This window comes from Acomys russatus, chromosome 31, assembly GCF_903995435.1.
Source record: "Acomys russatus chromosome 31, mAcoRus1.1, whole genome shotgun sequence".
Taxonomy (NCBI): domain Eukaryota; kingdom Metazoa; phylum Chordata; class Mammalia; order Rodentia; family Muridae; genus Acomys; species Acomys russatus.
In genome coordinates, this window is record NC_067167.1 from 20,560,810 (window position 1) to 20,704,988 (window position 144,179).

Here is a 144,179-nt window from a genome sequence, read left to right on the forward strand (position 1 = left end):
TCAGAAATGAAAAAATATGAATATTTTTGTTCCAGTTAATTAAAAGCTCACAGAATTCCCACATGCTTCCCATACTTTTCTAATTAGTTAATCTTTGTCTCTCTAATTGGATAGTTCTTTAATTTATATCACTAAAGTCATTTTTAGTCTGAAGTCATTATCTGAAGTCTTTTCCTTAAGCAAAACAAGCCTAATCAAGTTTCTAGCAGTTTTAGAAAATTAAAATCTTATTAAAGTTAAAAAAAATACTTAAATGGGAAAAAAGGTGATTTTTGTTAAAGACATAAAGCAAGTTCTAAATAATAAATTAAATTGGAATCTTTGTCTGTTTTCAAGACATCAGCACAGTGTGCCGCTGGCAGCAACAGCTTAGTAGAATCCCACCATAGGCAATAATGATGCTCATGATCATAGCATAGTTACAGCTGGCATGGTCAATTGTTCCTTTGGAAAACAAACATGCAAAAAGGGAAGCAGGAGCTTCAGGGTACTTTGGGGAGCTTGATTGGATACATGCATACCAGAGCTCTAGGAGAAGATGCACTGTTGAGCACAAGTAAGAAAAGAAAAATGTACATTTTAAGTGTAGCAAATTGACACTAATGGTTAGACCAAAGATCTTAAGGGCATCCTTGCTAGGATATATTGTGAGAGCATGAACCGCTAGTCTTCAACAAATGGGCAGTGGCCAGTGCCAATTAGAGAACTCTAGTAAAGGTGAAGAGAATTGGGATATCTTAGAGAGCATTGACCCTGTAATAAAACTACAGATGATCTACTGAACATCAAAGTAAAATTACCAAAAAGAATCTTACAAGTCTTATACTATGTTCATTGTATTTGGTATTGGCTTTAACTTAAGAGAAACGAATAGGTATGGAAGGAGACTGAAACATCACTGATCATATAGCTGGCACTGTTTGTCATGACCAGTGAGTTCAGAAAATAACAGGAAAGTCAGGGATGGCCCTGTGAGCTGGATTTGTCTCAGAGAGAGTCTCAGAGCAAGCAAAAGATACTCCTCTGAAGAAGATACACAATAAGGCCAGACAAGTATGATAAGAGGGACACACAGACTTCAAATGTTATGACTTTATGTCTTCATATGTACATGTTGTTAAGATACTTGTGAAAATATGTCAAACACTTGTTTAAATGTGGTGTACCATCTGTGATATTTTTCTGGTGCTGTAATGAGACACTGTGATCAAGGCAACTTTTAGGAGAAAGAGTATCTACCCAGAGCTTACAGTTTCAGAGAATGAATCTGTGACCATCATGGAAGGGAACACGGCAGCAGGTAGGCAGACACAAGATAGAGCAGAAGCTGAGAGCTTATATCTTGATACCTAACCACAAGTGGCAGAGAAGGGGAGGGGATTGTATGGACTTTTAAAAACAAAAATAAATAAATAAATAAATAAATAAATAAATAAATAAATAAATAAAAACTCAAAACCAGCACCCAGTGAAATACTTCCTCTCACAATGCCATATCTTTTCATCCTTCCCCACTTGTTTAACCAACTGGGGCCCAAGTGTGCAAACACATGAAACTATGAGTGCCATTCTCATTGCAATCACCACACCATCTCTCTTTATTTTTATCTTCTCCTATGTGTGTATAAAGCCACACCTGTGTAGTAAGAGGTATGTTTATTCTTTAGTGCACGAGGTTGGCTTCTTGTTGATGACACAACAGGAAATCTATCAGACCTGCCTGAGGTTGTAGACCAGAGATAAAATGCTTGCCTGGGAAGGCCCCGTTTCTGTTCGTTTTCCCCAGCTAAATAAACAACTATGATAATTATTACAAGATTCTAATGGAAAAACTCATATGATGAGACACAAAAGCGCAAAGGGGGGTTACCAAGGACAACAAAGACCACAAGATTGTGCATAGGAGAACAGGACAGGAGAGTTAGCAGAGGGAGATGTTATACAACAAGGCTTTTTTTCAGGAACACGAAGTATACCCACTATAGGGAACCCATGACAGACTATAGTCAGATAGCACCAAAGAGCGATTTGATGATCCAGAGAGTTCTATTCGAGTTACTTACCGGAGAAGAAATAACTCAAAATCAGCTGTATCGACAAAATTCATCACAGCATGGATGACTGCTCACAAAACTCATAAAACCTACAGCACACTGCACAGCAAGCAGGCATCTCAGCAGATGGGAGAGTCTTTTTCAAGTGATGCTGGTGTAAACCTCTTGCAGGAAATTCTGATGGTTTCTTCTTTTTCCAGGTAGGTGATCTGGTCTGAAAGTGTTCTCTCCAACTTGGCATTTTTAAACTTTGGAACAAGGAGTACAATAAATCTGGTCAGTTTCAGGGATTTCCTGAAGGTATTTTGAGTTGGTTACTTTCTTCCTTAAAGAGCCTTCCTGCTTTAACCATGGAGGAAACTGTTACACAGCTGGGTACAGAAAAAGAAAAAAAAAAAGTATGTATAAAAGCCACAAGGAAACCCATCATTTCAAATGGGACCATAAAACAATAATAAAAAAAAAATACCCATGTTAATTTTCTGTCCTATCTGTTCTTGCATGCTCATGAGATTTCATATCATCTAATTTTTAAAATTTGAAAAATATCTTAGAATATTGAGATTTTTCAAATTCTAAAAATTAGATAATAGGAAATTTCATGATCAATATTAATTCTGGACACTCTAACATCAAATTTGTTCCCATCCCAAATTATGGAGCTTTGAGTTAAATACTTGTCAGAACATGACCCATGACTGGAGTCATACTAGGGAAATTCTGAATGCTTTTGAGATAGCTCCAAGAAAACAAGAGCCTTGTGCCCTCAGTTTCTTAGGGGAAAAAATGATAGACTTGTTCTTGGAATGTGCTTTTGTGCCCTTCCCATGGGTAGGGGATAGGAGTGACCTTACATGCCTACAGAGTATTCACTACAGCCATCTATTATTTGTGTGAATGCCTATATGGGAAATATGTTTTTTCATGTGCTGCTTGTCTTTATGATTATATATAGCTTAAACCCCTGAGAACTTTAGTTGGGTAATATTCTTAACCCCCGGAGTACAAGTTATCTCATATTCTGAATAAAGGTGGTTGCTACATGAGACTTTATTCTTCCTCTGTTTTAGGCTTTGCTCTTTCAGATCTTCCCACCAACTAGAGCAGGGACAGTTATCACCTTAGCTGACAAGCATTGTGAACTACCATGCTCTATGGTCATAGTAATCACTTTGGCAGTTGGGGATGTGTTAGAGATACATTGTTTCCATGACTATCTCTGTCTGAAGTACGGCTACTTTTTAAAACATCACTAAAAGTAATTAGATATCATTTCAACTACAAAATTATATCAAGGTGGAATCTTCTGACTCTATATTGAAAATTACTAGCTTTATTGCTAAAACTGCTAATGAAGAGTTGGGTAAGGATAAGTTTATGGAAATCAGCTTATTGAAATATTAAGATGAATCTACAAGCCCAGAGCCATGTTACTATGCCAAGGTTAGAAATGTTTAAACTAGGTCTAAAAGAGAAAACAGCAAAGTAGAAACATAGTCCAGCATTCTACTCAGTAGAGAAGACAAAGAGCAGAAGAAAAGGACCATTGTTCATCCCAAGTTGATCTTAGATTTCAGTCTCAATCTGACTGTAGTTAATTCCTATATTTTCAGCTTGATTGCTCCTTAGCTAAATATCATCATAGTTTATGTTACTTAAATGGTTTTGAAAGCTATTTTTACTTGAGTATATGTGTTCACATTCTAGGGTACATGCAGAGACAAGACGAGGGGTCAGATTGCTTGGAAGTGGAGTTATAAGCAGTTGTGAGTATGAGCAGTCAGGTGATGGAAAAGGAGCTCGAATGCACTGGAAGAGCTGCAAGCACTCCACTGCAGAACAATTTTTGCAGCCATCATATTTCATGCCTTCATTACATCCTATATACTTCTTGTGTTCTCTCTCTCTCTCTCTCTCTCTCTCTCTCTCTCTCTCTCTCTCTCTCTCTCTCTCTCTCAATTTCAGTTCAACGAACATTTAGAAATACTTTCTTCTAGGAATTTTACTAGACACATATGTTTGTTTTGAGCTATTTTTAACAATAAATAGTTTTACTTTACCCCAATCATGTTTAATAACAAGGGCAATGTTACTCTAAAGTGTGAAGATTATTTTATCATATATTTAAATATGACACATATTGAATATTACAGATTAGTCAACAGCTTCATTTATTTTACATTTTAAATAATTTCCTTGAAGTTTTCTTCTCTCCTAATTCAAAGAACACTGCGAAATCTTAGCATTTATGACCTTCCTCCTTCCTAAAGTAGAATTGTACACCGCACATCCATGGCTTCTCCTCACACCAACACTATGGCTCTCTGGGTGGTTAAGCAGAATGGATAATTGAAGTCCTAGCCTTTTCAGTGGCTTGAAGTACAAGTTACACCCATCATCCAGATCAGGATCTGGAGTAGGCATTTTAACCAAGGGACTGTTGAGATAAGTATCAGTGGTCCTTTGATGGAAAGGTCAAGAATATGACACTGCTTCTGTCAATACATGAAGGTTAACAGCATCTTGACACCACATGCAAGTAGGTACTTTTAATTGTAATTCCTTGTAACATAATCAAAACTATATTTGTATATGTCATTTGGTAAGAGACAGAGCAAAAATCTTACACACACACACACACACACCCATTTAAAGAAGTTTGAAAATTGTGGTTTTATTCTTTTTGTCTTCTTTTAAGTTTGGAAGAAATTTGGCCTACTTGTCAGCAAACTGCTGGGATTGGTCCTGGAATAATTTGGAAGTTTCTCATAAAAGTGAAGCATTCTGAAGCTTAGAGTTCTCTCTTTGTCATACAGGTACTGCACAGGCTATATGTTTATTTATAACTATATCTGTCTGTCTATCTATCTATCTATCTATCTATCTATCTATCTATCTATCTATGTATATATCTATCTATATCTGTCTGTCTATCTACCTATCCAGCCAAAACACACAGAAACACCTATATGTCCTGAGAGTAACTAACATGCATGAGATAATCCACCAAAAATTGTTAGTCTAGGATTTCTTTTGATTTGCTGGAGCTTTGTCTCTGTTCTTTCAGGACATATAGCTAAAGTCGTACAGAAAATAAGTGGTCATCCTGAGGAGATTATATCTTTCTTGGTCACTTCTTAGAGGAGAGCTGACTTATTCAGAAAAAGAAATGGTCTCCCAAGACCAAGAATACATGTTTCTACTACTTTCACCAATCATGAGAATTTAAGTTATAATTATAGAATTTCATTCCTAAGATGACAACTAAATATGAATGTGGATATTTGATACTATCAATCTTTGTGAAAGTTCTGGAGACTTGTGACAGAAAGACCATATTTCTATCTTTCTTTGGACCAGATGGTCATACAAGAGAAGGTAAGTTATATTATTTTATAGTAAAAGTAATAGCAATTATATTTTCCAGTCATCTGGTAGGAAAAGACACTTTCAAATTAACTGGATTAAAAATGATAAAGAAAAGTTCTGTGTGAGCTGAGTGTGTGTGTGTGTGTGTGTGTGTGTATATGTGTGTGTGTGTGTGTATGCTAACCTATTCATGGATGTTTGGTAGTTAGAGTTTTATACCACGTGTTTTCCTGTTATTCCCCATGTTGTTTTTGAGATAAGATCTCTCACTAAACAAGGACTCTACTGTTTCAGCTACAGTAGACGACCTGAAAGCCCTTAGTATCTACATTAGTTTTGTATTTAATTTAGCAATCTGATTAAAGCATTCTTTCCTTCTGCCAAAAAGGATTTGTGTTCTACCCATTTCACTTTTAACACACCTTATCCAGTGGATAGCTCCCTCTTTAATGAAGTAAGTAAAATTTTGACATATGCCTATTCTTATTTGTAAGGCAATCAGTCTATACATGTCTGGATATTATGTAGTAATATTGTATATACTCTAAACAGAACTTCTTGGTACTATCAGTCAGGAGTTGGAGATGCAAATTTTTGTCTCATGTCAAAAGTTATTGCCCCTTAAGGGAATAACAACATAGCATTCTCCTCCTTGATGACGCTTCTATCATTTTTATATTTCAAATTAATGGAAAAAGAAAATGAGAAGTTGCAAAAGCAAGAAAAATTATGGCAATGATGAGGATGAAATATAATCCCTTTAGCTTTAAGGTATATATGAAATTAAATGAGAAGAGAAAGCATGAACTCAATGTTTATTTATTCGGAAGCAATACTTAGATGCATAGCCATAAGAGGGTGTGACAACACTTTTGAATATTTTCTACTTTCACACAATTTTCTTTTTTAAAAACAGGCAAGATTTTTACTCAGATTTAAGGAAAAATGCTTAAAGACAAGGGAAATCTGTCAGGTTTTAAAATCCTATTTTCTTTTTTTTTCTTAATTTTTTCTTAATTTATTCTTGTTACATCTCAATGGTTATCCCATCCCTTGTGTCCTCCCATTCTTCCCTCCCTCCCCTTTTCCCCTTATTCCCCTCCCCTATGACTGTTCCTGAGGGGGACCTCCTCCCCCTGTATATGCTCATAGGGCCCAGGGGTCCCGCTCAAACTAAGGCACCAGCCAAGGACAATACAGGCCGTAAACTTTAAACCCCTACCCAGATCTAGCCAATGGTCAGGACATTCTCCACAGTTGAGTGGAGAGTGGGATATGACTTTCTCATGTACTCTGGTGCCTCACATTTGACCATGTCCCTTGGAGGGGGAGACCTGGTGGCACTCAGAGGAAGGACAGCAGGTTACCGAGAAATCCTATTTTCATTTTTAAGTATTTTAAAACTCTTTTGAAGTAGTTTATGTTGAAAGAAAACTTTAAAGGAAGGTACAGAGATTTCCCAAATACTATTCTTTGAACATGGGCCTATCCGTATATATTTATTAAATCTCTGTCCTCTTCTATTGTGGAGGTTATTGATATTTTGACATAAACTGTATTTAATATAGAGACCACTTTGGATAAACAAACAATACTGACTTCTCAGGTGTTGACATGGTTTGCCTTTTTTCTTCTGTTCTATAGTATTTTATGGTTGTCAAGGTTTGATGAAAAACATCTCTAATAGTCTCATGAGTTTCAACACTTGGTCCCAAGTTTACAGCACTGTTTGATGTGATTTGGAAAGTTAAGTTTTGTTGGAGGAAGTACATTGCTAGGGGCCTGGCTTTGGAATTAACAGCCTCTACTATACTCCTGCATCTGAAGATGTGGGCTTTCTACTTCCTGTGGATTCTTGCTATGGTAGACTCTTAGCGGTCTGGTACCCTAAGCCAAAATGAACTTCCATCTATATGTTCTTATGGTCATGGTGTTTTATCATAGCAACAAAAAATGAGCTATAATACAGATATTTTCATTTTGAAGACCTTTCATCCCTTTGGTTACATTTATGTCTAGGTAGTACACGAATAGTAGTTACTATAAATGGAGATTTTAAAAAATTTTCTGTTTAAAGTCATTTGCTCTTAGTGCATAGAAGTGGTATTGGTTCTGTACATTGTATTTTTAACTTGTAACCATGTTAAATATATTAGTTCTAATAATTTGTAGTGGAATCACTAACACTTTTCTGTACATAAGATCATGTCTTCTGTGTACAGGAACAACTGTATTTCTTTCTTTATTATTTGAGTGATTTTTTTTGCTCTTTCCTTTGCTTCATCTCTCCACTAAAACTTGGATAAGAGTGATGGAATGAAATCATTACATACCAGTTTTTAGGTTTTGGCCATTCACAGTGAGTTACCTCTAGTATGGATGTATGCGTATTTCATTATACTCGTCCTGCAACCACACTGCTAAGCATTTTTTTTTTATCACAAAGGGTTATTTAAATTTAATAGATGTATCTTATGCAGCACTCATATAGCTGTTATTCAGCCTATTGATGTTCTGTGTGATGCTGTTTGCTTTGCATGCATTGACTCATCCTTGCTTCTGGAATGGATCCCACATGATCACAGTGAACAGTCATTTATTTCAGTGGACTACTGAACCCATTGTACTTCATGAAGGACGCTTACTCACATTTATAAGGGACATTGGAGTATAATTTTCTAGTGCTTTCACTGCCTTTTTAAAAATACTGAGGCTTTATACTATAGATTTGGGAGGAATATCATTGTGAAGAATGACTAGCAACCAGGCAAAGTGACACGTCCCTTCAAGCTTAGCCCTCGGGAAGTAGGGATAGTAGGACCAATAGTTCCAAGAGATATTTGGCTGTATAATGTAGTTGAGGATAGCTTAGGCTAGAAGGGACTCTGTCTAAAAACAAACCCCAAAAATATAAATAAACAATGCGATGATATTTTTTTTCTAATCATGTGTTTTAGTTGTTGATTTTTATGGCCTGTGTCTTTATTATGGGGTTTTGCTTTACAGTTACCATGAGGCTAACAAAGTCTTCTGCTGATTATAACAAGCTATGTCGAAATGATAGCAACTTAACATGAATTGTATAGATATAAATAGAAGCAAAAAAAAAAAAAAAAAAAAACCCGACAGAAAATACTTACAAAAACACTTCATATTTATGTCACAGTTCTTTTTACATTTTGAATTTCTTATTCCTCATCCTACATGTGTTGTATCACTTATTTATTAAAATATTAGTGATGGTAAGTGATCTCATCTACTCAGTGGATACTGGTGTTTACTCTCAGGCTTGAGGACCTGGAGCCCACACTATGGAAAAAGACCCCAACTCTTACAAGTTATCCTATGTCCTCCACCGACGTGAAGCCCTCATGCATGTATAAACAAATATATAAAAGTATGAATAAAAATTTAACATAAAATCTTAATGCAGTATTTTTTTTTCCATTTCAGTCTTGACAGTAATGGTATTGTCTATAGTTTCTGTTAACAATACCAAGACATTCTAAATATTTCTGTCCAGTTCTTCTTACCATTGAATGCTATATCCTCTCCCGTCTTCTGGTACTCATTGGCATATCTTTATTTGAAATTGAAAGATTTGCCTTAATATTTTTAAATGTAGGATACATCTGGAGGTAGCAGCATCTCTCAGCTTGTGTTTGAGAATGATGTTATCTTCTTTCCTTTCAAAGACTGCTCTTGCTTTTTTTAATACCGACTTCACATCTTTCGGTATGGATAATGTTTTGTTTTTTCTGTCTTTCCTGTGAGTTCTCTATTCAGAATGCTGCTCTCGGATACTTGGGATCAACCCTCATGTTACTTATCTCTTTTCTCTAGATAATTTGAAATTCCATGAATTTCTAAGTGGCTACTTATCATATGGCTACAGGTAGACTTGATGGAACAGAATCTAAATAGCAACCTTATGTTTTTGTCAACATTTGAGACTTTTTTCTACGAGAAAATTTTCATTCTCTTGATTAAGCTTTCTATGGTGTTGTTGTTCTCATGTCCGTCTTGACGTCAATGTATCTTAATATTTTTACTTTTAATATATTTTAGGTTGTCTTATTTAATTGACTACTTTTTTGCAGTCAGACTTTTTAGTGTTAAGTAGCCATGTCTGCAAGCTGGCTCGCTTTTCTGTTTGATCAATTATGCAACACACTCTATCAGGATTTTTAATTTCGCACCGTATGTTTTTCTGCTTGAAGCTTTCAGCTTATACTTTAAAACTTATTTCAGCCTTTTATTTATATGGTACTGTGTTGATTCTTTGGGCATTCATAAAATTCATTGTTTTTTTCTTAAAATAGCTGTTGCAAATTCTGTGATTTCATCATCTCGGATGATTTCGTGGTCAATATCCTAGTTTACTTCCCTGTTACTTATGATTAATACTATGACCCAAAGTAACTTGGGAAGGAAAAGGCTTACTTTAGCTCATGTATTGTAAACCATTCATCATTGCCAAGGCAGGAAATCAAGGGATGAAACTGGGTCAAGAAATAAAACAGAGACCGTGGAAGAAAACTGCCTACTGGCTTGTTCCAATTGATTTGCTAAGGTACATTCCTTATACAGCCAGGGCCATGTGCTTGGGATGGCACTACACACAATGGGCTGAGTCCTCCAATGTCAATTTGCAGCTAAGAATAATGGCCCAACAGAAATGTCTACAAGCCAAACTAAAGAAGGGAAATAATTGAGGCTCCGTCTTCCCAGATATTTCAAGTTGACAACTCAGCTATATGACAGTTTTCTGGTGTTCTGTTTTGTCTCTTAGAAGGCATCATGGTTCTTTGACATTTCTTTTTTTTTTTAATTATTTTATTTTTGTACATGTACATTTATACTATTACACATATATACAATAGATTAACTATGGCAAGAAGAGCTGTGACACAATCAGGAATTACACAGATGTTACATTCTTAGGATTTTGGCTATTTGTATTTGACAGCCTTGAAGAAGACATCTTTCCTATCTTGGTGCATCTAAATTTCTGAATGTAAATCAATCACCATCACATATTGTCATTTTCAACTTAGAACACCGATCTAGACCTAAAAATATCTTAACCTCTAAACAATTAAGGTTCATTGTAAAACTAAACTACTGGGTTTTCAACTCCCTCAGAGACTTGAAAAAGGAGTAAACTGAGTATGTCTTTGACATTTCTTGATGATCATTGACATAAGACTGGTGTGTCCTGGAAGATTAGTCTTGTGTTCCCATCATCATAATCTGCCTTTGTTTCTAACTGCTCCTGGATGCTTTTAATGAGCCTGGATTTTTTGTTGTTGTTGTTGTTAAATCAATATGGTGAAGCTTATCTTAATTTTTTTCATTTAAACTACAGTTTAATTGCATTATGTATATAACTTGTTAAGCATAATTCAACAATATACTATTATATTTCTACATACTGTATTATTTTTCTAGTTATCCTTATTTACGTTGTAAAAGATAAGATTCCTAGGTCAAAATATCTAACTAATGCATCCTTTTGTGACATATCCATAATGGAGCCTGTTGTTAATGTAGCCATTTCAGCACTAGAGGGTGCTTCTAGCCCAAGTTTGTCACAAATCCTACAATTGGTGTGTTGTCCAAGATGAAGGAGGGTATGCTTTAAAGGGATGTCCTGTCTCCTCAAAACTCTACCTCAGGCTGGGATGGGTCTAGCCTTATCTACTATCTCCAATCTGTGATCAGTGCTACAATATTATTCTGTAACTGGGTCTTTTGGTGATGAGCCTGGCTATAAGATCTTTAGCAAGAACTTGCCTCTATCAGATTTCTCTTTCCCCAAGTAGTTAGTGGGTCTCTCCTTTGTGGCTGTTGGAGTTGTGGAAAAGATGAACTGGGAAGCCTGTTAAGTGCCCAGACTTCAACACATATTTGCAATGGCTCATCAGAGCCCTCTAAGAACAATAAACACAGGAGTATGTACCAGATCGGTCAGTATGTACGCAGCTATGGTCAGTAGTTGTGCCCAGAGAACACATTCACCAGGAGTAGTGTTGTTCTGAATACAAGTCCAGCTGACTGGGCCCTCGTGACTCTCACAGGTTGGATTCAGAGCCAATGTTCATTAGCAGTTGTTTTACAGAGATTTGCGACATGTTAATTTTTCCCTCCAGTGGGCTTGTCTTTGAATTCCAGTGCAAAGTTCTATGTTAGCTTCCCTGTCCCATCTTTCAATGATTGAAGCTTTTCTCCATGCCCTGTTTAGGGAAGCGGTGGTGGAAACAGTTCCTCAGCTGTCAGATTGATGCTAATTCAGAGGTTTCCTCAGCAGGCACTAGCCTAGCCTGCAGCCATGGATCATGGGTATCTAATAGTGTTCTCCATTCTGGGCCTGATATGGACATCCACATCTTAAGGTCCACGTTTCATTCCTTCTTCTTCCTTCAACCTCAAAGTGACATCTCTTCAGCTTGTCATTGAGGATGCAACCAATCTAGGTAGAGCGTTTTCTGTGTTCTTCAATGATTCTTTTTCTCTTATGCTTCATCAGCTGCTATGATGTGTCACTTGGCTTCTTTAGTGATTATGAAGGTTCCTTTGAAAGTGACAGCTTACTCTAGTACCATCTTGCACTGACTACAAAGAGTTTCACTGGAATTCTACAAGAAGTAATGGCAGTTTATTTACCAAAATTGCCATTGACAATATTTATTCTTAAATCCATGATGAAGCTATGTTCTCCCTTTCTTTGTATTTTTATTTGTATCACGAGCATTTTAAAGTTTAAATAAGAAGTTTATCTGCAATGTCCTTAATTCTCCTTTTAATTTATTGTAAGGCTTACCTTATAATTTATGTTTTAGTTTTGGTTTTCTAGCATGAGACTTGCACCTCTGAATCACGTTGTATATAAGTAAGGTAATTTGCTTTTTTTTCTTTACAGTCAGAATTGCTTTTGCCTCCATCTTGATGGACCAGTGATAGACTAATAGAAGATGGTAGATGGATATATACTTACATATGGGGCGGTGAGTAAATATGAGTGTTGAGAACACAGTTAATCTTTTTCTTGTACCAACTTTGTAAATTCTGCTTAAATTTATATTAATCAAATGAAAAATACAGACAATTAATCAAAAATTGTAAATGCTGTAACAACAACAACAACAACAAGTTAAGAAGAAGAGAATAAGAAAACCGTTTCACAACAGGGATTTCCAGATGCTATGGAGTAGTACTAAAGGGGACTTACTCATTTGTGCTTCTTAAGATACCACATACAATGCTAAATGTTAACCGCTATTACTTAAAATAGACAAAAAAAGGTTTAAATGAAGAATTTTAACATTAACAAAGCGCATTATAATAAAGCAGTGCATGGGATCTGCTTCAGAGGCCCTCCCGGTGTGTTCTTACCTTGTCATCCCTTCCTCATCTATAATTGCTTACTCAGCTGAAGACTGTGGTAGTCCAATGTCTAGCTGAAGACATGAAGTTGGGAATACTTGTCATATTCCCACACTGCAATTGTAGCATTATATTTGTAATAATAAACGTTTTTGCTTTTTGCATTTGTTTATTATATATGGAGCTATAGATGCAAGAATGGCTTACTAAATGCTACTTTTCCAATCTGGACTGACAGGGTGGCTTGATTCAGTTGAGTGAACCTCTTTATCTTTTAAACACACACACACACACACACACACACATCTCATGCACCAGCACACACACTGTCATGAACACACACACATGCACACACACAATACAGACAGTCTATTTCCTAGGGAGTAGGCCCACGAATTTTGTGAGAGAAGTACTTGAATCACTGCTAACCTGTTTCAGTGCAATTAGTTGTAACCATAACTCAGAGTCTACATACTGAAAAAGATAACGAAATCAATTTTTAAGTAACTATATTCTCAGCTTCAGAAAATTTTATTAGGGTCTAGGAAGATTTGTCAACAGTTAAGGTCACTTGATCCTCTTCCAGGGAACAAAGGATGATTACCACCACCCACATGGTTGCTCACAATGGTCTGTACCTACTCTTCACATACTTAGGGACTCTTCTTCTGGCCACCCTTGGTACCAGACATTCATACAGTACACTTCTATACAACCTAGCAAACTATCATAGGCATGAAATAAAAATAAACAAAGCTTAGAAAACCAATTTAAATCATGACGCTGCACACATACCAAATCCCATAAAAACACTTGATTTTTTTTTTTTTTTTTTTGGTCATGTTTATTGCCATGGTGCTTATATAACACGATCCAACATATTTAATGATGGGCGTTTTTAGGGATTCAGAATTGATTTAAACTTTTTTATTCTAGTAATGCTTCCATGTATATTAAGACATCCTTAAAGACAGAAAAAAAAATTGATATAGTTATTAAGTTCAATGTAGGCAATAGTTAAAGATCTGTGAACCTGCATTGAGAATATAAAAGCAAAATTAATGTGAACTGCTGCAAAACCTAGGATGCGGGTGCTTGTTGCTTGAGCAATGTCTTGAAATTTACTCTTACATGTGATCAAGGTTTCCAGGTTATAAAAAGTGTAAGAAGAATTCTAAATAATTGATTTTTTTAAATCTCATTTGAATCTCTTGGTCAGAGCAAAGGTATATGTATCATGACAGAAGAGACTAATTACTTTTAAATAGCATATTAAAGACAACAGACTTACATTGAGAGCAGGCTGAATGATGGTAAGATTTTTATCTTGCATTTCATTAAAGAAATAAAGATATTATGGTAGCTAGGATTAATGACTCCTCATCACTCAAGAGTAGAAAATTATGCTTAAAAGTGAATGAGCTAGGGGCGGTGATGCAGTCCTTTAATTCCAGTACTTAGGAGGCAAAGGTGGATGGATCTCTGTGAGTTCAAGACCAGTCTGTTCTAAAGAGTTAGCTTTAGGACATCTCCATAAAAGCAATAAATTAGAGAATATTTGTAAGGAGTTTAATATTTGAACATTAGTTACATTGCTTTAAAAACTGGTACTGTTTTCAAAATATATAGTTTTATACATCAGAATCATTATAATGTACACTGTAAATATGCTCCTTGCTTCAATTCTCCAAGGCTTATCCCAAGTGACACTTTAGATATTAAAGACTATAGAAGATATCACCATGGCATTTTTTCTAATGCTGCATGAGCAGTTTTTCTTCTCATTAAAGTTATTTTTCTCTACTTAATTTGTTTGTCAGAACTGACAAAAAAATAAAAGTACTTTTCAGCCTTTAAATCATGCTAGCCTTAGGTAAAATAGTCTACACTTCCTTATTTCCAAGTATAAAAGGTTACTGCTAATGTGGCAATAAATTTCAAAAGTCACTTTTCTGATATTTCAGTTATTATGGGAAAGCATGCCTAAAGAAATATGAATGCTAAATAGGATCTATGTATCAAGGGATATGTCCCTTTTAAGCATAAGCGTTAATAAAACATGCAAGCTATAAGTAGAAAAATTTTTATTTAAGTTCTCAGCAGTGCATTGACAGACAGTTATAATTTCTTTATGAGTTCAGACAGAAATTATATGAAAAACCAATTGCCAATTGGTAGCATACTAATTCTGGAAAAGAATTTCTGCTGGCATTAAGGTAAGCATTATTTAATATCAGATGGAGCATCACAGAAGATTCTCGCTGGGGAAGTCAGTATGAGAGAGCCTAGCTAATCACTATGGATGCTAATTAGCTTGAAGCATTCCCTCTGGCTATTGATCTGTGGCGTTCAGTGCTATGTTTAGGAGTGAAAGTCAAAGTTGTTTTCCAATCAAATAGAAAATGAGAGCACATTGTGTCGCTTAAATGCTTGGCTTGCTGTATATCTTTATAGAAGCAAATGAAAGGTTGGCCCCAAAGAGTAATTGCACTGTTTCAATGAAGGTACTGATTTTCATAAAATCTTAGAATAGCTTTAAGAAGGTTTTAAATGAAATACACATTTGCCTTCTACTGTAATGACCAGGAAATATGAGTAAACAGTATTGGTTCACTCTGATGGGATGTGTCTATGTGTGGTGAGTGTACATCCATGTTTGTATACCATTAGACAATAAACACCGAGCGTCTAATTAGGGCCAGGGAGTGTGTAGGCACAAGGTTGTTGTGTAACACAAATGCTAATTTCTGTATGCCCCATATCTGGTTGCCAGCTTTGTTCTGAGACTTTCATGTCTCAGTGTTGTATAAACTCTCCTCAATTGTTGTCTGATATGTCAACAAAATGTCTTACAGCCAGTCACTGAGCAGGGCAGAGAATAGGGCTGGACTTCGTGGCAGCCAGGGGAGGAGGAGATAGAAAAGGAAGTAGAAGATTCAACAGGTGATTCAGCCATGGGAAGAGGTGCGGGAGAGATGAAGAAGATTCACCTGGAGCAAAGAAAGAACAAAAGAGCAAGTAACATGGGTACTGTGGCAAAGATGGAGTCGGGATAACATAGAAGGTGAAGAACAGACTAAAACTGCTCAAGATTGTGTTGGAAAGCCATATAAACATATATAAGAGTCTTAATTATTTGTCTGCTAGCCAGGTTAAGAGAGAAAGTAAGAGAAACAAACATAGTTATATAAAAATAACAGTAACAGTAGTGAGTTAGGATCTATGCACCTATTTACTAGGCAGGGTCTATTCCCTTCCAAATCGTGAAACTCATAAATCTCAAACAGAAACATCAACTATCCCCAGGGTCTACACTTACTCTTGGAACATAGCTCTAGAGTCCTGAGAGGTTGGAATTACTGTTAGCAAGTCAGAAAATAAAACTATTATCTTTGTTCTTCCTTTGCCATGGACCTATATCTGAATGACGTTGAATGTATCTCAGTTGTGTGGCAAGAAAACTCTGATTATTTGTAGTTTTGGGTGATATTCAACTGTAGATATGGATGAACAGTGATGAATTTATCAGATTGCAGAATTTGAGGGAGGAGAGAGAGAGAGCTATTACTCTTTTATATGTTCATTAAGTTCTCAATTTGTTTACTACAAATAAATATACAATTTCATATATATATATATGATTGTTGATTTTCTTGAAGAAAACAGCCTAAGTTATTTGGTGAAAATTAAATATTTGGCTTTGCTTTTGGTGTTCCATGGTTTTGTGGGCCAAGTAAAATGTCAAGTATAGCACCTGATATTTCAAAGTTATTATGATTGTTTCTAAAAAATACCACATAGATTCAATTATCTTAATCAGGCCTATTATCTACTAAACCTATTGTAGAGCTTAAAGAATGAAAAACATGCATAATACTTTGTGACTGCTTTCACTGTAGAAGATGTCATTCAAGGGAGCCAAATCTCTGTTCTCTAGCTGTGATACTACATAGTCACCTCAGAATAAAGCATTTCTTATTTCTTTTGGAGGAAACAGTGTGCTACCCTTCAACTATGATGTAAAATCATCCTCCAATCATTTACTATCTGAATTAAGCTGTTATCTCCCTGGCTATTGACATGTCTTCAGGACGAATTTTTACTTCCTCATTGTTCATTCATCAATAATTCTGCATTATATACTGGACATTTTACTGTCATAAAGTGGAAATTCTGTTCCTTTTATACTTATTCAATGTATCTTGTAATTTTTGTCAATTTGTTTTCTTAAGGCAGAAAATCAATCTGACCAGATTCCACTGGCCATCTCAGTCAGGATCTTAGGGAAGCTTTGATCTCAGGTCAGGTCTTCCTTCTCTCCAAACGCCTCCTGACCTGAGAGGTTTTCAGTTAGCCCATGCACATATGATTGAGGGTTCATCCAAATACTAGAAAGGATTTAAACACAGAATCCGAGTCCATCCTCTAGAATTTTCTTTGGTCTTCCACTTCTAAACAGAAGTTGTTAACATACTTATTAATCACCTGGGAAATTTTGGGCTTTGTAAAGTTTATCTAATTTTGGAAAACAGCGATTTCCTCTGATAGACTAAAATTAGAAGAAAAATGCAAATTTCACCTTTAATGCTGTTTTCTTTTCTTCACATTTCTTCTCTTTTGTAGACTCTGCCTGGCTTCAAGAACTGTCCCAACCCTTTAAGTGTACAGCTGTTATTTTGCTTTATTAGAGTTTCGTGTCACGTTTTCAGTGTTTATCATTGTTATCTGCAAATAGTAGACAACATAAAAGTATAACCAAAGAAATCCTTAAATGAATGCTCTAGCACACTCTTTCTGTTATTTGACTTCAAAAATCATCAGTTTGGAACTATGGATATTGTTGTTCATGTGTAAAACTCTCAATTTTGTCCCAAACATGAGCAGATATATAGATTAGATAGATGATTGATAGATAGATAGATAGATAGATAGATAGATGACAAAGGGATAGATATTTGAGTGATAATAGATAGGAGTCAATCAATGATTTTGTGTGTTTGTGTGTGTAAGAGAGAAACAGAGACAGAGACAGAGAAATAAGTAGATAGATAATAGATACATTGATAGATGATAAAGAAACATGATTGACTGATAGATTGGTAGTAGATAAATATATGAATAGTCACATAGATAAGAATAGGCAGTAGATATATAGATGATAGATAGATAGATAGATAGATAGATAGATAGATAGATAGGGAGATGAGCAGTATATGAAGCCTCTAAAAATCTTTGAAAGAAATGACAACTTTGATGTGTGACTCATAATGAAATACTTGCCTAGGATATTTTTCCAGGAATTCATAGTCGCATTGGCCTTCAGATTTCTGATGCACGACAAAAACAAGAAGAAAAAGCTTGACATCGAATTTTTACATGGTATGCATTTCCTTTGTCACTTGAGGCATGGGGCCACATTGTTTCTGCATAGAGCATACATGTACGTATACTTGGAGATATTTGTGTGTATTTGTACATAATAAGGAGTCTAGGTCTATAGTGTCACTGTTTGGGGTACAGGTCAGTCTCCTCAAGCACAGAACAGCTAGTGCTGACAGAGACATCTTTATCTGGATGGTAACAAATATCCCTAGTTGGAGTCAGCCTTTATGGTGACTCAGCATGACACTGCTATAAGGTATGACATCAGACATCATTCTGTTTGAACTCTTACTTAAGAAGCCCTGAATATGGCTTCCTTTTCTCAGAGTCAACTAGTTAGCATAAGGAATCCACTTGGCCCAGGCCATGCCTGTCAAATCCAGTATATTAGAGTATTGCCAACTCCCAAGTTCTCATAGAAGCACCACTCTGCCAACTCTAAATATCTGAGTCCTAGGAAACAGCCCTGGTTGCTTTTGCCTTTTGCCTTGTCCTCCTACATTACCTCATCCTCTCCCAGAGCTCTAATTACCATCTCTATGCTAATGACTACCAAATTTATACCAGCAACCCACTTCTCTCCTCCGACTTCCAAACTGGAACTTCCAACAGCCTAATTTACATCTACTTTGAATGTCTCACTGGTATCTCAAATTCAACATGTCAAAAAAGCAAGCTCTTAATTTTTGTCTTCCTCTCACACAGCTCATTTCCCCAACTTTTTCAATCCATTTGTTCAATACAGACTTTAAACCTGTCTTCTTACTATTTAAAAACATCTTTGAAACCTTTAGGGAAGAAAAGAGTTATAATCCATTGGAAAACTAGTTTAAAAAATAACACAAAAACATTAAAAAGTGTGGGATTTTATTTATAGTAATTCAAATATATCTATTATACTATTTGTCAAGCTAACAAAGAAAATATCAAAATAATTTACTAAATATACAAGAAGTACAAATATGCACTGTATATTCTAAGAAAGGTTTGTTACAGAGCTTCCAGAATTAAAGATCTGAACCAAAAATCCTACCCTGTGGAGCATTTATATGCTCAGGAATTAAAAAAAAAAAATTAGAAACAATTTAAGAATTTGGCATGGTGGTCTAGCAACAACAACAGCAGCAAGGAAAATCAGAACACAAACCACAAATTACTGTGTTTTTGTCTAAAAAAAAAACAAGTTATGAAAAAAACCAAGAAAATTCTTAAGTGGAGATGAGAGAATTTAAGGGCATTTGTGTTATGACAGAAGGGAGTGTCCATTTGCACTAAGTTTCTAGCTCATGCCTGAGATGCCTGCCATGCCAGTTGTCTCTCCCAGTACTCTCTCTCTCTCCCTCATTTATCTCCCACCCAGCTTAAAACCATCTCCCAGTCTTTACATTTTCAGATAATTAAAAGTTCGGTTTATTTAAAATATCCAAAGTCTCTCTCAAAAATTCCTATAAAGTATCCAAGGTTTCATGACTGTAGATTCTTATAAAATAAAATAAATTGATTAAATGTTTTGTTATTCTAAGAGGGAAGAATCAGGTCATGGTCATAATAAAGTCAAGCTAAATAAAAGCACAATGGTATTAAACTCTCAGTGTTAGACCTTTGGGATTCACACACCATCTTCTGGGCTCCAAAGAGACTGGACCACTTTGCCAGCTTGGCTTTTGCATGCAGCACACATAACTTGTGTCCTAGACTCTGAGTGGGTCTAATCCATGCCTGCCGCTATCCTTGGTTATCTTCTGATGGTACTAGCATCTCTAATATGCTGGAATTCCAAGTGCAATTGGGTTGTATGTTCACTAATGTCCCCATCTTGACCTCTTTTCTGGGACTCTGTCCCTGACATGTGGTACCAAGTCTCAACTTTTCCCCATGACCCCTTCAATCCTGGGTCTTGTACTACAATTGAAGATCTACCTTCATCAATGGCCTCTCCTGGCTTTCATTGAGTCTAGCACCAGCTGCTTTTTCTGACTCCTTTAGGATTTCAAAGCCAGTAGCCTCAGGGAGACAGCTGCCAGAAGAGCCTTTGCCCTCTCTGTCCATAGCTTCCTGTGTTGATTCTGAGGAAACACTTTGCAGAATATTTCACCTCAGTGGCGCTGGGTCTCTTTCTAATCGTATCTAATTCTTCATGCCCAGCTACTCAGCTCAATTAGCCCAGTAAAGCTAAGGTTTCACTTTCATGCATCTTTATTTAAAATATTGAGCAGGGTCTTTAGAAACTCTCAAATTTCTCCCTGGAATGTCACAAGTCCATCCATCATCTGCAATGTACTCAAAAATTTTATCTTCCAAGTTGACAAAAAAAAAAAAAAAAAAAAAAAAAAAGCCCACTGATTTCAGATCACATAATGTTTTTCCAGCCCAAGTTTCAGTGCCACCACAATCTTCCCAAAAGTACATCATGATCAGGTCTGTTACAGCAATACCCGCAGTCTTGCTGTCAACTTCTTTCTTAGGGTTTCTATTGCTGTCTAAAAATAAATTACCAAAAGGAACTTGAGTGAGTGGGAAGGGTTTATTTCACTCTACAGCTTGTGGTTTACCATCCAGGGAGTTCAGGCAGTAACACACGGCAGGAACCTGGAGCCGGGACCTGATGCAGAGGTCATAGAAGCATGCTGCATACTAGCTTGCTGCTTATGGCTTACTCAGCTTGATGTCTTAAACAGTCCAGGACCATCTTGACCATAATGATCTGGACCCTCCCACATAGGTCATCAATGGAAAAACAGCCATGCAGGTTTGCCCATAGGCAAATATGTTGAAAGCATTTTCTCAATTGAGATTTTTCTCTTCTGAAATTACTCCAGCTTGGGTCAACTTGACATAAAAGTAGGCAGCACACAGGCTGGATTACAAATGTCTAGCCACTGTGCTGAGGCCCTGAAGTCACATATACATAAACAACAAACATGGATTCGGTAGTGTGTGTGTGTGTGTGTGTGTGTGTGTGTGTGTATGTGTGTGAATGTGTGTGTGTGTGTAACAGAAATAATCTAAGAAAAAGAGAAAATCAATTTGAGATGGAGAGAGGAGACCACATTGTAGGAGTTGGACATTTAAAGGGTGGAGAGAAGAAAATTAAAGGAGTGAGGTGATGTGAAATTTTTATTTTAAAAATACAGTGAAATATAATTCTGTTGCTTCTTTAGAATGCAATCTCATGTATTTTCTGTGTGATTCAGGCACAGTATTTTCCCAAATAGTATGGAAACATGTGTCCATGGAGACTTATACACATATGTTAACAGCAAGATTGTGAGAAACAGACAAATTTGGAATTTGTTCAAATGTCCATCAACTGGTTAATTTCTACAGCTGAGAATACTACTTTGCATCTGAAGGCTTTGGGGATATATCAAGGAAAATAATGTTTTTGTTAAGGCTTTAGGCCATAATGCCTGGGTTTGGGTCCAAATACTGGCCTGTATTGTGAAAAATGACCCAGTAGTGTGTGTGTGTGTGTGTGTGTGTGTGTGTGTGTGTGTGTGTGTGTGAGAGAGAGAGAGAGAGAGAGAGAGAGAGAGAGAGAGAGAGAGAGAGAGAGAGAGAGAGAGAGAGAGAGAGATTAGTAGTTTGATCATACATAGTGATTGAGAAATTCTCAATTGGGTTTTACTCACCTACAACAGTTTTATAAATTGCATTGAAACATGAGTCAGGAAATCCAAATGCTGATTCAGTTACCAGAATTGGAGTACTAGAGCCGTTTTTGAGGATGAGTCCTTCTTCTTTTGCTAGGAGTGATACTTCATATAGGCATACTGCTTCCCAGAGCTCCCAGAACAGTGTGACCACATGACCCTCCACACAGCCGTTCTCAGCCTTCCTAATGCTACACCCCTTTAATACAGTTCCTCATGTTATGGTGACCCTCATCCAACCATAAAATTATCTCCATTGTTACTTCATAACTGTATTTTCTATTATAATGAATTGCAATGTAAACATTTGATATGCAGGATATCTGATATGAAAGGATCACGGATCCCCAAGGCAGTCATGACCCACAGGTTGAAAACCAATCCTCCAACAGTAGTGTTGGTGCTTGGATAGTCAATATGAAAGAGCAGTTCTTTATAATCTGAGACTACACTGAGAGTTAGGTGAGGAGACCTCTGTTTACAGTGGGGACTTCAAAAGAAAAGATGATTCAGAAAGACACATGAGAGGCAATGCCACTAAATGGTATGGCAGCAAAAGTGAGCATCAGTGACCTCCTTTGGATGTCATCACTAATGGTGTACTTCCTTAATCCAGGAGGTGTGGTTGTTACAGAGATTATGCAAATCACAAAACATCTAAATGGATAAACAAGGACCTGAGAAGTACCAGTTCAATTTGAAGAAAATTCTTTTTGCTTGGACAAGTTTATGGACTAAGCCAAACAGACCAGTGACTTTCTTTCTTTCTTTCTTTCTTTCTTTCTTTCTTTCTTTCTTTCTTTCTTTCTTTATTTATTTATATTTAAGTAATTTATTCAAATTGCATCTAATTTGTTATCCCCTCACTTCTATCTTCCCATTCCACCTCCCTCCTTCTTTCATCCTATTCCTCTCCCATAGATCTGTGAGGAAGGGGACCTTGTCCCCCACCATAAGATCATAGCCTATTAGGCCTCTTCCTTATAGCCTGTTTACTCTTCCTCTGAGTGTCACCAGGTTTCCCCACCAATGAGAAGTGATCAAATATGGGCCACCAGAGTTCATGTCTCTGTCAGTCCCTGCTCTCCACACAATTGTGGAAAATGTGGTGTCCATTGGCTAGATCTGGATAGGGGGTCTAGGTTTACTACATGCATTGTCCTTGGTTGGTATAGTAGTTTGAGCAGACCCACCTGGGTCCATATCCACCAGCGTAATGGTCTTCTTGTAGGTTTGTAGGACCCTCTGGATCCTTCTATTTCCCCATTCTTCCTTCCATGTCTCACCTAGCATCCCAATAGGAAGTCCCAGTATCTATCCCAATCTCCGGCTAAGTGAAAACTTTCATGGGACATCACTGTTGGGCTAGTGTCCAACTATAAGTGAGTATGTGCCATGTGTATCTTTCTGTAGACCGGTGACTTTAAATACCTTCTTGGCGGTCTCCTTGCTTTCACTCTCACATCCTTTGGGTCTCCTGCTGCCTGTCCCTATTTAACAGATTATCAAAGAATTCTAAAAATATACCTCAGAAAGGTCTTTCATATTCACAAACTAAATAATGCCTATAATGATCCGGCCCGTGATATTATGTATTACTTTCTTTAGTGAGATTGTCTTTATAGAAACGTTTTGATTTTTCTCTTGTCTGAATGTGATAGATGGAGATTAGCTAGGTCCATTGCTTTTGCTCTACCTGTAGGCAGGATATCTGGGTTAAGGTCTTGCACTATGTCATCAAGGTTTTGTTTCTTTCTTCTAAACACCAATGCCCTCATCTCTAAACAGAGACAAATGATATCAGCTCTGTCTGCCTCCTAGTGAGGTTATGAATATCAAATGCTTCAGAAAGAACGTTAAGTACTGCAAAATCCATTTATAATCACAAGATGTGCTTAGATGCATCATAGAATAGAGTAAACATACCACAGGAGGTAAAAAAAGGTCATTTAAAAATGTAATCAGTAACATCAATTATACATACACACACACACACACACACACACACACCTGCTGACCTGTATGGAAGCACTTCCCTGTGTGTTGAAAACAAAGATATGTAAAAGATACAGTGCTATACTTTAGACACTCAATGTCTGGCCCAGGAGAATGATGTGCAAAGGGTTAATTAAAATCCAAGGTCATCATTGGCATTCCAGGCATGCTGAAGATGCAGAAGAGCCCATGAACTCTGCCTGAGAGAAGTACTTTACCACAAAGAGAATTACGTGTGTGTTTCAGATTATTCATTTCATCAGTGGTGTGACTTAGGATCAGAGGATAGGAGCAAAGCTCTAGATTTAGATCATAATCTGGTTTCAGACAGCCAGATCACCATTCTTTGCATTAATATTTGTACAAAGAATATTTCCCTAAGCTGGTACCATTGCTCCACTGTTGCAGAGGTTCTAAACTAGTAATAGTCTCCAATTACAGCCCTCTGAGTAGATCAGAGTAATAAATCCCATTGCAACATTTTATGCTTTCAGAAAATGTTTGGCATCAAGTATGGCTGTATGGATCACAGAATAAAGAACTTGGAGTTACTGGGATGCAACTCATATGTATTAGCCACTGAAAATTTTTCTTAGCAGAGCTTCATAACTACACAAAGCTCCCAATCCAATCTATATGAATATTATGGAGAAACAGAATCAAGGTTGGGATCTCTAAAGCATCCTAGATGACAGAGTAAAATGTCAGCAGACTTCTTATGTTAGCTACATTTACTGTGCTGATTACAGTGTTTTGCTAGTATCTTCTTCTCCCACACTTAGATAAAAAGAGAAAACAACCCTTTTGATATATTATTTCTCAATGCAAATGCTAATATTTCCATGACATTATGAGAAATCTTAACAAAGAATAGTGATGTGAGCATTAATATTTGATAGAGAGCTTTAATTTTATCTTGCAGGCAATGAGAACATTGACAGAAAAAAATGACAGTTAAATTAATTTTCACAAATGATGATTTTGACATATTCAGGTCAACAGATAGAATAAGGATGAGGTTATAGTTAACAAAAAGAACGGAGGAACAGTTAATAATAACTACAAACATAGATATAACATGGCCCAGTGTCAGTGCTGGTGGTAGAAGTGGTAAGAGAGCATGAAAATATCGCAATGAGAAATATTTTTTGTGAGCATTAGCAGAATGAAACAGGTCTCCTGTGAAGAAACAATATGATGATCACATAAGGATTCTGCTTGTGGCGTTTATGGGTGAAGTGAGTCATCTGGTAGGGTAGACAAGACTCTTAGGTGTGCTTGTTTACCAGGAAGTGTGGAAGATCTAGGTAGGCGTGCAATTCATTCTTGAAAATTTCTTTGTGTGTGTGTGTGAGAGAGCTAATCAAATAAAGCTTTATTCAATATCAACTGTTTTCTGGACTGTAATGTATAACTCAAAGATAGATTAATGTAAGAAAAGCAAGGTCGTGTCTGTCCTTTGGAGTTTACATTTGGTGGTGAGAGGCTCATCTGTGTCTGTTTGTACAACCAATGAGGAGCTAAGCATAGAATACTCACAGGTGAACATGAAACACCTTGGCCTGAGGGACTAGAGCCGAAGTGGGGATAAAGGAAACCAACCAGCCTTGCTAAGTCGGGCTTCATGAATTTTAATATACTCATACCTCCTTTAAAAGCAGAGGGAGGGACTTACAATTGTGCTTACATTTTCTTCAGGTTTTTTGCATGTTTAATCTTGCCTTTATTTTTGAGGGTTAGGGTGTGTAGGCTATGTCTCTAAAACATGGCTGAGAGTCAAGACTTCAAGAAGTCCCTTTCAATACTTTCATAGTCTGGTGCCTGTGGAAGTGGAATGGCCTCAGAGTCAGGATAGCACAAGGGAACAGCATCATAAGGAGAGTGAGGCAGGATCATGTGTCAAAGCAGCAGATAGTCTCACTCCACATAGGAAGGTTCATTACCAAGGGTCAGTTGGTGTGTGAAGCTATCAGAGCTTCTTGAACTCCAAGGAGAGAAAGCGAGAGAGAGAGAGAGAGAGAGAGAGAGAGAGAGAGAGAGAGAGAGAGAGAGAGAGAGAGAGAGAGAGAGAGGTTAATATGAGGGCTCTGCCTATTCTTGCTTCTCCAATTTTACTTTCTTGGATATATTCTTATTTTAAATAGAAAATATAAAAAGATATAATATGTTCTCAATATAAAGCAAGTAAAGATGATAAAAATCTTGATATCTGTAATTAGTTATTGATTGTTGGTGTTATGTAAGTAAAAACATTACCACAGAGTTACCTCCTAGTATAGATAACAAATGGGTGTTTCAGCAACAGAATTGGCTAGAAACATACTCTGCAATATTTAGCAGCCTGGTCTACAGCTTTTTTCCCTGAGGACTACTGATTCTAAATGACAGCTTCTTATTAAAATTACATAGAGGCAAATTCTACTGGTGTAAATTCATTGGCTATAGCATAGAATGTAGTGATGAAGTCAAGTTTTCAAATATTTGAAATTTTATTTGGTAAGGCATTATACTGAGGTAGCCCCAGACCCAGGAAAATAAATAGCACATGTTATCTCTTGCTTGTGGACTCTAGTTATAAATTTCTAACCCTGAAGTATCCCAGAAGACAGCAAAAAAGAGAGGGATGATAAGAGGAGGGGAGGAGAGGAGCTCTGGAGAGAGAGAGAGTAGGACACAGGGGCTGTAAAGGGGATAATGTGGGGAATGATTGGGGCATTTTAACTGGGAAAGGGAGAAAAAGTAATAACATTAAGGATATTACACACACACACACACACACACACACACACACATATGTTTTAAATAGAGTTATGCTACATGGGATGATGGTAATTCCCTCCTAAAACCATGTACTGTCTCACAAAATCCAAGTCCAAGAGTGGAAATCTTCCCCTCAAGTTGTTTGTCAGAGGAATACAATATGTATATATTAGTTATTTATGTATATTATTAGCTATTAATATATTAGTCACTGATATCAATAACATATATTAGTTATTGATAATGGTCTTGGGTGCCTTTGAGAAGCTAAAGGTAAGACTCTATACTTCTGACAAAGGACTTAAATCAATTGAGATGATACTGATCTGGAAGCCTCCTACCTAAAAGCTGGCTCTCATTATACCAGAAGGTGCAATGCAAGTAGCCAAGGAGGAGGAACAATTGGCAGTCGTAGCTAGCCACAAAGCTGATGAACCAATGGCTGGGCCACAAGTATATCCAAAATGGAGCAACAGTGGCCCTTTTATCTTCTGGGAACCAACAGCTATATAATTAGACTGACCGCGTAATAGGAAGAAATTTGTGTTTTGTGTTGCAAACCTAGCCCTTGACCCATGACTAAAGAGGTCGCAGACCCTACAGTAGAACCTCCTTCTGCTATTTTCCTAAACCACCATAGTTTCTAACTATATTCTAAGTAATTATTTTTCAATCCACAGATAGTGCTGGTCTCAACCCTCATCAAAAAAATAAAAATTAATTAATTAAAACAAAATTAAATGAAACAGCACTTGGCAAGACAGAGGCTGCCAGATCTCTGTGTGTTCAGAGGCAGCTTGGTCTACAAAGCAAGTCCTGGATAGCCAAGGCTACATAGATAAACCCTATCTCAAAAACAACAACAACAACAACAACAACAAAAAAAAAAACCAAAACAAAAACAAAGAAAAAAACCAAAATAAATAAAAAAATGAAACAAAAACCAAAAACAAACAAAAACCAATCCCAAGTGGTCATGCCAGGGTAGGTATGTGTACGTAAAAGCAACACACTAGATGGAATCATTTAACACATATGTGCAGGCATATAAGAGTAACATGTAAGAATAATACTTTTTAAAAATTATAAAGTAAAAATAGGAATTTGACAGGGGAGAACTGGAAATTGGAGGATCTAAGGGAGAATTCGTGGGAGTGATACAGCTGCAGTTCTCAAGTATGAAACTCAATAAATATAAAATCAAAAGCATGCTTCAATTAGCGTAAGACACTAGAAGCTAGATGTGTTTTAACAGGGCAGTTGAAAACAACCAGGGATGCTAAGATGACATAGACAGGTCTTATTTCAAATAAAAGAGGAAAAAGAATGATAATAGGAGAAAGCATAGGAAGAGATGAAGAAGAAGAAAAGGCATGTGGGAGAAATCAAAGGTGTAGAAGATGCAAGAAACCGGGAGAAGAGGAGTGAGACCAAAGAAAAGGTGCAAGGATGCTGTTACCATGGCTGCCCAAAGACACAAACTCCACAGGAGAGTAGCCCTGTCAACCACACATTCCTAGGAAGATGCCCTTGTTCTCTGGAACTGTTTTTACTTACAACGGCTCCACCCAGAGCTAAGGAGGTTAAGCAGGAAAAAGCTGAAATAACACTTTGCAAGTTAAGTATCTGCAATCAAGCGTTTCTCTATCATAACAGGGCTAAAAGCTTGAGAATTAAGACATAAATATTAGAAAATGTGTACAGAGAGAAAAAATTCTAGAGAAAAAAGAATTTCATTTTTCACAACTGAGTTAAGAGAAAAATGAAAACATGTTCAGAGGTCAGTGGAGTATGGGGTTGACCTTCCAATGGCCTCTGAAAATGGCCTCTCAGAGTGAGGGAGTGCTGGTGGGGATGTGCAGGTGTTTGCCACCAATGACTCTGAACACTGAGAGGTTAAGAATGCATGGAACGATTATGGCGTGTCATTGGGAAGCACACAGATTGGGCAGATGTAGTTTTCAGTGGTGATGCGGATGGCTTACCAAAGGAAACTGTTAGAAGTAATGAATTTATTATTACATATTCAAATTCTGTACAGACCAAAAGTCCTGTATTAATTTAAAAGCATAACACATTATCTCAGTAAGCCCAGGTACACACACATGTGTACTAAACACGTGTAGAATAAAAATTGGTCAAATCTTTGGGCACTCAGACAGGATAAAACTTTCACAAAGCAATGTAATAGGCACGTTTCATTCATCAGTCTTTCCTAGTCACAACCAGCTATGAAAATTAAGCAAAAGAAATGGTGGGTGAATCTAAGCTCCCACATCTTCACGAAATGTTTGTAATTGTTCACTTGTAATATTTGCTTCCTCAGACAGATTCTGTACATTACCTCTCCCCCTGCACTAGATCACACAGAGGATAAATGGTTCCCTGTGCAAATAGATTTCCACCTTTAATGAGCAATGGTCAGAAGACAGGGCACAGGAGCAGGAAAAATGTGTCCCGTACCCACTACTACTGAGGTAAGATGGAAGTCCATCCATGATCTCACTCTGTGGCTACTCTGTGTGTGGAGAAGCATGTCAGATTACGTAGGATCAAGAAGAATTTAATGTTGTATGATTCTTCCTGTCACTTAAAGCATTGTAGTGTTTTTAGGAAACCTTTAATGCTGGGAATTCTGATCATTGATTCCTTTCTTTTTCACGAATATTTAATTTCCCAGATGCTCTGAAGATATCAAAGCAAAAAGGTTAGCTAGGTTACAGCTGCTCTCGAGTTGAAAATTAGAACTCTTGGGTGTCTTTCCTCCATTGGCTAGGCTTTAATTTAATTTTTTTGAAAAAAATATATTTTATTAATTTACTCATATTACATGTCGATTGTTATCCCATCCCTTGTATCCTAATTTTATCCTGAGAAGGAAAAAGGCTGTGAGTACTGAATTCCAATCTCAGTAATAGTGACACGTTGGTAAATATGGCAGCTCTGTTCTTTCCGCTCCACTGTCTCATAGGATACAGTTTATGGAAATAACGTATCTTTTGATGTTTAGCTTGGGAGTCAAGGATGCTTGAGTCTTCTAGCAAAAGCAATGTTGGGATACCTTTTTACTTTAAAAAAAAAAAAATAGATTCTTCTCTCAGATAATACCTCCTGACCACGGTTTCCCCTCCATCTGCTTCTCTCTTTGCACTTCCACTTCCCCCATGTCCTCTCCTTCTCCGTTTCCTCTTCAGAAGAGGTCAGGCCTTCAGGAGACCACAGCCAAACAGGACAAAACAAGATACAGTGAGATAAGGCAAAATCCTTCATACTGAGGCTGGACAATGCAATCAAATAGAAGGAAAAGAGTCCCAAGAGCAGACAAAATAGAAAAACAGCAGGAGCAGAGATCCACAGCCAGACATTAAGAGGAGAGATAATGTAAATAGAAAGTTTCTATAGGAATACCTTTTATGTTTGCAAGTAAAAGTTATTTTCTTCTCTGAGTGCAAAGTATTCTTTAGTTTGCAAAGCACTTGTTTTATGAAAGGTTTTATTTATGATATATGTGGATAGGGAAAACACTTCACAGTGACAAAATTTAGTACTCTATATTAAATATATTTTTCATGAAATAATGTAAATCATTATTACAGTTGTTCTTTATTATAAACCAAGGAACTCTGGACTACTTGGGCAAAAAGAAAAGACTCACTGGATAAACAGATGCTTGAGTGTGAGAGGAAAGCCCAACTGATGTGGATGCAAGTATCAGAAAGGGTGGGGGACAAAACAGTACACAGGAACTAAGGAGGGCCTGGAGCTAGACCTTGAAGATAAGATAACTCTACTTCTGTGTTAAGTGGATTTCTATTTATAGAACAATGTATCAAAGGTAAACGTCTTAGAGGTTCCAATTTGTGTTTACTTTGTTCTAGCACTTTTGAACCAAATGCCAGGCAACACATCTTGGCTTGAGCACACTTCCTTTACCCTATAGTGGTTTAGAGGCAAAGAAATAAAGCAGAAAAAAAATGAGATCTCATAATAACTTTCTTATATATTTTCCAATGACCTAAAACTCTTAGAGTAGGAGAAAATATGGTAATTTATATTGGTTTTCTTTTCCGTTTGAAATAGCCATCCTCAAGGATAGTGACTTTAAGTGAGCTTGTGTTAAATTAATTATACTTTGCTTTAAGCAGTTTCTCTTATGTTGGTAGACTCCCTGTGAAATCTAAAATTAGAAAAAAATATGAGAAGGTATTTTGCTCTTGGGATATCTGTGTTCCAGACACAAATTCCTTGAGTGGTTTGTTCAATAAAACTTAGGTTGGTTTGTTTGTTTTGATACTGTCTAATATAGCAGAAAGGGTTTATAGCCTATTTCTGTTCTCTATGAGATATGCTGCATCTTAGAGTTGCATCAAGCACTCTGATAACTATAATGGCAAGCACTGGAATATGGAATGGTGTTCACCACTTGAAAGGCTGCACATATCTTCCTGTAAGCACTGACTGTCAATCTGCTTTCCTAGTTTTATTGCGGTTCAATATACATCTTGTGTCTGAAGAATAAAGATTATAGCAGCTGCACACCACTCCATTTATGTATGGCTGTAGTCATTCTCTTTCCATGTAGGATTTCTGCTGTGAGATGTTTGTTTTCTTTTAATTTAAGAATGATCATTTATGAAATAGAACTATTCAAAATCTGAATTTTGAATTAAATATTCAACCTATATTCCAAATGCATGGGTTATTCTAGAATGCCTTCTTTAGGAGGGACTAATTGAAAATGTGACTGACTCTATGCTTTTATTCATGTACATGTCTGAACAACATACATGACCACTTTTATTAGCCAGATATAATGGTCACAGGCTTACTAATGAATGGGATCACCCTTTCTAGTACTTTCTGAATTCGGACTGGCTGATTCAACTTAGCTGTTCTGGCTCAATCTCCTCTCTAAGCTGACTGATTCAAATTAGCTTTTCCCAGCTTCTCACTGAATTGCTCTGTTTGGCCTCAAACTATCTCTGGTTATCTGTTCTAATCTTCTGGTTCCTCCTTACTCTCTGATTCTTTCTGTCTTCACCTCCAACTTGTCTCAGCATCACTGTCTCAGTAAAACTTCTTCCTCTCTCTCTCTCCCTATGCTGCTTTCTTAAGTTGCCTCTTTCTCCTGTTCTGTTCTCTTATGAGTTGAGTGTATCCTATCTCTCACTCATTCAGTCAAATCTTCCTCTGATTCATCAGTTTGTGCGGCCCTCAATTGGACTTTCAAACATGGCTGCCTCCTTCTATAAGTTAACCTTACCTACATTGTTTGGGAATAAAGGTGTGTAGTAAAGGTATCTCTGTATTCCAGCCAGATCATATTGTAATCCAATGGATGTCTTCATTCCAGCTGGATCACACAGCTCTACAAGGTCTTTGTATGTGATCGCTTCCTAGAGCAGGCATGATACTGGGTTAATATTCCTCTACAACCTGAATAGAAAAAGCCTTGCAAAAGAGCAAGAGACCGAAAGTATTAACAAGTACTAGAATATGCAAACATTATCTTTTCTTTATCTTTGTTTCTATTTTCCATATACCCTGAAAGTATCATTTGTATAAGTAGCAAAGACATATACCACACTGGAACTTAATACATTGGAAACACAAGCATATTTCTAGTCAAATGTTTCCATAAGTCACCAACCCTAGTCAGCTGCCAAGTGTCTCCCTTCATCTTTATCACCACTTCAGAACTTGGAAAGACAAGTTTCCTAAAGTTCAGGGCTTGTAGAGAAATTTTCTCAAGTAATGTGTCTGTATGTTTGGGTATTTATGTGTATGTATGCTTGTACATATATATGTGTGTGTGTATAACTGCTATACAAAGAAAAATTAAATTGAAAATCTGTGACTAAAATTAAAGTTTTGTTTTTGATGTGTTTAAGATATGTTTGTGCCTTAGGGAATATAAGATTGGTTTCTTTATTTGGAAAATTTTATCCTGTGATTCAATGTTATGGTGTTTTTCCAACTCAGTTTTTTTTTTTCCTGTGCAACTGTTTTTAAAATTAGAAAATTATGTTAATATACTTGCAATTTACTGTTGGTTTCACAGCTCTAATGGGTAGTACGCTTCCTATGGATATAATAATTTTAACTCTTCCACTGTCTGGGCTTCAACAATGGCCCAGAATCATTCAGAACAACCTTGCTTATTATTTAATGATTCATTGGAAATGGATTCTGTAAAGTTCTTTTTGTATTACATGATTTGGCTCTGGAATAAGAAAGACTATCAAACATATTCAGAGTCCTATGACTTTGTATTTTTCCAGTAGCTGCCAGTTTCAAATCAGTACTGCTTCCTAGTTAAAGCAACATCTCTTTCATTCCAGCTTTTTTTTTTTTTCAGTACTATCCTGTTATCCTTTCACTTTTATTTTATGTTTTGAACGTAGGTAAAACAAAAGTATAGAGGGAACACAGAGAGGACAGAAAAGTTCAAGCATGTTACACATGCCTATAATCACAGGATTCTACAGATCTAGGCAGGAGACCTCCTTTCCCAATATGGCCTTCTGGCAAGTATTGCAGCATCAAGTATGAAATCTTTAATGTTGAGCAGGTAAAATACCTAATAAAAAAGTAATTGGTGACACCCTGCGGTACTCAACCTGCGATTCATGACCCATTTGAACAACCCTTTCATCGGGATCGTCTTCAACCATCAGAAAACACAGGTATTTATATTACAATTCATAATAATAGCAAAATTAAAGTTATGAAGTAGCAACAAAAATAATTTTATGGTTGAAGGTCATGGCCACATGAGGAACTGCATTAAAAGGTAGCAGCATCAGGAAGGTTGAGAACCACTGTTACAGAGGGTTTTGGATCTTAATAAGGTTTTTTTCTTATATCTTATATCCTTTATTTTGGTTAGTCTAACCCCCTACCTCCTCCCCACCCATCACATTCTCACCTTTCCAACACCATTGACACCACTAGCCACCCACTTTGCTCAGTACACTTTTTGATATTTTCTCCAATTATATTTCATAATTAAGTTTCAAGCTAGTTCTTTTTAGTGTGTTTTTATATACCCTTCATATGGGTCTTCATTTGTTTTATGTTTCAAATTTCTGTATTTCCTTCATCCTCCTCCCTCTCCCTAATTGAAATTTTCTTTCCCCTCTGTCCTACATTTTGTTTTTGTTTTTGTTTTTGTTTTTTTGCTTACTTACATTCAAACTATAAAATAAAAACAAAAGGGTAAAAGGATGGTACTGACAAACGCTGGAATGAAAAATGATATTGCTTTATTCAGTACTGATTTGAAATTGGTAACTACTGGAAAAAATGTTGATAACCTTCTTTGAGCATCAGCCAAATAAGGGGGACAGATCAATGGTATTTCAATATGTTTTAAGACACAAAGCCTTAAAAGTTCAAATATGAGCCTAGAATCAAAATGAGTAGGTGATACATGCTTTCAATGAAGCCACAAGGAAAGTGAGAAGCCTTATCAAATCATAATCAGTTTCTTCTCACACTATACACTCAGTAAACACACAGTATATATTTAAAGCATATCTCAAAATATGCTGAATGTCCATGTTGTGTTTATGATACTTTTTTTTCCTTTTTTAAAAATTTTTTTTATTAATTTATTCTTGTTACATCTCAATGTTATACACTATGGAATACTCCTCAGCTATTAAAAACAAGGAATTCCTGAAATTTGTGGATAAATGGATTGAGCTAGAAATGAGTGGGTTAACCCAGAAGCAGAAAGACTCAAATGGTATATACTCACTTATATCCGCATACTAGCCCAAGGGGCATGTCCCACGAAAGCCTTCACTTACCAGGAATCTGGGACAGAGGGAAGGATATCCTATTGGGACTCTAGATGAGAGAAACATGGGAGAATAGCAAAGTAGAAGGAGCCAGAGGGTCCTAGAAACCTACAAGTAGAACATTATGATGCTTTTAAGAAAAGAGTTGTTAACAACTTTCACATGAACTCTGGTGCCCCATATTTGACCACATCCCCTGGATGGGGAGGCCTGGTGGCATGTAGAGGAAGAATAGCAGGCCACCAAGAAGAGACTTGATACCCTATGAGCATATACAGGGGGAGGAGGTCCCCCTCAGGAACAGTCATAGGGGAGGGGAGTAAGAGGAAAGCGGGAGGGGGGAGGAATGGGAGGATACAAGGGATGGGATAACCATTGAGATGTAATATGAATGAATTAATAAAAAGAAAAAAAAAAAAAAGAAAGAGGTGAGGGAGGAGAAATAATGCTGCAATTATATTATATTCCCAAAAAATAAGGATGAAGCACTTTTAAAATCAAAAAGAGTTGTTAGTCCTACCTGATTTGACTATTGCACAGAGCCCATAGTTTACGATGTTAACTGTATTGTTTGTGTTAAATAGTATAATCTGCTTTTATTTGTTTAATAAAGAACAGCTTATCATTTAGAAAAATAACCTTACACATTCTCTTGAGAATGACCTCACTGGAAAAGGGACTTTATAAAAAGCACTGGACTTGGAGGCAAACAATTGGCATTGTGTCCTGGTCTGGGTGAATGTTTGCACTATGCAGCCATTTCCAGGCATTCACTTTTAAACAATGCCTGGTCTTCCACTCAACTCTACACTCCACAAGGCTTCTATTTTTGTTTCCCTTGATCAGTACCAGGGGAGGAGAATATAATGGGTCCTTCACAGAGACTTTTCTGGATGACATGGAACTCAAGGAGCTATAATCATGTAATGATTTCAAGACACTTTAAATTCTTGCTGCCCAGTTCACTTCTGTAAACAATGATGTAGAAAGAGTGCCCGGAGGGCTGAAATGTTGATGGCACATTTCGACTACATTTACCGAAATTTAGCAGAGCATATGTACAAGGCATGTGAAAGAAACTACCCATCCTTTGCCAGAGCTCGGCTTAAAACACAAGACAAAAAACAACCTGAATATAAAACAGAATATGTGTACCCCTCTAGTATTTTGATTTTTTTTAAACAGAGAAATAGCTAAAAGAAAAATGTATACTGTTATTTTTAAAGAGAATATGTTTTGAAATGACAAACAATCCAGTAGAAACTTAGATTTAAAATATCTGCATTTCCACAAACCTGCTTTGTTTAGGGAGAATTTCAGCAAGCTAATTGCCCACCAAAGAAAGATCAGAGATAAACAGCAAGATGCCAAAACAGATTTTACTTAGGAACTTTTTTAATAAGGTGAAAGGAGATCTCAGTTTAGAACTGAGGCCACAGCAAAACAAAGTAGAAGGAAATATCATAGGTTAACCTCAGGCAAAGACTTTCTGTCACAGGGAGCTAAGAGGATCCCTTCAGAAGGCAACTTGGTGAGACACAAAAAGCAAAGGTTTCTCCCTACACTAACATTGCAGATGCATGGCAAAAATGGGTGACTGAGGCCCAAGAAGGGCAGACACAAAATAATGTGGAATGACGGTTACAGAGTAGTCTAAAGGGGCTAGATCAACAAAGTGTTTTTATTAGAAATCACAGGAAGATTCTAATTAAGAATCTGGCTTGTGTTGTAATCCCAGCACTTGGGGCAGCAGAGGCTGGTGAATCTCTGGGAGTTTGAGGCCAGTCTGGTCTACAAAGCAAGTTCAGGACAGAATAGTCTACACAGAGAAACTCTGTGTCAAAACACCAGAAGGAGGAGGAGGAGGAGGAAGAGGAAGAAAGGAAGAAGAAGAAAAAAAGAACAAAAGAAAAAAGAAAGAGAGAAGGAGGGAGGAGGGAGGGAGGAAGGAAGGAAGGAAGAAAGAAAAGAAAGAAAGAAAACAAAAGGTGGTGGTGGTGGTAGCTTAAATTGGGAAAATCTTTCAAATAATGTGTTTCATTGGTGGGAGGAAAGGAAAGAGAGAAATTATATAATAATATTTTAAAGTAATAGAAATTAAAAAAATAAAATGCTTCATGAAAATGTTACCTATTTCTTCAAATGTTTATAAAGATTGCACTTGTTAAACATTTTTGAAGTGATAAAAGATTTCCAATGATATTTTCTACTTTTTTAAAAAAATGAGATTAAATAATTTTAGAAAGAAATAAAAGAAATTCTTTTATTTGGTGAATCATTTAGGAATGAATAGTTCCAGGCCTTTTTTTTTTTTTTTTTTTAAGGACCACACTAATACCAGAGGCAGAAAAGGATATGAAAAGAAAAGAAATCTGGATAGAAGAATGGTCTAAAGAATTAATCCAAGACATTCCTTTTTCCCTTGCTTCTTCCAACAACAACAACAACAAAATAACACTTGGGATTCTTTCTCATGAACCAGACTCGAGCAGCCCATGGAATGCAGAAAGAATAGAGACAGAAATTTCTGTCTAAATCATTGCAGAGTGTGAAGTGTACTGTTCTTAAATATGTGAACTGAAAATTTTACACATGGAGCTAGGAAAGATGGGCTTTGGAGGGGGCGTGCAGAAAATAGAGACAAGGCAACTGCTGTTGCAGATGCCTGAATGGGGTTCTGTACCCATACCACGAAGTCAACAATGGTCCAGCTCCAAGGGATCTTACTCTCTCTCTCAGATTCCATTAGTATGTGCACACACATATACACTGATCTGCATTTCTACCCATGAGATTTAAAAATTGTATTTTGTGTAGTACTTAGGGTTATGTATAAATGAAAAATATGCTAACAAATATTATAAGATTGCAATGTACTGTATCTATACTACAGATCATGTTTTTCATATGCTCACATACACTGTATCTATTCTGTTAATGTCATGTGCACCTCATATAACTAGATATTATAAACCATGTATGTACTATGTTTGTACATAATGTTTTAGATTTACATAATTTATTTATAGCTGCATAACATTTGTGTGCCATATACAAAAAGCAAACATAATATATAGTACATACACATTTCTTTCCTTTCTACTATTATTTTTACCTGTTGTTATGGAATGTGATTTTAATTGTTGAAAAATACTCAGATTCTAGAATATATTTTCTAATATACTGCTCCTTCATGTTAACTTAATGTTTATTTATGATCTAAACATTTTATACCTACTAAAACTATATAACTAAGTAGATCATCAAATTAAAAATGAGTGAAGTATAAAACTATATCATTAAAAGCATCATTGTTTCTTTCATATGATAATTACCTCTTTTCTGGGAAATTTAGGATTAAAGTCAAGGTACTTGCTAAGCAAGTGCTCTAACCCAGAGCTTAACTCTAGGCTCTTCAGATTTTATTTTGAGTAAGAGTCACATTAAATTTTCTAAGCTGTCCTTGAATTCACAATGCCTCCCAGGAAGACCCTGATCACCAATCTCATCAGTCACTGTGGCACCCAGCATTAAAAACTGCCTATGGAAAGAACTCACTGAAGGAAAGATTTGCTTATGTTCACAGTTTCAGAGGGTTGCAACCAATGACAGTAGAAATGTATTGTGAGGAGCCATGCCAAACTCTGCCATGTCAGAAATCCTGTGCTTAGGCTGCATACTGTGGCCTTCGAGTTGCTGACCTTTGCCTCACGAGGTCTTGTGTTCTAGGCTATCCTTGGTCTATTTACCTTTATTCCTTGCCTTTGAAACTTATTTTCCAATGTCTCTCTGAATAAGTCTTTACTAGTGCTCTGTCCCATATTTGCATTGCTTACCTTGCCGTTGCTCCGCGAAGCAGATGACTTCGGGGCAAATGGTTCACTTGTCTTTCACTCATCTTTCCACCCAACGTCCCTCACTTAATCCCTTATTTTCAGTCCCCTGCTCAGGTGCCAAATGTCGTGTACCAAATGCCGTGTCCCAGCCCGTGGGAAAAATTAAATCAAGGTTCACCTGAAAGAGGGAGTGGGCATTGAAAGTAGGATACAGAGACACGAGAAATAACAAATTAGTCAGGAAATTTCTGATCAAGATTCACTTTAATGCTGACTACTAAGAATATATAGAGAGCAAGGTCAATAGGACCTATTCTAATCTCACTCACCCTAGGCTCCAGGCAAGAATACAATAGCCTGAATCACTCCCTGTAGAACTTCCTAGTTCTCTGAATAGTTCCCTGTAAGAACTTCCTTGACTCTGGGTGGTTCCAAGTTGGGACTTCCCTACTTCTTTCAAAGGTAAATAGTCCAAGGATAGCCTGGAACACAAGACCTCATGAGACAAAGGTCAGCAACTTGAAGGTCACAGCCTAAGCACAGGATTTCTGACATGGCAGAATTTGGCATGGCTCCCCACAATGTATGCAGAATAAGACAGCACCATTCATGGCTGCGGACACACTTGGTGGGGTCTGTTCATATCTCTGCACATCAGGAACCCCCAGAATATTACTGGAACCAGGAACCAGCTGTAATATCCAAAAAATAACCAGTCACTACAGAACTACTGCCAGCCAACTCTCCGCTTCCAAGAGTCTACAAAATAGTGCCCAAATCCAGAGAATATATGTTTAAGAATAAACTTGGGAAGGGCATTTCAAATTCAAACCTTACAGTTGATTTTTTTTTTTTTTAATCTAGTAATTATTCTTTCAGTGGTTCTATCAATCAGTGTGTGTCCTGGAGTAGAACTCTTGAAATTTGAGCTTGCTATTTAATAAAAAGTTCTTAATTTGAACAGGTAAACTATACCACATGTAGTACTTTTGCGATAATCATGTTTTCATCTTTATAAATACATTAAGAATGCAAAGGGGTGGTGGCATATGCCTTTAGTGCAACATTTGGGAGGAAGAGCCAGCCAGGTGTGTCTCTGTGAGTTAAATTCAGCCTGGTCTACCTAGTAAGTTCTAGGATGTCCAGGATACATAGAAAAACCCTATATCAAAAACAAAAAAGGAAAATGAATATTGCTCTATATACATGTTTTCCTCGTAGGCTTAGAAGTTAATCACTGACTCAAACTGCATGCCAAGGAATCGAGTGACCCTCAGAAAACAAACTAGTGTTTAGGGTTAGCTGTCTTTCTCATCCTTAGCAACTGGCAAGACCTGATATGCCTAACCGCTGCCTCTTTCTTGAAACATTTTTTTTTTGTTGTTTTTCTGTTTCCCCTCTTTTTCCAGCTATGCTCTCCATTTTTCCCATTCTGCTTTCTAATTTATCTGACATCTACAGTTAAGAGATCTAGTACTATATCCTCCAAAATCGATCCTATTTTCTAAATCGCCAGCACCTTATTCTCTTTGTGCCTAAAAACCCACCTCCAAGCTTTCAGATTTCAAGTGTTTACCACTTTACATATATTGAGCTGCCTCCTCCTCCTCCCCTTCCTCCTCCTCCTCTTCCTCCTCCTCCCCTTCTTCCTCCTCCTCCCCTTCTTCCACCTCCTCCTCGTTCTTCCTCTCCTCCTCTTCTTCCTTCTTTTGTCCTAGACCTCTCTCTGTAGAGTAGGCTGGAACTCACAGAGATCTACTTGCCTCTGCCCCCAAGTGCTGGAATTAAAGAAGAACATCACCACTGCCTAGGAGTTGCATTATTGATAACTCCCCTTGCATGATCAATAGTTACAGCAGCCCTGATATATATTACATATATGTATACATACATAATAAAAAGTGAACTTTTTACAGCCCTCCAGCACTTCTCAGTGTTTTTGTTTGTTTGTTTTCTTTTCTTTTGTTTTTTGGATGATGGCAATCTTCTACTACCTTCATAGGATGCAGAAGCTGAGACACCATCAGCTACTGAATCAACATATTCTCATTACTCCACATCCAATCTTCCCTAACCACCCTTAAAACACATTCAGCTTCACACCCTGCATCTTGGCATTCCTACTGAGTCATTAGCATCTCTTTGTGATGGCAAGCAGAAACTCACTTCTCTGCCTTAGCTGTTGCTATGGCCTCCTGCCTCACTGCCTAACTGCCTCTTATCCTGTTCTCCTTTTTTTTTCTATTCTGATACACAATGATCCCTCCCCCACAAATCTTTTAATCCCCTCTTCTAAGTCGCCCAAATGCTCCATCTCTATCTAGTATGGCGCCATACTTTCTCTTTCCTACTATTGTAACTGGTCTTCCTCTCCAGTACAGACACATCCTTACTTGTGTAACTCATCCAGCAGCTGGCAATCTCAGACTTGTCTCTTGTCAATGTCAAGGCTTGTCCTCTCTATTACCTTGCTTAGGGGTTGAACTAAGTGTTGCTTTCTTAAATTATTTCTCCTCTAGTCTTAAATGCATTCCCTAATCTCCTTGTCTCCTCCCATGCCCTGCTTGAATTTTTAAATCACATTTATTTTTAACATTTGCCTCTTCTCACTGAGAGGAATAGTCTAGAAACACTAATTTTATATGATTGGTTGTGCTCCATGCTAGGACTTCTCACAAGGACTGGCCATTATGATATATAAATAGGTTGTAATAAAAAAATAAATAAATGTAAAATAATCTGTGACAGAATGTTAGGATGAGGATGCAAACGATGCTTCTAAGTTAATGGCAGCCAAATATACATACTCTCAAATATAGGTCTTACATCTACAAGGATTTCTCTAAAGACTTTTGGGGACTAGAAGCAGCATTACAGCTAGTTGATTGGACTTGGTAATGAACATATTGAGTTCAAGTTCTTGTGTGACATAAGCTCTGTGGTATCTGTTTGAGTAACCTTTCCAAAGCCTGACTTCATCTGAAAAAGATAAGAAACATCTGTATGATTACAGTGAGGATTCAATAAGTCAAATCATTTGACTGTGCTCTGTATTCATCACCTCAAGGGTTTGAAATGCCATTCTATTTTTCTTAAATAAATTATTCACATTATATCCCATCACTCCTATCTTCTGTTCGCACTCTCCCTCCCCTAGATCTGATAGGGAGAAAGCCCACCTTCCCCCACCTTCTGACCACAGCCTATCTGTTCTCATCAGGATAGCCTGCTTCCCCTTCCTTTGTATGCCTGAAAACCCCCTTCATGACCCCAACAAAGAAAAGTGATCAAATCTCAGGCACTAGAGTTCGTGTCAGAGGCAGTCCCCTGCTCTCCCTGCCCACTCCAACATGGGGAATTAAATGTCATTCTTGGAATTAATGGTAAATTATTATAAAGCCTTCAAAATGAGGACCATTTGCTCCTAAGTGGAGAAAAAGGCAATGATTGCTTATTTATAAGATCATTCTCTTGACTCATGTGTAATTCAAAATAAATCTGCATAGTAGCATTGCAAGAATCATGTGATCCTGCAACCTGCATCGCTAACTGAAAAGTGATGGACACTGATCCTAATTCTGTTCCTATTACGAGACTGTACTGAAATAAAGTTTTAGCAATAAAGGATCATTTCAGTTTCCAAATTGTGTATTCATTAATGTATAGACCTTCCAAGTGAACACTTTTGAAAAGAGCATACCCTTCAGGTTGGCCCTATGAGCCCAGATTCTCAATTGATAGCCATGTTTACAAACTACTGAAATCTATGTGAATATAAAAATGGTTGCCAATATTTGTTCACTTTCTGTGTATAATTGACTTTATACCAGTGAATAGCATGGTTCTTTGGTTTATTAAACATGACTACTTATTTCTTTATGTGTATAAATATTATACTTTAATTAAGTAGAATAACTACATTTATCAACTTGACTAATCACAGATATCTGGAAAGAGTATGAGATTTCTCCAGTTTATGTATGAGATAAAACTGTATTAGTTAACAAGGGTGTGTTTTTATGGTAAATCTTTTTTTTGTAAATAATATTAATAGAGTAATTAAAACTAAGTAACAAGTTTTATGCTGACCTGGACATTTCTTTGAGTTTGCCACAGGTCCTGATAGATTATTGTATTAAAGCCACAAAAGACCACTGCTCGCTACATTGGTTTTGAATAATTGCTGACATGGTCATAAAAATGGCAAAGGATTTCCATATGAAAATGAATGACCGATTTATTTTCTAAGCTCTTATTTCTCAGATAAAATAGCTTCCTCAATCACAACCTTCTGTTACTCCTGAAGCATGGGGTGGCTAACTTAGTATATTGTGTCACTGACCTCATATCAAAGCAAGATCGTATATGGAACTATGCCTTATATGCCCTCTATCACCCTGGGTAATATGTTCATGCAAGAGTTCTTAAGTTACTACTCTTATTTACTGACTCGAATTAAGTATTGTGTCATTCCAGTTGTCCTTCGATTCTATTTTTGGACACAGATCTGTTCTATCTGCAGAGCTCATCAATAAGCCACTCACTGAATACTTATGTGGAGGGTGCAGTGCTAGACAGAGCATAGCTAGGAAGATAAACGATCAGGTGTCAGTGTGTTCATTGTCAATTCATCCTAATAAAATGTAAGGAACATCACAAAATTTATATATAGCATAAAAACATACAGGGGCCTTTAAATATTTGTGAGGTTGTCTGAACAGGAATATCACAAACTGGTGCAAAAGTAGAGAGCTAAAACATCCGTGGCACTCTTAGAATGAACTTTGAAGGATTCCTGCTTTTCCTTATATTAAGGCTAAATCATGAGAAAAAATTCAGGGTAGACAAAGAACAGGTCAGAGAATGAGAGCCATGTTAGATGATCTCATTCATATGTCTGTTTGGGGGAAGAAAGAGGAAAATATTTTTTTCAACAGAACTTCACTAGAATACGAAACATACCTGTAGAAAGTATGTCCATGTCATATTTATTAATGCAATTACTATCTTGAAATCCTCCTGTGCGACAGGCACAAGAGCTGCAAAGATAGAACAAAATGGCCTCTGCTTCCTGCAATGAAAGTCATGGCCCTCAGCTTATATAATTCCCTAAGAATAACATAGCCAAGGCAGATCCACACCAACTCACACACGAGGTGGCTTTTCTCCTGCAATCCAAAGAACAGCATCAGGAATCATAGGCATTATTTTTATTCCCATTTCACTAAAAAAAAAATAATAAACAACAAACAAAACAACAAACCTTCTTTTATTTATGTATTTAATATTTTTTATTTTTTACATATACATTTATGTTATTGTACTTCTAAATAATTCTCTTAACACCTACTTGCTCAGCTACAATAGTTAACATTTCATATAGAGAACTCCTAACAAATAATGTTGCTGGTTTATGAATTCCACCTGAAAATGAAAGGCTTAAAAATTTGACAGTCCATTTCCTAAAGGTGACCAACCAATGATTTTACTGATTAGTGATAATCAGCATACATGTAAAATAATGAAAAGGAAAACTAAAACAAAAGATAATCTGAGTGTCAGGAGCTAATATTTTGGGAAATAAAATGCTTTTAAGTATTTTGTTCTAATAAACCTCACTAGTATTTCTAACATAAAAATCCTATAACATGGTCAAATACCATATATACATACACACACACATACACACACACACATATATATATATATATATATACAATATATATGTACACATAGAATTAAATATAGACATAGTTGTTTTCTCCCTATAAAAACAGTAGTTCTCATTATCTTCTTTCATTGGTGATAAAACAGAGCAACATGCAAAGCACCATTTCTTTAATATAGTTTATTTAAAATTAGAAACCCTTGTGTCCTAGGCTTGCTGATGTTTATTTCTTTTAGCTTTAGTAGTAGGGCCTTGTCTATGGGGCAGAGCGCTCTGACAGGGAAACCAACTTCTATTTTCCTAATTAGAATTCAGGTGATGAAAGATCTGAGAGTCTTTAAGTGGTTCTCTAAAATCTGTCCTTTCATGGCTATAACGCAAATTCTTCCATTAAATTTAATTACGTGAAAATTTTACTTTAGGCCTTCTGGTTAAAATAATCAAAAAAGACAGATCATGACAAATGACAACAGATCTCTGTGATTTTAAATGAAGATCTTTTTGTGTCTATTCTGTACCGTGCGTGTGGAACTGGTCTGAGGATGAAAATACCAAGAACGTTTACTGGAACTTCTTATAATGGATCAACTGAAATAAAAATCTTGAAAGGTAACAATAGCTTAGTCTTCTGCTGTTTGAAAGTCATTTAGAATGACAGAGACACAAAAATAAACGTATTGAGGGTCTTGATGGATGCTGCTTTGTCTAAGGCTTTTGTTTTTAGTACCACCTTCTGCTGTCACCTACATCCCTCTTGATCACAATCAAAGCATCTGCAGAGATATGCCCTGTCTTTAAATATCAGGGTGATGTAACCAATGGTCCAGGCTGCACCACATCTGGAACCATAAAAGATGTCTTTGCTGTAAACCCACCTGACCTAAATAGAGAATCAACTGGTGCTCCTTACCTTGATTAGCTACTCATATACCAAATCAAAACATCTGAATCAGGTGTTAAGGTGATTAATTATGGAAACACCGATTTGTGCCTGTGAAGAAAATAACTAGGCTCAGAATGGTTTATCTGTTGGCACAATATTTATTCAGGCTTACATCACCCAAACAAATTAATATAGAAATGAAGAAAAAAAGTCAAAATTCAGACCAGGCTATTTAAAACTCTTAATGAAGAGTGATTGTGATGTCCTAGACAGGTCCATAGGTGGCTAAAAGAAAGCAGGAAACACATACAATTTGGAAGTGTAGAAGCTACACATCACAAACATGAAAACCTAAATAGTTATGGAGCCAAATGGAGCTCAGGCCTAACTTACATCATTTAATCCTCAAAACATTACTCCAAAAGAAAACACCTTTTAAATTCATGTTATAGTTGAGAAATCTGGGATTCAGAGAGGATAAATTGACTTTTACTAGATCACATTTATATGCAAGGTTAACGTTCTTAGTAATTGAAGGGATGAAAAATGCAAAGCAATTAATTATATATAAAAAAAAAACTTCTAAAGTGATGGGGGTAGACTCATTAGTTCATCTGTTGGTGAGGGGCAGATGTTACATGACAGCATGGCTGAAGTGCATGCAAGAGAGGCCTCATGGATCAGAAGACAGACAGGAGTTTGCATTAGACTCAGCTTTTAATGACAATTCTCAGAGGCTAAATGGAGTCCCACAAAACCATATTAAGTCCTTCTGCAGAAAGCACCTCCAGAGGCCCCATTACGTCCCTTTCTTATTTTAATTATTGGTAAAGAGAATTAAATCCATTTTCTATCCTTTTGAACTTTGATGTTCCTAAGTTTAAAGCATATTATTTATGAATATCATTTACCTAAGTTTGAGGTTTTGTTTTTCCTCAGTATTTTATCCAGATACATCAGGTAATATATCCATTATTATTTTAAGTCTGTCATGGCTATGGTTTTTTTTTAAATTTATGATCAGTTTCCCATTTTATTTTTGTTTATTCCTTTTTGAACATGAAGTCTTTTTAGTTTTGTCTTACACATGCTCTAAAGCTTTTTAGTTGCTAACTATAAATTTTGTACTTGTGATGGATTTTTAAATGATCAGTATCTATGAATAAACCAATTGTATTTTATACTACTTCAGACACAGAAAAAAAATCCTTCAGGAATGATTTCATTGGCTTATTCACCTTCATTCCCTTTTTTTAGTTGTATTTTTCAAATATTTTACTTTACATTGAGTAAAACCTCAACATATATTGCTATTTTTGTACCATATGCTATATACTGGGTGTGAGGTTTTATTTACAAAACTTAAAACCATTGTGTCCAGTCAATACCTTTTTATGTCATTAACAATGTTATCCATTTCTATCTATATATTTTAATTTCTTTCTGGTCCATAATCACTAATTTTGGAGATCTCTCTAGGTGTTGAATTTTTTTCTGGATTACAAAGAAAAGTTTGATCAGATTTAATGTGTGCAATTAAAAATTCTGAATTACAACTTGCAGGTTCACTGCTTCTAGAAATGACCTCCCTGTGTGCTATGTGCCCTTCTGTTTTTCCCATAATCATTGCCTTCAGTTACTGATTTTTAACGATTTAAAGATGGGCAGGTGCTTATAAAGATTAGTATATGTTTTCACCGTTTATGTTTAAGTGTCCTGGGTTAGTGGTTACTCTGAATTGTTTAGAGGCTTTGCAAAGCATTGTTGCAAGTCCGTGAGTGCTTTTGAAGTCTGGGATTCAACCTTCCCAAGAACCTGACCGTGTAGACATTTTTAGACATTAATAGCGTGTGCTCTTAGCTCTAAGAGCATGACTAGAGTTTCTTTCCATTATGAGTCAGGAAATTACTAAAATGACATTGGGGAAAACAGCACAAGGAGTGTAATATCAAGAGATTAGAATAATGGAACTAGAAAGTATTTTTGATAACAGAAAAGTAAAGGAAAAATAAGCAAATTGCTTTCAAATATAGTAAGTAGAAAATATAATTTTGGAGGACATCTTGACATAAATCAACCTCTGCCGATGTTTAATAGAGGGTGATTTGTGTGTGTGTGTGTGTGTGTGTGTGTGTGTGTGTGTGTGTGCGTGTGTGAGATGCAAGAGGAGAATGTGGTGCAAGTGTGGTCAGCTGTCACAGCTTCAAAAATACTCTAAAGGCAGCAACAAAAAGTATTGCACTCTTGTTCCATTCCATTGTTAAGGCACTCCTCCACTTCATTTAGTACACTTTGTTCAGCATTCCTCCTGTTAAACCAGCTTTTGGGACATTAGTCTTCACCATGACATTAAATTTATTTAGATTCCTTCTAAGTACCAGATGCTACAAAAGTCCTAAGTTTGTGTCCTTTAAGTAAGAGTCTAATTCCTTAAGGATTATAATATATTGAAAGAAAATGAATGACAACCTTGGTCCACTCGGTGTGTGACTTCTTGCATCCATCATCTTAAAACCAGTACACATTTCCCCCTTGTTCAAAAGTGAAGTTTCAAGGCTAGAGAGATGGCTCAGTGGTTAAGAGTGCTGCCTGCTCTTCCAGAGGCCCTGAGTTCAATTCCCAGCAACCACATGGTGCCTCACAACCACCTATGATGTGATCTGATGCCCTCTTCTGCAGGTAAAGCACTCATATACGATAAACAAATAAATAAATCTTTAAAAAAAGAAAGTGGAGTTTCCTTCTTTTGTAGCTAAAAACACAAAACCAAAATGGCTTGTGTTCATTGGTCTTCATCCATCAGTCATTTCTTAGCTCCTCACAGTGCCTACCTCCCTAGAAATGTCTTCACAAAGACACTTTCGTCCACATGAACCATCTTTGAGCTGAGTGGCACCACCACACTGCTGAGATGCTCTCCTACAGGTTGCAATGGTTTCTGTATCATAATTATATCATGATTATAATATGTGAGTTGTTCTTTCTTAATTTGGATATTCTTTTCTTCCTAATAACACTCTGAATGTTGACTTGGCGAAACATCCTCTTCAGCAGCTCTCCTGCCCTTCCTCATCCTCTGAAATGCATTCCTGGCTCACTGGTCACCTTTCCACAAGCCTTAGCTATTTCCCTGTATTAATTCAATATGCCAACCTGATATTCTACTGTGAGGTCTTATTTCTTCACCCAATTTTTCAATGTCTGCCTAATATCATATAGAAAACAGAACATTTACCCAAAGGCTTTTTATGAAGACTCATTTTTTAATGTTTTTTAATATAGCAAACACCTTTTGTTGATCTATAACTTTACTGTTTTATTTGTACTTTTTATCTATGCACTGAGAAATTAGATTACCTCATTAACCTTTACCATACTATAGGAGTGAGGAGGCAAATCCAATCTGTCCTTCAGTGATCTCATTTAAATGTGTAACTGCTTATGTTACAATTGCGTTTCTCTCTCCCATTACATGCTCTATCACAGAGTGCTTCTATCTTGAAGGACACTGCATTCTTTTTAAAAAATATTTTATTAATTTATTCATATTACATCTCAATAGTTAGCCCACTCCTTGTATCTTCCCATTCCTTTCTCCCTTCCTCCTGCTTTCCCCTTACTCCCCTCCCCTATGACTGTGACTGAGGGGGACCTCCTCCCCCTGTATATGCTCATAAGGTATCAAGTCTCTTCTTGGTAGCCTGCTATCCTTCCTCTGAGTGCCACCAGGCCTCCCAATCATGGGGACATGGTCAAAAATGGGGCACCAGAGTTCATGTGAAAGTCAGACCTTACTCTACACTCAATGGTGGAGAATGTCCTGTCCATTGGCCAGATCTGGGTAGGGGTTCGAAGTTTACTGCACATATTGTCCTTGGCTGGTGCCATAGTTTGAGCAGGACCCCTGGGCCCAGATCTGCTTATCATAATATTCTTCTTGTAGGTTTCTAGGACCCTCTGGAACATTCTATTTATCCTGCTCACGATCATCATTCACTTTCAAACTCCATCTTAAAATATTTCTTTTTGGTTATAGAATAGATAGGTATCCAAAGATTTCAGATCCCATTTTTACTGTCTCTATTATCATGGAAAATAAGTCTTAGGTCATTCAAAGTTTAGATTCCTTGCAGTATCTTAATTGGATAAGTATTAATAATTTCTCTGAATCCACAGGAGTTGATGTCTTTATTAAATAATGAAATGCCTGGGCTAAATTAAGCTACAAAGATGAGAATTTTATTTGGCTTACAGTTTTGGAGGTTTCAAAATCTCGTTAATTAAGCCCATGGTTTGGGTTTCTGGTGGCTGTGCTTAAGGAAACTGCATAGCACGCTGCCGGAAACAGTAGAGGAGGGAGATTTTGAGATTGCTGAATCTTTTCAGAACAGACAAAATGGATTACCCAAAGCCTGTTGCAAGGCCTCACCTCCCAAACATCTTTCAAGTTTCCCAATCACACCCTGATGGCCTAGCCTTTATCCCATTAGTATTTAGGAGATATTCAATGCTCGGGTACCACCACGGTCAAAGCATTGCCCTGCTGCTGTCTATGTTTCAACATCTATGTCTGTTTCTGTTAACAGTTCCCTTGCCTACCTCTAATGATCAGGCCATGGTTACATTAAACTCCTGCATCTCTTTCAGCCTTGCTAAGACTCTCCCTCCTTTTAATTCATAGGGCTTCTTGTAGTATCAAGAAACTTATCAAGCTTGTCTTTCACGGGGTCACTGGTGCTTTTTTTTTTTTTTTTTTTTTAAATCTCTGTTCTTTCGTATTTATTTAGACAGTTCCGTTTGCCTTTCAGTGCAATCTTTTCAAAGTTCACACTGCCCTTGCTTCAGCTGACTGGTGACTTACCTCCTTACTTGAAGTTCAGTATCTTTCTGAATCTTCTAAATGATTCCGTATTTCACAATAATGGAGTCATGGGAATATATTCTCTGTAATACTCAAAACAGTCTCTCGGTTTCGATGTAAGATCTCTTTCTGTGCAAATGTGGTTTTCAAAACGTGCACCTTTTATTTTCTTCATAGGTTGATTTCATGTATATATACAATTTTTCTTCATTTTAACTCTTTGCTTCTAACTCCACCAAGGACTCCATCACATCTGCCTCCCAACTCCATGACCTCCTTTTAATTACTTACTGAATTGATTCACTGAATTCAATAAGAGCTGCCCATAGTAGTCTGGTGTGACTATATCCCCAGTTGCGAGTGACTCTCCCTCTCTGTGAAGCCACCATCAGTGGCTCCTCAAGGCAAAGCTTGCCCCTTAAGCTGGCATTTCTTACATCCTCTGCTGTCGAGGGGTAAAGCTAACATCCTAGCTCTACTGCAACAGTTTTCAACCTAGAGGCAGGAGAATCACAGTTTAAGAGCAGCCTAGGGTACATAATCGTAAGCTGTCTCAAAGAGCAAATGACTAAAAACAAATTACCACAAATATAAATTGAGCATACTAAAAGGCAAAGGAGAACAGATTGGCACTATTGTCCTTCTACAAAACTGGGAAAATTCAGTTGAGGTTTGAAAATATCTCTTAGTGAAGGGTTAGATGTAACCTGGCATATCCAGAGCAAGGGAAAGACTTTTCTTAGTAACATTGAGACATGTAGATCCTCAGTATGAAAGTGACATCAAAATAAAGTCTGTAGATTTGCCCTCGCATTCTGGGGATTGCTGAAAATGTTATAGAGGGTCAGAGCAAGGAGAAAAATGTTCCCAGAGCCTGCTGCCACTGCGAAACTACAAGACACTGGAAGAAATTCACTAAGTGAGGTTAATTTAAGGTACCTTTTGGTTAATCGTGTTTGTGGACATTTTGTCATTAGCACAGATAAGGCACTAGTTGAAAAAACCCTTATCCTAGGTCCAAAAATCTTGCCTAATACCTCAGGAGGTATTTCCAAATATTTTCCCTGGAAAATGCCACCACACACGCAGGCATGTATACACATACACACACACACACACACACACACAAACACACACACACACACTGCATCACACACATGCACATCAAAAGCAACCATCTGGCGCACTGCAGAAAGTCAGGTAACACTTGTAGAAAGGTTTGTTACTGAAAGAGAGCAGGCCCTGGGGATCAGAGGGGATCATCAGAGGCTTTCTATATAAAGACTCATTCTGGTCTTTCAGTGGTGTGAGAGAAACTTTCCAGAGGGTCTTTTCTGACAGAGTGGGGAGAATAATTTGGGGACAGAGGATGAAAATGTAATACTTTTATGCTGTAATGAGAAATTTGGCAGGTTGATAGCTAGTCAAAACATCAGACCATTTAGAAATGTAGCATATATATATATATACATATATATATATATATATATACACACACACATATATACTAAATATGTGTGTGTGAATATACTTTATATGTATGAATATATAGTGAATATATGGCTACATATTGTTAATGTATGAATCATGTAATAAATATACATATATTTATGTGTATATGAAGTCTATTACTTTATATGCTAACTATAGCTAAATATAGCAAAAAAAAAGCTATAGTCAGAAGATTCTGGAGCTTTAGAGGGCATTCATTAAGATTGGATTCTCATATTTGAAATAATACCTATTGACAATTGGGTATTGCTGATACACAGTAATGATAGACAATATTAAATCACTACAAGGCAATTCAAGACATACAAGGCTGGCATAAAATCACATTTAGTGAACTAGAAAAAACTAAAAGCAAAGATAAGGACTGAAAAATAGCAAACAGAAAAGATGGTGCTATACAAAACAAAGGAGATACTCCAAAAGCCCAAATATTAGTTATGTATAAAACTTAATGTCATATATATAATTTCCTCTCTCTCTCTCCAGAGTTGTCCAAATCCACCCTCTCTGTCTCTCTGTCTCTGTCTCTGTCTCTGTCTCTGTCTCTGTCTCTCTCTCTCTCTCTCTCTCTCTCTCTCTCTCTCTCTCTCATTTATTCACTTTACATTCTGTTCTATCACTATCACAGGTTTCCCTCCCTCCTCTTCTCCTAGTTCCTTCCTCTTTCCTCCCCTCCACCCCTTGTACTCAATAAAAGGGAGGCCTCCCATGGATACAATTAAGCTAAGTGTAAAAATGGATATAATAAACCATTATATGTATTATTTAATACTATTTCATTTTCTTTACCCATATATATATATATATATATATATATATATATATATATTTTTTTTTTTTTTTTTTTTTTTTTTTTTTTTTTTGCATAGAAAAAAAAAAACAACAGTATCTGACACTTTTAGGTGAAATTGGTAAGGACAGCAAACTATGGTTGGGAAGACAGTTAGTTCATTTGGTAAAGCATCTGTCATATAATCAGGAGGGCCTGAGTTTGTCCACTAGCACTCATTTAAAACACCAACACTAACAATGTAAACAAAGGAAGACAACAAAACAAAACAACAGAAACAAAAACAGAGATCAGTCTTAGTGTCATACTTGTCATATGCCTGTAACCCCAGCACTGGGAAGGCTGAGAAAAGAGGAGCCTTACGACATATGGTCACCAGGCTAGGTGAATCAGTGAACTTTTGTTCCGATGGAAGAACCTGCCTCAAAAAATAAGGTAGAAAGTTGTAGAGGGAGATGTTATCTGCCATTACTCTCCTGTTTCCAGACCCATGGGTAGAAATATTTCCACACACGTGCGCGCTCGCACACACACACACACACACACACACACACACAGAGAGACAGGGAGAGAGAGAGAGAGAGAGAGAGAGAGAGAGAGAGAGAGAGAGATTTGGAAATGCGGAGAGGCAGACATCACAGATGTCTGAAGAGATTAATCAGATACCAACAGCATCTCATTATTAACTGTGAGACAACACATAGAAAGTCTAGTTAAAATTCCTGAAAAATGTAAAGTATGCAACAGACTCCAGGCACAAAAGATTTTATCAATGAAATTTAATAACATTTTCAAATTTTCCAGTACATTCCTCACTTTTTATGTCTTATTTTAGAGGCTAAACAACTCTAGTCTTCTATATTAAGTTTTCAAAGAGCAGGAATATAAGGCAAACTATAATAAAATAACAAAAGGCTTAAGAAATGTAGCACTTGAAGGAAATTTATAGGCCAATATCTCATAAAAATATAATTTACTATCTAAAGAGTTTTAGGCTAATCTTGTAATGAATAAAAATCACACCATGGCCAAGTTGGGTTAAACCTTAGTGAAATTAGAACATCAGTTACTTCATGCTCTCACAATAAATTCCACAGGAGAAATAGGCAATTAGGTTAAGGGATGCCTTGAGAAGTTAATAACAATGTTAGACCTTCATAATTATTTTAAAAATAAGCTTCAGATAAGAAAGATAAGAAGGGAAATAGATTTTTTTTTTTTACTTGAAAACTCAAGCAGTATAAATAAAGTTGAGAAATTAAAAATAACTATCCAAATTAAGCCATCACAGTGCTAAGAAACGTGCTGGTGTAAAATCAGTATGCCATGATCAATTGCCCTTCAGAAATCAGTAAGAAATGACTAAAGATAATATCTGTGTGTGTGTACATGATATGTGTGTATTGTGTATGCTTTTTCACATGTGTGGGGGCACACATGTATGTGCAAGCACACGTCTGCACACATATGTGGAAGCCACAGGTTGTCAATGGGTATCTTCCTCCATAGATCTCCACTTTAGTTTTCGAGGTAGGACCTCTCACTGAGCTCAGAGATCTCTGAATTGGCTCTTCTACCTGCCCAGCTTGTTCTAGGAATCATGATCCATGGACTAAGCCTGGGAGTGACAGGCACCTGGCAATTGTGGGCATGCTAGTGATACTGATTTATCTATGAACCATCTTCATGGCCCTACCGAAACAATTTCAAATATTCTCTTTAGTAATTGGATAATGAAATGAATACCTATAACAGATATGCTACAACCACATGGGCAATATTTAAAAGTCTTGTAAATATTATTTAAATTTCTGAGTAAATGAAACCATATCATTTCATCTCATGAAATGAAAGAACTAATCCATTAAAGAAAGTGAACAAGAAGTGTCTCACATTTGTAAGCACTGGAGTTGCAGTTCCAAGTTTGCCTTGTGATAATTAAGGTGATAGAATTTTGAGCAAATTGTACTGATGAAAATTAGTCTCTGCCTTTCTGAAGACTACTGCCTTTTAAAAACGACACTGAATATTTACTTTAGCTAGATTTTATTTTTCTTTGAAAAAAAAAAAACCGAGGACCAAGACTAGATAGTATGTGGATCATCTGACTTTTATTAAAACTGATATTCACATCATATGTGAGATGGAGTGAAAAGGGAGAGGGCTGGACAAGGGGGGCAGATGGTGGAAAACTGCAGTGTCTAGCCATTAACAACCAGAACGCAGGTGATGAATTAGATAGTTCAATGCTTTCTAAACATATTTTTAATGCTAATTTAAAAATGTTCCCCATTTGCCATAATGTGTTGGAAATAGCTATATGACACAAAGAAATGTATAAACAAAAGATATTTAATGGTAGTGGTTTCTGAATACCTAAAAGTGCAAGGGTCAGCCATTGTCTCCGTTCTGTGAGTCACTTGTAGAGGGACAGAAGACAGATGATGTTAGGAAGGCTTCTACTGTCTGGTGTCTGTCTTTTTGTTTCCTGCTGTTAACCTCTATCTTAGAGCTGAGATGTTAATATACTACAAGTGATGTTACAAGCATGCTTATGGCAAGCAGGAAGACTAAAATGTGGATATAAAAGTTTCTTTCTAAGCTGGGCGTGGTGGCGCACGCCTTTAATCCCAACACTGGGGAGGCAGAGGCAGGTGGATCAGTGTGAGTTTGAGGCCAGCCTGGTCTACAAAGTGAGTCCAGGACAGCCAAGGTTGTCTCAAAAACAAACAAACAAACAAACAAACAAAAAACCAAAAACAAAAAACAAAAAAAAATTACTTTCTATATTTCATATCTAATTTATTTACAACAGATGAGATTTGAAATCCATGTGTTAAGCAGAATTCAATATAAAAAGATTCACAAAAAGTCATGCTCCTATTAAATCAAGACTTTTACTTGTTAATTAAAAAAAAAAAAAAAAAAGCAAAGTAAAGGAGAACAGTCAGTTTTCTTCTCCTGAATCAGAACAGAAATACAGTGTTGGACTCTGGAATCGTGGAATGTGTTTGCCACTTGGATTTGACATCTCTTTGCAGCCTTGTTTAGTGAATATGGTTCTTCTCAACAGTAAGCCCCCTGGAAGGGATCAGACAGCAGTGACCCAGAAACGTCAAGCTGATTTGTAAATCCTTCCAGCTGTCTTTAATTAACGCACATCCCTCACCTTGAAGTCTGAATATAACCACAAGGTCAAAGGTGCATCATGGTTAAAAAATTAAACATAGTATGTTTCAGGACACCTGAGAAAATGTAGACCAAATGTAGAAAAAAATATTAGTTATACATTTATGTACACAATGTTCATTATATATTAATTTTGTGATATATATTTATAACATATACAACACACATGTGCGCGTGAGCACACACACACACACACACACACACACACACACACACACACACACACATCCCATTAGGCCTCATAGCCTGAATGGTCCAGAATTGGTCCACTGATCAGTAGCCAAATGTATCCATTCCAGTCCCAGGGCTCTCCAGTTTCAGGTGCAAACGACCATATAGAGTTGTCCATCGCCTCTTTTTTCCTTTCTTCATCATCTATTGGAATATGTGTGTGTGTGTGTGTGTTAGACATAGAATATAATAAAATATGTTAAAATGAATATATGTTACTTTTCACAAAAAATATCAAATGCTACAAATGGAGAAAGTCATACAAATTGCTATAGTAAACCTGCTATATGGTTATCAAATATCACCTTCTTCTGAAAACAAAATTGATAATAGCTAAATTAGCTTTGTATCAAAGTAAAACTTAAGGCCAAGTAATTACAAAAATTGCCTTACACATTATGCTATACCCTTTTCATTCAGTCCTTGAAATGAATACTCTGATGCGTATTTACTATCACCCACCTCCTAGTAAGTAAAATATGCTGCTGCCTAGGAGTGCACAGAATATCCACAAAATCTAACAGCTGGGGCAGTTTTCTAGCCCCTGACCATATGTGGATATTTACATTTTAATTTATTGAAATTAAATGCAATTTAAAAGTACAGCCCTTCAATGCCTCACATTTCAAGTTCTTATTCATCCATGTCATGAGTGGTTACTGTATTAGACAGCCCAGATGTAGAATGTTTCTATGATGGTGGATACTTCTATTGGACAAGGCTACAAACAGAGAGTCCTGGAAAGGATTTGGGGGAGAGAAAATCAAAACCCTGGACGTGTTAAAAATGGAAGAATTATTTAGCCCTGGACAAAGAAAGGGGTCTGGTTTTATGATGGTCTTGGAATGAGAGGAAGGATATGAAGAGAAGCCCATCTGTTTTTCATACAGATGTTGGTTTGAAACAGGAGGGGCCTAATTTAAAACTATAGTGAAGAGATTTGGGTTTAGCAGCAAAAGTGAAGGTCATAAAACAAGTGAGACAGTTCCCTGATCTTCCTTTCCAGGACTTCATAGTCAAGAGCTACCCGTAGTTCTACTGACAGTAATATTTATCATTGATGCTTCAGCCAACCATGTTAAGATCCTTCAAAAACTCATAGATAATAGATTAAGTTAATCAATCAATAACTACTTAATCATGATTACTGGGTTCTGTGCCCTGTGTCAGGGGACAGGTATTCAGAAGAAGGTTATAACATAATGTACTTAGTTCTTACTGGCTTTCCGTATTATATTATACCATGAAAGAAAATAATGAATATAGAAAATCATTTCCAATAATATATTAAAGTAGAGATAAAATGAGTGTGTACTATTTGACTATAGGAATTGAAGGAAGACACCTTTGAGTAGGGTACATTTGTCTTGGGATTTCCACAGCAGGAAGAAGCAGGCAGGAGAAAATCAGATAGATGGGGGCAGTTAGCTCCCAAAGAGAAAACAATTAATACTAAATGTCCCACCCCCACATATTAAGAAGAAAATGCAAGGCAGTGTGTCTAGACAACAGTGAAGGAGAGAAAAGCACATTTGAAACGAGTTGAGAAAACACAGTGTCCAGCCAATATTCATGTCTTGGAAGGCTGACGTAGTTATATCATTTGATTGCAACACAACAGTCAAAGGAAAATGAGCAAGACCATCCTGACTTTCCTCTGGGATGCAAAGATGGGACCTGTAGCAGTCAGTCAAGGGTTCCATGATTGATTATGCATTTGTCAGTAGATATATATGTCTGTAAGTTGTCATGTTTAACTTCTTTGGAGTGGAAGAATTACACTGTTGGTAGGATACATGTTAGTGTGTTATCAGGGGCAAAGGAAAAATGATAGGTATCAGTAGAAATTACTGTTACAGAAAAGACTTGGTGGGAAATTTGGAAGTATTTTCCTGTTGAGTCGGAATACCTTTATCACACATCTTGATCTAATCGTTTGTTTAGAACACTACAAAAAGTACTAGGAATATAAAATTTCCAAGTTAGCCTGAAAGACTGCCCAAGATAAACCATTTGTTAGCCAGTAATGTAAATCTTATTCAAAGATTAAAATCCTTATAAATGTAACCTAAACCATGCCGATGAACTAAATTGGAAGTCAATAATAACAAAAGATCCAGATGCACCTGTGTATTTTGTAGTCATGTGACTTGTTTGTAAACCACAATTAAAAATATTTGAGCAAAAGGTAGATGGAATTGAGCGACAAGAAAAAAACAATACATTAAAGATCAACGGATACATCCAAATATTTCTTTTGAAGGACAAAAAACTCATCATAAACAAACATTGATTGGAATGAATACTAGAAAGGGGGAGAATAAGCACACGTGTTATTATAGAGAAAATGGGGGTGGGGCCTTCACTAGGGAGTGAAAATGATCAAACCTCAAGAGGAAATGATGAGCAAATAACATAAAGGATATTTGAAAAATCCATATATGTATTTTCTAAAAATACTCTTATGATTTATGTTTATGTATGTGTATGCATGTGTATAGATAAATAGATGATAGATATACAAAAGACAGATAGATGACAGGTAGGTAGATAGATGATAAGATAGATAGATAGATAGATAGATAGATAGATAGATAGATAGATAGATAGACTTAAATAAAGTTATGTCATTTGAAGTGATAGTATTTCCCCCAAGAGCCATAGACTATGTAATAAAACCTCCAGTTCTAAGCATCAAAAACACCTCTTTGGACTTTTTGTCAGGATAGTTCATAAGACCCCCAAAACACTGTAGACTATTGCTGCTTCCCTTGGCTAATCCTAAATTTGAAGATAAGACTCTGTGGTTGAAGACAGGTCACACTTCAGGCACATAACTTAGAAGAACCAAACTGGAATTAACTTTGAACCCTTGAGGACTGTCCCTCACAGTGTGTATATAAAGGTGCCATTCAAGCAGCCAAGGTAGAAATGCAATCAGCAGTTGCACCTACAGCTGCAATGATGACCTACATGGCAGGAGAACAGCAAAGGTGCAAGAGTGGCAGTTTTACCCTTGGGATAACCAACATCTTGTTAAGTGTACTTAAAGCCTGCTCCATAGGAACAAATACATAGTTGGTACTGTGATCCAAGTCAATCACCCATGGCTCGTGAGGCCACGGGCTATAGAAAAGAACTCACTACTATTACTTTCGTAAACTGGAAGGCATTTTAACTGTGTTCTACTTATCTTTATACCCACAAATGCTTATTATACTCCTCACCAAATCGGCTTATTTTTGTTTTCATCAAAGAGACATTATTACAGAAAAACTGGTCAAAATGAAGAGAATAACCATGCATGGTGTATCTACACTCAACTGATGCATCTGCAATTCAATGCCTACACCCAAAGCTCTGGAAATGTTACAGAAAATGGAGTCAGAAATATTACAACAACAACAAGAGAACATTAACATCCACTGGGAGATGGCGCCTTTTGTGTAGGACAAGGAAGCTGCACCCGCCAAACCTCAACAGTGTGGTTGCCCACACAAAAGCTGCAAAGTGACACCATCAGTTGTTAGGCCAGTTGTTTCAAGATCTCACAAGCCTGCGTCCATAGGCGAAGAGTCATAATTATAGGCTGCAGAAAGAGGAGGAATCGTTCTTTTTTAGGTATGAGCCCCTGATTGGTTATGCAATCCTAACTGGTCAGTGCTCAAGGTACATGGATAAGGAGCAACACTAAATGGAATCATCAGGGTGTGTGTGGGGGGGTTGTGTGATGAATATAAATAAATCTGTAGTTGTAATATTCATTCCACAGAAGAGTTGAGCACTGGGGACTTTGAGAGATGACTCAGTGGTTTAGAGCATTTAGTGCTCATGTAGAAGACCGGTGTTTAGTTCCCAGAACCTATGTTGTTCTTTACAGCACTCTGTAACTCCATTTCCCATGGCCCATCTGGCTTTTGTGTGCACTGAACATGTACATACTTATACTCAGAAAATACACATAAAATAAAAATAAGTAAATATATTTTTAAATTTGATTATCAAGTATATAAGCATTTACTGGGTATCTCATATAAGGCAGTGATATATGCACTTATATAATAAGAAGTTGGGCTATTCTGTTGTGTTATACAATAAATCACGATAGGGTACCATTTCAGAAAAGTAAAGCATAAGATGGTAGGATGCAGTTACTCTAGCTATCACAAGGCATACTTGAAGGGCATAGCCATAGTTAATTTCATCTCCAGGACTCCAGGGATCTTGCATGACATCACCACCAAATGAATCATTGTTGAAGAAGCTGGAATTAAAAGTCAGTAGAAGACATTTTCTCCATGATTTTTCAAATAATTTCTTAAGGTATAATTTAATTTCTGAATTTTGTAAAGATGTGTACAGTGAAGCACACTCAAAATGCCCTAGATATTACAACATAATTGTGCAATATAATCCTCTGACAGTTCCATCTTCATCTCTGTTTTCAAAGTATATCAAGACCAAGACTTATTGAGAACTGCCTAGTTTTATCTTGCTTGCATGAAGTCTCCTCTACATAGGAGAGAAACGCTGCACTTTGCATTCCATCCATTTCAAAATCCATCCTGGAAAGAAACTTTTTGCCACAGTGATTGCAACAGCATCCACTCTAGCTCCTCCTTGGATGCGCAGCTCCAGTTAGGTTTCACACCCATTATCCAATGTGATCCACACCAATGACTGTTCTTCATGGCCTTCTTGGTCTCCATGATGTCAGAGACAATGTCAGATTAGAACACTCTTGACACGTTCACACCAGTTATTGTAACTGGGTTTATTACAGAAGCAGAAAGGGACTGAAGGATTGAAGAGCTTACTCAAGAAAACACCAGTGTGCCACATTCTCAAAAATACTGTAGAGTATTCTGGGTCTGGTTATTCTCCAGAAAGAGGAACATAAAGCTAGTGAAACAATATCCATTGTGTATTATTTGCCTTTACTTCGAGCTTGTTAATAAAAGAGTTAACAAAGAAGCTAGACTGGAACAAAGACACAGATGTGAAACCTGCAAATACTGTTATTTGTGATTTGATTTTTCTAACAAGTGGGAAAGTCAACTTAGGAGAGATATAATGTACTTTTAACTCCATCATGCTAATGTAGAGAGAAAGCTCTTACTTTGAAACTATTCTGGACTCTACCTTGAAGCTCAAGGAAGCAGATTTCCCTTGTTCCCTTTGCCTAGTTTTCTCCAATCTAAAGTTTTACTTAGTCATAACCCAATATATACAATTGAGAATCAGGCACAATATTACTGGCTCTACTCTCTATTCAGCTATCAAGTTTTATAATTTCTGTTCTCCCATTAACTGATCCTCTCTTTGGGAAATTATTAATTTTTATTCTGCCAAGGGGTCAAGGGGTGTCAACTTTTATATTTGCAATCACAAATTGTGAATGGAACAGAAAGTTACACTCTGGCAGATATCAGATAAATGCGAAGGTTTTTCTCAAGGATAAAGTAGACAGCTGCTTTGCCTTTTGTGTCCATGGCCTATACAAAATATTGCTGTCTTATATTGCCTTAAGGTGCTCAAAGGAAGAAAAAATAAACACAAAGAATCAGAAATCCAATTCATGTGAATATTGTGCAGCCTGAAACACAATAAAATAAGTTAATTATAAATGCATATGATGTCATCACAAGTCATCACTTTAAAAACCAAGCAAAAACGGATGTTTGTAGAACATGAAATTCTCATCATCTTCTGATAGAACACTGCTGCTGTTGGGTCATTTATCTTTAGGGAACTTCCTGTGGGAAAGTCAGACTGTCTTGGCAGCAGAGACTAGACTTTGTGGAGACAGACAGACATAAAAGAAAAATATCATCTTTTGTTTTAAAGTAAAGAATCAACTTATATACCTATAAACTTCCTGGAGAACCCAGATCAAACAAATTAACACCCACCACCCTCTTCTCTGACTGCTGCCTTAAGGTCTTTGCACAAGTGTTCTGGAATATCTATATATCTGCTTTGTCTTTGCTTAGTCTTCATCTTCAGTCTCATTCTGCATATTCACCAAGTTGTCAAGAGGCACAACTTTTGTATTTGCAATCACAAATTGGGAGTGGAACAGAAGACTGAACACTGGCATATATTATTTAGAGGCACTCAGTTGATTTCCTCTGTTGTGTCTTTTGCTTGAGCACTCTTTCCAAAGAGCAGATATAAAATAAGGGACATATTTGTTTCATTGCTTTTTAAAAGAATTTACAGGCAAAGAAAACATAATCTTGCAACTTAAACGTGCAGCACTAACTAGAAAATTACCTGTTTAATCACAATTTATTTTCCAGACAACATCTATTATCATTTAACCATTTATTTTATTTTTATTTTTAATCATTTTTCATCTTATATTTAGTATTATAAATGTTTTATTCAAGAAAATGTTCAGTACGTTATTACAGAACAGTCATGATTATTGAGCACATGGAGTTCCTACCACTATAACAGGCAAAACCAGTAATTCCCATATACAAGCCATTTATGTGCGGTAAATAGCCTTGATGATTTGAATGAGAATGACCTTCATAGGCTGACATGTTCAAATACTTGGTTCCGATTCAGTGAAACTATTTGACAAGTATTAAGCATTATGGCCTTGTTGAAGGAAGTGTGTCTCTTGGAGACAGGCTTGGAGGTTTCAAACATATTGGGCCATTTCCAGTTTTCTCCTCCCTGAGTCATCTTTGGGATCATGATGAGAGCTCTCTTGGCTCTCCCAGCCTAAACCAGCCTAAATGGTTGCCATTTGTCTCCATGCTGCCACACCACCAGAGTCTTTTACTTCTCTGAAACTGTAAGCCCAACTAAATTCTTTCTTTCTACATTTGCTTGGTCATACTGTTTAGTCATAGAAGTGGAAACGTAACTAAGACAATATCTAAATAATGCTTTTGCTCAGGAAAGAGAAGGAACATACAGTTTCCTATCTTAGCATCCTAAGCCTTGAACTCAATTGTAGTAATTGGTAGTAGAAAACCATTTGCGTATGTGTACCTGATAAGATTACAGTTCTATAATGTACTTATCCCAGAGAAGCTGGAACAACTTTGTAATGTTCTCTTGTTTTTCTACCAAAGTGGCCCCTGGTGAGTGAAGCTGCTGTTCATATTTCCAAGCTATGTATAAGCTTCACAAACTGTGTATTATAATAGAAATTATTCTAGGCATGTTAACATGTGCTGTTCATTTTATCAACCTTCACATGGGCAGCCCTATATTCTCATATTTTTCTTCTAACGAGTGAACTGATGCAGAAGAGAACAAAGAGATGATTGTTCTTACTGCTCTAGGTGAAACTGTGAAGCATTTCAGCAATTATTCTGAAATTTTAATATAAATATTTTACTCAAATGGAGAGTAGAAGATAGGAAGAATATACTAAATAGTATCACATATTTATTTTACTAAAACAGATAGCTAATACCTCCACTCATTCACTCAAGAGAGTTTCTTCCATATTCTGTTCTTTTTCAGGAATATGATCTCTGATTGTCTTCCTAAGGAAATCTATGGTGAAGGAAATAGATATTGGACACCATAAAGTATCTCTGAAGTAAGGAGCCTGGAAGATACAAAAAAGAAACCCCAAACCATTGACACCTGGGTTAGTGTATTTCTGAGTTACACAGTTCTAAGTTCCCTGCGACTGTGCACTACAACAAGCCCATGCCTGAAATTGATTGACGTGTTGATTCAGAAGTGGTATCTATAGTTTGAAGAGCTCTTGGGAAAGGCGAGTCTGCCCATGGTCAATACTGATTGCAGCCTGGCTGAGTACATAGACATGACCTGTGCTCTCCTTGACATTACTTTCTATAAGAACCAGATTCAGTTTGCCACCTGCTCTTTTTTACCCCCACTGAGAACTCAAGAAGCCCCAGCATTTTAAAGCTCCTGCTGAAGGCATGGAAAGCATTCACCCCTCCATACATCTCTGCCTTACTGGCTGGGCATGCAAAGAAGGTTTGTACCTTCTCCTAGGCCACCGCTTCGGACTGTGTTTCTAAGCCAGATGAAGACATGGTCTTTGTTGGCCAGCTGCACAGCTGGGCTCGGGCAACATAAGTCCTGTTGCCTGTGTTTGACAGCAAGGCACGCGTTTGCCCTTGGGTTCCTCCTGCCTCTGACTGCCTTCCACATGGAAGGACATATCTACACTGCTTTGGGCATTTGAATTAGTAAAAGTGGATTTCTGAGAGCCACAGGACACAAGTTTCAGGAGGAGATTCCAAAGATATTATTTAGCAGATCAGAAGTGATTTTATACACAAAATGTTTTGTCAGGTTATGAAAGAATACATATTGGTTTATACACACGTGCACACACACACACACACACACGCACGCACATCAAGAATCTCTGATATATTATGATTCAATGGAACTTGATTAGCATAGTGCAAAAGGAGTGAATCTAGAATCCAAACAATAAATATCTCTTTTATTCCCACCATCTGATTTTCCACAACTGACTTCCATATCACTCAGATTCAATTTTCTCCTTTACAAAATATAAAGCAGAAGTGATTACATATCCTCACTGGACTGTTTGGAGGAATGAAATTAGATGACTTTTAAAAGTACTCTAGAAGCACAAGGGTTCATTTCACAGCCATTACTGCTTTCCAAAGGCTTGTATTTAGTCAAGGAAGATATCACATTTGATAGAAAAGATTGTACAAATTCATTTTTTTTTGTAGAGGAGGCAGTTGTTCAAAGAAATATTAATGTTCATCTGAGCTCCAATTAGCAAAATTAGACAACAGAGGTTTGGTATTTTTGCTGGCTCTTGAGGGAGTTCTGTTATGTTCATGACACCACTGCCACTGACTGAGAGTTCTGGGACTGAGCACAGACATGCCTACTCATCCCAGGGGCTAAACTTCTGTTGTGGCTGTCATTCAACCTAAACTCTCCCGAGTCTACAGTTAAATGGGAGACATTCTATGTTTTCCTCTATGTTCATCAGGCATTCTTATGATTGGCTTTGCATCTTTTCCAACCTTGAATTTTTTTCCTTCTGTTTTATTTTGTTTTCTTGATTTGTGCCTTTCTTCAGACAAGGTTTCAGGTAGCCCAGGCTGGCCCCAGAGCATAGTCAAGAATGATTTTGAACTTCCAAACTCCTCACTTTCACTCTTGAGCACTGGAATTGCAAGCAAGCATGTCCATTAGGAAATGCTTTAATCTTAAATATTTTGACAGCATTGGTAATTTTTTTTGCCAAAGTACTTGTTCTCCTTTATTTTATTTTTTTAATACTGCATTGGTAATTTTAGGAGGTGCTACATTTCATAAAAATGTTCTCTTTCTTATCAATTGATAAGGCAGCTCAAAAGGTAAATGGATTTGTGTTGAAGCCTCATTACCTAAGTTGAGTAACTGGAGCTCACATGGTGGAGGAAAAAAGCCGATTCCCGTGAGTTATTTGGAGGCATCCACATATATGCTATGGTAAGCACCAATCTCCTAACCTAAGCACACACTAAACTGACAGGTTAAAAACTGAGGAATTCTTGTCCAAAGAACACTCCGAGAAGTCTTACTATGTGTGTATTTTCTAACCAATAGTTGTAATTATTTTCGTGATTTAGGATTAAGATTAATTTTTGTGTTCCTTTATACAAACAATTTTATGAGTGGGACAAAGAAACTACAGACAAAGAATCACACTATAAGAGCTAATGATGAACCACAAATTATTTTACCACCCGCTATAGACATATGATTCTCAATTTTAATTTTTTAAATCTTATTTGGAATATAATTGCATAATTTCTCCTGCTTCCATTTCTAACCTCCACCCTCTCCCATTTTTCTTATCAATCTAGCAGACACTAACTAAGCCTGAAGGGAATTTATTCCTACATCAAAGATAATATGGGTGCCTTCACCATGCTCCCACACAAGAGTCAAATAAGGGATTTTGGAGCGGTGCTGTAGACCTAGATTCCAGGCTTTGTGAGCTTGTGTCAGAGTTCTGTCAGTGACTTCAGAGTCTGATGATTAAAAAAAAATGTAAGTTGCTTGCATAATCTTTCCTGTTTTACTTCTTACTTGCTCATCTAAGAGAATTTTTTTTTAATGTGCTCTCTTCCGGACACCAGCATTTTATAATATCAAACTTTAACATCATTTATCATTTTTTATTTTTTAGGCATTACCATGCAATGAATTCATTGCAATGTGTAGCTCTAGAATTATACATTTATGAATCTTTATTTCAGACAGTGTTTCTGCATAAGATAAAAGATAGTCAGAAATAACTAGCTTATGGTGACTGGTAAGCCAATGAACACACTCAAACAAAGACATTCAAAGAGCATATCTCTACTTTCCTCTCTTTTTCTCTGTCTCTCTGCCTCTGTTTCTATGTCTCTGCCTCTGTCTCTCTCTCTCTCTCTCTCTCTCTCTCTCTCTCTCTCTCTCTCTCTCTCTCTCCTCTCCTCGTCGTCTCTCTCTCGCTCTCTCCTCTCTATCGGGTGTGTGTGTGTGTGTGTGTGTTGTGTGTCTCAGTGTGTCTCTCTGTCTCTGTCTGTCTATCTGTCGGTCTCTCTCTCTCTCTCTCTCTCTCTCTCTCTCTCTCTCTCTCTCTCTCTCTCTCTCTCTCTCTCTCTCTCTCTCTCTCCCTCTCCCCTCTCCCCTTCTCTCTGTGTATGTGTGTTCATACATGTTGGGGTCTGGATGCTGCACGTTTGTGGATAATATATACATATGTGCATCTGGGTATGTCTGCATGTTCGTGTATGATTGAGGGCATACACTGTCTTTAATGTCTGTGCTCTTCTTTCACCTGTTTGATGTAGGTTCTAACATCACTCTATGCTGTGCATATGAGGCCATCAAATTCTAAGGGATCTTCCATTTCTGTTTCCTGTGTTCCCATTGGCCCTCAGAGATTAGAGATATATACACTATTGCATCTGTTCTGTTTTGATTTTGCCTTTTAACATTGCCTCTAGTGTCTGAACTCAGGCTGTCATGTTTGTGAAGGAAGTGATTAACACTCACTGAGCCAGTACCCTAGTCCCCACATAGTATGTGTCTGTGGTCAGCAAATTATTAGCAAGGAAGCTGAATACAAGGATTTTGTAAAGACATCAGAATTTCGAAGGTACAATCAGGGTAAAGAATTAAGTCATACATTTAAGGAAAAAATTTTATTTCTAGCTTCATTGTTATCTTAATTGAGTTACTTAATTACATTGTGCTTACATCATGGCATATGAAGATGACACATGGAATACAGATATTAAAACATTTACAGTGATAAAATCTCTAATACTATTTGGTTTGAGTATTTAATTTACAATGAAATCATATGGTGCTTTTCATATTAAATTGTCAACATAAAATGCAGCTCTGACTTCAGAGAATAAGAAATATTGAGCCTCATATAGGTGATATAGATTCAGATTACCACAAATGCTATGTTCCAACATAGTAACAGATTCATAGGGTATTGATAGTAATAGAACAAAGAAACTTATTACTCAAGACACTTAATGTATATTGTCAAAACTCAAGACAGGTTACAGCCAAGCAAGGAAATCCGAGTTAAAAAGCTCATGTTATTTGAGGACTTCTGTAACCATCTGGTTGGCAAATATGGTGGAAATGTTTCTATATTCCAAAAAGAACTACCTAGTAGTCACAAGGATGTTACGTTGGTCACAGAAGTGTGCAGTAGATGGCTATTTCAGAGCTAAGCTATATCATAATAATTTTATTTTGCACTTGAAACATTCCAACTCTCCCCAGTTATTAAAGTTCTAATCAATCAGCTTTGTAAAATGTTTACTGTAGGTGCAGCTTTCTCTACCCCAAGAATTTCAGTTAGCCAAAGGAAGAGACCAGGGGCTGAATGTTATGTTAATTTGTTGTTTTATCTTCATTGCCATCTAGATATTAAATGGAGTGATCTTCAGGAATGGCCTTCGAAGTCAGGAACTGTCTCCCGATACCATGACACACCCACTATATTGCGATTGTGCTCAGAAGTAAGCAATATTCCAATATAACTCAAACACCATGTCAGCACAGTAACATGTGTGTGGCAGACATGCTTGAGTTATCAGGGAGCAAAAAACCTTAGTGTCCACTTGCATATTTTCCATTTCCCATACATGAATTCATGGTTATTAATGAATTTGCAATGATCTGATAAAGTTGAAGCCAGGCAGTTTATTACTGGAAATTGTATACTGGTCTTTTTGCAGCACTGATGCATGGTCAGGTTATTAATATGATTCTGTGTCAAGTTTTTCTGCATCAGATACCGAGGCAGCTCAATACCAGGCTGGGTAGTCTTCATGACACCACAGGCTCTCTCAAGCTTTGACGAATTGCACAATTGATTAGCATTCAAGAAAGGAGATAAAGAAAAATGCAAGATTCATTTTGTTTTATTTATTCAGAGGAATTTATTGTTAATCTAAATGTGAGGTCATTGGATCAGGAAAGAATGATTCCTTCATAGTGTCAGTGATTAAGTTATATCATTTGCATGGTGCCCTCTATTGTCTTTGTACGCTGAACTATGTTAGGAAATTCCTTTGGGCCATGTCTCATTGCCCTGAAGCACTTAACATTCCTAACCTGTCTTCTTAGAACTTGTTTTTCATTTCTTGTGCTGTGCAAGTCACTGGATTTGACCTTTCTCCTATAAAGAATGCACTTCAAGACAGAACAAGAATTATGTGCCGTTTCACCTTTTTTTTTTTTTTTTTTTTACACAGAAAAGAGAACATTTTTAGAACATTTTGGGCAAGCATATGATCAAATCACATATATAGCTGTGTTCCTAACACAGCACCCCGCCATGTTTCCTAGCAGATACATTGACCAATCAGGTGACTGTCAATGCATCATGCACTGTTTACAACACTGCAAAGAAAGACATCATTACTTTGCATTCTCATTTTCATATATATGTCCATCTACCTATCTTCATTTCCACTTGGAACACAATTAAACAAGTGACTATGTTGGTGGTGGGAACTTCTAACATTTAGCTAATTCTTCAAACAGACCATGTAGGCATAGAATGCATGCATCCAAAGGTCATTATTGAAAACAACATTGTTTTTGTTTGTAAGAAATACTTGTTCTCACTTGAAATATCTACCCCTTTCTTAAATGTAACACAATTTCTGGAATTTATTTTCTTCCATACTCATATACTAAAAAAGAATCAGAAAATAATAACTTTCAAAGCCAAAAACACAGCTCTCGCCATAGAGGGGACAAAATATAGTTCGTTCTGGAGGTAAATACGAGTGCTCATGGCCAAGAAACACAAATACAAGTCACTCCAAATTTTATTTTCCAAAGTGAGGACAATATCATGGTGATTTGTAGTGGCATAACAATGAAAATCATCATTCAAGTTGCTTTTTAAATGCATGGGTGGTGTCTTGTTAGGGTTTATATTGCTACAAGAAAACACCACAAGCAAAATCTAGTTGGGGAGAGAAGGGCTTATTTGGTTTACACTTCTACATCACTGTTCATCATCAAAAGAAGTCAGGGCAGGAACTGAAATGAAGCAGGAACCTGCAGGAAGCAGGTGCTGATGCAGAGGCCGTGGAGGTGTGCTGCCTACTGTCTTGCTCCCTAGGGCTTGCTCAGACTGCTTGTTTACAGAACCCAGGACCACCTGCCATGGATGGCACCACCAAAAATATGCTGGGCCCTCCCCCATCAATCACTAATTAATAAAATGCCTTATAACCAGGTCTTATGGAAGCATTTTCTCAATTAAGGTTTCCTCTATTCAGATAACTCTAGTTTGTATGTCAAGTTGGCCTAAGACTCGCCACCCCTGGTGGAAACATCAGATGTGTTTTTCAGCAAGTCATGTTATGGGGTTCAGGTGCTTTCTGCAGGCATCCTTATCCTTTGTGTTTGGTGAAGGATGGAGTCTGTTTATACATCACAGAGTATGCTTAATAGTGAAAAGGCATTTATTCGTAAACATAGAGGTAACAAATGGCCATTAAGGGCTGAATTATGGGCTAATATGGTTTGGTCCTAGATTGACAACATTTCAATCTCTCTATATCACTCCAGTGAGTTCTCAAACTTCATGCAAGACTCAGGGTAATGAACATTGTTTTTTCCTAGGGACTTTCCTTCATATCGTGAAAAAGCAGTAATATTTTAGGAAAACACAAACCACAGCTTTTACAACTTTCAATTGACAGCGTGTGACTGGATTTCAACTTTGTCATTTGCAATTCGTGTAAATCACACCTTTGTTTTATACTTGATGCTCTGATGTCCACTTCACTAGAACCACTTTACAAAGTCTTTAAAGTTAAACACATCTGCTGTACCTTTACTGACGATGAACACTATCATTGATGTTGAAGGTAGAAAGTAAAATAAGAGCATATCTGTCTTCAGGGAACTGTGCAGTGGAAGGGAGAGTTAACTCGTGGGGAACACTAGCTTCTATGACTGGATTTGCAAAATGCAAGTTCACCACAAAAAAAAAAAAAAAAAACAAAAAAAACAAAAACAAAAAAACCCCACATCTATATTAAAGACTCCACAAGCCTGATCCCATGGATCCTACAGATCTTCAAGACTGTGGGAAATTGGAATGCCATGAACAGTAATGTAAAATGTTGTTTGAGGTTTTTTTTTTTTTCCTTTCAATGGATATCTACTGTCCCTAACTGGCTGCACAGCCTTGCAGCACCATATGTAAAATGTGGAGAAATGTCCACTTAATAGACCACTTGCTTTCACCACACCCACACTGAGGATGCCACCAGACAGCATTTGAAGCTTGGAGAAGAGGATTGTTGCTGTAACTAAATTTCCAGGTTTCCACCAATGCATTTAGAAAGTAGTTTGAGTTTTAAATTGCCTTTGTCCTACAGCTATAAACATTTTATGAAACTATCATTATATTAGGCTCATTTTCTTTTCTTTTTTTTTCTTTTTTTTTAAAACTTTTTATTAATTTATTCTTGTTACATCTCAATGTTTATCCCATCCCTTGTATCCTCCCATTCCTCCCCCCCCCCCATTTTCCCATTATTCCCCTCCCCTATGACTGTTCCTGAGGGGGATTATGTCCCCCTATATATTCTCATAGGGTATCAAGTCTCTTCTTGGCTACTTGCTGTCCTTCCTCTGAGTGCCACCAGGTCTCCCCCTCCAGGGGACATGGTCAAATGTGAAGTGATAAAATACCCTGACAAATGCAAACTTGCTCTGTGTGTGTGTGGGGGGGGTGGTATTTAAACTCACACTTCCAGATTACCCTATTATTGTAGGGAAGTCACAGTGCCAGGAACTGGAAGCAGCTAATCACATTGTATCCACAGATAAGAGCAGAGGCCATTGAATTAAGTCATATAAACTTTTGCTCACTCAGTGTATGGTCTCCATGTTTATACAGTGTAGGACACAAGTCCTGATACTACTGCTTTCAGCTGTTAGGCTAGGCTTTTCTTTTTTAAAATATATTTTATTAATTTATTCATATTACATCTCAATGGTTATCCCATCCCTTGTATCCTCCCAGTCCTCCCTCCCTCCCATTTTCCCCTTACTCCTCTCCCCTATGACTGTGACTGAGAGGAACCTCCTCCCCCGTATATGCTCATAGGGTATCAAGTCTCTTCATTGTCTAACATAATCAAGACAACCACCAAAGACTATCCCATGAGCCAGCATACTCTGGACAAGTTTTCAATATTACCCTCCTAAAGTGACTCTTGATTGTGTCGAGTCGCGAGCTGAAACTAAATGTGGGCATTTGAATGAGAAGTGTCCCCATAAGCGTGGGTATTTGAACACTTCGCCCCCAGTTGTTGGTGATGTTTTGGGGGAGGTTTGAGAGTTGTAGCCTTGCTAGCAGAAGTACATGAAGGCAGAGGGTCTCTGGGGATTTAAATGCTGGCACCACTCCTAGTTGGCTGATCTCTCAGCTTCCTGCTCTTGCCGCCATGCCTGCTACCTATTGCTATGCACTCAGTCCTCTGGAAGTGTAAGCTGAAATAAACAGCAGCATCCTCTTCTATAGGATGCTTCTGGTTATGGTGTTCTATCACATCAATATAAAAGTTTCTAACATGCTAAGCCCTGCATAAAAGAAAGAAAACACTAGCCATTGCAAACACAGTGTTTTGACACAGACTGAATCTATGTTCCCAGCCCATGGTCACTCATGTACCTTCAAAGTGAATTTTCTGGAATTACCTTGGAGGTGACAGGTATGTTTTGTGCTGAAATACAGGCTACAGAATGCTGTTTAAGGACTTCATTTGAGCAGACTGAAGGATGCTAAGGTAGATAAGAAAATGAACAGAGAGCAATGTATTGGGTGGAAAAAACGGAATGCTATAATATGAACTAATGCAAGTGAGAGAAGTTAATAGTGGCATAATTAATAGGTAGAAATGTCATGAAAGGATGGTGTCCTGTCCACCCATTCCCCACTTCTTGACTCCTCCAGTACCATTTAGAGAGAACTTAAACTCCTAAATCTTTCATAAGATGTGTTGAAACTATTTAAAATTAAGTTGAGATTTAATTTAGAGATTTTTTTTTTTTTTTTTTTTTTTTAGTCAATGTTCCTATATAGTTTTTTCAATTACTGGGAAAAACAGCAATTAACTGACTGTGAATTATGTTTTCCATTCTAGTAGTATGACGAGATTGAACAAGCCAAATGATTATGGGATGACCAGCCAATATTATTGTCATTCTAATACAAAGTGCTCAATTATTCCGTGCAATTTGGACATGTCACAAGACATCCGTGAAATTAAAATCAGTTAGAAAAACAAAAGGAGAGGAAAAATGCTTCACTTTAACAGCTAAAATTAAATTTCAATGAGTGACATATATGGAAGTGACTAGGACGAGGAAATAGAACTAATAAGCAGTGATTGTCTGAGATTGTAAACATTATCTCATTGCACTTTCAACAGATGTTTATTTTCAGAATCAAATTTATAGAAAAGACAAAGCAGTATTAGATTGTAATTTCCACAGATTGAATTATTTTGAAATAAACCATGGGAAAATAGTATGGGTCTCCTAAAACTAAATGTTTCTCTTTAGAGAAAAGGGACATTCATTAAAATGGTCTCACAGGAGAAAAGTTACAATTGTTGGGTAAGCCAGGAGACAGTTACAATTGATAGTTAAGCCAGGAGAACAGTCACAATTGATAGTTAAGCTAGGAAAACATTTACAATTGATAGTTAAGCCAGGAGGACAGTTACAATTGATAGTTAAACCATTCTGCGAGAAGAGAGCCATGACTTGATGTGTGGCTAGCCCACGAGTTCATATTCAGGACCAACAACCATTGGTTCTAGTAACTTCACAAATCAATCACCACCTCATTGTTTTACCGTGCCAGGTGGCAGTCTTTCAGTAGCACACAAACCTGGTGGGGAGGAATGGGGAGGATTGCAAATTTTGATTTTATATAAGATAAACTTGAGGATAGCATCTGTGCATGCTTTTCCTAGAATATACTGAGAAAATTCTCATTGTCTTTGCTACAGTGACGTCTATCAATGTTGTTATTTTTATTTTATTCTACAGTAAACTTTTAGAAGCCACAGGTTTGAAGTAAACCAAAGTCAGTGGCCAGTGACATGTGTTAAATTCTCTAGGAACCTGATGATAATTATTAATCTAAATACAATGTTGATGTTCATGAGTTGCTACAGATAGTAATGAATATGTGAAGACAAGAAATTGCTGTGAAAACAGTTTATGTTGGAAGTTGGGGTTCTTTTAGAAAGTCAAATGTTTCCCTTTGTATTTCTATTTTTCTTTTTAATGATGGATTTGCATTAGGTCCAATTATAGACCTTCAATTTTAACTTTTTATGCTTATATGAAATATAAAACAAGGCTGTTGTGGTGGCTCCATTAACAAAAGAATAGCATTAATACTAATGTCACACAAATTCCACCATTACATCATCAGGTACTTTGTATAGACTACCAAAAAAAAAAAAAAAGTAAATTCTAGTAATTGTGATATAGTGTCATTCAGTTTAAATAAATTACATAAAGGTTTAGATTTGACACCTGATGTCTTTTAGAGAGCTAATGTAAACTCAGTAATCAAAACTCAAGGTGACCTTGGGGCAGCAATGTTACTACAATGTTCGGTAGACCTCAATAGGAGGATAAAGAATTAGATGCAAATTGTTAACTTGAGTTCCCAGAAAAAGAAAGCTGCATCAAGCTTGTATGCAGCTGATTGATGGACTACATTGGTTGTGGACAGTTAGGATATTGCAGATCCAGAGCTAAGTTATTTCTCAATGTCAGCCTCAAACAGCAATTTATTGTCCACCTCTGTGCATGCTTTAACATCCACCCCTGTAATTGGAAAGTAAACGCTCTTGGAATATATAAGCAACCCCCTGGTTTCCACCAATGAAAAAGCAAAGGATCTCGCCAAAAGACATTTGAGGCTATGCCAGAGTTCTCCTGCTCTACTTTAATCTGTTTACCTGGCGTTCCCCTCTGACACATTTGAATGACTTTATAACCGTTTTTCTTTTGTTTCCAAAAAAAAAAAAAAATCTTCATGAAGCTCCCATCAAATCTGAAAACAGTATTTGAAACAATCTGAATGTGTTCCCGGGTCAATGACAATCATATTTGCCTGGAGAGTGAATACTTTGTTCTTCCTGGTGAGGTGAGCAGTATGTTTTCACATCAATACTTAGAATTGAATACTGTTATAACTTTGTGTACAGTTGTTGTGATAAACCACCAACACAATAGACACTTTAAAGGGGAAATGGATGTAATGGTTTACTGTTTCGGATTATAGTCTGCGATTTTAGAGAAGGCAAGGCAGCAGGGAAGCGAAGCAGTTAGTCACATCCAAAGTCAAGGACATGAGAGAATCACTGAACACAAGCTTGTGCTCAGTTCATTTTCATACTTTCTCGTACAGTCTCAGGCCCTAAACCAGGAAAAGTACCATCCACTCTGAGGCTGTATCTTTTGGCGTAAATTAACATAATCAGCACAAGCCCCACAGAGATGGCCTCAGGCCCATCTAATCTAGGCAATCCCTCAAGACTCACTTCCTAGCGGTTCTAGAATGTGTCGGGTTGACAAAACTGTCACAGCTGTGCTGAACGCCTATTTGCTTAGAATCTAGCTGTAATACAAAATACATAGAAATAAAATGAAGTGACAGAGTACGCAGTGTGTGTGCATGTGTAGTGCAGGTAATGTTTCTTTTAAAACTAGCTGATGTTTTACTCAGAAGAATAAACTTAGCATCCTGGTATCAGCAGCTTGTATATGTGTAAAACTTTGAAGTCTACTTTGTAGATCAACCTACCTGTAAAATCATACTTAATATTTTATACATTTTCTAAGACTCTTTTGTTTAAGTTTTAAAAAATATTCAAAGTATTAACAGACTGATTATTAATTGACTTTAATATTTTTTTAAAAAATAAGATATGTAATATGGGTGTGATAGCTGAAGCCTTTAATCTCAGCACTCAGGGAGACAGCGGCAGGTTAATCTCTTCCTGTGAGTTAGAGGCCAGCCTGATACACTAATGAGTTCCATGACAGCCAGGGCTGCGTAATGAAAACAAGTTTTTTAAAAAGTTGCAATTTAGAATAAAGCATGCAGACAGGAAGATCTCAATTAATCACCAAACTGAAACCAAACAAATTAGAGATCCTTTAATATTTAAGATTTAACTTTGTAATTTCATTTTAAAATGTTTCAATTTGTATAATTCCCTTTGGTTCTTATTTTTGTGTGGCAAATTACATTTTTGCTCAATATTTCACAGACCTCAATACTTCTAAACACTCAAAATAAATAAGATAGAGGGGTCACTTGATTGATTTTATTTTGCAAAAATACTTGTGTAACAGACTACTCAATGAAGCAAAATATACAATACAAAAATCCTCTGGGTCAAAACATTTATGCAGTCAATGTAAAAGGCAGAGAAAACTAAGATCCCAGACCACATTTTGTTTCCAGAATTTGACTGATCTTTTTAGGTAATTCAAATTCTATCAATGACATATTTTGTCACTTAAATGAAATTTAATCTTTGGAATGAAGTCAACCAGAGCTCTTATTTTTGCTGAAGAGGTCAACTAGTGCACATTTAGATGGCAAAATATATCATCTCTGTGCTTGGAATAAACTGAATATTTAGAAGTCTGGCCTTTCCCCACCATCTCTACACTCACCAGCACAGAGTACGCCAGTGGCTATTTCAGCAGGAAAATTTTAAATATCTTTAGCCTTCCTAAGTTACTACAAAGAGAAAAGTAATAAACGAAAAACAGGAAGCACATAGTTACAAGAGTTTCATAAAGCGAATGCATCTATGTAAGCAGCTATAAATCTTGCAGAGAATGTGTCTACCTTGTGGGATGCGACGTTGTACCCGCACCAGTACAGCCCCTCCTGAGCTACTCCATTCCCTCTGCAGCGTTAACATAAAAACAGAATTTTGATGCATGCTGTCATTATGGTTCCTTCTTAAACATTATATGGATGGAATCACATCGTATAGTTTTTGTCTCTGAATTATTTCACTGAAGATGATTCTCATGCAATTCTCTTACTTTTGTCTCGAAACTGTTAACTTTTAATATTCCTATCCCTTTGTGATATTTCATTGTACAAATAAGCTAGGATCAATTTTTATGCTACTCATAAACTGCTTCCTGCTTGGGACTATTATACATAATATTGCCCACATATGTCATTATTAGAAGTTAGGTATACTTTTAATGAAGACACTCAAACCTTCATTTTGATTTTAAATAAGCTTTCTACTAATGCAATGTCTCTTTTTAGCCCTCTTCCCCAAGAAGTTTTCATGTCACTTTAATGTTAGGTGTTCTAATGTTTTGTGACAATTTAGACACCTTTCCTTCTTTGGTCTTTTTCTATCATGTATTTTTACATGTCCGCATATTATTCTTCCCCTGACACTATAGCTCTTCCAACAGTGTCCACAATACAGCTGTGAGGACATTTAAGGAGCATCGTCTTCTTTTTTTTTTTAACACATTTTTATTGAAAGATAAAATAATTCATATTACATCTCATTTTCTATTCCATCCCATACATCCTCCCATTCCTCCCTCCCTCCCACTTTCACCCCAATCCCCCTTCCCTATGACTGTGACCAAGGGGGACCTCCTCCCCCTGAATATGGTGCTAGGGTATCAAGTCTCTTCTTGGTAGTCTGCTATCCTTCCTCCGAGTGCCATTGGGCCTCCCCAACAAAGGGACATGGCCAAATATGGGGCACCAGAGATCCTGTGAAAGTCAGTCCCCAGTCTCCACTTAACTGTGGAGAATGTTCTGTCCCTTGCCTAGGTCTGGGTAGGGGTTTGATGATGGTTGCATGTTTTGTCCTTGGTTGGTGCCTTTGATCAAGCAGAACCCCTAGGCTCAGATCCACCCCTCATAAGGAGCATCATCTTTTTGCTCTTCCCCGACCATGTCCTCTCATGGTCTTGCTCAGTGTCAATCCTCATTACTTTGGCTTTAACCCGATAAGCTTTGTTCGTTTGGAACATGGTGAATTACAAATAAATCCAGAAGCCATAGAAGTAGCACATTTCCTCCAAATTTATATTATAGTTTTTACTTCCGGTGCCAACTTAGATAAAAATAACACAACTGGATTTTTAAGTTTTCTCACAGAGAGGCTTCAAAAAAGTTACTTTTACACAACCTATTGCATGCCCTGTTCTGAATTAGCTGGCAATTCAGGGATCTTCTTCTCTTTATCTTCTCTGAGTTATTTTATTTAAATAGAATGAGAAATTTTGAGTGTTAGCATTCAGTTTCCTCTATTTTATTATACTTTTTCTCTTTAAGATATGAAAATGCCTGTCAGAAACATTATGAGCTGCAAGTTGTATAGAAGAGATGGGGGGGTGGAAGGACAGGGGTGGGGTGGGAGAGTGGGGTCAGAAGCTCCACATGAGACTATCAAGGCTGGCAGATCTGGAACCAGAGAGGCCTGCACAAACTCATGCGCCAAACAAGGCCATTGCAAGCAGACAACCTAGACTTCCTGTTCAGATGTAGCCGATAGACAGCTCATTCTCCACATGGAGAAGGGGAGGGAAGAGCGGGACCTGCCTCTCACGTGAGCCCAGGTGCCAGCAATGTGATCACTGCCCCTTGGCAGAGAGGCCCTGTGGGAACACAGAGGAAGGGGATGCAGGCTACTCAGATGAGACCTGATAGGCTGTGGTCAGGCTGAGGGGGAGGAGGACCTCACCTGTCAGAGGTCTAGGGGAAGGGCAGAGGGTGGAAGAGGGAGGGAGCATAGGAACAGGAAGATAAGAGTGAGGGGATTGCAATCGAGATGTAATGAAAATAAATTATAATAATAATTAAATTATAAAAGAAAACTGTAGAGGAAATCAAATTATTTTGATAGCACAGATTCTGCTTATTTTCAAGGATGCTTACGTTCATGGAGAGTTTATGATGCCAGAGATATTACGACATAGCTACACTAGGTGTCAATGAAAGACAGTTTAAACATCATGCCTGCTGCAGCATGTCTGAAAGTGTGCAGGTCTTTCCACTAAGTGGTAGACCTAGCCCACTGTTCATTCAAACTGTGCACTTGGCCTTCTAGTCTTTACACTAAAGGATCTTTCCATCGTGTTCTCTACCAAGTAGCTCACAGTGCTCTTGCTAAAACTGACTGCTGTCTTCTCCCCACCCACATCCGGGACTAATATCTTCCTAGCCCACTCCTGTCCTTTACTCCTGCCTATGGCATCTCACCCATTCCTCCCACCCGCTTTCCTAATTCTGCCTTTCATTTTGAACATTTCAGTTACCACCTACCTGCACGAAGGCTTGAAGATTCCCTTAGAGCATCCTATATACTCAAATATAACTAGATGAGGGTTCCCTACAATATTCCTCTTAAAAAAATTGGGAAGTTTGTTTGCTACTCAAGACCAGGTCCAACAGTCCACACATACTTTTATAAAGACAGATTATGGAAAGATGTTTACTGATTATGTTTTATGAACTCATAACAAATTACCTTTTCATATCAGACGGTAGTTCCATTATTACGTTTTTATTACAAGGTTTCATGTTGCAGTTGTTTGCATGACTGTCTTGTGAGCCTGTAGCAAAAAGCTATTTTACTCATGAATGTGTCATTCTTCATCATTTTTAATGGAAGACACATCCACCATCATTCCTACTGCAGTGTGTCTTAAAGTGTGCTGGTCATTCCAATGAATGGTAGACACAGCCCAGTGTTCTTTCCAACTACCACTCAGTAGGCACCAAAGTCATTCTCCAAAAACTGTAATTTGTCTCTTGGTCAGTTCAATCATTAACTAAATATAAAATATTAATTGGTACCAATACTATTTCAATGTATTCTATGAAAAAAAAAAAAAAAGGAGAAAGATAAAGAGTAGAAGCGTAAGAGAACAAATACAAGTCAGTGGCACTGTGGCTATAAAAGCTTTATTTTACTTTTACTTCGTTTGTTTCATTCTTGTTTCTTTATTAATGATTTGCTGGTCCAAGGAAGAGATGTTGTGAAACAGTGGTGGGGACAAACGACAGTGTTTGATCCTTAAATTTTAGATTTCTTTAAATACCCCTGGAGTCCTACACAACAAGAAAAGTTTTCATTATGTTCTTTTATTTATATATACATCCTTGGCTTTACTGGCTGTTTAGCTCCATGGCTTCTATCCTATTTCAGTCTCTAACACTGAAGAGTTGAAGGAGATTATGTTTTAAAGTATAGTAATGTGCCCACCATCCATGTCTAATTTATATAAACAAATCTCTAAAAAACAAAAGGGAAGAAATGCATGTGCACAGAGTGCAGGACTGAAGTCACTCTGCTTCATGATGCAGCCGTCCTAGCCTGGGAAAAGCTAGAGAGGACTATCAGGAGAGAGACAGGAATTTGCTTGTAGTCCACTAAAACATTTGTGTTTTACCAACTTACATGAGAAAGAAACTATATTAATTTTGTACAAATCTCTTAAATGTAGAATGTTCTTTAATTATAAGTAAACTTCAATATCAGCAGCACCACTTATATATTTTCACCAGTATAAGTCACAAGTTTTTTTGTATTTTAGTGTATCCGTTACAGATGCTGGAAGTTACCATTTACTCCCATTATTATTGATCAATTGCAGTAATGACTGGATCTACATCCAAATCCTATGGTTAAATGTACTAATAAAAAAAGCATGTACATTACCGTACCTTTAAATGTCATAAAACATCATCTTAATGTAATTTCTTTCCTATAGAACTCTTTTATATTTTGTGAAATAAAAGACTAAGATCTTTAAAGAGAAAATAGCTATGTGAGACAAAATAGGATTTTAAAATAGAATATGCATATTGTGTTCTGCAGTCAGGAAGGGACTCGGCGGGAAGTGATATTTGAAATGACAGCCGGAGTATGGAGCAGTGAGTCATATGTAAAGTAAGGAGTGTGACTCTAGAGCAAGGGGACAGGAAAGACAAAAGTCTTCAAACAGGAAAGAATTTGGGTGGATATTTATTTTACGGAAGGCTGGAAAAGGAGAGTAGAAATACAGAGGGAGCAATGCATTTGTTTCTAGCTATGCTCAGCAAGATCGGTGCCCTGACAGAAATGGTAATGGGTAAGTTTTTCCAACCGTTTTCATCACAAGAACTTGGCAAGCCAGAAGAAAAGTGTGTAGACTGTATACCAGGAAGAGGTCGATGATATTGATCACCATAGAATCAGAGCCATGTAAGAATCATGAAGATTGAGAGTGGAGCTTTGAAGAATAGTGAGAGGATAGGAGAATTCTGAGTTGGTGGCCTGAGAAATCCTAGTGGGGAATACCAGGAGAAATACATAGGGATTTGCTTGTAGTACCACCAGGATGATGGGGGGATGCAGAACAGTGTGTGACTTAAGATTCTGTTGAGTTAAGTTCAGTGAGGTAGCTTCTTTCACTGGTAAATTATTTCCTTTACTAGGAGTAATATGTTCCTTGCTTTATTCTTAATTGCTCTTTTCCCCTTTAACACAGAAGATGTTTTCTAAATATTAAAAAATTTACAATGATGAAATGTGTGTTTCTGATTTAGGAATACCACCCATCAGCTTTGCTAATGGTTAATTTTCTAAATTGGGGAAATGAATGTGTAGTTATTTCTTTTTGTTTGTTTTGTTTTTTGAGATAGCATTTCTCTGTGTAGCCTTGGCTACCCTGGATTCACTCTGTAGACCAAGATGGCCTCTAACTCACAGAGATCTGCCTGCCTCTGCTCTGTGAGTGCTGGGATGACAGGTGTGCACCACTATGTCTGGCTAATTATTTCTTAAATGTCAATATAAAATTATAAATACCACCTCTTTTATTATTGATAGAAGTGCTTATTGTGCACCTCTATCAGTAGAATGGTATGAGAAATCAACAGAAAACAGAATGAGAAATATATATGACTTCTTGTTTCCCAGAGTTGAGAACATATGGGCTGAAGCAAATATACCAATAAATGAGCAAACTGTGTTTTTCTATAGCAAGATTGAATGTTTAAATAAAACATAGAGCATTTTATTGGCCTGTTTGTTTTCTTGGTGTTTTGTTCCTCGTGCTCTTATTATGATCTATATATTAATTCTCTAATAAAGTTTTTCTTCCATTCTCCTTGCTGTCTCCTTACAAATTTAATTTCCTGAGGTCCTATGTGGCCATATTTCCTAGGTAACCACAGGCTTATTTGCAAACTATTTAACTCGTGTACTCCATACTTTTTCTTCAGGCTCTTTTGCGGTTTCACACTTCAGAGAAAATTCTCAAATGAAGATAAAAATTGAGTAATAGACACATTATAAAAGGTTGAACATTATTAGTCACTAGGGAAATGCAAATTAAAATGACTTTGAGACTCTCTTTCTCTACCTAGTCAGAGTGGCTTTGAAGAAGGTACCAAATGAATAGGAAATCCTAGCAAGGACTTCAGGAAAAGGGAATCCATATTCACTATTAATGGGAATTAAACTAGAAAAACCATATGGCAATCAGTGTGACGATTTGTCAGAAGGCTATGGATGTATCTGCCATTGGACTCAGCTGTACCAATTCTGGGCATATACCCAGAGTATTCTATGTTCTACTGCAGAGAAATCTGCTCATCCATGTTCAGTGGTGCTCTAATCACAACAGTAAGGTGTCCACTAAGAGAGGAATAGATAATATAAATACACACAAAATTTTATTCAGCCTAAAGAAATTAAATTATAAAAAATTCAGGAAAATAGATAGAAAAATATACTGAGTTATATAATCTATGCCCAGAAAGGTGGATGCCACATAATCTGCCTCAAATATGGATTCTATATTTGAATCATAAGATCTATGTGGTTCATGTGGGTTTCTCTAAGGACTGAGGTACTAGTGAAGACAGTGAAAGGGTAGTACATAGGTAATGTGGTAATAGAAGAAAATATAGGGGGTCAAGAGATTTCAGAGGAAAGAGGAATAAGACAGGGTTGACAGTGATAAACTCTGTGTCAAAGGGCCATATGGAAATCCACTATTGTGTAAACCAATTTGAAATATAGAGAGAAAACTCAAATGGCTGACAAACACAACAGAAAGATTTACCATCCTTAGCCATCAGGGAAATGCAAAGCCAAGCAAATTTGAGATTTCAGCTTACATCTGTCAGAATGTCTATGTTAAAGAAAACGAGTGGCAGTTCACGTTGCCGAGGATGTGGAATAAGGGACATTCTCCCATCACTGATGTGGGTGTGAACTCTTACAGACAGAGGGAAATCAACGTGGCATTTCCTCTGGAGATGAGAATCAGTCTATCTCAAGATCCACCTAATACTACTCTTGGGAAAATACCCAAAGGATGCTTTATCCTACCATAGAGAGACTCAGTGATGTTCACTTCTGCCGTATTCACAATAACTAGAAATTGTAAAGAACCTAGATGACACTCACCAGAAGAAAGGATAAAGAAAATGTGGTACATTTATACAATGGATAATTACTCAGCTGTTTAAAAGTGGCATTTTAAAATCTGTTGGCATATGGGTGGAACTAGAAAAAAAAAATCATACTGAGTAAGGTATCCAAGACACAGAAGGAGGAATGTGGTATGTATTTGCTTATATGCTTATATGTGAGTAGCCTGCTTACCCTTCCTCTGAGTGCCACTAGGCCTCCCCAACAAGGGGAAGTGGATATAAGTTTTTGTGGGTGGGTTGGTGGTCACCTCCCTCCACTAGTAGTCTAGTGTAGTTAGAGAGTGTCCTTTTCAGTCTTCATGGCCCCTGCTACTAGGAGTCTTAGCTATAGTCCCCCTCATATCCTCCCTGAGGCCCATTCTGATGTAGGTCTCCGGCTTGTCAGAGATGCCCCCACCCATAGTTCCTCTTTTCTCCGCAAGCCTTCTATCCTTCTGCCCCTCACTCTGCTCAGGTTCAGTCTTTTCTCTGCATTCCCTCTCCCACCTTGTTCCCTCTCTTCAACCACTACCTCAGCTATTCAATTTCCCCTTCTGAGTGAGACTTAAGCATCCTCCATTGGGACAATGGAGTCTAAAGCACCAAGCAGGGACCATGCATGCACTTGACCTAGGTCCTCTTCATGGATGTAGACAATGGGCTGCTCAGGCTTCATGTGGGTCCACTAGTAAGGGGAGCTGGTTCTGTCTCTGACATGGACTGTGTTGTCGGCTTTTTGATCACTTCCCACTGACTGGACTACCTTGTCAAGCCACATGGGAAGAGGATGAACTCAGTCCTGTTGTGACTTCATGAGCTGTGGTGGGTGGATAGGAGGACTCCCCCTCTTTGAGTAATAGGGGAGGGGGCATTGGGGAGGGAGAGAGGGTAAAACTGGGAGAAGAGGAGGAAGGGGGCTATGATCCGGATGTAAAGTGAGTTTAAAAAAAAAAAAAAAGAATTTGAGACTAAGCCAGGTGTAGTTGCACTGGCCTTTAATCCCAGAACTCAGGGAGGCAAAGGCAGGTGGATCTCTATGAGTTTGAGGTCAGACTGACCTACAAAGCCAGTTCCAGGACGGCCAGGGCTGTTACTCAGAGAAACCTTGTCTCAAAAAAAAAACCAATAACAAAACAAACAAACAAAAACCCCTTGAGATGAGATAGTCCAGGTGCCTAAGGTAAATCCAAATAATAATGATCTAAAAAAAAATAATAAAATGACTCCTAATAGTCATAAATTAGTGACCTGCTCAGCCATCATCAGTGAAGCTGTCTCCTGAAGTAAAGGAAAACAAATAAAGAAGCCCTTAACCAGACATTATGTAGAGAGTGAGGGTGAGAGACATTGACCACTCAGCCCTCAATAGGATGTCTCCATCAAATACCTCCCCTCAGAGTTCAGGGATCCCTACAAAAAGAAGGTGAAAATAGTGCATGAGCAAGATGGGATGGATGACTCTAAGAAAACAAAACCGTCTAAATCAACATCAGCAAAATACAAATGAACTCACAGAGTCTGGCCCAGCATACACAGGGCCTAAACAGGTCGCACCAGGTCCTCTGGGCTTATATTATGGCTTCCAGTTTAGTGGGGTTTAGGGGGGGTGGATTCCTGGGTGTGTGAAAAGTGGGTCTCTGATTCTTTTGCCTTCTCTTGGGCACCTTTCCTTTTGTTTGTTTGTCTTGTCCAACTCGATGTAATAGCTTTTGTTTTGTCTTGTTATATTTTAGATGGGTAGAGATGGGAGCAGAAAAACATATAAGTTTAAAAATAAATTGAAACGAGGAAGAAGACATCTTTCTAGCATTATAGAGCTATTACTAGAAACCATGGGTTCTGAAAGAAAATCTCCAAGTCAGGAGTGGGGCACCGCATTATATGAAGTGTATTACTTGAGAAGACCCAGAGGTTCTCCCAAACAAAATAAACTTTTGCCATTACTTTTTAGTAGCTATAATAGCTATATAAAATGCTATTCCTGAATATCCTCTTTCTAAAAAGTAGAAAATTTGAGTGTGACCTTAGCTGGAAGCTTCTTTCAAGTGGTTTGTTTCATATTTCTGGAAGGTTTTATGAAGGGTGCTGATGCAGAAAAAGCATCAGCAGTCTTACCTAGCTTTTGACTCGTGGACTACAATCCTAAACTATCAGGCAGGTTGTGTGAACGGATACAATAGCATCTTACTGTTATGAGGGCAACCAAGTTCTCTGTGGTTGTATATAAAAAGACTCCATGCTTAGTATAAAACCCATGGCTGTGAATGCTATGGACGCCTAGGATTTACAGGAAAAGGCAACAAGTATATAAAAGAAATTTTTTATATACTTGATTATATACTCTGATTATAAGAATAATCAGAATGCATTATATACATACTCGAAATTCTCAAAGAAAAATTTCCTTAATAAAAACTAAAATGCTTAAATAAGAAATAAAGATAATACAATCAGAGAAAAGTAAACATACACAGGATTGAGAACTAGTTTGAACGTAGAGGTTTAACCTCAGCTAAAGTATGAACAGATGTGAGTCAAACGCCATTTTTAAATATATAGATCTTTTTTCTGAAAAGTGTTATCACATGTACATTTGAGTAAAGACTCAAATAACTCACGAAACCAATAAACTTTGGGAAGGACCCCCTTGTACACATTCTGGCTTCACCGAAGCCTAATATTTGTAACCAATATTATCATTTCAACAATTAGATCAGCCTAAAGATGCTTCCATAACAAGTTGGAGATAAGATTCCAAGAGACAGAGGAAGATGTAACAACCACAGGGAGTCCTTCAGATCGTATCCTTTGTTAGGGAACATTAAAAGAGAGAGAGGGAGAGATCACCTTCTTCACAACCATGTTTCTCAATCATCCTTCACATAAGTGGCATTACTATGAAGAATGAAAGTTTCCTTTCTTCCAAAAAAAAAAAAAAAAAAAACAAAAACAAAAACAAAAACCATAAACCATTACACACACATGACAGTTAAGGATATTGTTCATAGGTCACTGTAGCCCCCGCAGCTTCATACTGAGATATGGTTTTCTTCAATTTCTGTGAAAATAAGAGACTGTAGTATAAAAAAATTTCTTCTTCCTGAACTTTGTACTATTATATTATAAACCATCTCAAAATCAAAATAAAATAAATTAGAGAAAAGTAGGATAGGAATGAAGGGAGGAAGAAAGAGAGGAAGTTAGGAAGGAAGGAAGGAAGGAAGGTGTAGACATAAAGTTGATTAATGTATCAGTAATTCTTTCCCTTGTTTTACTCAAGTGTTTATTAGCAAGCAGACAAAAATTCATCCCATTGCTTTCATTTTCTCAAGCCCACCTCAATGCTGTCATGGAGCTCCTGGTAGCAACTCCACACTGTAACAGCCTCCCATGCCACAGAAAGAAATTAGAACATTGCTTCATTATGTCTTGTAAGTGGTTTATCTGTCCAGAACAGCATATAGAACTTCACCTCTCTGATATTCCATTTTCAGTATAACATAATGTAATTCAGTGGTAATAAAGATGTTAGCAGTGATTTTATTACCATTACAGACATGCTTCCTCCGTGGGGATCTTGTAATGTCTATGAGTGAACTTGGCATATTTGCTCGGTTATGTCTCACACTTTGTCTTTTCTTAAAACTTTCAGAATCAAGAGATAATTTTTTTCAAACCAAAAATGAAATTAACTTTTTGACTAGATATATTTCACACTTTGCTTTTAGTAGTGTATTAATTCTACAATAGGTACAATAAAATCGATAAATTAAAGTAGCATTTTGTGTTTAAATATATTTTTCCTTTCGACCATATTTTTATGTGAACCTGCTAGATCATACACTAGGACATTTAAACTTATGACTAATGTTAACTTCATATCTAAACTCTGAAGACTGGTGGATCTGTGCTTTAGTTTACTTTAACGGTCATGCAAATAAAAATGCCCCCCCAGGTCCCATATGCAGTGATGTAGTAAGGTATCATCTCCTCTTGACTCTCTTCACTGTCCATTTTTTCATTTGTCTTTCCAGCACTAAATCATCTAAGCAGAATAGTTATTTGAGAACTGAATAATTCATTTCGAGATCCAATTTCTCCTTGTTGATTTTAATATTTTATGGCATTGACAATAAATATTTGAGAAGAAATGGAGTTAACAAATAAACAGGCTTATGTTTTTGGTACCTTTGAAAAATAATATTATCATTTAACTCATAATCTCAACTTCATTGCGTATGTTATTTTTTTCAAATTCAAAAATAATGTAATTGTTTGTATCTAAAATTATTGGAATTATGGCAATTATCTTAACAGGGTCTGGCAAGTCTTTTATATGTGTTGACCTGAGACTTAAGCAAGTCAGATGGCCCAGTTGGGCCAAGAGCTTCAGTGTTTTAAAGTTATAATAAAAAATGTACTAGGTGTTCATTTCACAGATTCCCTGTGCAGATCTGAAAACCTTAAGTTGCCTCATTTCATGTCTAATTTTAATGAGATACAGAATTTTTAATAATAGATTTTATGGGTTTTATATCTACATTTTTTGCACAGACCATTGAACTAGCTTTAATTTATGCAATCAATATCATTTGGAAAGAAAAAGTGGCTCGTTAACTTTTCTACTACTGATTCAAGAGTAAAATTTCTTATTTCTGTTATATACTCAATATTGACTCACAAATTCACAATAGTTTTCTAAAGTAATCTTGGATAGTTTGGACGAATATTTTAAGTATTTTTCATCAGCTACTTACTCAATAGTCTTTTTAAAATCACCATCACATCCAAGAAAATAATTTATTTTTTTATAGCACAAGTTAAAAGAATAGTATTAAGGATCATCAGAATTATAACTATTTTTGATAAATACTTGCTGCTCCTCATTTAATATATGACATCAATATTTGTTATAGCAACTAAATATAAATATTTGGAGTTGAATGTTGGTATGAAAAATGATATCAATAATGTAATAAAAATTACATTAAGGAAAAAAATTACATTATGTTAAATCCTTGTGCAATTGTGTCTTTTCATTACTTGATTACCACATGCAATGAAAAATTAATGTTTAAGTATACCAGTAACTAAACTGCTTTATTTTCTTGGATTGTGTAAATATAGTACTTAAAATTCTTCTTCTTCTGAGCATTTCAAAGAGTATAAAAAATAATTTCTCTCCTTTCCGAAATATTTATTTATTTACCTTGTGTGAATGTGTTTGCCTGCATAAATACATGTGTGTCACATGTGTGTAGGGTGTGTTCATAGGCCAGAAGGAAATGTCAGATCCCATGGAACTGCAAGTCATCTATTAGTGCTAATACAAAATCATTATGCTTTCTTTTTCCCTATTGCTATAAATGTGATTGTGTCATTGAGTGATGCCATGGTTTGTTACAAGACCATCCACTAATTAATTGCACTTTACAATATGAAGTTAAGCTTTCACCTCATGTAAGCATCTGTTGCACAGGATAATCTTGAATATTAGAAACATTACTTAATTCCCACAACATATATATGGAGGGGGAGAGAGGGAGTTAGAGAGAGAGAGAGAGGGAGAGAGAGAGAGAGAGAGAGAGAGAGAGAGAGAGAGAGAGAGAGAGAGAGAGAGATGAGAGAGGAGAGGAGAGCTAGAGAGGCGGGGGAGAGAGAGAGAGAGAGAGAGAGAGAGAGAGAGAGAGAGAGAGAGAGAGAGAAATTTTTTTTCTCAAGAAGCATATGAGCATGGATGCTGATCAAATACCCAGGAAAACTATTTACAAGTCCATTGATATAGTGTAGTTGCATCTGTCTCTTTCATACAGTGATTCCATTCTATTGGAAACAAAGGTGAGGTAATGAGTTACTGGATGTGACAGAGAAAAGTAAGATACTTTAGATGTACAGAGAACACTTAAACAGGTGATGTCAGAATGCAAGCAATTGAAAATTTGAAGTCTTTGACCTATTCTTTTTCTCTTTCCTCCTCCTTCACAGGCTCTGGTTATCATCATCTATAATTCATTTCTTTGTTTTTTGGTTGGATTGACTTCTGATTTTTTTCATTTTTTTTTTCTAAGAATGAAGCATGGTGCCATCCCATTGCAATGGTCAAATTTTCATAGTTGAAAAAGAGCCATAAATGTAGAGTACTAATCAGATGACATCAGCCTAGGAAGCAATGACAATGATTGCTATCATGAAAGACTAAATAATACTATAGATAGGTTGAGTCAGAACATTGGATTCTTCGCTTATAGGCAGTATAACATTTGATAAGACTGGGAACTGCTCCATGACTCTGATCCATATGTTAAATAATGTTTCAATTTTAATCGAAAAGATGGAAGTTTAGTTTCAGGAATAATCTTATATGGATTGTTTATTATTACATCCTTATAGTTTGAATTTAAATTACAAATATCAAAACTTGGTTGACGCTATGCCAGAATAAACAGGAAAAATGCTTCAATACTATTTCCTTCTGTGTAAGAGTGTTAGGGACACCACATCTATCAAAAAGATATAAAGGTTGAACTCATGATTTAATTGGGGCTTTAATCATATTTTGATTAAGGATCAATGTCACAATGCAGCTGTTAAGGAGGAAGAGGATTCACTTGAAAGACAAACTTCTGGTCTCTGTCTCATCTATTAACCAATTTAATTATAATTTGGTTTAGAAAATGATATGCATATATCAAAATGTTGAAATCACTCCCTTGAAAGTATAAAGATTTTTCATGATTCAAATTGCATTTTAAATTTTATGGGTCAAGAACAGCACTATTTTTGTTTAAGATCTCAGAAGTAGGCTATTATAGTAGTTGAGATTCCACGTTTTTATAGCTATGACCTTTCATTTCTCTATGAAAGTGTCTCTTTATATGCTTTCAATATAATCCCTCATCTTTTACAACCCAATCTAATAACTGTCACAGAGGTCAAGAGGAAATATAGTCCTGTATAACTAAGAATTTAACAATCTGAAAGAATGGCTTGAATTTCAGATGATCCTCCAAAGCTTTTTAGTTTACATGGCATCATTTATAGTATCTGATGTCTTTTCAGGGCTTTCCATTATATACGAATAAAATTAGAAAAAAAAATCTAAAGTAACAAAAAATAAATAGCAAAACAAGTAGCAAATGCTCTAGCATATAAGTAAAAACAACCCATTGTTGCTTTAGATACATAGGCAACGTTGAAGAAACGGGTATTCCATTTTTACTCATGTTTTCATATTTAAAATTCCCTGTGATATAGCTAATTAAATTATTATAATATACCAGTGTTGGAGAGATGGCTAAAGGAAAAGAGCATTTGCTGTACAGCCATGAGGACTGAAGCTTAGATCCAAGCATGGAAGCTGGGTATGTTGCATATGCTTCTAAAGCCATCTCTTTGGAGCGGCAAGAGGATCCTTGAGACTTTCTAATTTCCAGCCAAGGAAACATGAGAGATGGTCCTGGGAGAGAACCTTCCTTAAAGGAATAGGTGGAAAGTGAGAAAGAAAGATAACCGAAGTTCTCCTTTGTCCACCACATGTCATACATGCCTATGTACTCCAACTCAAACAACATAGGTAAATAAATAAATAAGTATTTAAGAATAATAAAAATAACACACCATTACTGAAGAGAATCAGGGGGAAGGGCTCTGATTATCTTGTCCTAAATTCTGATCGACTGCCACTACTTCCATCATTGTATATCCAGATGGAAGGTACCACATTGTTGCTGTCCTTCATGTGCTAATAGTAACACATTGTAACTACTACTATGTTATTTATTTTTCACCTCTCCCAGCTAATGAAAATTACTGAACTACGTCATAGGTATTTTGAATAAAGTGCCGCTCATATGAAGGAAAGAGACCCAGCACCTACTAATATTCACTGATAACAACAGGAGGAAATAAGAACAATTTAATATATACATTTCTCTTGGATACCTACTTCTTTATTCCTTCATGTGGATGTTTGCTGACAGAATTAAAGCTGTCAAATATTACTTTAAAAAACGTCCAGCCAAGGTAGAGAATAGAACTCAATACTGTATTACTTGATTAGCGTTTGTGAGATAGACTCTCAGTTATTTCAATCTCCAGCTCTGGGTTTTGGAATGAAAAATGCTCTCCATAGGTTCACATATGTGAACACAGTTACCAGTGGGTGGCACTGTTGCTGGAGGTAGCACAGCCTTGCTGGAATAAACACATCCGTAGGGATGGGCTTCGAGAGTTCCCGGCTTTGCCTTTTTAGTTTACACTGTGTGCTTTCTGCTTGTGGTTAAGAATGTGATCTCTCAGCTCTCTGTTTCTGTTACCATGCCTGCTGCTTCCTGTTTTGCCTCCGAGCCCTGAAGGACTCATCCCTCTGAGGCCATAATCAAAAATAAACTCTTCCTTTCATGAGTTTTTGTTAGTTACAGTAGTTTGTCACAGCAGGAGAAAAGTAATTAATATACAAGCACAGCAAGATCAAAATATCTATGCATACATTGGCATATGTATACAAGTATATATGCATATTAATACCAATATATACCACCAATGTTTTTATGTGATTATTTTTTTTTAAACCTACCATGGTTTCTTTTGAAATGTTTTAAGATTTGCCTAGTTTTTAGTCTATGAATGTTCGCTTTTCATGTATGTTTTGTGTACCGTGTGGGTCTGGTGTCCAGAGTCTTCAGAAGAAGACATATAATCACATGGAATTGGTATTATAGATGGTGTGAGGAACTATGTGGGTACTGGCAACTGAGCCTAGATTCTCTGCAAAAGCAGTAAGTGCTTTTAGTCACTAAGCTACCTCTCTAGCCCCAATATCTTATTTTAACAGTGGTTGCAGAATGCTAAAAATTGAAACTAAAAATCTCTTTGGTCTTTGAATCTTACTGTTTTATTTAGGACTTTAACCTTGAGTGAAGATGTTGCAATGAATTCTGACATTCATGACTTTTTATTTATTTATTTTTACTAAGTTCTTTTGCTTTTGTGTATGTGTGTATGAAGACTATATGTATGTGCTCTATGGACAAGTGGGGGGCCGGCAAAGAATGTTCCTGAGTGCCTTTATCACTCTTAGATTCATTTCTTTCATAATTGAACTTTTGTTGAACCCAGTGTGAGGCTGAGGTCCAGCAAGCCCCTGCTATCACAGCTCCACCTCCTAAACTGCTGCTGTAAGAAGAGTGTGTGTTGTCGCTGGCTTTTTCTTTGATGCTAGAGACTTAAACTGAGATCTCTTTAAACTTTGATAGCAAGCACCCTTATCCACTGATCCACGTCCTCAAGTCCCTTAATTATAACTAGTAAATGTGCCAGCCTTTATGGGATGAGAGTTTAAAGTATTATTTTTAGCTGGGTGCCTTTGCTCATTTTTATACTTTGTTTTGTAAAGCACTCATAAATGAAATGCAATTTACAGAGATTTTGAAGTGAATTGAGGAATACTACAATAGTTAACCCAGATTAATCTTTCAGTTATTAGCTTTAGCTGTAATATTAGGTTATTCCTGACTGTAAACGGCCTTAGATGTCCACATTTGGCAGAGGTGCTTGACTGTTTTGATACAATTTCTTCATTTTATATATCTGGGAAGTTGTAGTGTATGTCACATCTGTGTATCATGTAAACCATAGCTGGAATGAAAATGCGCCTCTCTCCTGATAATGTAAATGAGTGACTGTGCTCCCTCTCATGTTTCAGTTATACCTTATATCATGTTTTTATTGCTATTCCTTTCACATTAAAATATTCACCATATTTATCTGGAAAGACATGACTATGACTTATTGTTTTTACTTCTATGTAACGCATACGAAGGGTTTCTGGAAACAAAATCAGGATACTAAAGGTCACTGAAAATGAATAAAAAAGTTAATCTATAGATGTTAACCTTAAAAATTAAAGTTTGTACGACAGATTTTTTTTTTATCATAGTACTGTATAGTAAAATTATTGAGCAACATATCAATTGCATTCATAGCACCTTTCCCTATTCTTTAGGCTGCCATGGACAGATTTTTGTAAACATTTGTTGGGAGGGAAGACAAAATGCTGTGTAAGGTGAGAAAGTGAAACAATTTTTTCTTAAAAGACCATTATGAAAAATTCTCTTGACTGGTTTGTGCTGACGTGGCAAGCAGTGCTTAACCATGGACAATGTTACAGAGGCAGTGAAGTTTCTTTGCCTTCATCACATCAAGTTAGGAATCTGATTCTGTTCCCGTAAGAGTCCCTATTACCACACCTTCTCTCTCTAAGTGTCTCCCTCTCCCTTACACTGCTGCTCAGGCAAAGTCACCTTCACAGGAAGTATAAAGGGAGTATGATATGGAAGCGGGGCATGGAAACTTTTGCAAATGTAGCCTGCTTCCTTATCTCGGTTGATCTCCAGGTTTTATGGAGCATCTTGACTTGGTCCTTCTTCAGGGTCTACCACTGCTAACCATGTGTGGAGGAAGCTTCTCCACCCTCTCACCGCCCACACAGAGTGATCCACAGGACATTTTATTTTTGTTCCAGCTCAATTTGACCATGAAAATTAGCCATCAACTGCGGAGTTTGCTGTCGATTCCAAACCTAGTTGATTCTGTGACGTGAAAGAATCTTGGGAGCCCCAAGGGAACTTCTCACTACCCTTCCTTGCAGATAATGAAGAGACAGATATTTGTGGAAGTAGATGGTGCTCATCCAATGGAAGAGTATTTGGGTTTCAGACTGACTATGCCTAGAATATAAAAGGCGGCTTCTATTTTCCTGTTGTTCTCAGCTGTCACCTAGTATGAAAAGCCTTTTATTCGCACACCGTCAAATGTATATGCTCTTCTTAGTGCTGGGGACTAGACTAATAAGCTGTAGCCAGTATTTCAAGGAATCTTACATTTGTGTTTATAAAAATATGATCTTTCCTCTCTACCAAAGCCAGTTTTGTGTCTTAAGAATTTCTTTCAAAGATTCCATAATTCTCTGGTAATTCATTTTTGCTTGTTAAATGTTGCTTTCCCCTAGTTTAAACTCCTGTTCCATATGTGAACTATAATCTTTCATCCGCCTCCCACTCCACCCCAAGCATGCATAGTAGCTTATCCTAAAAGACAAATGGACAGGTGGATCGTTCACAAATAGTATCTGTTGACTCTTTTCGGGCAAGTGTTCCCTAGCATGTGTTATGATCTGTCTGGCAGGGTTCTGTATTCTGTAAGTAAGATACTGTTATAAGGATCTTACCTATAGTTAGAACAACAGAAACTATGCTAGAGGAATTTTAATCTCTCAACAAGGCTGCTCTGGAAAGGTATCACATCCAAAGACCTAGGACTGTGTGTTCTGGCTGGCTATACACATGCCTTTAATTCCAGGAGACAGAGGCAAGGAGAGCTCTGAGTTCAAGGTTAGCCTGGTATAGAGCAAGTTTCAGGTAAAGAAAAGCTTAGATCCAGGTATGGTGGTACACACCTTTAATCTCAGTATTTAGGAAATGGTGGCATGCACATCTCTGTGCTCTGGTTAGTTCGGTTCAGGCAGTTTGTTTGAGTCAGTGAGTTGAAAGGCAGTGCAATGGAGTTGAGTTTGTGGCAGTTCAGTTCATAGAATTCAAAGGTCGTTTTACCAGGATGGTTTTACAGAGAGACGCTGAAGACAGAACAAGCTAGACATAAGTGAAGACAGAATGAGCCGGAGAATGAAAAAGGTGTCAGAAGATTAGAATAGACTTCTAGAGCTAATCTGAGGCCAAACATAGCAATTTAGCTAGAGACCAAGAGAAGTTAGATTGAATCAGTCAGCTTGGAGAGGTGTTTGGCTTAGAGCAGCTTAGCTGAACCAGCCAGCCATAGTGCTGAAAGAACTAGAAAGGGTGAGCTTATTCAGCAGTAAGTCTCAGAGGTTGGAAACATTTTAGACCTAGATTAGATAATGTAGAGGCAAGATGCTTCCAAGACTAGGCCTAGGTTAGAAGAAAAGATGACAGTTACCTCAGGTGAGTAAAAGTTACTTTTACAAACTTCAATCAGTCTTGGTGGAGGTCTTTTCTGGGAGGGGTTTTTAAAGCTCTTAGTCAGCCAGCTGTGTCAAATTGGCTTATTTTTATGTATCTATTATTAACTGAATAGATGTGAAGTCATACCTGTGGTGATAAGGTTATGATCTGGTTGAAAAAGAGCACTGATTATAATTTACAAGTAACTGTTGCTTAATGAATTAAAAAAAAAAAACAGCTGTTATACACACACACACACACACACACACACACACATATATATACTTTCATTTTTTCTTTGTTCATAATGGACATTAATAAAAACCACCTATAACAGGAAGCACATAATACCTTGATTCATAGGCAGCAAAATTGGCCTTATTCTGAAGGCCACAACATACAAGTGTCCCACATAGGATGTGTAGAATGCCTTTGGAAGAGGAAATGATAGTCTTTCTTATTCTTGCTCCAAACCAAGGGTGGTGAAGGGTGGACACTCAGAATGTCTTCAAGAACAGGAGCTTAGCGTATTTTTCTCGCCTCTACTTCCCATGATCCTTTTCTGTCCTTCAAACCCATGAATCTTCACCTCATTGCACAAGACCCTCCTTCAACAGTCCAATATCACATAGCTTATGGCTTTGACTGCTGTGACTAGAACCTAAACAATATGATCTTCAGCTCAGAGTAGATTCTATCATTACCATAGGTCATGATTTTTGTAAATACAATTATGCAACCAAATTAAGTGGGCAGCCTTGAGGTGTGACTTAATAAATTTTCTGTTGCTGTAATAAAACACTGACCAAAACCACCTTTGGATAGGAAAGGATTTATTTGACCTATAGATTTTAGTCCATGATTGAGGCAACCAAGCCAAAGTAGAAACTCAAGGGAGAAATTTGGAGGCGGAAACTGAAGCAGAGAATAAGAAGGCTTAATCAGTGTGCTTTCTCATACTCCCAAGGTTAGAATTATCCACTGTGGGTCATGGCTTTCCACATAAATCATTGATTAAAAAAATGCTCTGCAGACATGCCAATAGGACAATGTGATGGTCTTGTTTGAGATTCCTCTTCCTTGATGACTCTATTTTGTGACAAGTTGACAAAAATGAACCACCACAAGGTGGTAGCTACATACATGTTACTGCCTAGCACAGAGAAGGGTAAACAATTTACCAGAAGAGCCAGCCTATGGGCCAGGGAAGATCCCTCATCCGAGGCTCAGTCTACCAATTTAGCAATTCTTACAGACTCGGCTGGGGGGTGGGGGGAAGAAAGAAAGAAAGAAAGAAGGAAAAAAGAAAAGAAAACACAATTTTTAGCATCTTAAAGCTAGAGATTTGTAGGAAAGTAGAAGAATAACAGAAGATAATTATGACTAGACCTTTAGTTAATCTATAACTTTTTTAAAGAATTCACACACTATCACAGCCAAGTCAGGATTAAATTTAAAAGCCAAGATGGGCTTGAATTGAATGCATAGGAAGGAGCAGCAGAGAGTAGGCAGGAGCTGTCCTCCATTCCTGGTACAGGAGTAATGTCAACACAGCTGTCCCTTCGCTTGGAGTGAAAACGGGTCCTACTGCTGGGCCAATTGATTGCTGCTACTCTAGTTCCATCTGGCATGCATTCAGCAGCAGAGACTGAAGTTAGAAGTTGAAATTTCTTGAAGAGTTCAGACATGGTCCAAAGGTATTGAGAAAGCGAATGAAGATCTTTTGGGAAACTCTGTTGTTGGTGAAATAGTTGGCATAGGAAGCATGCCTGGCAGCAAACTTCTGCTTTAACAATAGGAAATCAAGTGCTGATGACAACACACTCTATGTTTTACAGTTAATTACTTGTGTCTTTCCCATTAATGGTCTCATAAAATATATTTATTGACAACCACTTTGATTGTTCTATGCTGTGCACAGTGTTAAACAACTTAGATTGATTGGGGTAACGTAGCTGAGAGAAATGAGAATGCATACAATGAAGAGCAGTTAGCCAGTTGGCAAAGACTTTTGTCGGATAGAAAGGAGTGAAAACTTACAAAGAGCACAAGACCTAAGATGGTGGATAAGACCATGTATTTTCTTGCCAACCGCCCCCCCCCCAAGATTCTTACTCAAGACTGTCACACAACCCACATATTACTGTTTAACCTTGTCTCCCTGTTTAACTAGTAAAAGAAAGCCCATACCTGGGAAGGGCCAGAGGAAAGGATGGAGTAAAATTTCTCAGCTTGAAGGACAGAGATTCTTGGGAAGAAAGGAGGAGGAAGGAGGAAAAGGGTCTTCTGAGAAGAGTTAGGTAGCAAGAACACATGGCCAGATTGGTGTGGATGGAGGAAAGGAAAATATTAGCAAATATTTATGGATTATGGATGGGACAGTGTGCAAATAGAAATCATTAGAAGCAGATAACATGAGATGAGGGCTAGGAGATATGGAAGGTAGTTTAGGGAATCAATATGTGCCCTGCCCCAGGTGAGTCAAGGCTATTCTAAAATACAGCAGGATTCTGTATATTTTATGGATTGATTGCAGGTTAGAAAATGGTGCCATAATAACTATATTCTATTAATAAATATTTATTAGGCCATACTTTTAAATTAACCACCTCATTCTTCAATAACTTGAGAGAGAGAGAGAAAAAACAGAGGAGACTTGAAAGTGTTGGAATATTACAAAGACTGAAACCTAGTGGAAGGTTAAGAACAGAGGTTCTGAACACAAAAATCATGGATTTGGCTCAACTCTAACTTAACTTAGATAATGACAAGTTGTCCTTACAGTTACCTTAACTCATGCACATTGAATGCCTAAGAAGAAGACTAGGCACTATTTTATATCACCACTGTTATTACTAACTTAAAAGAAGTAAAAAGACTCACAACCAAACTGTGGGAAAAGCACAGGGTTGGAGAACAGGACCCAGAGCAGATCGGAGCTCCACAAGGAAGCCAACAGAGCCAACAAATATGGCTCAGGGAGCCTGCAGAGACTGATGGACCAATCTAGAGCCATGCAGAGAGAAGACCTAAAACCCCTGCTCAGATGTAGTTGATAGCTCAGTCTCTATGTGGGTCCCCTAATATGGGGAGCAGAAGCTATCTCTGCCAGGGGCCCTGTTGCTCACTCATTGATCACATCGCCCTGGCTGGGCAGGCTTGGCAAGCCTTAGAGGAAGAGGAGGCAGGCGATCCAGAGGAGACTTGATAGACTGAGGCCAGATGGTAGGAGAGGAGAGCTACCTCTTTCTGAGGACTATGGGAGGTGAAGGAGGGAGAGTAGGACAGGGAGGAGATGAGGGAGGGGGCTACAATTGGGATGTAAAGCGAATCAATTAAAAACATATATTATGGGTCAGGCATGGTGGTGAATGCCTTTAATCCCAGCACTCGGGAGACCCAGGCAGATGGATCTCTGTGAGTTTGAGGCCAGCCTGGTCTACAAAGCGCATCTAGGACAGCCAAGGCTACACAGAGAAACCCTGTCTCGGAAAACCAAAAATAAATAAATAAATAAAAAGTGTTTTATATATATATATATATATGTAAGGATGAATATAGGAAGTTGCTAAGAAATGTATGATGCTAGAACCTGGTAGTGTAGACATTGCTACAGTTTAAGCAGAAAAAATTAATTAAAGTTCTGAATAGAGTGACATAGTTTGATATAAAGCACACTGAAGCTAAGTCAGACCAGACCATGAAGAGCAACACATTGTTCTCTTTCCAGGTGCATGGAACTTCACAAAGCCAAGAATCTCCAATTAAAAATTGGAAAATCTACATCTTGATTTAAAAATATTTACAATTAATCTGGGTAGTTTGAAGCTATTGTATTAGTTGTGTACAGTGTCAGAGTCAGAGTAGAGACCTAAAAGAGATTAATTACAAATTTGAGTTTTCTGCTTGACTGGAGAGGAGTGGGGAAGCATTGACTACCTTGGGCTTTCTTCGTGTCTTTCATTGTTTCTTATTATTTTCTCTTCCTCAATTATGTTTTATGGAATTTCTTCTCTGTGCTTTGAGAGAAGGAACAGAGAAGAAAATGACCACACAGTAGATAGCCGTGCAATCTCAGAGTGTTCTTCTCTGTATTATAATAAATCTCTTGCATTTAATATTTAAATTAATAGATCAAATAGCATTTTATTCCAATTATGCAAAATTTTATTGAAAATAAATGATGCATGTATCTCATTCTTTGCAGAGGAACTGTGTTAATTGCTTTTTAAAAAGTGATTTAATAATTTGAAACTGTGCAAACCACATACATGGCATATTGCCATACTCTGGCTTTATGTCAATCCCAGGCAAAAGTAGTTATGCACAGTCTTTGAACACACGTGTTTAAGACAGAACCACAATCCACACTATTTGGGAAACAGGGTTAACCCATTAATAGTAAGACTTGCTTTTTAAAAGATATTTATTATTACAGGAATGAATTTTGTTATAATTAACTGAGATTTTTCTTAATATGTTTTTATATTAAGTATTAAGTTTGTACTGGAAAAGTATGAAAAATACTTTATAATATGAAATGATTTGATAATAACATACTAAATATACTTGCTGATGTCAGGAATAAAAAAGTAAGCACCTATGTAACTTAAAATCACCTGTCATTTTGTTAATATGATGCCACATATATCAGGCATAATAGCAACTTAGTGTGATTTTTTTTCCAGTAGTTCACTCATTTGTGCAAAACTTATTTTCCAGTTTACCTGATTGCATTCAGAGTCCTTAGAAATCTTAAGGGAGAATTATCTGAGCATTCTTTGTAATCATATTTATATCACATTTTAAATAAGCATGCCAGTTCTATTGCCAAAAGGCTTTTCCATTTTGATTTGCATAGATGGAAAAAAAAATAAGTGACAAAGACATTGGTTGAAATAAAGGCACTGTTTCTTAAAAGTTTAAAATACTATAAAAACCTCTAATAAATTGTCTTACCTTTCTCCACTTAGCAGTGTGACATTGAGTATGTACGTTCCTACATGGCATCAGTACAGAATCTAAGCAGCCCTTTGAATCCAGAATTCTCCCTGGCACGCGTCAGATTCTAAGGAGGGAGAAAAATAAATGAGCTAGCTGAGTGAAGGGAAATATGAGGAGGATTATGGGAAATGTAGTCAGTTGCAGGAACTCACTTTTGTAAGAAAAGAAGCAGACTAGCAGTTGACATACAGAAATCATAGCATCTGAACTCACCTGGCCTGATCCACTGGTAATGGGTAGTGCCACACTTGGGTAAATAAAAATTTTTAAAAAGTTAAAGTTATTATGCATAAGCTATTTTATAATGTTTCTGTAGTAGGCACCTTGGGAAATAATTATGAAATCCAGTGAAATACCTACACAGGGTTATGCTATAAAATTAATAGGCTAGATCTCAAAATCTACGTATGTATAAGTATATTCAGTGAAAAATCGATAATGATAACATCTTCCACAGATACTTTTTTTCAGAACTATTTCCCTTATACTCAGGAATAAATTTTTGTGCTGTGTTTCTGGTTCTTCTTAGAAACTGGTACATACAGGAGAACGACCTTAAATTTCATTATTGTCACTCCCGTCATTCAAGTTACATTGTGTTTCCTGGACACTGTGACCAACTATTGTATTCTCCCGTGTTTATAAACAACAATTAGTTTGAATATAATTTTATTATTCTAGAAAATCTATTTATAAAAAATATTTTAAATAATTAAGTAGTCACAAAAAAAAAATCACTTTTCAAATACACTGGCAGGAACATCAGGTCATCGGATAGATGGAGCTGTCTCAGAGTTTCAGATACTATCTGACACTATTCTGATATTAAGGTATTGTGTAAGCTAGAAACCCATAGACACATTCCAAAGCACTGACTGCAGTCACAAGGATGATAGGTCAGACAGAGAGGAGCAATAATGGGGTAAAAATGTCACCAGATAATTTAGCTCTGGACTTTTGAATTGTCAACCTTTCCACATCATTAGGCTCTGATCAGATAATCAACCATGATGCAGCTTTGGTGTAAAATGTGGCTTCTAGCCGGGAACATTTGTTCCTATCCCAGAACCGTTCCTTACATTTAAAATAAGAATGCCACTCGGTGATCTATGTACCCCCTGATCAACCCAAACACATATTGGAGTTTCAACTTGTTGATCTATGAAAGGGATAGCCCATAAATCGCTCATTGGGAGAGCTTTTGGAATGACCAAATGGTATGTTCCAAAGACAGCCTAAATGGTAGATATTAAATACTAGGTGATTATATTTTTCCATGTATTTCAGAACAACTCTTTTGTGGTTTTCATGCTGGTGACACTTCATTTTCTTTCATCATTTTGGGTGTATTTTTATTTTCAAAGGAAAACATGAATAAATAGAAATCACATATGCACATATACTTACAAATATGACTATTTTAAATGTAACATTTGTGTTTTTAACTTCCCTAAAATTAATGACAATTTAAAGAATGTTAAGGAAAGAAATGCAGTTGTAGACTACCATGAAAATGAAACCAAGCTGTTCCAGAGGTAACCGACTCATCACGACTAAATTGTACCATTCTGTTACTCACTTCCTTAAACAACGTTAATTATTAACATAATATCTTTCTAACAGCTTTTTTATTAATGCTATCTAAGCCACCAAAAATACTCTGCCTACGTTGTCTAAAATTTGCTATCTTTTAAGACAGCATCTTTTGTCACTTGGGTCTGAATGGTTTAATCACCTGTTTTTCACAGCTTAGTGTGCTCTTTTGGACCTGTAGTTGTCTTCTACTCTGCTATAATTGAGGTGACAATAGTTCTGATAGCTTCTGTGCCATAGCATTAAGAAGTCCAGCCTTTTTTTCCCACCATGACCTCTCTACCTTTGATATGCTACTATGAAGTTATCTTTCCATAGCTGTGATACTGTTTCCTTGCCCTTGTATGTGCCGTTCTATAGTTTACTCTCTGTTCTAGGTTGCTCACAGCTTCATAATGCCTTCAGAAAAAAAATAATATCATCTTTAATGTAGCTGGCGTAGGGCCCTTAGGTAGCACACAACATCAGACATAAACTACAGCTCAATACTGAAGTACTCACCTAACATTCAAAAGGTCCTCCGTGCAATCACCAGTCCTGCCAATAGAAAACATTAATAAAGTTTGGATTAACCAATGATCTCATTCAATGAGAAACAGACAAATGGAGAGGCGTACAACATGACTTCCTGTGTCTATGTTTTCTTACTACATCATGATGTGGTCCAGCGGGTATTAATAAATGTTTCTAGGTAACTAGGCATACCTACCATTTCCTCCGGAATTTCTGTTTTTGTAATGAAGCAGTTCTACTTTATTCTCAATGAAATAGGAATTTCTTAGAAGTGCACCTAATAAACCATTAGTTCTAAATTTATTTCTCTTATGCAATCACATTGACTAGGTATGCTCTACTGAAAATATTTCACAAACCAGGGCTCTTTTATCGATAAGAACTGATCTTTTGTCCATGCCGTTTCCCCTTTTCTAAAAGGTTCTCCTGTAAGGGAAGGGAACAGGTGGTGGTGGTGAAGACAGAAGGCAATTAAGGCAGAGATCTTGAAAAAAACTGTTCGGATTACTGTCTTAGAGGAGGAATTTGGTTGTGGACAGAGATGTTGTTATTTCTGTCATCAGCAGTTGTTTCCTGGTCTGAACCTAGAGAATAATGCCCAGATGTGCTGGTAAATGCACAGAAGCTGTGTTTTATGTACAGAGGTATTCAATCACACACAGAAGCGCAGATTCACACACAGAGGCACCTGTTCACACACAGAAGTGCTGGTTCACACAGAGACAACAGTTCATCTCTTAATCTTGGTTTTGTTTTCTTTTTATCTCTCTCCACCTTTTGACAGCAACCTAATGGGCAAAGTTGACAGGAGGCCATGCATGGCCAATCACCTCTTGGGACCTTGGGAAGGTGGGCTGGACCCCCAGTGTAGTCACTAGGATGGTGAGGTACCTAGACAAACCGCACAGAGCTCTAGTTTTGGAGTGGCAGGACCAGCCAGCCCATCTTTCCACAACTCAGTCCAGTCAGCTCAAAATTCAATCTGCTTCTTTTGTAGGGGAAGACTTCCAATCATCAACCCTCAGACAAGCTGCCCAGTGGCAAGGCAATCACCTTCAGAATTGATCTTTCCTACAATACCTCTTTTTTCTAGTGTTACTGCAACACAGGAGTATGCTTACTTTCTCTCTGCAATTCATCTTCTGGCTTTAAACTCCTCTGGATAATAAATCTTCTTTTAAAATATCACCTTTCATTGACCATAGAAAATGATTCAGAAATGATGACTAGGCTTTGCAGACTGTGAAACCCTAGTCTCCGAGTTAAGCCTACCTGGGATGAGAAAGTCTCCATCCTTTTCCAGCACACCCCCGTTTCTGTAGGCCTACTCTTATCTATTTTTTCCTAGAAACTCTAACTAAATGTAGTCCCTCTCTCTCTCTCTCTCTCTCTCTCTCTCTCTCTCTCTCTCTCTCTCTCTCTCTCTCTCTGTAATCTTGAATAAAGTTTATTTACTGAGAATTCCATCTAGATTATCCATTCTCAGCCTTGGCTATCTTTTTAAAGCAAACCCAATGCTTCCAAAGAACACACAATATAGATAATGAATTTCTTTTCTCTAATTCTGTTCTGAAAGATCTATTAAGACCAGAGGTTGTCACTCATTAATACTCAACTGAATCATATAATACTCTCTTCTGTATACAAAGGACTATATCATATTCCAAAATTCACTGTTGGAAAATAATATGATGCATTTTTTCCAATACTAAACTCTTCAATAGACTGTTACAACTTAGTCCACATGCTCTCTTTGTGCACATTTTCAGAATTGATACAGAATTGAAAAGAAGAAACTGCTTTGCTTGAGCTGGTAACTGCTCTACTTTACCATCCAGTCTGAATATGAAATTGGTACTGCAATGTGCAACCCACATAACTTTCTACTCCATCTCCCCTCATATTCACAGAATATTTGTATACCATCGCCATTTAATTTTATAAGTAAAATTTGTATCTGTCTAAACACGCTCAATCCAGGAAACAAAAGGCCCATGTATTATTTTATCTTTTACATATTAATGAAGTTGGTGTACACTAGGCAGATTTTATTTTTTTTTTATTTTTATTTATTTTTTTTTACTTTTGATTTTTTTTTATTAATTTATTCTTGTTACATCTCAATGTTTATCCCATCCCTTGTATCCTCCCATTCCTTCCCCCCCATTTTCCCATTATTCCCCTCCCCTATGACTGTTCCTGAGGGGGATTACGTCCCCCTATATATTCTCATAGGGTATCAAGTCTCTTCTTGGCTATTTGCTGTCCTTCCTCTGAGTGCCACCAGGTCTTCCCCTCCAGGGAACATGGTCAAATGTGAGGCACCAGAGTACGTGAGAAAGTCGTATCACACTCTCCACTCAACTGTGGAGAATATTCTGACCATTGGCTAGATCTGGGAAGGGGTTTAAAGTTTACCTCCTGTATTGTCCTTGGCTGGTGCCTTAGTTTGAGCGGGACCCCTGGGCCCAAATCTGCCTATCATATTGTTCTACTTGTAGATTTCTAGGACCCTCTGGATCCTTTTATTTTGCTGTTCTCCCATGCGTCTCTCATTTAGAGTCCCAATAGGATGCCTTCCCCTCTGTCCCAGTTTCCTGGTAAGTGAAGGCTCACTAGGCAGATTTTAAACATTTGATAAAACACGTGATTGAAATGTGGACTGCGGGCCTCCAGGTGGAAAGCGTTGACTGAGGAGAAATCCATACTAGCAGCCCAAACTCTGGGGTCCAGCACCTTCAGTTTGGATTCAGGCTCTAGCATTCACCATCTATGCTTTGTGACAGTAGATAACAATAGCATTCCATTTCTATGCATCGTTGAGGATTAAATTTAGGAATTGCATTTACATTATCAGCAAAGTGTCTGGTGCCTGTAAGCATGGAATTGTTCTTAGTCTTCTTTTTATGCTCTTTATTTATTTTATGGTCTATTAAGGAAATAATGTACAAAGACAATGTCACCTAAGGATGAAGTGTGAATAGCTTGTTACTCTGTGCAAATACTTTACTTTTGTTCTTCCTTTGGCTTATAAACACATCCGCTGACAAAGATTGAATCTTCACACCTTACCCGCATGTGTTTGCCTTTTAAATTTTTATTTCATCTCCCAGAATATAATTTGACTCAGCATTCAATTTGTTGTTCTATTATCCTTTTTATGTTTTCCAGTCTGCTTATTGAGTTGTCTGTTAATAATCAGCAATTAGCACTTCCAAATAGATCTTTTCAAATGCAAACAGTGAAATTATTTGAATTTTAAAATGTCTAAAATAAGGAGTATGATGGAAGGGAATGCTTTTTTAAAAAATAAATATGTTATATTTGGAAATTTATTTTTGTCATGAAGTCAGTATTCATTGGCATTGGTTTTGCTGTTAGCTTAACAATTATCTGATCACAGGGATGGCGTATTTCTAAACTAACTTTAGTCTAGCTCTTCCCCCCCACCTTAAAAGAATCCTCTGGAAAGGAAAGGTTACAAAGAGTTAGTACTTAAGTACACAGCCATTGGGGGTGTTCTAAGTCAGTAGCTTAATGAAACTTAAAACACACATGACACTAGGTCCTAAGGGCTACCATTAAATGTTCAGCCCTGTTTGAAAAAGTAGGGCTTAAACTACTTAGAGTTTTTTGCAGAAAAATCCTTAACTTTCTAAAGTATAATCACAGTTCTTTTTCTTTAGACAAGAAGAAGAAAATGGAGAGCTATTAATGGCATTGCCTTTGTGATGTGCCCTGGTTACCGAGTCTCCAGAGCAAAGCTGCAGTTTACATTCGGGGAGCTGATCAACTCTACCATTCATTAGCTTGGATTTTTTTTTTTAAGTTGACTTTATTTCTGTGCTTTAATCAAAAGCTGACTTACCTTTGAAAAGGGAGAAAAATTAATGTATTTTGCAAGTAAATAACATCTTAAAGCTCTAAAACACACAGTGAAAATATTTCAGTCTCTTTTTCTTGCATCAAGTCTGGCAACTTCTGTTAACATTAAGAGAATTTACAGGGAAGACAATAGAACAGAAAGCACACCGCAAGGAATGCACACTTTCCAGTCTCAGATTGAACTCCACTTTTAATGGCATTTGGAAAAGAATACGAGATGGAAGACCAATGTGTGGACCAAATGGCTCTGGCACTTACATTCTTAGAATGAAAGCGCTTCCCTGAACATTTGCCTTGACAAGTCAAAAAAGCCGCTTTCTTTCTTATTGATTAGTTAAATCTTAGAAAGTCCAATATGAATTCTTACTATCCTTCACTACCTTCATAAATTTTAAAAATTAAAATAATTATTTATTTACCTAACATGTGTCTGTGTGTGTGCTTGTGTGTTTGTGTGTGTGTGTGTGCGTGCGCGCAGGCACCATTCACTTTGTGGGGTCTAGTACTCATTTCAGATTGTCAGTCTTGTAGGCAAGCACTTTTTTTTAATTTTATTAATTTATTCATATTACATCTCGATTGTTAGCCCTTCCCCTGTTTCCTCCTATTCTTCCCTCCCTCCCACTTCCCCCCTTCTCCCTTCTCCTATGTCTGTGATGGAGGGAGACCTCCTCCCCCTATATATGCTCTTAGAATATCAAGTCTCTTCTTGGTAACTTGCTATCATTCCTCTGAGTGCCGCCAGGCCTCCCCTTCCAGGGCACGTGGTCAGAAAAGGGGCACCAGAGTTCGTGTGAGAGTCAGATCTCACTCTCCACTCATGGAGAATATCATGTTCGTCAGCTAGGTCCTGGTAGGGGTTCGAAGCTTACTGCCTATATTCTCCTTGGCTGGTGGTAGGCAAGCACCTTTAGCTCTTGAGGAGTCATGGTAGCCTGAATACCATAAAACTACCTTGTGCTGAAACATGTAGTCAAAGTTATTTTGTAAATTATAAATCACTACTGATAGACTATACTTGGTAACGAAATTACCTAAAACATTTATAGTAAATCATTTTCTCAGTGGTCATATTCCATATGTCTGCCATGGTAAGCAGTAATAAAAAACCTACAATATACTAGAAGACAACATAAAATCACTCTTAATGCAATCAACAGTGTTTAAATTAGTAATGTATCTCCACACAGTACTATATGAACAATAATTAAAGAACGGAAATAATAAAAAGGCAAGCTATTTACAGAAAGAGAAATTTGAAGGGTGAATCAAATGGTTGATATTACCCACATATGTTTTAAAATGTAAAACAAAATTTAAGATATCAGACAACATAAAAAAAAAATAGAAGCATGAAGCAACTTATTGTCTCGATTCCTTCTGTGCTGGGTTTGTGTATTGCCTATGCTTTAGCTGGAAAGCCTCAGCTCCTATTTGGCATGCCTCCCTACCCTGCTCTGGGTTCTGTTCTATTCTACTTACAGTGAGAAAATAAAAATAAGACAAAATGTCATTTCACACATGCCAGATTGACACTTTATAATATAAAAATATCAATTGTTAGAGATGATGTGAGGCGAAGACGGTTCTCATAGAGTTGATGAGAGTATCAATAGACAGTGCTGAGGAAAGTCAATACAAGAACTTGTGGTGGAATCTACAAAGGAAATTCTCTCTCTCTCTCTCTCTCTCTCTCTCTCTCTCTCTCTCTCTCTCTCTCTCTGGTTTTCTTTCTGCTAGCATTTTTTTATATACCTAGGCCCACCTACATAGGGCTAGTGCCACCTAGAGTGGGATGAACCTTCAGACATCAGCTAAGATGATTCCTCAGGGACATGGCCAAAGAACAATATGATCAAAGGAATCCTATAATTGAGTATTCCCTTTTCCACCTGGCTATAGACTGTGTCTACATGACAATAAATACTAGCCAGTATAAACACAAATGGGATGCTCCTGGTCCAGGTCCCCTTTCTAGAGAACCTATTGCCTATGCACATAATGAAACATGCATAGCATTCATCTACAGAACAAATAGATTGCTTATGTGCAATCATAAGACACAGTATTTACTGTAGACTGATTCAAACAAGTAGGTAAAACTACATGTATTCACATCAGTATGTCTTACCAACATAATAACAAGTAAGACAGTTTAGTTGGAAAACAAGTTATTCCATTTTAAATTACTTATATACATTTTGTAATAAGTAATATATTATTGACTATAGATAAACATTTAGGTAGTATGATCACAAAAAAAGATGACAATGGTAGCCTCTAAATGTAAAACAGTGATGAGTTCTGAGAAAGTATAAATTGGCATTAAGAAGGATCATATCATCAAATTCAATGGATCAAGGTATATATGTCATATATGCAAATCTCTGCATTATTTATCTTTCATTACTTCTCATATTTTATATATCACATGTATACATTGTAATGTATGGAAAGGAAGGAAATACAAAGATACTCAATATATTAGTTTCTTTAACTTTGTATGAAATATTTCACTAATCATCAATACAGATGGATGTGGTAGTGTATATCTTTCTCCCAGCACTCAAGAGGAAGAAGCAAGAGGATCTCTATGAGTTCAAGCCCAACCTCATATAAAGAGATCGAAGGCAGCCAGGGCAGGAATACAATTGATTTAATTTATTCTATCTATACCTACAACATGACTACATTTACTTTAAGAATTTGGGGAAGATATTTTGTACATTATTTAGATTTTTCTACATAAGCATCTACATTCAATCAAATCTGAGTTTGTTTCTTTAGCATTCCTTTCCATGGTAGGACTTTCAGTATAATATCACATGAAGGTGGCAAGAGAAAACATGCCGCCTAGTTTGGGACCAGGTTTAAAAGCTGAAAGTATAGTGTCGCCAGCAGACTAGTAGAGATCTCAATGGTATTTATTAATTTCCCTGAGAGATTTTTTTTTCTTCTAGATTCATTTAATGGTATTTTATGCCCATGAATAGTTTTCCTGCCTGTCTTTATGTGCACTGCATACACACCTGGTCCCCACAGAGGTCAGAGGAAGGAGTCAGATTGCCTAGAGAAGATTAACAGATGTTTGTAAATTCACTTCTTGGTTCTTGGAATCAAATCCAATTCCTCTTTAAGAGCCACACATGTCCAAAAGCACTAAGCCATGTCCTTAGTCATTCAGAGATTTTAATCATTTTTTAAAATTCTCTACTAGTATCATAATAACTGTGATTTGTAATAGTTGGTTGTTGATGTGGGAAGTTACGACAGATGCTTTACAAATGATGAACTGCCCTTGTGTATTTGTTTCCCTGGGCTTCCTTAGTGAGTTACCCGAAATTGAGTTGACAAACAGAAACTGTTAAACAGTTCTGGGGCCACGGAATATGAAAACACCACACCAGCAGAGCTTGGCTTTCTCTGAAGGTTCCAGAGAAGGATCTTTGTTTGCCTTTTTCATACTTCCTGTGGCTGCATAGATTTCCTTGGTGCTTCTCTGTCTCACTGCAGTGTCTGCCTCTTTCTTTCCATGACCACACCTGGCATTTCATACACAAACACATATATGAGAGAGAGAGAGAAAGAGAGAGTGGGGGTGGTGGTGAACTGCATTCTATTGGTAGTGCTTGGTAGTGCTTTTGTTGAGAAAATTGACTTTGATAATGTAAGACAGCGGCTTTTATATTTCAAATATCTTTGTCTTGTTTTAATATTAACATTGATCTCAGTGGATGAATATTTTAAAAAGTTATATAATTTTAAACATGCTGTTAACAGGATCAATACAAGCCATTGCATGGAAGAATATATTTGCAAAGTGTATTTTATATGAGAAAGGGTTGGATCCAGTTACATCAAGTGCTCTTAATACTAAAAAGATTTGAATACATGTCAGCAAAGAAAATAAAGAAAAACCACACTTGAAATATACTCAACACAGATATTCACTGAGGAATTAAAAATTAAGATCACAGCAAAATAAGATTGTTCATGTATTAGAAGGGAAGATGGAGAGACTATAATAACGGGAGAGAAAACGTCCAACCACTTTGGATGAAGAATTGACATCTTTTGCTGCAGGGTATTTGCTCTCACTGTGAACCCCAGTATTGTGTTATTTTCTTGGAAAAAATGGTTGTAGATGTGATGTGGCTCAGCCTTACCACACACCTTTAATTCTACTTGAATATTGTAAACAGGATTAAATAAACTCAACCATAGGTTAAGCATAGACAGGAAGTGAACATAAGATTATTAAAAAGTAAACATAGATCTGGGTAGGAGTTCAAAGTTTACTGCACATATTGTCCTTGGCTGGTGCCATAGTTTGAGCACCCAGATCTAGGCAATGGACAGGACATTCTTCACAGTTGAATAGAAAGTGGGGTCTGACTTTCACACAAACTCTGGTGCCCCATATTTGACCACATCCCCTGCATGGGGAGGCCTGGTGGTACTCAGAGGAAGGAGAGCAGACTACCAAGAAGAGACTTGATACCTTACGAGCATGTACAGGGGGAAGAGGTCCTCCTCAGTCACAGTCATAGGGGAGGGGAGTAATGGGAAAATGGGAGGGAGGGAGGAGTGGCAGGATACAAGGGATGGGATAACAATTGAGATGAAATATGAATAAATCAATAAAATATATTTTAAAAAAGCAAAAAGAAGGAAGCATAGATAGGAAGAGGAAGTCAGGAGGAAGGACAGAGAGACACACAGGAAGTAAAAGGGAGGTGCATTCAGTTTGAAGAAGGTATTTGAAAGCATCCTGGGAGATGAGGACTCTTTCTGGGACTTGGCTGAGTAGGAAGGTCAGCTGAGTTCTTTCTCTGCCACTCTGAGCTTGCAGGATTTCAGCCCAGGATCCTAAGTCTTTATTGGTAAAAATCAAAGATTGAGATTATGTTAAAAATAAAATAAAATAAAATAACAAATGAACCACAATCTTCTTTCAAAACACTCATTTTGTTCAAGACAATACAAGAGAAACTAAAATTACATGGTTAATGTCAATGAAGACCTGTAGGAGGGGGAAGCTCTTTTCTACTGCGGTGTTGGATCCAACTGAGGTCATCATTCGGTTAGGTGGCAAGCACCTTGAGACACTGAGTCATATCGGTGACACAATAAACATTCTTAATATGTGAACCTCTCATAAAACAAGTTTGTCTTTGCATTAATTTCCAAGTATTCACAATTCTAAGATTTCTGAACTAATCATTTTATTTAGTTTTAATTTACACGTGTGTGTGTGTGTGTATGCAAGTGCACTTGTGCATGTGCCTTTGTATGAGTGGGAGGTGTCTATGGAGTCCACAGAACCCTGAAGACAGACTCACAGGTCATGGTGACCTGTCTGAATTAGGAGCTAGGACCCAAACTCAAGTCTGAGCAATTTTACCTTTAACCACTGAATCTCCCCAAACTCCAAAATTCATGTGTCTCTTTTGGAAATGATTTCTAAAATGAGCAGAATGGTCGCCGTGGTGATAACAGCTAAGGAAAAGCATGGTATGTTAGTAGCAGTCCCTCCTCTTACCTCTGCAGAGTGTTTGATGAAGATTCTGAATATCAAAAGAAAAACATCCAGTACTGCTTACCATGTTCTGCCTAGCCTGTGAGGTGGGGGATGGGGGGAGGCTAAGAGAAGCAGAAAAGTACTAACTCTTCTGGATTCGTGGCATTTTCAAAAGTCACAAATATGAAATATCAAAAATTTTCAATGATAAATGGAGATTGCTGCTATGATCTCTCTGTACCCTTCAGCCATTGTCCAGTTGAATAGAAGGCTGGCTCAAAGTTAAGCTTCAACAAAACTAAACTCCAAGCACAAACCTGTGGTGGAAAGCACAATGCAGATGATTATTTTGGGACAACTTACTAAATACGTAAGTAATAGTTTGTCAATTTAGTGAATGTTTCTTTCTAAAAGTAAGGATTTATTTAAATTTATTTACTTTTATATATTTCGATTCTTTGGAAATACCACTTCACACACCCCAATCATAGTCACTTCCCAGTCTCCAGTCTTTCCATGTTCACCACCTGCCACCCTCGCCCCCAACCCCCACCCATCCCCAGCATCAAATGTTTTTAAAGTCCAGTTTGTGTTGTCCATACACTTATCGGAGCATGGTTAAACTCCCAGTGGCCCACCTCCTAAAGAAGACTGATTCCCTGTCTACGTGCACCCTTGCCAGAAGCCAATAGTTGTGGAGAGCTACACTTCAGCATCCCATCCTTCTCACAGTGCTTAAGGGTCCTCTTTAATGGTTTCCATTATGTTTGTAGGGGAGGAGGAGAGGTTGTTACAGGGCCGTCCATGTCTCCCTTTCTCAGTCACGCAGCTGCAGTCATTGACATCACTGCCAAAATAGCTTCCTTGCCTTTTACTGTCAGCTGAAGCTCAGATTATGGGCTTCCTCGTGGTTTCTGGAGACAGCACAGACCACCACAAACACTCCACCCAGCTGCCAAAGGACTGTGGGCTCAGACAAGGACCTCAGAGACAGCCCAGGCTCCAGATATGAACATAGCCTCGGGTGGCAGCAGAAATCACTCACATCAATATGGCCCTCAGTGGCAGCACAGCCAGTGGACATCAGCATGAGTTCAGACTGAAGCTGAGGCCACCGACATCTGAGTGTTTAACATTGGCCACAGACATCTATACAGTCCCTGGATGCAGAAAGATCACATTATGGACCCAAACATCACCTCAGGTGGCATTACAGGTGACTCATCTTCATATTGCTCCCAGGGGGTGGAGGGCAGCACAGTTCATGGACATCAACAAGGTTCAAGCCACAACATAGATCACAGATGTCATCATGACATAGCTCCTAAAACAGATCAACGACATCTACCTGGCCCCAGGCAGCATCAGGACCACTGACCCAAACACGGCTCTCAGCGGCATCATGGACCATGGTAGTCCTTTGAAGTCCTCCAATCCAGAAAGTGAACTGTTCCTCGGCCGGGCCTTTGTCATTGCCCAGAGCCAAGGCAGTTCCTCGGTCAGCCAGCATCTTCAGGGGCAAAGTCTGCATTGGCATGAGCTCCAGGCTGATGCATTCCACCCCATCTACCCCACTGGGCAACAGCATATTCTACTGTCGACTTCTCTCACAACTGTCATCACCATCACGTACATCTTCTGCCTCTCTCCACGGCATACGCACAGCTCCGCTTTTCCACATTTCCCACCTCTCCACTTCACATTTGTTTTTCATAGTTGTGCCAGCCAACCCCACATGCCTGTGGGAGGCAGGGCTGGATAGCCTTCGGCCAGTCTGGCTTCCACCTGCTCTTATGTTTTCTAATCAACGAAGAGATAATAGTTTTATAAATTGAGAATAGTTGTGAGGGATTTATTTAAAATACTTTAAGAAGTGATGTCTTTGGTGATATGTTTACTTTGTGCTTAACATTTATATTTTCCTTTTGGGTGTTTGTAAAGTTATGATGTTTTCTATACGCTCAATAAAAATTATGGCTTCCATTCAAGAATGTAACTTCTTCAGCAGCTGTATGATTTATTTTTCTTCCAGAGATCCTGAAAGACATTTGCAGTGTGGGTGGACCAGTTTCCTACCTTTAACCTATTTTAAAATATATAAAATGAAAGTGCCATGTAAATAACTTAGTGACTGTATTTATGTCCAAGGTTCCTGTAAAGTGCTCAAATGCAGTGTGAGAATGTTTGTGTGGTCCATTAACATCAGATCTTCCAAACCACTGTGTAATTCATCAAGTAATTATAAATTATAAACTATTCATTTTAAGAAAGAGGTATTGAGTTTTTATAATTTTCTTTTTCATTTTTCTTCTTTTTGCTAGACACATTCTTTAAAACCATCCCTTAGAAAATTTTAGTGTAGAGATACCCTAAGTCATTGCTGAATCAGACATGGAACGGAATCTCCTTTCCTTCTTATTTTAAAAGCTGTTCCTAGAGCAGAGCCCTTATGTTTTCAGTATGGAACTCACCAAATATCCAATATTTTTGTTTAATCTTGAAAAGATCTTTATAAGGTGATTTAGAATAATCAGATTTCTTAAATGGTGTCCTTTGCTTGGGAACCTGCAATGGCTTGAAAAGGACAAACAGCTAATATGAATAAGGAAAGACCTGGTGACATACAGAGAAAGGACAGCAGGTTACCAAGAAGAGACCTGATACCCTATGAGCATACACAAGGGGAGGAGGTCCCCCTCAGTCACAGGGGAGGGGAAGAGGGAGAAAGCGGGAGGGAGGGAGGAATGGGAGGATACAAGGGATGGGATAACAATTGAGATGTAATATGGATAAATTAATAAAATATATTAAAAAAAGAGTTTCAGTTCAATTTTACAGTAAGCAGTGATGAGACCTTGACAAACTGCAAAGCACATGGCTCTCAAAGTGGGGCTGCTATAGAGTTCAGCAGATAGTTGCTAGGTCTCTAAAGTTTTCATTTTAAATCTTAAATGTAAACACTTTACATTAAATCTTAACGTTCTGGAATCATGGTTTTATTTTATTTTATTTTATTTTTTTTATTAATTTATTCTTGTTACATCTCAATGGTTATCCCATCCCTTGCATCCTCCCATTCTTCCCTCCCTCCCATTTTCCCATTATCCCCCTCCCCTATGACTGTTCCTGAGGGGGATTTCCTCCCCCTGTATATGCTCATAGGGCATCAAGTCTCTTCTTGGTAACCTGCTATCCTTCCTCTGAGTGCCACCAGGTCTCCCCCTCCAGGGGACATGGTCAAATATGAGGCACCAGAGTACGTGTGAAAGTCATACCCCACTCTCCACTCAACTGTGGAGAATGTTCTGTCCATTGGCTAGATCTGGGTAGGGATTTAAAGTTTACCGCCTGTATCGTCCTTGGCTGGTGCCTTAGTTTGAGTGGGACCCCTGGGCCCAAATTTGTCTATCATAATGTTCTACTTGTAGGTTTTTAGGGCCCTCTGGATCCTTCTACGTTGCTATTCTCCCATGCTTCTCTCATCTAGAGTCCCAATTGGATGGAATCATGGTTTTAAACTAACAATGTTTCATTAATTTTTTGTCAGTAGAATAAAAGGGAGTGTGTGCAATAGCCGACTTGTGTCAACAAGCTCCTTTCTACCTCTGTTATGTATTTTGATGTGTCCTGACATGAAAGTTACATGATCAGATTTTTAAAATTCAAATACATATGTGCTGTATATAGACATACAGTAAAAACAGTTATGAAACAATCAGGAAATCAAAATGTAAAAGTCATATTCAAAATGTTTAGCTCATTCATATTTGGAAATGTTGGAGAAAATACTGTCTATCCTATCTAGGTGAGTCTAAAATTTTGTACCTAAATATTTCTCTATCATATTTCATATTTATAAACTTAAAATACATCTCGCTAGACCTTAAAACATTTTCTTAAATCCTAAAGAACTTAATCCTCACTGTGAAACTATAACTATCTAGTCTTCAACTCTATCAGAGACTTGAGAAGGAATAAAATTATCACTTAAGTAGGAAGTGCAGGCAAAACTAAAAGATGACAGTACTGCCTGGTCAGTCATCCATATTCTCTATAATATTGGAGCATCACCTTCAAGCTTTCTAGCCCAGTATGTCTGGCAGATATAATTGTGAAGCAGGAAATATGAAGGACTTGCTTACGCTGTCATGGTAGAGCTTGGCAGACAGCTCAGCCTGCCACCAAGTCTTATCCGTTTTGGACAGCATATTGTCTATCGAGAGAGCTAGGATATTTTTGCCCAGTTGCTAGCTTGTCATTAATGAAGCTATCTCATCTCCAAAAGGAGATTTTGTGATGCTCATCATCTTCACTGAGATAGGCCAGGGGTGTTGCCAGGAGCTGACATGTCTCAAGTCAAAAAGGCCTTGATTAAATAAAAAAAAATAATAATTAAGTTCCATATTCTGTAGGTCTCTGAAGTTTTTGAGGACCATTCATCTTTCTATTCACATTTATAGTTACATAGTGTATAATCATACCTATCTATCTATCTATCTATCTATCTATCTATCTATCTATCATCTGTCTGCCTATCTGTCTATCCATCCATGCATCCAAACAACCATCTTCTTATCTATCTATCTATCATCTATCCATCATCAGAATGAGGGAATGTTGTTTGTTTCTAGATATTTTCTCTCTGTTCAACCTAGGATATTTATTTCTATGATAAACTACACTAGTATTTGATATCACAAGGAATCTGATTGATTAATCATTATCTTGTATAATTGAATTATCCTAAACATTTTGTAACAGCAGCTTTTAAATTAACTGTGAGTAAACCTGGAGAGATGGCTTAGTGGCTGAGAGCATTGACTACCCTTCCAGAGGACCTGGGTTCAACTCCCAGCTATGGCAGCTCATAGCTGTCTGTCACTCCTTTTCCAGGAGATCGGTCACCTTCACACAGACATACATGTAGGTAAAACCCCAAAGTATGTAAATAAAGGGTGGATGTCAGATTTTTTTTAAACTTACGTCTTCACAAGCGGCTTCATGGATCCCTTAGTTAAAGGTATTTATATCTAGAAGAGTGAATCTAGTTTTCAACTCACAGATGCTTCATAGTAAAGCAATCTTAGTGGTAACGTATTTCTCAAGTAACAGAATAACAAGCTACATTGAAAATACTAAGTAGATCCCATAAACATCATTTCTCTTTTTAGTTGGTATTCCTATATTTTATTGGCATACATTTATTAAGCATTATCCTTGCTTCCATGAGGACATTTTCAGACAATCCTAAGACAACATACGTGGGCCATGTTCTAAGAACCATGTTACTCCTTGTTAATCTCTCTTGTTCCTTTAGACAATTTCACTTCTACTTTCCTTTTTTTAAAATTTTTACTAATTAATTGTTTTATTCACTTCACATCCTGGTTGTAGCCCTGTCTTTCCTCTCCTCCCATCCTACTCTCCTTCCCCTACCCCTCCCCTTTTTCTTAAGGCCATGAACTAGATGAAAAAAAAATGCAGGAAGCTCAACTTTGACTCCCTTTCTAATCCAGAGCCCTTGACACTCCAGTGTAACCACTGGTATCTCAACGGTGTGTACACATTAGTGTGAAATAAGAAAGACAACGATGGATCAAGAAACTAGGGGACAATTCCTAGTCCTGACAGATCCCCGAGTTTGTTGTTAACATCCTTTCAGGAGTGATTAAATAGTCACCACACAGCATAAAATTAAATGTGAATTTAGAGCAATAATGGTAATCATTTCAAATGAAAAATCGATCATTTTCTCAGCATCTTGCCTGGTTAGGGATTAAACGAGGCAACTTAACCGGATGCAAATGTCTATAAAAATGTTAAGGGGTTATTTAATGAATTGAAAGGGCTAAATATCTAAATATATACATGAAAGATATGCACACGTGAAATTAATTTTTATATGTTGTAAGTCATACATAATCAGTGACATTTTTTTTTAAATGTCATTAACTACCAATGAACTACACTTCAGATCTTTCAAGCAACACTCAGGCTTTTATTCAACACAGATTTAAGGTTTTTTTTTTTTTTTTTTTTTAACATTTTCATCTTTCCCTATTTTTATCCAACTTATGTAATTATCAGTTTTGCTGTTTTTTAAAATATATATCTGGGGATAAAAGGTAGAGCTTCTCACAGGTTCCACATACTAGGTATTTGCAAGCAACCACCAAGTTACATCCTCATCCAAAAGGATCATCTTTTTTTTAAAATTTCAATATGTTACACCTGTTTTACATCCTGCTAATACATGCAGTGAATGCAAGCTTTTCTCTCAAGGAATACTGACTTCCAATTTTGCTTAATGAAAGATGTCTACTAGCGAGTTTCTATAAAGCACAAAGCATGCTGAAAAAACAAATTAAAACATTGGTGAGTCTCGTGTTTTATCATTTGATGGAGTTAGTGGTATAATCATCTTGTAGGCATTTTTGAGAATTGATATAAGCATTTTAATACTCATCAGAACTAAACTAATACTCAAGAGCAAGCTACATCTTAAGGGAGGAAGTACTACATCCTTCAGATGTTGGACAATGAGTGGTTGGTTTTTGTTTTTTTTGTTTTGTTTTGTTTTGTTTTGTTTTGTTTTTTTTAAGTTGTGAAGTGTCTAATTATATGGTCAAACATTCTAACAGGCAGAAGATATATCTAAATTCAGTAAGTGAAGAAATAGAAAAGCTGATGTCTTTGAAAGGTGGCACTTTTTTATTCTAATTAAATGTTAGAGGAGAATTTACCTGGAGAGGTTAGTGACAAAATATACAGCCTTTCAAAAGAATGAAGTCATCATGTTGGGTGCAAGGCCACTGCAAATGTCTGAAGAGCCTGTTCAGAATATCTTTGCAATCTTGTGCCTCGTGAATTGCTTTTTAAGTCAGCCTTCTAAAAATTTAAGAGGGATAAAAATGTTTTAATTGCTTCATTTATTAATTCCACACCAGCTACAGTGGAGATATTCAGTTTTCCTTCCCTTAGTACTTTTGTTATAATTTTCTCTCTGATGAATTATCAAAACATCACCATTTCATATCCTAGTGTTCAAATATTTCCCCGAATTCTAAGTGGTGGTGATGTTCAGGGAGGTTTTTCAGAAATAATTGCATTGAATATTTGGTGCATTTAGTTCTGTTTAAAAGTGGCTTTCATAAAACAGCAGAGTCTGTTAGAGCCCCAGGGACTAACAAATTAATTGCAATTTGTTACTTCTTAAGAATTATTTCCTGGCAACTAAGACAAACAACACACCGTATAATGAACTTTTAGCTGTTCTTTGTTCAATGTAGTTCAATTGTTCATTTCTATTTTAAATGTTTTACTCTGCAACAGTGGCCTTTCCCCTTTTGCTTTGAATAAAAAGCCTGACTATAATTACTTCTAAGTGGAAGGTGGTATGCTTTGCTATACTTAGTTCATAATAAGTGGGCTATTTATGAGTCACTGATTAAAGAGGAGTTGTCCATCATCATTCAAAAAAAGACTGAATTCTTCAGGTTGTGTGAAATGACCATGAACTATATGAGTAACATATTCTCTCTCCCTAGAGGCCCCAGAAGAGAACACCTGCTGAATCAAATATAAACTTAATTAAGTTTTTAATTATACATGATACTAAGGCCTATACAGAACTTTTTGACCCAGAGGTAGGTAAAAATCTTTCATAGAAACATAAAATTCATTTGTCGTTAGTGTTTTATTAGACAGTTAAGTAGAAAAATAATAACAGTGACTGAGAAAAATGTTTAAAAATTCACACACCCAGCAAAGCAGCTTACTGTTTTTATACCTGAAGTCTTACCTTTCACCAAATTGGACTTTATAGCACACCTGAGCTGTCACTCAACATATCAGTGGAATATGAAGAAAAAGTCACATATTTCTCACTTGGTAAGACACGCCCCTGAGGCCCTCTTCTGGAGCAGAGGTTTGAACCTGCATCATCTGCAGTGTTGAACAATGTGAAGAATCTAATGGAAGCCTTCCTTTTTTTCTTCTTCAAGTTTTTTCTTTTATATTGAAGGCAGTTATTTTTCATACAGTATATTCCGATTGGTTTTTCCTCATGCAACTTCTTGAAGAAAAATTGCACATCTTGCCTCCCTCTGGAATCTATACCCTTTCTGTCTCCATTGGTAGGGTGAAGAGTACCTTCCAGTAGCAACAACACTACCCAATATGGGTGAAGGCTGTAAGTAGGCATTGTCTCTACTTTGGCATGTTCAATTGTTTGCCTAGGTGTTGTTTTCAGCAACAGGGCCTAACTTCTGGTTTGTGGAGAGCAACAAAAAGCTGAGCAATAGCCTGGGTTGTTCATGGATTCCCATGGGGTCCCATTGGCCACCTACTTGATTAGAGGTATCTCATTACCTGTAATAAAATTTTTTGTTTGGTGAACAGAGATGTCCACTTGGGGCACTGTCTCTCCATCAGTTTTCAATTTCATTTAAATCATCTTCACACATGTGCATATTTAGGAAGCTTCTATATCTTCTATACTATTCATCAAATGAACCGTAGTGTTTCCTGTCTCCTCCCATCCAGGTTGATACTTCCATTGCTGCATCCCCCATGTATCTGTAACCATATCATTTAATATGCCTTCCTAAGGAGATTGATCAAATTTTCTTTTCCCATTACCTCACTGTATACCTAACCTCCATGGCAATATGAACTGTAGTGTAGTGGATGTAAACACGTTTTGTTTTGATCCCAAGTGTGGCATGGGGATCAGACTTGTGGGAGAGCAGGTGATGTTAATACATTAGGTTAGAAGATGAGCTACTTCATGCGGATGCTTGGGTTTTGGCAGCTGAAACACATCTTAGCACAGACTCTGAGAGAAGATACATATATGAGCCCAAGAGCGGAGGTGGGGCTTTTTGGGTCTTGGTACTGTTTGGCTGTTCATCACTCCACTTCCAGACGCTCCTAGAGAGAACCACTCCAGCGAAGGTTTCGAGGCTCCAGATTCCAGCTGCTTCTCTGGGTTCCAGCTACTGTTTTAGGTTCCAGTAGCAACTTTGGTGGGATTGCTGATCTGTTGAAATCCTACCAACTATGCCAGGGGAATCGCTCCAAGGAACTGAGTATAAAAAGAGTTCTACTTCTCCTGTTCCCATAAACCTCCTTTCTCTCCTATCTAGGGTAGGTGGGTTGGAAAGGGGGTGTAAGAATTAAAGAACCCCAAATAAAGTGGGTTTGGAAAAGATCGAAGCCTACGTTGTAGCTTGCTTTATGAATATATAAGAGATGTAACATCCACATGTAAGCAAGTATATACCATATTTGTCTTTCTGTGTTTGGGCTACCTCTCTTAGAAAGATGGTTTTCTAGCTCCAACCATATTCCGTGAAGTTTCATGAGCTCATTTTTCTAATGGCTGAGTAGTATTCCATTGTGTAAATGTACCACATTCTCTTTATCCATTCATCCACTGATGGACATTTAATTTGTTACCAATTTCTGACTATTATGAATGAAGCAGCAATGGTTGAGCCAGCGTCTCTGTAGCAGGAAGAAGTATCCTTTGGGTGTGTGCCTAAGAGTCATATAGCTGGATCTTGGGATATATATATATATATATATATATATATATATATATATATATATATATATATATATATATATATATATCCCAAGTTTTGCTGATCCTGGCTGTTCAGACTGGTGTGAGATGAAATCTCAAAGTAAATTTGATTTACAGTTCCCTGATGACTAAGGATGTTAAACATTCCTTTAAGTGTTTCTCAGCCACTTGAGTTTCTTCTTTTGAGACATCTCTGTTTAAATCTCTACTTATTTTTAAATTGGGTTGTTTGCTTTCTTGGTGTCCAGTTTTCTAAAGATTTTTGTGTGTGTGTATTTCACATATTAACCCTCTATCAGATGTGTAGTTGCTAAAATCTTTTCCCATTCTGTACTTGCTTTTTGTTCCAAATGATGGTACCCATTTCCATACAGAACCTTTTCCGTTTCATGAGGTCCTGCTAATATATTACCTGTGCCTATGCTGTCCACATTCTGATTAGAAAGGTCTTTCCTGTTCCAATGAGCTTAAAATGGTTTCATACATTATGCCTATCAGATTCGGTGTATTTTGACTTATGTTAAGATCTTTGATCCCTTTGGAGTTGAGCTTCATGTAGGGTATGGGCCTACTTGTATTCCTCCACATGAAGCCACCATTTGTTGAAGATGCTCTCTCTTGTCTAGTGTGAAACCCTGGTTTCTTTATCAAATACTGAATGTTCATAAGTATGTGTAATTATGCCTGGTCTTCAGTTCAATACCACTGATTGTCAAGTCTGCTTTTATGGCGATAGCATGCTATTTTTATTGCTATAGCTCTGAAGTACTATTTGAGATTAAGTTGAGATTAAGGGTGGTAATCCTTCTAAGCAGTTCTTTTATTATTTAAAGTTGTTTTAGCTATCCCCTTTTGTGGTGTGTGTGTGTGTGTGTGTGTGTGTGTGTGTGTGTGTGTGTGTGTGTGTGTTTCCACAAGAGGCTTAATTGGGATTTTGGTACGAAGTTAGGAAAAGATTAGGAGATTTGAATTGCAGCTTTCTATTTCTACAGAAGTTGTTGTCATGAAAAACATACAAAAAACTAACAAAGAAAGAGTTGATTTAAAGTCATTCTATAGATGTTGTAAAAGAGAGGAGCAGCTGCTATCTGCACAGCAGCACACTGGTGTGCTCAATGCCTTAGCTATTTCTTACTACTAAGAATGTTCAACATAGAGTCCATCCAGGCTCAGGATAGGGTAGACATGAGGAGTTAGAGTTACAGAGTTACTAACACTCACATATGTAAACAGAATGTTAGGTATCCTATAAAAAATACATTTTCTTAAAGTAGGGCATTTCCAACTGTGAATATCTGCTTAACTCACATTTTCTGTTTGAAAGTCCTGGTTATTAAAATGTTTGTCAGTCAAATTTTGTGCATTGCTTAATATCATTATTTATTCTGCACTGCTGAATCATTTATGATAAATAACTGGCATATAGTTTGCTTAATTCTTATATTTCTATTAATTATGATTTATGTGATTCACTGTTTACACTTTCTAGTAACTCTTTCTGGTTTGGGTTTTTTAAAATATGATTCACCACCTTTATATTTTCCTCAAATACTATTGTCTAATGTATCTATTATAATCACCACCCTAATACATTTAAGTTTTCATTTGCCTTATATAGTACATGATTATCTTATTTCTAATGGATGCACTCATTCTAACCAGGTTTTTTAATTTCTTTTTTTAACAAATCAATAATCAAGAAGTTGAATTTAATTGAAAAATCATATTACATTTCCATTTTCATTGTAATTAGCATAAGAGATTTTGGTTTATGTCAGTAGTCATGCTCTGTGTTGAGGGGCATTACTAGAACATGAGATGTCTGAATTCAAAACAAAGCTACACAAATCAGTAAAATGGTACCTTAGAGTCTTTAACATACCCTTTATATTAAAAAATGTTTGTTTGTTTTTTACATTTCTTATGTGGTTTGGTGTCTCTGATTTTATTTCACTTCACATTTTAATATGCATATTTCTACTTTTGACTCAACCAAATGTTTATTATCATTTTACCTCTCTTTCACTTATTTTTTTATTTTTTATATTTGTTTTTCAAGACAGGGCTTCTTTGTGTAGCCTTGGCTGTCCTGAACTTGTTTGGTAGACCAGACTGGCCTTGAACTCAAGAGATCTGCTTGCCTCTGCCTCCTGATTGCTGACATTGCCACCACCCCTCAGCTCTATCATTTAGAAATTAACTACCTATATTTGAAAAATCTTCTGTCAAAGGTATGACAGAAGGTTCCCTAGCCAGTCTTCTAAAGTGAGACAAGGCACTCAGAACACCCTATCCTTCCACATCAATGTTATGTTAATAAATTTAATTCATATAGCAACTGTACTACCAATTGTTTCATGTTATATAGCTCTTTTTATTGTTTTAAATGTGTTTATTTACTCACCTTACATCCTGATTGTGGCCCCATCCCTCTTCTCCTTCAGGTCCCACCCTTGCACTCTCTTCTCCATTTCCCCCATGCTCTTCTCCTCAGAAAAGGCTAGTGCCACAGCCCCAGCCCTTACCAACCCATGCTGGCACATCAAGTCACATCAGGACTAAGCACATCCTCTTCCACTGAGACCAGACAAGGTGCCCCAGCTAAAGAAAGTGATTCAAGTGGAGAAAACAGAGTCCATGTTAGAGACAGCTACCTGTTCCCTTTGCTAAGAGATCCACATGAAGACCAAGCTGCCCATCAGACAGGCCACTCAAAATATCTCTGGAAAAGAGTACCTAGGAAGTAAAAGACCTCTACAATAAAAACACTAAGACGCTAGGTTACATAAATATTATTTTCTTTAAGGCAGAACTAATAGTGTGAAAATGGCTACGCTTCCAAAATGAACCCCATGGTTCAAGAAAATACTCATAAAATTACAGTAACATTTTCCACAGAACAAAAAAGTTTCCAAAATACACATGGAACCACAAAGCACACTGCTTGAGGTATCACAATACTTGTCCTCAAATTGTACTACAGAGCTATAGTGGTGAAAACAGCTTAGTGCTGGCATAAAAGCAGACGTATAGACTCTAGTAAAGGCCAAGAAAAAAAAAACCCAGGCCATTATGGCAACCTCATTTTTGACAGCAATGTAAAATGCCTTGCACTAGAAGACAGCCAGTTAGACAAATGCTACTGAATAAAAAATTGGAAGAATTAAAATGAATCCAAACCTCACTCTACACAAAAATAATTCACAGTGAACTAAACAGATTAATGCTAAATGGTAAAGCTTCCAGAGGAAAACATAAGGGAAACTGTTCAAACTATAAGTACAGTCAAGAACATTGTGAACAGGCTTCCATTGGCACATGAAATAGCTACAGTAGTTTAATAAATTTAATACAATTTAAAGGTTTCTGTCAGTGGAAGGAACAATCTATATTATGGGGAAAAGGATATATAAGAGATAAGGGGTTAATATTCAGAATATACAAAAAGACTGCAAGTATTGAAGAAACCCAAATGGACAATAAGTAGTTTAAAATATTTAATTAGTCTTTAAACTAATTTAAAGTCTATTTCACCACTGCCAAAATTACTACACTATTCCTGTTCATATACCAAAGACTATGTACTCTGCCACCAAAAAAACCTGGTGTATCCAGGGATATTGATGCAATATTCAAATAGGAAGTGAATAGAACCAGTCTAGATGCCCATCAACAACAGCAAAAAAACAGGTAATAGATAGGTGGTCCAAATATGCCATGGCATTTTACTTAATGAAGAGAAGTGAAGTCATTAAATTTTAGGGGAATGGATGGAGCCGCTGTCTCCTATGAGAGTAGTAGTTTACAAGGTTTATGTGTATTTATTCAATGGGGGAAATTGAATAGAGGTGAGTAAGCCGGAAAGGAGCTCACAAGGTGGGGGGAACACGCACCATGGAAGTAGGGGAGATACTAAGACCTGAGGAACATGAAATGAGAGCGACACTGTGAGTAGAAGAGATTATAATAATATAAGCTACAAAACAAAAACAAAAACCAAAAATTTATTTGCAAATTCCAGAATGGAACCTACAACTGCTCATGCTAGCAAGCAAACCAACAAGCAGATAGAAATAAAGCCTATGAAGTGCAGTCGGGAACACTTTGGGGGGAGACGTTAAAACCTGCAAAACGAATATACTCACATTTAACAACAGTGAATAGTTAGTTTTCATGTCTTGTTTCATTAGTGTGATTAGGAAATACAAATGCATACTTCACCACACTCACATTTGTTTTACTTTAGTTGTTGTATAGATCTGTCTCAGTGGCTGAGACTCCATTCACCTGGTATCTTCAGTCACGACTGAGTGTCTCTTAGCAACAAGGGCTGCTGATGCTCTTAAGCTTTCAAGAAGTAGCATCTCTCTGTCCTGCTCTCAGATCTCTGTTCGCATTACTGAAACAATGTAATACTAATTAAAGCCCGTTCCTGAGATTCAAATGAAATAAGAATGTATAATAACTGCAAATTTTTCTTGAAGAGGGTAATGAACTCCTAGGATACTGTGTATGAATCTGAGTAGACATGACAGTCTGAATTCCATCCCAGCATCCACGATACAAAGGAGGGGAATTTTATAGAATTGCCTTCTGTATTTGGCTGAATACTTTTTTTTTAAAAAACTGACTAAGTCATGTTTTGAAGAAGGATTTATTATAAATATAAAACAATCCTTTCCTCCCAAATTCTTGATGTTATTATGGGGCGGGGTGGAATATTCAGAAAATGGCGACACAAGAATGCAATTTTCTAGGACCACAAAACTCACATGTTAAAGAAATCAATACTATTGGATTGAAGCACTCTTTGTAAATTCAGGGTGAAAACTCATTATGAGAAAATAAAGCTAATATTTGAAAAGCAGTAACAGTTCAGTGTTGCAATAAAAACATCATGTTCAGCCATCTTGTTCTCTGCATTAAAAAAAAAAAAGACTAGTTGATGAGAAAAATAGATGAAGCCTCGGATGTTTTTGTTCCTCCCATTTGAAAATTTCAAGCAGGCACTCATCAAATAAACCTATATTTATTTTCCTTCCAGTATCCATTAAAATATGTGAGGAGCTGGGGACTACAATGGAATATAAGGCCTCAGCATCTACAGTAGGCTTTTGACTAAGTGCCAGCTGAGCACTCTGCCTTCACTAAGTGCATCTACTCTTTGAATTAAATTATTCCTGCAGTAATTTAACAGTGTGAGCACTTAGGAAAGTGTTCTGTGAAATAACTGTTATTATGTGCATCTATAGAAATGGAGACTGAAGATAGCACAAGGTTTTACTGAGCTTCAAAGTATTGATTAAGATTCAGAAGAGTCATGAAGAAAATCGTGATTAAAGCCACTCCCACCCCCACCAGCACCCCCACCCCCATCCCCAACCCCCACGCCCACCCACACCCCCAACCCCCAATACAAAACAGTTTGGTTTCCTCTGTGACTTCCTCTAAGTAATGCCAAAAATCTTGAGTCTGTGAAGGCTGCTCTTTTATGGAAACAGTTTTTATAATAAGCCCAAATATCGGGAAATATCAAGGGAAATCTATTCTTCCCTTAATTTTAGTCAGCGATGAAATGTAACACTGATCCTTTTCTATTCATATCCATCTTTCCCCTCCTTTAAATATTTGTTTTTGCAGCTTAAAGGAGACCCAAACAAGCATGAGAACAATAGACAAGATGACATGGGAGGGATGTGCCACAGGCCTCACCCCTGGGCAAATACCTATGTGCAGCCAGGCAATCCTGAGAGGAAGAAAAATAACCTTGCCCATGGAAGGCTATATATTTAGGCATGCTTGCATGCGTGTGTGTGTGTGTGTGTGTGTGTGTGTGTGTGTGTGTGTGTGTGTGTGTGCGTGTATGTGTGTGTTGTGTGATAGCAACTAAACACTGCAGGAGTCCATGAATGTGAGAGAGTGTTGTGTCTAAATTACCAGTATTATTAGTAATATCAGTTTGCCCAGCTAGTAATCAATTAAACCACTGACACCTGTTATATTTTAAAATAATCTTAGTTAACCTGGGGCAGGGCAGACATCAATCCTCTAAACTACTTCCCATTGTAGGGCAGGTATAGGATCCTTGCCCCAATCCCATGCCATCTGCTTCTAATAATTTCTATCAAGTTACCTCCCATTCATAATCCCAAATACTTGCTAATGTTCTTCATCTGGGCTGAATCTCCATCCATGCCTGCCATGTGTTTCTCTTCCATCTAACCTATGTCGTCCTTCTTCTTTCTCCTCTCAAGATCCTTTCCTCATTATCTTTCTTCTTTCTTCTTGCCAGGATCCACCCCCCCTCCCTTCTCTCTCTCTCTCTCTCTCTCTCTCTCTGGCCAGGAACCTTAGCCACACCTCTATCTCCTCTGCCCAGCCCAGGTGGGATGCCTTTTTATTAATCAAAAGATGGGTCACAGAGATACCAAGCAGTAGTTAGCATCAAAATACATTAGGCCATCCTCCAACAAGAGAGAACAAGGATAGGGACTGTGCTGTGATACATGGGAAGAGGTAGATGGAAGGGGAAAGGGAAAATGATATAACCCAATTTCGATTTTAAAAATGTAATGAAAAATAAAATTAAACAAAGCAACATATTCATAAAATGGCAAGCTAATTTTCAATGTATGTTTCTTGGTTCTAGGTAAGAAATTAACAGAATGCTGAATTCTTATTTTTTTCCTCTCTAAATATTATGACATCACTTCTTTCACAAAAATATACATACACATGTTAACACACATTTGTATGTATATGCCTTTAAAATACCATAATATCTTTAATTTTTCCAGCTCTAAAATTAAGATGTGAAAAAATAGAGAGCTTTCTTAGTGGCTTTTGGTATCCTGTAGCAACCAGAATGCCTTACAGTAAGTCAATTTTTAAATAGATTTATTCATGTTTGTCTGTAGGATTGATAGCTCAGTGAAGAGAGGGATTTAGCCTTCCATTTGACAAACAACATTGAATTCTTCCTAAATATTGAACTAAGCATAGAAGAAAAAGCTGCCAATTCCTAGAGACAAAAAGATCATAATCTAGTGTGGAAATGAACCAGAAAGCATGAGAGTACAATGTGAAATAATTCAAGATCCAGTTACTATATGCAAAGAGAACTTGAATTTTATTCTGGGTCCTATAATGGTTTTCATTGAGAAAATGGATCTAAAACATAATGGAGAATAATTAGAAAGATTTGAAAATAGCTGACTGTCATACCAAGGATAATGGACTGAAGAGGGATGTAATGTGAACACGGTTGTCGTAGCCTGCTATGTGCCCTAAGGAAAACACAGTAAAACAGAGGAGACACAGGGGAAATCCAGATTTGTTAGTGCCACATGTCCAAGAACAGGTCTCTTCTCGTCTAATGGTACTTAGTTACTGACGAGACATGTCCTACAAGAGCTGTGACCTTGTCACCTATGTAGTCATATGGCTCATAGCATGAGCGCTGATCTCTTGGGTCAATGATTCTCCCTGAAAGTAGGAGGCTTGCCAAACAGATGTTGTGGTTGCTGGGCTGTGGGAGCACGCTTATCTACAAGTGGCTCAGAATGAATCAAGAGAGGAATCTACACTGCAAATTATACTCCAGTCACGTATTTCAATAGTCAATCACTTTAGGTAAGGAAGGAAAATGACCATGGTCAAGCTGAATCCTTAGGTATAAGGTAGATTCAGACATCACATAAAGCAGACGATTACAGCAAGTGGTGAGCGAAGGAAGGGAGTATAGAGATCTGGCACGTAAAACTTTAAAAAGCAAAAGTCCCCTCCATTACAAGGTGTGTGCTTTACAATTGGTAATTTCCATAGATGAAATTAGTCCAGGGCAGCTGCAGCTACACAGCAGCCTATGCTTGATGAAATATATGCATTTTAATGAGACACACCTCTCTCCAAATGTATCCCCAAAGCCAATCACCATTACATCATATTCCTGAGGATTCTGATGTTTTGTTAGTACTGAGACCATCCACAATATTGTGCCATTTGGATGGTTTCATCATTCTCACCAGCAGGCATACAGTGGATCCTGCTTCCTTCTTAACTAGTCTATTTTACCTTTAGTCCTCCAACTATGCCTTCTTCCTCAACTTCTGTTCTTGAAATTAACCTCTACAATCATGTCATTGACATCTTCATCTTTGCCTTTAATGCCGACCAAAATGCCAAAATTAATTTTCACATATTTCACATACCATATTTGTGAGTCAAATAAAAGGTAAGAGTTATCTGGGTATCAAATATAACTGAGCAGTAAGTACATGCTGGGAGAGGCTTATATCTGAAACCTCTAAAAGGAGTATTGAAGGCGGCTCAGTTGGCCAGTTTTGCATGTTAATTTAACTAAGAGCTAGTAACCTAGATTTAGACAAACATAGGGTTTGAAGGTATTTATCAATGAGATTAGCCCTCGAGTCCATACAATTTAATAAAATCAATTGTTCTTAATATAGTAGACCCCGTATAACCAGTCAAATGTATCAAAAACAAAGTAGACATGGTTCTCTGGAGAAGAGAGGATTTAAATTCTATGCTATATTAAATTTTACTCTTATCACTAAGATCCTATATTTATGCATGAAGTTCTAGGAAGATTAATTTGTCCTGGATCTAAGGTGTTCTGCACCCTGAAAGTTAGATTTCTGTTTCCCCTACATCCCTCTGGCATCTCTATCATGGCTAGCTCTGTTATTGTTTATAATTGCCAATAGATTTTATTTATAAAAACATTTAGTGGATATACATAGAAGACATAAATGTTAATATACCCCAAATTTAATGCTTCCAGAGGTGTCTACCTTGCAGACCATAGTCTTACTAAACCCTCCTTCAGTGGGGTAATTCACAAGTTCTCCAATCCTCTATAACTCTCTCTCTCTCTCTCTCTCTCTCTCTCTCTCTCTCTCTCTCTCTCTCTCTCTCTCTCTCTCTCCCTCTCTCTCTCTCAATCCATAGATCACACCTTTTTGTAAACTAACACATATTATGACATAAAATGACCAAAAATCACCAAAGAGATAATCTTCTAGGCCAAACATGGAACTTCAAGCAGTGTTGTGTTCAGCAATATCAAGGGCCATTGAAACATCTACATTTGAACCAGAGAAGAAAGCAATGAACATAAACTCTTAACTTAAAGAAGATGTGTTCCAGTGACATTCTTAAATATAATGGAAATTATTTAAATAGTAGGTGATAGAATGTCTGTAGGTGCCAAAGAACACAACTCTTAGGATATTTGATCAGGACAGGACTTGCATGTATCAAGAACTTTCATGCAATTGGCTAATTCCAAAGTTAAAATCTTGCCTAGACACAAGTTATCACACTGCTGCTGAGTCTCACTTTGCTCATCCATCTATCCATTCTTTGCCTCCACATGTCATTTGTCAAAGTACCAGGAAAGTGTCTCTCTGGTCCCAAAGCCTAGTACAATGGCATTAATTTGCTTGATTGCCTATTACTTTGTAGATGACTGGTATTAAGGTCCTCTAGTCTTTAGCTCTTTCCAAATACTCCCAACATGCACAAAATGAGGCATTCAGTTTCTAGAATTTTCTGAGCAGTCAATTTTCTAGCTCATACTTCTTTCCTCACCTGGAACACCATCAATCTGGTAACATGGTTAGTTCTTCTGCAACCTTGTAAAGCTGTCTAGCTTTCAAAAGCTTTCCTTTTTCTCTCAACTTATTGTGTAAAGGTGAGTGTTACATAGCATAAATCATAGAAATGATGCTTTAAAATAATAAAAATTAATAAAATTACTAATTTAAAATTATTTAATAAACAAGAGATAGTTTAGTAGCTAAAGACTCAGGGTTCTTCTCAGAAGACCTAAGCGCAAACTATAGCACCCAATTCTTTTTTAAATTGTTTTATTTTTGTACATATACTTTTATATTATTACATATGTATGCATATATATATATATACACACACACACACACACACAACAGATTACCTATGGAAAGAAAAACTGACATAATCAGAAGTTATATAAATGTTACATTCTTAGTGCTTTGACTATTTGTATTTGACAGCCTTGAAGAAGACATCTTTCTTATCTTGGTGCATCTAAAATTCTGAATGTAAATGACTATCCATCACATCTTGTCATTATCAACTTAAAATATCTATCTAGACTTAAAAACATCTTAACGCCTAAACAACTAAGCTTCATTGTAAAACTAAGCTACCTGGTCTTCAACTCCATCAGAGACTTAGGAAGGAGTAAACTTGATTATCTGAGTATGCTGGGAGTGCAGGTTATTAGCTTTCCAAATGAAAAGATGACAGAGACAGTTTTCTACCTGAATAGTCACCCAAAACTATCTATAACATTGGAGCATCTTCTTTAGCCTTCTGGCACAATATATATGACAGACATATTTGTGAGGCAGAAACTATTGAGGACTTGCTTACCCTGTCTTGGCAGAGTTTGGCCATTAGCACCCAATGCTTGTGATTGAAGAATCCTTTCTATTGACTAAGTATAAAAGAAGTACGTAAAATGTTATCTATATAAAACAATGGGTTTTCATTTTCATTTGGAAGGTTCTGTGTACTATATACTTTCAAATGAAATTCTGAATCCCTTTTAGAAATCGCTAAAAATAGTGAGCACAAGTGAGCTGTGACAGCTAATAAATACCTGGGATTCTAAGCTTCTTTTTAAAATTGTCAAATAGCCTCTTATTAAACATAGATAAAATAGAATTCTCATATCAGTAGCTTGATTATAATGTGTCATGGAGTCTGTGAACAGAGTACTTATTGTCCTACTCCTCCTGCATTAGTATTTGTAGTCATATGAAATATGGAAAGATCCTTCTCCTGGGTTCTTCACTGTTAATGTCCCATACCACACAATAAGTAGTAAGGGGTCCAGCTGGCAGAATTAAAAAAATTAAAAAAAAATAAGACAAGGTGATGGTGGGAGAATATAATCAAAGTGTATTGTATACTTTTATGAAATCACCACCATATTGAAACAATTATTTTGTATAGCTAATATATGCTAATAAATGGGTATTGTATTATCAATTTGAAAAAAAAAAGAAAAGATCTACTCCAAGTGTGCCTAACGCTTGTCTGTCAGTCCCAATTTCTCTTGTCTTTTTCCAAATCTCTCTTGGACAGGATTCTCTTACAGGGTACAAAGCCATTCTTCTCCCATATGTGATGTTGTAAATGAATACTTTTTGGTTAATTTATGGGTGAAGTTATAGGAAGCATAACTTATCTGGGTCTAAGGTGTACTGCATACTGCAACTAGATTTCTCAGTTTCTCCTACTTCACTCCTGCATCTCTACAGTGGCTATCTCTAAATTCAGGAGCTGAGTTATTATTTACTATCTCCGATACTAGTAGATTTTTTTTTAATAACAAACATTTAGTAGATAAATAGAAAATATGAAGGTGTTGTGGTTTTTCTTCCTGACCACAAGCTCCCAGGATAATGGCTCATGAGACTCAAAATATTTTTGCAAATACCTCAGCCATATAGCTAGGCTTTTCTCTCACTAGATTACCACTTAAAGTAACCCATTTATGTTAATGTACATTCTGCCACATGGCTGCTTACTTCTGCTCAGGTACTATGTGTTTGTCCTCCTCACATCTTCCTTGGTGAAGTTCCCCATGCCTGGCTCTATCCCATCTCTTGCAGAAGATCCCACCTCAGGTATAGGCCATAGGTTTTTAATTGGCAGGTGATGCATCAATACAATACACAAAACATCACTTCAACCTAATGGTTAATATACTGTACTCCATATCTGTGATGTGAATAGGAAAATGATTATTGTCCAAAGTTAATACATAAAGGACTTGAGTATATGATCACAATATCTAATAATACAAGGGATGACAAAGGTTCCCACTTATCTTCACCAGTTTCCAATAGTTCCATAAACCGCTATTAACAATGAACTTGACCCCAGTCAGAAGCTGAATGTCATTGTGATAAGACAAGGTAGCCAATGAGCTGGGTGTGGAAGCATTATATGTAATATTTTAGGTGATTTTTAAAAATTGAAGGTATCTGTCTGCTTTGCCTCTTTTCTCCACACTGCCTCTTAGGATGCTTCTTTTTGAGGGTGAACTGATTTTGGCCTGTGAAGATATGTCACACCCTAATATCAATGAAACAGAATCCAGAAATAACTAGGGTTCTCATGAGTGAAGGTCTTCATTGAAACCCCCAAAACTTCTCATATCTGGACTGTTATGAGAAAGTTCAAAACTATTTTTATTTTATTTTTTCATGTGTATGTGTGATGCCTGCATGTTTTTACGGATGGTCTTTGTTTCTGTATTGCATGCGTATATGTCTGCATCTGTACACCATCTGCAATCTAGTACCCGTGGAGGCCAGAAAAAGGCGTGGAATCCTCTGAGACTGTAGTTACAGATGGTTGTGTACATCCATCAAATATTAGCGAATAAAAATAGCAGTGTGTGCAAAGTGCAGTATAGGTAGCTTTTAGCAATTATCGGCCATTTTTGAGAATTTGCTGAGACTGAGTGGTCTTCCTCTAATCTTATTAAACTTCTGGATTATGAGCTCCTTAGATGAAGGAATAAGATGCCAATAACTCATGGTTTTCCTAGAGTCTTTTTCTCTTGCAGAAAAAAAAAGTCACATTACTGAATACATGATTAACAAGTTTCCATTTTAGATACAGAAAATTATATATACTCCATGTGAAAAACTGCAAAGTTCCTGTGTATGCATTTGCTCATTTAATTCTCTTCAGGAAAAGAGTACCAAATACAGGTAGGATGAAATAATTGTCCACAGATATGCTCTACTTCAAGTTACCTAGACACAGTGTGAAAGTAGTTTTAGAAAAGTTATGAAATGCTAGTGTCTTGATAAGTAATTTATCAAGAACTATATATTTGAGGCTGAAAAGCTGCACACTTTTAGTGATAGATCTCTACAAGGGAGTACTATAGCCATGTGTGCTAGTTCACTCAGATGCTTACAAGTGACCACCCTTAACTGTTTTCATCACTCTGAGGTATTGCAAATGCACGAACATACTACTGACTAAGTAGGTCATGACTAGGCTTCGTAAGAACCAATTCTTGGTGCTGAATAGAGTAGGTTTTGACAAACCTCAGCCTTTCCACAAAAGACTTCATTTTGTGACGGCAGTGAGCACGCATACAAACAGAAATTTATTGAGGCTTGAGGGGGAGAAAAGAACAAAAGAGTCTCAGTCTTTAGAGCAAAACTTGTTTTCCTAGTGAATCTGCTTTTTTTTTTTTTTTAACAGCTAGATTGAAATATAAACTTTGGAAGATTAATTATCTTGCAATTCATTAAATCCTAGCAATCCCACATACGCGTTGTCTATGCAGATAGTTTCTGTCATAAATCATCATGTCCCAACTGTAATGAGACAACAGAAGAGAAGATGTAGCTGTTTTATTGTTTCTTCCTCAATTCAGCATAGTTGAAATTGCTCAATCAGCCTTTAACTAATTTTTCTTCCTTAGGTTTTGAGTCAATTTTAATGAGGCAAAAGGAGATCTGTGATCTCTGATGGAGCTGAGGATGTGGCCTGGACTTTGCCTTTCTTCAGTGAGGCAAAAATACTATCTCATTTCCTCCTCTTCTTTCCTTTCTTTCCAATTGATAGAACGCACTGTGAAGATCACTTTACAGCTGGTATATCAACTACGTACTACAACTAGAAACCTGTCTTAAAACCACACATTCAGAACAATAGGATAAAGCAACCAAAAACAATTATTCCATTACACCGTGTGCTTTTTCTCCAAAGCCAATGCCTGGCTGAACACTTCTAGCCAAGGTCACAGTGGTTTCAGTTTACCCTGTAATATCACAGCCAACTGGATGTGGTGGGTCACTCCCTTCTCATGCCTTCAAGATTTTTCTATGCTCTGCTCAAATTTTGGTCCATGTGGTCATTGTTCCTCGTAATACCATCTGTACTTAAGTAAGCCAGCTATAAGAAGACATTTTTAAAGAATGCTCATCCTTCCTGTCCATGTCATATTCCTACTGAACTTAGTCCGTTTGAACACACTCGAATTACAATAGTAGCTAAGGCCATATTTATTTTTGCATGGTAGACTCCAAGAGAATACAGGATTAATGTACACAGAGAGAAATAAAAGTAGTTTTGCTGACATGAAATGTGTTTTCTTACATTGACTGGCAACAGGAAAGAGCCAGCATTATTCTACACTTTTTCGAGACACGCTGCCTGAGTTAAGCACATTACAACTAGTTCTGCAGTATTTGTTCTCTGAGCTTAAAACTCTGCATTGTTTAATATTTTCCACTGCTATGAAGATAAACATAGTCATTAATCCAAAAACTTGGCAACAAGATTGTTTTGTTCTGAAAAAAAAAATTGATCACAAGGTCAGAGGAAATGCATGAGTACATCAAAGATTTTGATATGCAGTGTTTGGGAGAATGGACAAATAATATTCTTGAATTGGATCTGACTGGATGTTTAGCCTATAAATCAACATAACCATTTAAGTAAGAAGCTCAAATGATGTGAAGACATTTCTGATACAGTCCAAAATAACTGCACAAATAATTCAAATTTATTTTATACTAATCATTAAGAATCTAATCATTTTCTCCATATTCCATCTGCCAAAGAAATAGGAGAGTACTCTAGAGTCATTTTTCAAAAGGTCAAATTTGAGAGTAAGGCAAATATCTAACACAATTATTATTTCAGTATATAAAGCTCAAGGGAGAAATTTTGGTTGGTTATTCATAACTCAGTTTAAAACCCATGCATCTTAGTAGTAGTAATTAATAATATTTCATATGGTCTTATACAGCATAAACATATTTTATAATAATTAGTTGTTCTTTTAAGGATTACATGATTTACCAAGTAAGGAAGAGAAATTAAAATACATAATTTTATGTAATTAATTTTATTTTATTAAAAATAATTTTTTCTACACAATATATTTGATTATGGTTTCGCCTCTCTGTACTCCTCCCAGTTCCTTCCCACCTCCCCTGCCATCCAGATCTATCCCCTTTTCCTTCTCATTACAAAATAAAAGGCTTATAATAAAATAATATACTATATAAAACAGAAACAAGCATCAGAATATGACATTACAAACAGAAAGAAAAGAGCCCAGAAGATGACACAGGAAACAGATATTAAAACAAAGAAACAATGGTTCATATACTAAGGGATCTAAAAGAAACAGAAAATGAAATGAAAACAAAATTTTAGAAGAAGGAAGGAAGGAAGGAAGGAAAGAAAAGGAGGAAGGAAGTGCTGGAATTACAGTTGTTTGCCACCACAGCTGTCTAAAATGCTCTTTGATCTGATAAGTAAATAAAAATTCACATTGCATAATAATATATATGCAAAATGCCCCAGGAGACCAAAAATCGGGCCAATTGGATAAACAGAGAATTATTTCATAGTTTTTTGTTTGTTTGTTTGTTTAATTAAGGAACTGAAAAATATTGTTTCACCTCTGTATTGGAAAAGAAGAAATTAAAGTTCTTAGAAGGAACTGGCCTTAGATTGGCAAAGTAATGAACACAGAAAAGTAAGTGAAGTAAGAAAACTTGTTTTATAGTAAAATATTATTTATTTAGATTTATATACTTTATACTTAACATTCTGACACCTGAGCTGTGTCATCATCCTCTGCCTCTGCCTCCTGAGACAACCTCAAATTATATTTACCTATACTATGAGCACCAGCTACCATAGTAACAATGTAGCCAGGTATTATCAGACCCCAAGGAAGGGACCTCACATAGTGATGTGTGTGATCACTGGAGGTGTGGTGGGACCCAAGCACAACAGCATGATTGCTGCAGCAACCTCAGTTCTTGCCTGGATTTATACTTGACGATCAAAGAAGAGGCTGAGAACTCCTAGGACTGTGGGGCAGATGGATCCATGTTTTGTTAAGTCCCCCCTCTCTCTCTAAGAAGGTCCATTTGAATAGTTAAAATAATGTTACAAGCAATTTTTAATTTCATGGGTGAATGCACCTGTCGTAAGACACTCAACATGTCCCCTTCGTTTGACCAAACTGATTGCATCTGAAATCTGCAAATGGCCTCTTTCTTCCATGAGAGATATTCTCAGTATGTTTTCTGTTATGGGGAAGCTATTAATATAGAGAAAAGCTTGCTTTAATCCCCGACAGCTGTTAGTCTGGATCCTTTAGCGCCGTCAAGCAAAGACAGACGTTTTAAAGGGAGCAAACATGTAGTTAACTTTGAGACCCAGAGAAACTCAGCTGCCACCATGTTATTAAAACCTTAGCTGCAACAATGTATTTTTGGAATTTTGTGAGAAAATAAATCTTTTATGGTTTTTATTGCTTTGGGGTTGAGTGTTTTTTGCTTGTAAACATAATGGTGTATGCCATAGTAGCTTCACCTCATCTGTTATTAACTGATGAAAATATGTGAATCAAAAAGAAGAAGAACTTGAATCCAAGAATAAGCATAAAACTCCAATAAAAAACACTGAATTTCAAAGAGACAGCTGCACAGTTTGCGAAGCAATTGATCATGTGGGGTGAATAAAAGTCCTCAAGAGAATGCCAAAGAGTGTTGCAGAAACATGTTAGAAATAATCAAAGAAATTATTTAAAGGCTGGAGGATAATAATTAAGCAAACACAGCATGTTTTATTTTTTATCTACTCAACAATGGAAAAGGAAGTAAGGAAGGCCTAGTTCTACAAGTTACGTATCATTTGTAGATTCAAACCAAAAAAAGACACTAATTTAAAAGTCGGTGGACTCTGGGCAGAGACATATGCCCATTGTACTAGAGGGTGAATGTTTCTCTTTGATTAATACACTTTTAACACAAAATTGGTAAAAATCTAGAGCTATACACTTCATTTAAAAAATAAGGCATTGACAAACAAGGATATAGAAATTTAAGTAATTTTCTTTTAAAATTAATTGTAAGGCTGTCAATCAAAAGCATTGAATTGGCATTATTGTTAAAGCATTTTTTAATTCTTCTAGGTACATATCTATTATGGTAGAAAGTGAGTTGATAAATCAGAATGAACTAGAGGGCAACAGATTATGTTCTATTTAAACCTGTCCTTTAAAGGTAAAGATCATGTCTTAGGAAGGAAATCCCAAATGTATAAGTGTTTGCTGTGAGGGTAGGAAGAAGATAAGAGAGATAGGGTAGGAATGGACAAATTTTGTTTTATACATGTATGAAATTATTAAGATAAATTTACATAAAAAACACTTGCAAGTGTATAGGCTTAGAAAGGAGGAGAAAATTTCTTCAACTCACAAATCATTCAGTGTAAAAAAAGACCTTTGTCCTTGATTTTCATGTTTATATTTTATATTATTCTTAAATTTTATGAACAATTATGATAAACCTCACTTGTAAAGTAATTGTTTTAATTAAATTTTAAAAGTTGAATTTTGTGTTACATGCTAAAATCCATATTATAATCCATTTAACCAGTAGAGATACACTGAAAAAAGTAAAAAAAAAAAAACAAAAAAAACAAACAAAAAAAAAAAAAAAAAAAAAAAACCACTCAAACATAATTTAAAAGATACCCTGAAATATAAAGTTATTAGTAAGAAAACAGATTTTTTAATTGGACAAGAGTGATACTTTCTGAAAACTATAGAAGACAAATGATTACCTAAAAATGAATGAATATAATTGATCATCTAGAAAATTCAAATTAAGACAATGTGAGATACTTTCCTTCCTGCCATAAGGTTTACATGCAAAACAATGAAACAAGAAAGATACCATACCAAATATTACAGATATTGTAGAGTAACTAGATATCCTATACATTTTAAGACAAAGATACAGTGTATCAAATATCTTAGAAAATAGTTTACTATTTCTGTAAAGTGTCAGACACACGTGTCATGCCTCCTACCCATGTTAAGCTTTGACATGTTTTCTCAATAGAAGGTACAAGCATGTGATCCTACCAAGCCTCGGACAACAATATTTTTAGTAGCTTTATAAAGTAATAGAAACTGAAAACAGGCATTCTGGAATGAATATGTGAGACACACCATGGACAACTTCCCTTCTCAGAGACTCAACCATTGTAGTAAAACTTATAAAAATAAATCAAAGGGTAAACAATCACTTAAGGTCACTGGGAATTGTCCTGGAGGCATACAGTAAACGAGGAAATGGTTATTCAATAATATCCTTTCGATGTTAATGAAGACAAGGAGCCTTGAAAGACAAAAGACATACGAGACACAAGCTCTGTCTCTGGCTTCATGAGACAGAAGCTTCGTTTGGGCAGATGTGGCCCCGTGGCATGACCTCCCATCTGCCGAATCTTCAGAAAGGGCTGTGCCTCTGAAAAGGAGTAAACTACAGCATCTAGCACTACTCACATGATGTGTGTTGGAGAACACAAGGCTGAATGAGCTCTCCTCTCTCAGTCAGCATCAGTCTTAGATGGAGGCTCAAAGTAAGGAAGATCGAGGGGCTGGCGAGGTGCTAAGAGGGTGTTTGCTGAATAACTCTGAGGAGTTGGTTTCAGATCCCTGTAACCCTAGATACTCTTGTCTGCAACCCAAACTGTGGGGGAAAGGAGAGACAGGAGAGAGGATTCCTGGGATTTGCTGGCCACCAGCCTATGGGCGGAGTGCCTGGCTCATCACGTACTCTGGTGCGTCACATTTGACCATGTCCCCTGGAGGGGGAGACCTGGTGGCACTCAGAGGAAGGACAGCAGGTTACCAAGAAGAGACTTGATACCCTATGAGCATATACAGAGGGAGGTAATCCCCCTCAGGAACAGTCATAGGGGAGGGGAATAATGGGAAAATGGGAGGGAGGGAAGAATGGGAGGATACAAGGGATGGGATAACCATTGAGATGTAACAAGAATATTTTTTCTGCTTCTGGGTTAACTCACTCATTATGATCATTTCTAGCTCAATCCATTTATCCACAAATTTCGGGAATTCCTTGTTTTTAATAGCTGAGTAGTATTCCATAGTGTATATGTACCACAGTTTCTTTATCCACTCTTCTACTGAGGGACACTTAGGCTGTTTCCATGTTCTGGCTATTATGAATAAGGCTGCTATGAACATGGTTGAGCAAATTTTCTTGTTGTGTGCTGGAGCATCTTCTGGGTATATTCCAAGGAGTGGAATAGCTGGGTCTTGTACTCACTTATATCTGCATACTAGCCCAAGGGGCATGTCCCACAAAAGCCTTCACTTACCAGGAAACTGGGACAGAGGGGAAGGCATCCTATTGGGACTCTAAATGAGAGACGCATGGGAGAACAGCAAAATAAAAGGATCCAGAGGGTCCTAGAAATCTACAAGTAGAACAATATGATAGGCAGATTTGGGCCCAGGGGTCCCGCTCAAACTAAGGCACCAGCCAAGGACAATACAGGAGGTAAACTTTAAACCCCTTCCCAGATCTAGCCAATGGTCAGAATATTCTCCACAGTTGAGTGGAGAGTGTGATACGACTTTCTCACGTACTCTGGTGCCTCACATTTGACCATGTCCCCTGGAGGGGGAGACCTGGTGGCACTCAGAGGAAGGACAGCAAGTAGCCAAGAAGAGACTTGATACCCTATGAGAATATATAGGGGGACGTAATCCCCCTCAGAAACAGTCATAGGGGAGGGGAATAATGGGAAAATGGGGGGGGGAGGAATGGGAGGATACAAGGGATGGGATAAACATTGAGATGTAACAAGAATAAATTAAAAAAAAAAAGAGATACTGTCTCAGGATGGTAGAATGGGGAATGATAGAGAATAAAGTCTTCCTCCGACTCTACATATAGACACATAAACTTTAACACACACATGTAAATGCACATAGACCATGCATACCAAATATTTTTCAAATGAAAAAAAAAAGGAATTTTTGAGATTAACTGCTTCAAACATTAAATTTTTAAAAAATGGGTTTGTCTCAGCTTGCTCCTAGAAATTCCATAATACTACACGAAAATAAGACAATTAAATATGGTTGTGCCACCTGGCATCATGGTAATAAAGCCAGGGAGTTGCTTCAAGGGATGTGGTCCACTAACTCCCACCCTGCTGGTGCACTGTGCCAAGGATTTTACTGGAAAAGAGAAACAAAACACTGAAGTAACAAGCTTTAAGGTTCTCCTCAAGTGAACTGACATCACAGAGACTAGAGTGCAGGAATGTACAAGACCAGAGTCACTTACAGACAACGGGATTTTGGAAAAAAGATATTGGGAGAAGCAATTAAGAGTCACTGGGCAACAGTAAAGAGAAACAGAGAGACCTCGGAAAGATATGCTTTAAATCACTAACCTCAAAGATATTATTTAGAAAGCCCACATTCAAAAGGGCCCCATCTAAATGCATCACACTGTGGAGCTTTTTAGAACCAAAGGGCATTACCATAAACAACACTGAAATCAACTGACAATATCCCTGGGTGATCACACACACACACACACACACACACACACACACACACACAAACAAACAAACACAAACACATACGCACATACACATATACACACACACATACACACACTTCAGACACACACAAGCAGACAGGGACTGCTTGATTAGAACAGTCCATGTAAGTCGCCAGTTTTCAGTACAAGGAATCATAGAGAGATATAACAGAAACCATGATGTCTACACAGGAAACAGGTGTAGTAGAAATGGCTGTGAGAGGGGTCAGATATCTGGTTCATAAGAAAACTACTAAAGGAAATTGCTCTCTGAGACATAAAGGAATTAAGTTTGTTCATTTGGTTGGTTGGTTGTCAAATCCCTTTGGTCTGCTCCTCAGTAAAAGTGGTGAAAAGAATGCAAAGGCAATTGTTGAAACTATATATACTGAACAAAAAATAAAATAAAATAAAATGCCAGCTAAAATTGAATCCATTCTGTGTTAGTTTATCTATGCAACAGTCTAGACTATGCAATTCAGTCTGATGACTGAGGCAGATCAGCAGTAGCCTGACTGCCATGGGGGCCAGAGGGAAGAGCAGAGTTACTCAGCAACTACAGTGTGATTGAAATTTTTTTTTTAGTGGTGATCACCCAAAAGTGTGTAAGTATTTTTAAAATGCCAGATTTTATATATTAATTATTGTGATTTAAGTGAATCAATGAAATTTTCTGTAAAAAGCAAAAAAAAAAAAAAAAAAAAAAACCCAAAACCAAAACCAAAACCAAAAAACAAAAAACAATCAAAACAAAAACTCACACAGAAAAAGTTTCAAGTCAGAAAAGTGATACCCCAATATAATTTCCCTCAGATGTCTTTACAAGTTACATATGCATACAAGGCATTCTAATATCTCATTTTTAAAAACTGTTGACATTTCAAAATTTATATCAGATTAACACTGAAACAGAACAGATTTACTATGCAGACAGGCAGAAAGATTCTGAAAATCTCCACCCATCGTCAGCGATTCAAGGGCTATTCTAAATGCAGAATGGCTGATTGCTTGAACATCTGCAAAGAAATACTTAGTTTGTTCCTTTCTCAGATTAGTGTTTATCAAACTTCAGTATGTACAAAAATTGCTGTTTGTTTTACATACAAGATAAAATGCTGTGCAGTCACACACTGCATAAAGATGTTTCCACCAACAGCCGAATGTATACTCCAGGGCAATCCCATAAAATCATATTGCATAGTGGGATTGGAGCCAATTTAGCTTCTATTAAGAGCACTGATATTAACATTGTAACAAAACTAGCCCTGCTCACACTACATGACTGGTATATGGAATGCTGTAAATCTCAGGGCAGGGATCATGGGCATGCTATGACAGGAAAATAGATGGGCACATTTACATCTTTCTGTGATGTCAAATTTATGGACTAGCAATAAATTCATCATCTGTGTCAGCTTTATTGGCTAGAATTTGCCAAGGAGTTCCAAATTTTTTTGATAGCTGACCATTAGACAAACAGGTTTTTTTAATTCTATTCTTAGTTATTCATATCATTTCACGTGCTGAACTACATGCTGAACAGTGTATATATATATATATATATATATATATACATATATACATATATATGAGAATATATAGCATATATGTGTGAGAATCACAGACACGCGCGTGCGCGAGACACAGACACACACATCTAGGCTATTGGATAGCTACAAAGGGATTAAAGTGTCAGCCTATGTCAGAGACTTCACAGAAAGCTGATGCAGACACAGAAGGCTTTAACTCACTCAGGTGGAGAGCCGCTGCAGACATGCAGAGCTGCTGCAGGGTGGCAGGTCCAGCCAAGCTCCAGCATTGAGTCAAACCGCAGAGGCATGGGACCCTGGAAGCTGCAAAGGCTAGGGGTGGGATCATGGAGGCGAGGCACAGAACCGGGTCCAGACTAAAAGATGAAGGATTAGAGGATGGATAGATACTAAAGCAAGGTAGCCCATTCAACAAGCCCTTTGGTTTTCTGCAGTCAATATTTCTAGTGCTTTTTCTGCCAGGACTACCAGAAATTGCTCTTCGCTTATCCTCTGGTAATCTCCTTGCTGGTTTCTGAGGTTTGCTTTTGGATTATTAGATTTCCCCCCTGATTTTTAAGTTCTGCCTGACAGCAACCTAAAGTCAATTAATGAATGTTGTAAAGGGCTTTTTGTTGTAGTTGTTCGCTTGCTTGTTTTGTTTATGTTTCTTTTTTTAAATAGTGACGCCTTTCTTCCATGTACTGGGTCCACTAGGTGCTCTATCAGTTAATTTTGATTCAAATGAACCACAAAAAGTCAGTGCTTGGTCTCTGGCCTTCATGCTGTTTTGCTTGATTACCCTCTTAAGGTTGTTTGAGATTAAACTGGGCCATACACTTCACATAGGCTTCTCTCCAGCGTCTGATAGTTGGTGTTGTCTTTTTGTTAGGACCACTTATTTTTACTGCAGTCTTTTATCTTATGAAGTCTAGAATAGCTTCTTGGCATACTGTCCGCAAAGGAATAAAGGCAAATATAGCAAAGTGCTTTAAGGCCTCAGCCTTTAAATCCACACATTAAGTTCTAGTAGTTTCCATTGATTATGGACTTCAAAAGGCCAGCCAATATACAAAGCATGCAAGTTGGGGTTCAACTCTTGATGCCAGTTTCGACAAAGAATTTGTGGGTGTATGGGTATATCCACTCTTTCATGACAAATAATACAGCATGATGCAGTGTGGAAATGTAGCATTCTTATTAATTATATATATCTTATAAATTTGCTGTTTTTTGAGATTAGAATATAATTATGTCATTTCTCCCATCCTTTTCTTTCCTCAAACCCTCCTTACTTTTTCAAATTTATGGTCTGTCTTTTTATTAGTTTTTGTTACATACACACACACACACACACATATATATATATATAAAGTGTATGTTTTCAGCACTGATGGTATTGGATAACCAGTTGATGTGGAAAGACTATTTGTCCTACTGTCATCATTAGTTATTTGCTTGTATTTATTTATTTAGGGCTGAGACCTCATGAGTTTTCCCATTTCCATATTATGGTGGCTATGGTTGTTGTCCTCGTTCAAGCCATATTTGGGTGCCATGTTGATGAGACTTCATCGGCACAACTCTCTGACTCTTTAGGGGACACACCCTGATAGAAGCTCCTTGTTCCTCCAGCTCTTACAATCTTTCACCCCCTCTTTTTA

The 144,179-nt window shown here is 37.1% G+C and overlaps 1 long non-coding RNA gene across 1 annotated transcript; it reads right to left on the reverse strand.

The window, feature by feature from the left end:
- Positions 1-15,682: 15,682 nt before the first annotated feature.
- LOC127183720 (uncharacterized) lies at positions 15,683-99,447 on the reverse strand. Its single transcript, XR_007830052.1, has 4 exons — positions 99,340-99,447; positions 44,819-44,899; positions 17,389-17,534; positions 15,683-15,799 (listed from the first exon to the last, which is right to left on the reverse strand). It is a non-coding gene; the product is annotated as an uncharacterized LOC127183720 (long non-coding RNA).
- Positions 99,448-144,179: the final 44,732 nt, after the last annotated feature.